Below are 129416 nucleotides of genomic sequence, written 5' to 3'. Positions count from 1 at the left end.
CCTTACCTGTTCTGGGCTCCCCAGACTAAACCAAATGGAATGAAGTTTGTGCTGTGGTGCTTGTAAGGTTGAGTCCATAACCAGAATGAGAGGGGGAGCAGAGTGTGATTATGTGTTAAGAATGGGTGAAAAGCTGCTCAGTGTCTGCAGCAGCAACCCCTGAGATTTCTAAACTTTATTCTGTTTGCTGCCTGTGTTTTGAAAGCCTTTTATTTTTTAGATTAGTTGGAACACTGTGTGCCTCTCCAAGCTCTTAAATTTAATGGAAGTGCTACAGCAAGAATTTAGAGTAATGATGACATTTTAACAGCTCCAACAAACAAATCAGCCTGGTGGACACTGAGCCCCATCACCCTGATGGTGACAGGTTGAGACAGCCCCAGTGGCAGCACTTACAGTAGGTTGACTGTCTGACTTGTTGCCACCCCTGCACAGAGCTGGCCTTGACTTAAAGCCACTTCCCAAACAAGTGCTGGTCCTTGCATTTGAAATTGTACACAACTTTCATAGCCTACATCGAGGTCATTTTGTGGCTCTGACTCCCTTTTGTTTCAAATTTATAACCTGAGAATTTTCCCTTGAATGTGTACATGTTTTTTTATGAATGGATCCCATTTGGACTAAAAAGGAAGGTGTTCAGAGGTAGTACATTTCTGCACTGAAAGGATTGTGTAAATTGAAAACCACTCAGTGTCCAAGGGCTGTTATCCTTCTGCCAGTCTCACAGGGGTCTGGGTTCAGCCTGTGAAGCCACTTACCTGCTTTTTACTCTTCAACAAGGCTTTGTGCTGAAGACTAATTTTCACCTTATCCAGCAAAGGTGGTTTTTTAGCCATTTAGAAAGATGCTTGTCAGCAGCTGAGTTAGATGGAGCAGCTGGGAGAGATGTGGGGTTCACCTTTATGTGTGCAGTAGCCAAGGGACGCTTGGAGGAGGATTGCATGTGGCAGCTCCTGTCACATATGCAAGGACTGTCCCATAAATCTTTTCCAATTACCAAGCTGCTTATCCCCTCTCTTCCTATAAACCATTGCTAAAAGTTGAAATAAGTTGATAGTCTGCATCCCTGCTGGGCCCTGCTGCCTGTGCTTGCCTGGGGGAAGCTGGGAGAGCCTGTGCCTGCCTGCCTTGGGGGAGTGGGTTGTCCTGAGAGCTGCTGCTGGTCATCCTGAGGGTGCTGAGCTTCACTGCAGCAGTTGGCAGGTGCCCCTGAGTTGGAACTGGAAGAGCAGGACTCATTCCCTGTGGTTATTGCAGCCCATCAAACCTTTTGAGAAGAGGCATCTCAGCTTCCCTCAAATGCCAGAACTTCAGCTTGAAAGGTGTAGCTGTAAGATGGGAAAGGTACCAATAAAGACAAATGTTTTTAATTAGAGTGAAGAGTTCAGTGTGTGTGCACTGAGGAATAGAGTATATGGTGGAAATGAACACTCTGCAGCCTCATTTGATCCTGGATTGGCTTCTGGGCTCCTGCATCAGCTGTTCCCTTGCTCAGATGCTGCTGTACATCAGGAAGCAGTTTAGTGTGAGGGCTGTGCCCCTCCCTGTGAACCCCCTCACACCTGGGTTGTTCTGTGGCTTCAGAGAAGCTCACCTTGTTGTGCAGCTAAATTAATGCTTTCCTTTCATTTATTTCACTTTGGAGCACTGAGGACTGGCATTAGGAATCTCTTAATGTCCATCTGTGAGGCTTTAAAAGCTAAGAGGTGTGCTCAGGCTGAACTTGGGGGACAGGCTGGGATGCAATCTCTGAACAAGGACCTGAAATAGTGAGGGTGATGCCATTGAAGTGAACAGCAATATTTCTTTCTCCTGAAAGCCTCATTTTCCTTTCTTTCCAGGCATTTCAGCTGTTGATGAGAGCTGCCAGTAGCTGTAGGGATGGGTAGATTTAGGCAAGAAACTATTCCAGCAGAAATGGCTGCACAGTGTCAACTTGAGCCAGGTAAAACTTTATCATAATGCATCTAGAGAGACTACTTTTTTACACCTTGTGTTCCTAAAACAAAATTGGACTTTTGCTTTTTCCTGAGCTGACTGTGAAATACCTGCCAGCAAACTGCCTTGCATGCAGGGGACAGCATGAGGAGGGAGGGAGTGGAGTTGGAGAAGATCTGCAGTAATCCCACCAACCTAGCAGGGCCTGGGGTGGGAACAGGCAAGGTTAAGCCCTTTGATTCCACTTACACATCCAAAGGTAACCCTGGATACAGAAACCCTTCTGTTCTCAGTGTGCAATGCTGTAACAGGAGACCTGCACAGGCTGATAGCACCAGTGTGCAGCTCTGCTGTCAAAGGAGCCTCCAAGGGGGTGCAGGATTGGGAATGTTGTCTCCCTGCCTCTTGCTGCTGGATGGGAAGAAGGAATGGTTACAGGTGGAAAGCAAGGGCAGGGAGGTGATCTCTTCCCTCTGTGGGTCTGAAATGCTAAAGTGACTCCTACAGTTTTGATACCAGGGATATTAAAAGGATATTGAAAGCTTGGAAGGCATATAGAAGGAAATGCCTTGGAGGGAAGGAATGCAACAACTCAATCTGCTTAGCCCTTATCAAATGAAGGACTGGGTGACTTAATTACACTCTAAGTACTTTTTCAGATAACAAAGTGCACTTTAATCTTGTAAAAAAGGCACAATGAGAGCTTGTGTCTGAAGGATAAAATCAGACCAATTGCAGCCAGAAATATTGTGCAATCTGCTAATGACTTCCACCCCAAGGGGGAAATAGTCTCCTGATGGGATGGCGAGAATTGGTCAGGTTTCTCTTGCATATTGGCTAAACCAAGCACCTCATTTGGCTGACAAGATAGTCACTGGAGTGGTCACATGGGAAGAGGAGGTGCTTCCCATTCTGAGGTGTGGGCAATGGACTCCCTTGTCTGCACTGTGAGGCTGCTGGATCCAAGTTTTGCAGCTCCTGGACATCTGGCCAACCTTTTCATACTGCCTGTGAAAAAGCAGTCGTGCAGTTAAGTGGGATGATGGTCCTGCCTTGGTCTCAACATTCCCAAACTCTGGTGTCCAGTGGATGTTCAGTGAGCCAGGTGTGGTGTTCCCCAGTGCCGAGCTCGCCAGAGGCATCAGAGGGAAAGCAGACTGTGCTCATATGTGAGCAGAAACATTCCTTCTGCTGGCTCTGGTTTTGCGCTTTTAATGCTGCTGTTGGTATTAAAAGGGCATTGTATCCAGATTATTCATGCACTGCTAATAACTCCAGAGTGCTGTGTGCTGAATCTGGCTTTCAGTTGCACCCAGCACTTCAGTCATGCTGAAGCCAAGGGAGCTGTACTGGCAGATCTGAGAAAAGTCACAATTTGATATTAAATAAATCAGCATCCATTTCCAAAGCATGGCTATAGAACAGGAACAGCATGATCCCTGCTACTGGCGTAATTCCATTTAAATGATGTATCTGCAGATGGAAGAGTTGCCAGTGGGTCTGTCTGGTGGTGCAGAAAGAAATGGAGCACCAGGCTTGGAGCACCTGGTAAAATAAGTATTTGTCTTCTCTTTTATGAATTGGAGATGAAAGGTGTGTGGGTCAAGCAGATCTCCTGCTGCAAGCTGCAGGGAGGTAACAGGTATTCAAGGAGGATACAGGAGCACGGAATTGTCCACCTAAAATGCTTCTCCCTCTGTGCTTGCCGTGATGCTGGAGGGATATCACGTCTGGGCCCTGTACGTGGGGGTGCAAATGGGATGGTGCAGCACTGGGCTCTGGCACCACTGTGGGATGGAAACCCTTCAGGGAAGCATTGCCCTGGATGAGCTCCATTTGCAAGAAAATGGAGTGGCATTCTCTGGCATTGGAAATTCGACCTGCAAGTGCAGCCCTGGGGCTGAAGGCTGCTCATTCTTTTCTTAGCGCTCTCATGGCTCCAGAAATCTGATGGTGCCTTTGAGGAAGAATCCTTGTTTAATTAAGTTGTTAGTGTTGGGAGGTGACTTTGAGCAATTTCCTTTGTTGGCTGCTGCCTTGCTTGGGGAATGGCTCACCTGGTTCTTAATGAAACCTCTCTGTTCTGCTGGGGGTGGAAACCTGTTTGGAGACTAATGAAGACCCAGCCTCTCCAGAGGTGTCCTTGCTGCTTAGGGATACCAAATATACCATTCCTTTTCGTGGTGAACTAGCTATCTAGCAGAAGGTAACCAGCTCCCAGGCAAGCAAGTAAACTGGATGTGTCAGCCCAAACAATAGATAATTCCTAGGGGAGAATGGAGGTCTCTCCAAGAGGTTGGAGGCCCTGGGGCAGGATTGCAGGTCTGGGACCTCATCATGTGTTCAACATTGAGTGTTGCTGGGAACTAGTGCAGCAGAGCTGCTCCTTTGCACAGGATAAGGTGTGTGACTCATCTTCTCATTCCTACATGTGAAACTTCATGTAAAACTAAAAATTAAAACATCTTTACCCACTGCAGGTAGTGTTAAAGAGCAAGAGAGCTTGGACAGAGTCACATGGGGTAGAGGCAAAGGCTCCAGTGCTGCAAGATGAGGCTGAAACTCCCCAGAGAACAATGGAGAGCCCAGCCTGAGCCCTGGGCAGCCACTGGGATCCCCAGGGTGATGGGCCTGTAGCTCCAGTTGTGGAGCCTGATGTTGATAAGGATTAAGTGCTACAGACACTTGCGTTGACTCTGGGTGTAGAGCATGGAAAGCTCTTCTCTTTTATTGCTAATAATTCTCCAACCTAATTTCTCTCTCTCTCCATACAAATCAACACAATTCCAAGCAGCTGTCTGCTAAATCCCAGGCATGTTTTGTAATTGGCCCCATTTCCCTGGAAGCTCTGCAACAGCAAAGCAGCTTTTGTCCTCTTTTCATTCCTCAGGAAACTTTTCTTCACTAGTGAAGAATGAACTTGTTTTTCATTCTGCTTTCAGTTGTTCCAGGCATGGCTTGTGGGGCTCTCTGGGGCTGGAGGAACAGTTTGTCACAGCTCCCCCTGATAGTATTGCTAAATTCCTGATAGTGCAGATAATGAAGAATCATAAATAGAAATTTGACCTTCCCACATTTCCTTCTTTTTCTTTTGTATTGGGAAGTAGGCAGGGATGCAGCTGGGGCTCTTGCTGGTTTCCTCCTGTGGGTCAAGGAGAAATCAAGACCACTGGGGGCTGTCAGGTGCTGCTGTGGGGCTTTGAACAAGGCCTGATGCTCTGATGGAGGGACACCACACACAGCAAGCCCTATTCCACGAATGTCCAGTGCATCAGAGCCTGCTTGTGCCATAAAGCTGCATTTGGGAGTTCAAGGGAAGGGATGTGATGGAAATCCTGCAGCTGGGGGCTGTGATGGCTGCAGAACCACAGTGGTGACCTGTTTCCACCTTGGAGAAGGGTTCTGATGAGATTCTATGCCTGTGAAAATGCTGTCAGAGGCAGCTGCAGGTCTGTGCTTCCTCTGCTTGCCTGCAAGGTCTGCCTCGAGGCAAGAGCTTCCTGGGGAACATTGGAGAATCGGATGGATCAAATGCTATTGCAGCTTTGGGCAGCTGAGGCTGGTGCCAGGATGCTGTTTGTTGGGCTGGGATGTGTCAGTGGGGGCTGCAGCAGCTGTGCCAGGCAAGTGAGCTGCTTGTTCCTTGGTACATCCACTGCACTCAGGGTTACAGCTGTTTGAGTGACCCCTGCCCTATCCTGGGCTGCTGGGGGCTCCTGGTGTTCCCTGGCAGCTCTCCATGGCTGAGGGCAAATGGAACCTGAACACTGTGTCAGGTAGGAGCATCTCCTCTTGGGAGCCCAAGGGTTTGCTCTGGATAAATTGGCAGTATCAGCCCTTGTATTGCTGAGTCTGTGGGCAGCTGGCAGTGAAGTGGAGAGCTGTGAATGAGGGAAGGATCCACATCTGCTGGCTCTAATCAAGGACCTGGATGCAGATTGCAGGTTGGTTTGGCTACTTGTCAGCTCTGAAACAAGGACAAAAATAATATAGCATTGATGATCTGTGGTGCTCTGTTATCTTTCAGCTTTCTCAGCTCTATAGGATGGTGCAGCCTTTCCTTGGCAATACCACTTGCACATTTTGGGGTCACCTCCAAGGAGGAGAGAGGTTTTCCCTCCCTCTACCTCTTGGACTGCCTGTCCCAGCAGTGCTGGTGCTGAGCTGGCAGTGACTGCTTGGGCTGCCAAGGTAACATGTTGTGGGTGAAAGTGCTGGTGCTGTGGAGAGGTAGAGGTGACCTGGACATCCCACAGGTGGGTTCTGAGGGTGACAAACTGCTCCCCAAGGCTGGGGTCCTGCTACATGAAAAAATATCTTTTATATTTGCCTTGTTTCCAGTTTACCCAGGCTTAGGGAAGGTAATGGACATGGGCTTGCTATTCTAAAGCCATTTCTAGTATTGGATGCCCCATGGGTTTGGGTTAGGCCTCTTTAAAAATTAAGCTGAAAATCTGCCCCCTCAAAAGAGGGGGTCCCAAACAGAACCAAAGCCTGGCACTGCTGAGCAGTGAAGCTGCAGCAAGCCCAAAGCAGGCAGAGGGAGTTTCTGCATGAGTTTGTGAGACTTACACTGAGAACAGAAACCTGCCTGTTAATGCTCTGGCTCTGCTATCAAAAAGGAGGCACCTAGGGCAGCCACTGTGGTGGAAACAGGCTGGTTCAGACCTTCACTGGTGAGGGTGAGAGGTGCACTGGGTGTTAACATTGATGAGAGAGCCCAGCTGTTCCCTAGCCAGGGGTGGGACTCAGCTGGGGAGTCTCTTGCTTGTGTGCTCCAAGGTCCCAGGGGCCACATATTCTGCCCAGGGCTCAGGATCAGCAGGTCAACGAGATCTGCTACATCCAAAGGATGCTGCAAGGGAATAGCTGCCATAAGGGAATAGCTTTGCAGGAGTGGGCTGTCTGTGTGGGATGTGATGCTTCTGAAACCCAGACTTGTGGTACCCAGAAAGCAGCATCTGCTGCAGCCCCACAGTTGTTTGAAGGTCAGTCCCCTCGAGGACTGTCCATGTGGCTTCTCACCAGTGAGGCTGGGCCTGTCCCAATCAGTAGCTCATCTCTCAAAATTGCTGTCCCAGCATTACCTGTGAGAAATCCCAGCAGCTTCCACCACGATTTGCTGGTCCCTGAAAATCCTGCACTGGTTTTGCATGCTGTCCCTGAAGGCTGATTTGGGTGGTGCCAAGTGTTTTGGTCTCTGTTCTTGTTTGCCACCCACTCCCCTGACCTGCTTTGCAGTGTGATTTTCTTGGGCTGCCTGAAACCTGCAGTTCCCCAACATCAGTCTCCATTAGGTGACACCTCTTTACCAACATTTACATGCTCAAAGTACAATCAAGTAATTGCTGTGCAATTTCTCACCCAGGTGATTTATTGCAAGCTCAACTAGTCACAGGCTGTAATAATTAATCTACAAATTGAGCTTGCTTTTAAATAAAGCCATACATTATAGTAGCGTGATAGGTAACTGCTAACTCTTTAGATTAGGAGGGCAGTGGTGCTTTCTTCTCCCATGAAAACAAACCACGGTGTCCCATCATCCCCAAGCACTGGGGAGCCAAAGCAAGGATTGATCTTGGAGCATTGAGAGCAAAAGGTACATTGATTCAATTTATTTGGAGCCATCAGCACCAGAAACCAACTGCCCTGTGAATCAGGGCAGCTCACTCACTAGGCTGAAAACTAATCCTAATCCCAAACTTTGCCTCTAATCCCCTGATGTTGGATTTAACTTAAAATAGCTTGAGAATAAGGGAAAAAGATTTAATTTTTGCTTGTTTTGCAGCTTTCACAGGGCTGTATCTTCCTGATCCAGCTGGGAGAGTCAATAGGTCTTAAATGAGCAATGCTTGGTATTTATACCTTAGTAAATACCAAATACCTTTTTGGTTTTCCACTTCTTTTAAGACTTTGGGAGGAAACTGCTGTCCTGTGGGTCCATCACTCAAGGAAGACAAAAGCTGCTGGGAACTGGGTGGTGTCAGCAGTCAGAAGTTCAGTAATTCTGTAAATCAGCCCTTCCTATGCCATATGTGGTTGGTCCAAACTTTAAACCTTTCCTACCTTTCCCTTTGTTTAATTTCCCCTTAAGTGAATCCTTTCAGCGATGATTGTTAATTCATCTGCATTTGAACAGGGGGTCCCAGGAGCCCTCGGTGTCTGTGACGCTAAACACTGGCTGTACTGGTTATCTTGCCCTGGCAGTCCCCCCTTCCTCCTGCAGCTGGAAGCCCAGCTCCCACACATCCATTCATTAATCCCTTTCATTCCCTACTTGTTTGTTCCTATCCTCTCCAGCCTGGGGAGAAAATTGCAATCCTGAAAACAAATAGGAATTCATCTTCTCTTCATAAATAAAAGCTGGTCCATTTAAATAGTTTGTTCTCTTTGAGGTTTGCCTGTGTGCAGATGAGATGGAGGTCTCCTGTAATGGAGTTGAAGCCTCGGTGCTGAGCAGGAACAAAGCAGAGAGCTCATCCCTCTTCCTTTTGTATCACGCTCTCTCCCTGCGCCTCCCCTGCCAAGGGGGGTGAGATGAATTTTCCAGGGCAGATGGGTCAGTTTTAATGAGATACCTCTGTGCTCCTCTGGCCTCCAGTGCACATGATTAAAGCAAAGAGATTTGCTGATTAGTTTGGGTTTTTTATGAAGACTGCAAAAGTATTGGCAGCACGGCCAGTATTGTGTTTGTTCCAGCCTGTGCTCAGGGAGGGTGCTGGGCTCTGAGTCCATGTGGTTGCAAATTTACCTGCCAGGAAGTTGACCCTTTTCCTGGGTGTGTGGGTGCAGAGAGCCCTGACAGCTCAGGAGGGGACAGGGTCCAAACCCAAGGACCTGCTCCCCTCCCAGAGGCATGGGAGGGCATGGGACCCTTGGCCTCTGGGAGGAGAAGGTGGCAGTGGCATCTCTCCCAGTCTCCTGCCTCATTCCATTTGATCCCTTGTCTTATGCTGGGAAATCATAAGCTTTGCCTGTAGCTTTGCTGGATAAGCAGATTTAATTCACCCTGTCCAGCTTCCCACCAAGCCAGGCTGGGTCAGAGTGTGTGTTCCTGGAGAACAGAGCCATCCTGAGCCAGGTGAGCTGCTGTGACCAGTACAAGGGTGACGTGACCCCAAGCCTGCTCTGTGGTGGGGATGTGGCTCCCTGGGGGCAAGGGACCAACTCAGGCTCCTGGCATGGTTTGGGGAAGTTGCTTAATTGTCTGTGGGTAAGTGGAGGTTGCTCTTTTTTTCCTCACAGAAGTGGAATGGGTAACTCCTCCCAGACTGGATGTGAGCAAGCTATTTAGCTGCTGCAGCCCATTAAATTCTCCTTAAAATATGTTTCCCAATTCACAGAGATGTTGAGCTGCTCCAGTGTTAAGATGCTCTGCAAGTGGCCCCTGCCTTCTGAAGTGCCTCACTTTAAAGCTGAGCAGATCCATGATTGTCTTCTGCCTGGTTTATACAAGGAATTTCTTTTCCATTTTGAATAGACACTGGCTATGTTTACTGTCAGAAAAGCTTGGGAGAGTAATGAACTCTGGAAACTGCTTATCTGTCTTTTGAAATAAAAATCCTTTTGTCCTGGAAGCCAAATGATACCTTGCACTTAGCAAAAAGAACTAAAACACACTCCATCTCATATGTCATCTGTGCACAAAACTGCTCTTGATCGGCCTACAAAGCTGGAATTGTGTGCTGTGTGACTGACAGGGTTTAGTTAGTATCACTTTCTGGAGGGTAGTGTAGTGAATTAATTCCTGCAAAGTGAGCTCAGGAGTCTTTGCTTTGGATGAGCCCTTCTTACCACCGTGGTGTCCAAGAGAAATATTGCTGATACTTCCCTAGGATGTAGCTTACCTTTTAGGATAAGGGATAGTGTTACCTAGTGCTGGCAGTCCTTCCCTGCCTCTCTGCCATTGCCTTCATCCCCAGGGTGCTTGGAAAACTGGATATTTTTTCCTGCCAGCCTGGGAATGATTTGTCTGCCACAGTGTCAGAGTGAAAACCTCCAGGAACCTGCGCCAGATCTCTGGTGGTGACATGCCCGTGCTGGAGAACTGGCACTCCATGGGGGCAGAGCCTCTGTGAGCCCCCATAGCAGTGTCTGCAGTGTGGTGAGCTCCTGTCTGCCTGCATAGCTGCTGGGAAAAGCACTGCTGGTTTTGCTGTTTTTGCCACTTTGGTCCTCCATAGGCAAAATGGGAGTCTCCAGCTCGATGTGAATGAGCAAAGCAAGCTGTCATGAGCAGCTGTCTCTCAGCTCACCCCCAGAGCAGGATCCCTTCTGGGGGATGCAAAGCGGGCCTGGGATGACCTCAGCTGCAAAAGGCATTCTGAAGTTGTGCTTTGCTCTGACAGCTCAGAGGCAAAAGCTCCTCTAAGCCTTGCTAGTCTGTGATAACCCCCTTTGGACTTGCTCCTTGCTGCTCCTGTTCCTCACCTCTGGTTAAGACAACACGCAGCCACCCTGCAACCACCGCCACTAAATCTGGAGAAAAGTGCCACTTCTTGTTTAAAAATCACTGGCTGCACTAAAAATACTTGTGCCCCTGCAACCCAGACGGTGAGTGGAGGAGCTGTGTGCCCAGCAGGCTGCCATGCCAGCACAGCAGCACATCTCCAATGGTCCATGTGCAAGGTTTGGCACCAGTGGGTGCGATCCAGAGGCTGGTTGGTGATTCACAGCTGAGTCACGAGTCCTCTGGCCACAGGGAAGGGTTGCCCCCCAGCTGGAGCATGGGAAGACAACTGAACTGAACTTTAAACCACTTGAGGTCGAGGATGTCCTTCCACAAAGGTCTCAGCAGGTTCTTGCTGCTGAAAGATGCGCAACATCCTTCTAGTGAGGCTGCTCAGCAAACCAGGGACCGGTCTGGGCTGGGTTCAGGGTGTACTAATTAATCCTCAGCTTCAACCACTGCACAAATGCGGCTCCATTGCCCAATCTGTAATGTAGGATGACCTGATCCTGCTCAGATGTGAATGACTTTCTGGTTTTGTAGCTCTTTAGGGATAAAGAATATGAAAGGCTGAGCCTTAATTGTGGGTTTAAATTAATTCAAATCTCTTGAAAAAGCTGGAGGTTGAAGTAGAGATTTGGAGAATGAAGCGCCTTGCTGCAGGGACAGCTGGTTTTTCAGGGTGGAGCCCAGAGTTTGGTGTGTCTATAGAGATCAGAGCTTGCTGCCTTCCTGTAGGGTTAATATTGGGTGAGGAGCTGCAGGTGGGTAGAGTCTTTATTTCAGCTGAAAGGCTGAAACAGCTGCTGAGGCTGCTTCGCCTCTCCTCTGGTCTGTAGCAGAGCTGTCAGGCTGCTTCTCCTCCACCACTCCAACTCACAGGAGAAATTAAATTCTGGAGCTGTTGCTTGGTGTTTCTTCTGGGAAGTGGAGAAATGTTAATGGGAAAATACAACATTTCCCCTCACCTGTCCTCTTAATTTTGAGTTAAAATGCATTCAGGCTGCTGGGAGGAAGAGTCTCCAATGTGATAGTCTGTCTTGGTATTTAATTTAATGTAATTTCATGGCCTGTCTCAAAAGGTCTTATTAACAAGGTGGGTGTGAATTTAGTGTGAAGGCACTTGGAGCAGCACTGCCTACAGCAGGAATGTGCAGGGCCACGTGCTGTGAGTCCTGGTCTAGCTGTCTGCTTTGATTTCCTGCTGCTTCTGCTCTGTTCTTCAGAGGCAGCCTCTCTCTGTAGGTGGAGGAAATTATATGTGATCCTGAGGAGAGGTTTGTCATGTCCAGCGTTGTCCCCATTGATGCTGACCCTGTTATGGCAGAGTTGAATTGCCAGAGGGTTGAAATCCCATCACACCAAGCCCCAAGAGTCAAGGAAAAGAGCCCTACATGACTTGGTTATAGGGTGGCAAGGGAGTGGGAGAGACCTCACTGGCATCTCTCAGGGGTCTGGAGAGCTGGGCACTTGCTGGCATTCATCCTTGTAGCCCCTGGAAGGATGGTTTCCTGAGCTGTGGGGGCAGAGCTTTGAGGAAGGAGGACACTGCCTGTGTTAGTGGGTTTTAGATGGTGTCAGGTCTGGTGCTCCTGAATCCTTGGGATTTACAGCACTGGAGCAAGTCAGGCGTTGATACTGCAGTCATGCCCAAAAGGCCAGAGCTGGAGATCCAGGGTGGGAGTTGCTGTGTCAGACACAGCAGTAAGACATAATGATCCTCTGGGCTTCCAGCCTCTGCTGCTTGGGCAAAGGAGAGGAGGGAAAAACAATCCCCAGGTGTCTGTATCAAAGCCAACCAACATGCAGAGGCTGCTGTGTTAGGCAGGCACTGAGGGGAGCTTGCACAGCCCTTCTTATGGAGCTGAGCTGCCTCCCAGGCAGAGAAGAGCCCTTGCCTGCTGTGTGGATGCACAGAGGATGCCACTGGCAGGGGATGCAGAACCAGACTGGGGAGCACCTCAGCTGTGGGAGGCAGAACAGCCAAACCCCAGCATCCCACAGCTGTGCCAGACCTGAGGGAAATGGCCCTTTCTGCCCTGGCTTTGTGGGAAGTTCCAGCTTCTGGAGAGAGCTAAAAATTGGTAACATCCAATAGGATCTCTAGTCTCTCCTGTAATGACACACTGATGGAGCAACCAGCCCAGCGCTGCTCTGCATAAATGGGTGGTTCATTTGCTCTTTGCAGCCACTACTAGTTTGCATCCTTTATCCACTTTGTTATTGGTGTAACTGCACCCAGCTGCAAATTAATTGGTTGCTACTTCATTGTCTCAGAGCAAATTGCTTGCAGGTGTATTGTAAATTTGTAGATAGCAGACTAGACTGGTGGGGTGCTGGGTGTCCTCCACACCCCCTGTATCAAACTGATCAACAGTGCTGGGAGAGAGGGAGGGAGGTGTGTTCCAGAGCAAAGTCATCCCATCTGGGTGCCTACAGCCTCGCTCAGGCAGCCTGAGAGGAAGTAAAAATGGGGAGAGGATGGTGCTGGGTAAACTTTGAAGTGAACTGCTCTTTGTGGAAGTAGCTTAATGTCATTTGTTGTCCTGCTGCACACATCTGGGGTCTGTGATGTGGGGGTGAGCCCTGCTGGGAGTGAGAGGTCTGCCCTGTGCCTGGAGTGGAAGTGCTTTGACCTGCACATACAGGCTGGTTCTGCAGCTGGTTTATCTTCAGCCAGCACAGGAACAGCCTGAGTGAAGTATTTCCCCTTTTCACAGCACTGACGAGAGTCTAATATCAATGATCTTAAATAAATGATATGTTGAAAGCTCAAGGCTAAGGCAGCAGGAATTAATATCCTTGAGACCTGTCTAGTTCTGCCTCTTCTGACACCTCCTAATTTTCCATGTAAATTGGCTTATGGATCTTTGGCTCTGAGGCTGTGTTGTGTGCTGGGGGAGTCTGGCGTGTCTGCCACGAAATTATCCAGCGTAATGGCAGGGTTATAATTGTGCTGTAGCTATTCAGATCTGCCTCCCCTCTGTGGGCACCCTCTCTGTGACTATGTGAATAATCACTGCCTTTAGAGCAGTTTGCCATGCATTTTGGGTTTGTTAAACACTCTGTGCCAGTGTGTGATGGGCCTGTGTGTGCACAGTCGTGCTTGTAATAAAACTTAATGTTTAATCCTTCTCTTATATTGACTCAGCCGTGCATGAACGGTTCTTATGCCCACACCTAGAAGAGTAAGCTCAGGCTTCAGCTTATCCAAGCAAAGTAAATTCACCCAGAATTTTGTAGGAAGTAAATAAAGGTGTGAGCAGAGCTGCAGGTCAATCCAAATCCATTCAAAAAGTATTGATTTGCTCTGTTCTGGATCTGTTACTGTACACCAGAGTGGGGTGAAGTCTGCTTCTGACTTCACAGAAAATCAAATTTCAGAGTTAACTTTAGGGACAAAAAGCTAAGTCATTCATTCACCTGAAATTCACTCAGCTTTTAAATGGAAAAGGTTTATTGACTCGTGTGCTTTGAGTGCTGATGATTTGAGGGCTCTGTAGCACAATGAGAACTTGTCCCTCCACACAAATATAATAAATAAAACCAAGGTATGAAGAGAGCCAGAGTCACTTTGTGCTATGAGTTTGCAATTAGGAAATTCCCTTGATTTACACATTGCAGTGCTGCTTACTTTTAAGGCCTGAACTGAAGATGGGAACCATAGTAACATCAATAATAACTCCTCAGAAGAAAGGGAAGTTTTGCTGAAAAAATGTCCCCATTTGATCCCCGAAAAGATGGGTATGGAAACACACCTGCCCGAAGCTGGAGGCACAGGGAGCTGTGTGCCAGCCCTCGGGCTGTGCCAGTGATGGGTGCTCAAGTGATGGCACAGGGAGCTCTGTGCCAGTGATGGGTGCTCAAGTGATGGCACAGGGAGCTCTGTGCTAGTGATGGGTGCTCAAGTGATGGCACAGGGAGCTTTGTGCCAGTGATGGGTGCTCAAGTGATGGCACAGGGAGCTCTGTGCCAGTGATGGGTGCTCAAGTGATGGCACAGGGAGCTGTGTGCCAGCCCTCGGGCTGTGCCAGTGATGGGTGTCAAGGGCTGCAGCTGCCCCTTTCTCAGATGTGGATCTGCTCAGCAGTCTGCTGGAATGGGCTCAAGCCCAGCCCAAAAAAGCCTGGCAATTGTTTTTAGGTGGATGTGTATGAGGGCAGGGACCTTTCCTAAGTCTGGGACTGAAAATCATCCCAACTTCTGTACTGTCTCACCAGGTTTGCTCTGACCAGTCAAAGTATTTTTGCCTGTCAGGGAGGGAATGAAGATGGAAACGTGCAGACCAGAAGCTCCTGCAGGTTCAGGAAGGACCTTTCACTGCTCTGTTGGGTGGGTGTGTTGCCAGCATCCCTTTGCTCTGTGCTTCACTGGGTTTGTTTTGCTGTGTGGGGTGTTTTGGCAGCAGCTTGGCCTGGCCATGTCCAGGGAGAGGAGGCTGGACAGGAGCTGAGACCCCTGTGCCAGTTGAACAGAAGTATTATAAGCAGCCAGAACCAACTGTCCTGACAGGACTACTAACAAGGCAAATAAAACTGCAATAGATTTTGGTAAATCTCACCACTGGTTTTAATTAGCTGAACAATTCTATTCTCAAAATGTGCTTGAAAGACTTGGAATCAACTCTGATTTTTTTTCTTTATTTTCCTCTGTAGGAGAAAGTAGCAGGAACTATCTTCTGGAGGTGGTATATTTAAAAAGAACAAGCCCCACAAATTCTTTCTTAAAAAAACAGGATCATCACCCTCACCACTGTCAGTATCCCAAATTCCTCCCTCTGTGCAGGGTTTACAAGTCAGACCCAATTTGGGTAGTACAGCCCTTTCCTAGCTCATCATCAGGGTGATGAAAGAGAAGACTAAAGAAACTGTGGAATTTGCTTCAAACTTGGTTGATATCCTCAGATTTAGCCCATTCTGTTTGATGGGAGGGTGAGATAAAGCAGTTTTTCTCCAGCTGTGATCGTTGCTCTTTCCAAAATGAGACTTGAAGTTTCCAAACTCTTCAAAGCTTTCTTTGTAAAGGAGTTGATGGACATCATCCAACAGCTTCTTGCAAGAGGAGAAATGTGATGTGGATGTTTTTCTTGGGTGTAACTGAATGTTCGGAGATATCCTTGTTTGATTGATCCTATAGCTCTTTCCACAGGAGCTGCAATGAAGGGTTCCTATTGACAAATCCCATTTCTCCAGAGTTTGCAGCTGAAAAATGTTCTGAAATATGGCCTGCTGCTCAGGTAGTAACTTGGTAAACTGTCTGTTGTCTTTGAGGCCTTTCATCAAGTTTGTAATATCTAAGATAGCAGACAAAGGGTTGCAGGATTCCTGTGAAGACCCAGAGCTCCAGCAGTATTATTTGAGTCCCTTTAACACATGAACACTGATACAGAATTTAACATTTGGGCTTCTGCACTGAGCTGTCACAATTGCAGTTCATTAGTATTGATGGTTCCTCTTTAAAGAAGAGATTAAACACTCCTGGAAAACACAGCTGACAGATCTAATGTATCCCAGCTCGTTACTGCTGCAAGAGTCTGTTTTCTGGGAGCAATTCTGTAAATCAGCTGCGTGCCACTTACCCTGTCTCGTGTTCCTCTGAAGCAGCCCTCACTGCTGTGGCATCTCCCGCGGCCCATGGGATGTATCTGAGATCTTTGCAGCTTTTGAAATAAGCATATTTTAAAGAATTAGGACAATGAGACGATTTGGGGGGATTAGAGAGATGGAGGTTATGTCCTGTCTTTAATACATCAAGGCTCAGCTGGTCTGCCTGGTCCCTGGTGGTGGCAGCTCCTCAGAGCCACAGCTTTGGTTCTGTCGCTTGTGGTGCTGCAGGCAAATGTTTCTGGACACTTTGTCTCTTCTTGAACCACCCACTACTCTGTCCTGGTTTCCTTTCCTGTACTGAAGAACAGTCCAGATAAGCAGTTGCTTTTCTCAGCAGAACTGTAGATTTTATCTGAGATGACAGCCTACACTTACCACAGCCTTTGTTATTCTTCTGTCTCCAGCCTTCATCTAAGCTTTGGGTCATTGATACTTGTAAACCATCTGAAATTTTTAGGGTCCGGGAACCAAAGGGCAGCAACATGTCAGCTTTCCTTCTTATTAGCTCCTTTTGGTGGTGAAATCAGAGCTGTGAGATGTCAAACTCTGCTCTTGGGTAGCCACAGAAGAAGCTTTTGGCATGACTCAGACCTTGTTTTGCTTGGCTTTTCTCTAATCCCATGTCATTAATTTGGGAGGAAGCTGTGGTGTGAGTGAGAGCAGGCTCTGGATTTCCTCCTGTGGCCAAGCAGTAAAAGGGGTCTGAGACTGCTCTGCCACTGGTTTCCTTGTGTGGCCTGGAATGTCAGTGCTACCATTGCCCCATGAGCACTAACCTCCTGTGCTCACCTGTGCCATGTGTAAGGTGCCATCCCATTTTGGAAGAGGTACCCACACCCCTTCAGAGGGTTGGTTTGGTCCCAGAGCATGTTGGGCTGTTCAGCTCAGATTTCCTGGATAATTGTTCTGAGAGTGAGGGTGAGTTTGAAGTAAAGGTGTCTCCAGGGTGTGTAGGTCTTTATGATGGTTCTTCTAAAAACCAACCACCCAGTTGAGGCTCCTCTTCCACCCTGTAGCTCTCAGAGCTCCAGGACATCCAGTAGGACCAGAGGGAAAGGCACACCCCTTTTCCCAACTGCATGCCAAGCTGGTCTGCTCCCCTTTCCCCCAAAGCCAAGAGTAATTAGCTGTGCTGCAGCAATATAATGAGCAGAGGGCTGGATTTGCTGGGTAAAGCCTTCCTGAGCACACAGGAGACATCCTAATTAGCCTGATAGGGCCACTACAGTGCAGGCTTGATGGGGAGGTGCTGGAATGTTGTTTTGATTTTTCCTTTCACCCTGAGTCTGAGAGCGTCAGAAAAAGGAGGGGGGGGATTCATTAAAAATCCCCCCAAGACACACACATGATTTATTTCTCCCTGAACAATCGATGTTTCCCATACTCAGCAGAAAGGCTGAATATTAATTCCAGCAAATAAGCCCCTTCTCACTGAGCTGCCACTGTTTGTTCTCAGACCTGAGCCCCCCAGTACTGACTGAGGGCCGTGGTTTGGCACAGCACGTCTCAGCCTGGGAGCAAATGTTTTTGTGCTTTCTTCAGTGGCAGCGTTTGGCTGAGGAAAAGTAGCCAGATTTGAATGAAAGCAAAGGACGGGCAAGTTGTTCTCACATGAAGAGGTGACATTTTACTCTTTTTTCTTTTTCTTCTCAAGTAGTTCCTGTGTTGATAACATGACAAATGTAAGTGTTCAGAGCACTTGAAGGTCTAAGTTGGAGTCTAGGAGGTTGTAATGACTTGACCTTTAAGAAAACAAAAGAATGGAGGCGGGGTGGGAATTAAATCCCCAAAATGCTTTGTGTAAATTGATATCCAAAGTCTTAGTTTATGAGCAGTCAGGAAGGAGGACAGAGCCTGATGTGAACAGTCTGCTCCTTTCAGAACCTGTTTCAATGTCTTGGTGGGAGGGGCCTGGGTGCTGGAGAAGGTCCCACCTCCAAGAACCAGCTCCTGAGGGAATAAGTCAATGGCAGCTTTTAGAAGCTCTCGATAACTTCACCTACTGTTTCCATCACTGTGCTTATCCCAATCCTTCTGTGCCAAAATGTATGCAAAAATGCTAGTGTTTGTCTTTCTGTTTGGGACAAAAGGAAGAGGACTGCATCCTGGAGTGGGATGTGGGTGCGAGAAGTCCTGCTCCTGGATAAGGCAGGAATAATCCTTGCTGTGGCTGTTTAAGGAGAGCTCTGCTCTCTTCTCTGGAGTGGCTGGTGGAGCAGGGCATGGCAGCCTGGTGTTGCCAAGCTGTGCTTCCAGCAGGATGTGTAGGAAGATAATCATAAGAGCTCCTTCAGACTTAGCAAAGGCAGCTTAATAGTAACAAAACACCAGAATAATTAAAATGATGTCACTGACTCTCAGGCTGCCTACCCAGCAAGTGGAAACCTGCAGGGGACAGAAGAGCACAGGTTGGAGGGAAGGGCTGACTCATTTGTTAACTTCGTTTTAAGTGGAAGAAATAATGTTTAAAGCTTAAACCAAAACCTGAACGTGTCACTTTTTAACAGAAGCGTGAAAAAATCACTGCCCTCAAGGTGCTTTTGCGGAGCCAGACGCTGCAGATCTCCCCTTCTCATGTGGTGCTGGAGGATGATGCAGTCAGTACCTGGGGTACAGTGTGCTCCCTGGTGTGCTAGAAACTCACTCACTGCTGTGGTGAGAGCTCAGACTCGCCCTGGTGTGATGGGCACAGCCTGACTCTCCTTCCCAGAGAACTAACTCTATGTTGACCTGCAGGACAGGGCCTTGAGCCTTCAGTGGTGCTTGTGCTGTTCAGCTGCTATGCCTGGGGAGGGCAATGTAGTGACTGCTTTGGAGCAGTGAAGGAGGGCTTCATGCACAGGCTGCACCCCCGGGAGTGTGGATCTTACTCCAGCCACATTTAGAGGTGGTGAAAGGCACTGGGGTAACAAGCCTGATGGCTTTTCTATCATGCTTGTCCTCAGCATGCTCAGAAGTGCCTGTGAAAGCCCCCCTCAGTGAACTATCACGCCTCACACTGAAATAAGCCACTACTCAAGGGGAGCTTTGCAGTTGTTGAAACCCAACTCCACCCTTCAGGAGCCAGACTGGGAGGTCAGGAGTGGTGATTTTTATGGCCAATGCACCTGGGTGGGTAGAAAGCTGCTGTGAAAGAAATGGTTATTCTATTCTATATGATAGTAGGAGTTGTTTCCCAAATGGGATGTGGATAGGGCACAAAGGCTCTAAGAGCTGGCATTGTCTCCCATGCCCTCCTGCAGCTCTGGTCTGTGCCTCTTAGCAATTTTTCCCTTCAGTGGTGCAGTGAGTTCTCTTTTCAAATGCTGCCCTGTAAAACCAGCTTCAAAATCCATCTTCTGGTGACTCTGAAGGGTCTCCATCTGCTGGAGGAGCCCTCCACTGGGAATTTGGGGCTGTAGATGAGCCCCCTTTACTTCTCTACTGATGGTGTCTTTCCTGTGTGCTGTCCCCTCCTCCGGGAGGGAGCAGGTCTGGGGGTTTGCGTGGCTGTGCTAATGGGAGACGAGCAGGGAAGGGCATTGCCGTGTGGTCCCTGCATTCAGCAGGAGGACTTGGGAGAAGGGAGTGGGCTGGGAACGTATCCATACCTGCCACGTGGCTCCTCTCCCACCGATGAGTCTATTGAATGAAATGCGTCCAATTAGCAGCCCAGGAGGATTGAGGAAACAGGATTAGTCAGGTTCTGGCTGTGTCCCAGGGGCCAGTGAGTCACACCCTGCCTTTCCCTCCTCCCCACCCTGCAGCTGCCCAGCGTTGTGCTCCACCACGGCTGCAGTTTTATCCTGTGCAGGTTTAGCCGTGCAGAGACTTCAAGGTGGAGAGAAGGGTGTGCGGGGAAGGACGTCCCCAGCACACTGCCCTGCTGGGCTCTGGGGACCTCAGCTCCAGCTCCTGTTAGGGCTGGCTTGGCAGAGCTGTGAGTGGGGGGAAGGCAGGAGTTTGTTGAACTGCCTGTGTGGACACAGGGATGTGGAGAGTGGAAAAGAGGTGACTGAGAAGGGTGAGCCGGGGACTGAATCCTGACATGACCAGCCAAGGAGGGCTGTCACTGGCTGGGGAAGTAGGAGTAAAAGTGACTGGACCATCTGCCCCTTTGTGGGAGTTTATCAAGAGCAGAGCTGTGACATGTGGCTTCAGTCGCACCTCTAAGGACAAGGAGGGAAGAGGAGGGGGTGGCGAGTGAGCCCATCTGTCTCCCCTGTCTGACGAGGCAGCTCGAGAACATGAGGGAGAAGTGCTGGCAGAGAGTGCCGAGGAAATCTGCCTCATTGATCTTATAGCTGTTGATCTAAACAACTAGATGGAGTAGTTTTTCTATCACCCGTTGTTTTGGGAGGTTATTTAGCTGGGTTTCTCTCAAACAAGAGACACAACAGGCTGTGCATGGGAGGCAGGACTGCCGGGAAACGCGCTGCCCTTCTCACTGCACCTCCCGCATGGACCTTGCAGCACTTGGGGCTGCCCATTCCTGCACAAGTGGCTGTGTCCTTCCCTACTTAGCCGTGCCTTCTATTCAGGCTCTGCCATTGGTAACCAAGACACTGAGACAGGGGGTCACATAATAAATACAAATTGCAGAGAGACAAAGCAGTGAGGCTGAGCACAAACCAGAATGTCGATGAACACTTTGACTGAACAAAGCTGGTTCAGAAATTTGGAGCAGGGATAGGGATGTGTGGAGTAGGTCACACCTGGGTGCACAGAGTCTGTTTAGCTATGGGAAGGCCTTACCTTAGCCCCTAGGTAGGGTGACACTTTCAGGTAGGGTGACACTTCTGCAGGTGTTTGATCAAAAGGTTTGTCTTCAAAGGAGAGGCTCTTGTTCATCTTGCCCTGTGCTTTGGGGTGATTTGGGGAAGCTGACAAAGAGCTTTATGCTGGCTGTGTTCTTTGCTAGTTTGCTTCTTGTTTGTACCTCTCTTCCCAACCTCATCCACAGGTCTCCTCGAGGTGTGTTTGTCACAGCTTTTATTGATGTAGGTGGAAAGGGAGGGACCCCACGCCAGTATTTAGATGTTTGGACTAGGAAAACCCCTGGGGACAGGCAGGAGGAACATGAGGGAATGGAAACCATGAGCAGGGTGGTGGGAAGGGGCAGGGGTCTCGACTGGGGCAGTGGCTAAATGAGAAGCTTTGTCCATGGTGTTGGGAGCAGGTCTCTGTGGCATGGCTTTCCACCTCACACAGATGAGATCTAAAAGGACTTCAACTTGGAAAGGTGCCTGTGCACGGTGTATTGACTTCAGTGTGATGAGAGCTAAAAAAGCTTTACCCCACAAGATCCCTTTGAGCGCTGTACCAGGTGCTGGTCTCCCTTCTCAGTTAGCCCATGCTGCCCCTGTGGTTTTTAATGTGTGGCTTGGACACACTGGGTCAGACTGACTCACTTCAGATGGGAACAGTCTAGTTCAACCATAAACACCTTTACTGTGTAAGCAAGATAATATCTTCAGTCTGCTGCTCTGTGAGATCCCCAGTAATTCAATCTGTTTTCACTTCACTCATACTTTCCTTATGACTGGCATTAGAGGAAAAAAACCCACCCAGTGTTTACCACCTCCTTTCCCAGAAAAGTGTGCCAGTTCTTCCCTTCACTTCCTCATGGGGGAAAGGTATCACAATAGCTCCTCTTGTCCTGAGGGCAAGTCTGGCTGGCACAGCACACATCTTCCTCGACCTTCGCTCTGGAGCCCTTCAGGGAGAGTACTGACCAAAGAGCAAAGCAGCTCCATGAAAAACAGCAGGTGAAAATTCCTGGCAGTTAAAACAGGCAAAGACTTTCAGGTCATAAAGCTTGAAAGTTCCACCTGTGTCTGGTTTTATTGCCCAGGGAAACAGGGGTGGAAAATCAACACGATCTCATCGGTCACAGCACGGATGTGCTGCCATGGCAGGCACAGGCTGACAGAACCTGGGGTGGAAACACAGAGACTGTTCTGAGTTTTGCTCAGTGAATCAAAAAGCAAAGAGCTGCATCTGATGATGTCAAAGGTGCTGCTGTTGCACACCTGCCTGCTTTGATCGCCAGAGGTGAGTGAATGGCCGTGCGTTCTCTACAGAGTGTAGGCTGAAGTATTGGCTGTACTTCAGAACGCCTACAAGTGTGATGTGTGTGTTCATCAGGGCACCTGAAAGTGCCTGTGTGGCTTAGAAAATCCTCTGCAGGTGACAGTTTTCCTGTGTAAGGGTGAATTTCTGTTCTGGGTGTATCATGGGTGGCTGGTGGCGTGGGATCATAAGCACAGTAATAAGTCCCCTTGAACTGTTTGATGTTTTTAATTCTTTATGGTAAATCCATCTACAGTAACCAGTTCCTCTGTGTTTGACAAAGTGTTGAACAATGCGTGTCCCTGCAGAGCCCGGCACAGGCTGTTGGTGTAATCCCTGCATTTAGCTGATCTGTGCTGTCTTTTCTCTAGTCTTTATAATGAGCAGTTATTTCCTAACCTCCGACTGCTAAAGCCGCATGTACAACACACAGACATTTAATTTTCCCTCTTTTAACTTTGTGTAAAGCGTTTGTTATTTTGAGGAAGCTGCATAAGCAACTCTGCTTTCCCTGAGCTGCTTTTTCACAGCTTCTCGCTCCACAGAGCTCTTCACATTGTGTTTTTTAGTCCTGTTTAAAATCCTCTGCCTGGGGTTCCCCAAAGGCCATGCAGACTGTGAGGCACAAGAGCAGCGTGAGGATCTAGCACTGTGAAAATCGGCTCACTGGCATGAAAAGCCACAAAGCTGGTGTTAGCAGCAGTAGTTTTGAGAATTCTTTGCAGTCCCTTAGAGTGGGTGCAGTTATTATCTGCCTGATTTTGCTTGAAATATTTAGGATTAGCATCAAAATTAACCAGTTCTTGAAAATGTCTTGGTTGCTAAACAATACAGTCCACTGGAGGCAGACAGAACTGCACTGAAAGGCCAAGCAGCACAGCTGGGTGAGACTTCTGGCCCCAAGATCTTTCTCTGCTGTGTGCTTCTAGGATATCAGGACAGGCATCAAAGTTTGCAGATTTCTTATAAAAAAATAAATATACAACATTGTGATTCAAAGGCTCGAGTTTTGAATGAAGAAGCTCTATATTGACAAGCTGCTTAGGAACCCCTGGTTGGGCCAGGAGGTGAGGAATCACTGGGCAGTGTTGACAAAGGTTTTATCCTTTCAGAGTGAATATTCCCCCAGAAATCCTCTTTCTGTCCTTTCTCTCTTTTCCATTCACCTTCTGTGGGGGCCCAGTGGTGACAGTTTTGTGCAGGAGTGGAAAGAAGCATCAGTGCATGGCATCCCATAGGCTGGAGGCAGTGCAGGAGCAGAGCCCTGCAGTGTAAAAGGGAGGCACCTGTAATCTTGGAGGTGGAAATTTACAGCCCATATATTTCTCCAAGAACTGCCTGAAGCTGCTGCTTCTCTGTCAGCTCTCAGATCTGAAGTCTTTCTGCTGCAGTTGCTTCAGAGCACCCTAGTGAACAGCCACAGTCACCGGCAGTGACCGCGGGGAAAAGTCCTCCAGGAACCGAGTCTGCTGGGTGGATTCTGGTGCCAGTTTCAGACACACACTGGCCTCTGTGGTGCTGTTGTTGTTGGCAGAGCTGCTGGTGTGACACGGCTCTCTGGCAGGACGGATGGCCACCAGGAACTGGCGCTTGAAGGTCTCGCTGAGGGCGATGTAGAGGAAGGGGTTGAGGCAACTGTTGGCGTAGCCCAAGCTAATGGCAAAGTTGTAGGCATAGAAGAAGGCCATGGATGGTGTGTCAATGCCCAGGTGAACCAGCTGGAGGATGTAGAAGGGAGCCCAACAAATAAAAAAGGCTGAACAGATGGCAACAGCCATGCGGGTCACTTTCTTTGTACGTACCCGGAGGCTCCTCTGGGGCAGTGGGACCACGGTGGTGGCCATGTGCTGGAGGATCTTAAAATAGACCACACAGATGATGAGCAGTGGCACAGCAAAGGCCAGCATGAACTGATAGAGGGTGAACCAGTAGATATCAGTCTCTGGGTTGGGAAGCAAGAGAGCACAGCGGACAGTGCCATCCTCGAGAGGCATAAGACCTGCATACATCCACACGGGAATGATAGTCAGGAAGGAGAGGAGCCACACCAAGCAGATAACTAGAGCTGCAACGCACGGGGTCCGGACATAGGTGGATTTTAGGGGGTGAACAGTTGCCAGGTAACGGTCCAGTGTCATCACTGTGAGGATGTTGGTGCTGGTGATCTGGCTGTTTGTGTCCAGGGCAGTGATGATGGTGCAGAGCGGAGCTCCAAAGTACCATGAACCATTCCCCAAGAGCTGGTGGATGAGGAAGGGCATGCCCAAGAGGAAGAGGAGGTCCACAATGGAGAGGTTGAAGATGAAAATATCAGGCACAGTCTGTTTGCATCTCAGCTTCTTCTTCTTGACAATAGTGTAGATGACAATGAGGTTCCCCACAATGCCCAGGAAGCAGATGATGCTGAAGAGACTGGGCATGATCACGTTGGTGTATGGTGCTGGCTTCTCTGATGCTGCCAAAACAAACCAAAGCAGTGAATGCAAGCTAGAGGCACCCTCCTCACAGCACTGTGTGCTTGCCCTGTCCTGCAGCTGGGTCCATCCCCATCAAAGACATAGCTTGGAATGACTTTTACTATCCTTTGCAGTATTTCAAGAGGCTTAGCTGGGGATTTGGTACTTCCTTCTAAGACACTTAGGACATGCAGCACACACCTAAATCTGGCCACGTGTAGGCATCTTTCTTCTGATCTCCTGGTGTGCTTCTGTCCTGCTCTGAAACTCTCCAGCCTTTTGTGGAGGACTGACCTCAGGCTGGCACACATCTGCACTCACTGTGTCTGACAGAGTTGATAGTAACTTTTATTTCAGGGCATGTTGTGTTTTCAGCCATTTATGATGGGAGGGGATGAGGCAGCTGGTGCTTCACACATTGGAGAAGTAAAGCCTCTCTGTGGGTGCCAAAATCTGGATAAAGTCAGTGCTCAAGCTGTTGTCAGAAAGTGTCAGCTCATCTGTTGGGTAATTTATCTGGAGTATAGTATGAGACACAGAGTTCACTGGCCATGCAGACAGACAGCTAATGCTTATCTGTATTGTGAGATCTGGAACTGTGCCCTAGCTGAGTCCCAAGTCTGTCATCAGAGTTAGGCCAGAGCAGGCTCTCCTTTCTTCCCCTGCCTCTCTCCCTTTCTCTGTTTTTTTGGGGGTCTTTTTCTAGAAAAAAATCCAGTTGTGTGGCCAGACAGGGAATTTTGAATATGTTTCAGAGTGGCCTTTCGAGAGGGATGTCCTAGTTCTGCAAGGAGAAAAACAGCTTAAAACTGCTGTCTCTGAGTCCTGGATGTAGGTGCATTTCCAAGGCAAAATAATTGCCAGCTAATGTGTAGCTTATCAGCAATGATGATTAAATGTTGCTCCTTGGGATGGGAGGCCCAAACAGCCAAACTAACATTTGCCTTGTCCCTGACCTGGGTGTAAAATCACATTTTGAAGCCCCAAGCTCTTGGGCAGAGAAGGTGGTGCTGAAGGCAGCGATGGTGGTGCCTCAGTCCTGCAGGGCTCCCATGGGCATTTTGTGGTGGAGTCTGGAATTGCCCTTGTCAGCTGAGGCAAAACTCATTTCAGCTCATTGCTCCTCTCCTATGGGGCCTGGTGGGCTTTTTTTCTGGGAAAAGGCTTTGTATTAGTTATTTATGTGGCTGTTACAAGGACATGCATGACAGCCCTTCAGCTTAGACTGCGTGACATTGAATTGCAGATGATTCAATGTGCATTAATTGAAAATGCTTTTAGTCACTGAACTATTCCATCTCCTTAGCAGCAGAATTGGGCAAGTCTCCTCCAACAGAACCTAGGGAAATCTTGAAAATAAGATTAAGAGAAATAACAGATACCCATGGGTGTAGTCTTTGTGCAAGCAGTGTCTGTTTGAGGTGGTATTTGCTGCCTTTGACCTCTGGAATTCTTGAGTACAAACTTCTCCACGTTTACTTTGGTGTGACAGAGAAGTTTGTCCCAACTGGCAAGACAACTGGGGCCACACTGCTGGCCTGTGGCTGGAAACCTGTGTGCCATGTCAACCGTGTGTAGTATTTCAGTGCTTTTAGAAGTGAGCTGTAAGGAATTGCCACTGGCTCACTCCTCCTGGCATTAGGAAGCAACTTAGGCATAAGCAAGCCCAAGGCCAGAACCCAATAGAGCAGTTGCTGCATCATTTTATTGGGAGCCTCTCTGGAGATGACAGAAAGCAGCTGATGAAGCACAGGAGGGGTGGAAGCCAGGCTTGGCTGATAACACAAAAAAACCTTGTCCAGACCATTTTTGGGGGGTTAAATGGTCACTGTTCCTTGCTGTGACTCATTAATATAAGGAAATGTCCTCTGTTATGTGGCTTTTAGTAGATAACAAGCAGCCATCAGCTGTATGTCATCATTGAAACCTGATACTCTTCAGCATCCAACCTGTGCATCCCTTGAGCACCCACATGGATCTCACACCTCATTAATGCTGGAAGATGATGTCTGTGGTTCTGCTGTTCTGCATGTAGCTGTTAAGTGTTGTGACCTCCTTTCTTTTAACTGCAAACTTTGTTATGAATGTGGTGGGAATAGACTGTAGGAGTGATGAAACATAAATGCCACTTGGTTAGCTTGAAATTGGGACAATATGTCCTTTTCCTGCAGTGTAATCAATACAGAGCTAGTGGTGACTGTAATATTTGGAATGAGCTCAGCTGCCCTTAAAGCAGAACGTGTGCAAGCCCAAAGGCTTCCTGTGAGAGGTGGTCTGTGCAGTGCTGTAGCACAATCCTGCTGGTGGTGTCTATACAAGCAGGACTTTCAAGCATTATTATCTGCAAGCTGGTGTGAAGCTGTGGCTCATGTGTGTTTTATAGGCTGGAGCCAGAAGAGCACATCTATCAAACACTTAAAAGTTATCTCTTTTCTAAAGCTTCTTTCATCTGGAGATATCACTGAATCTGAATTTCCTGTGCTGCTTTTGTGCACATCCTAGTGAATAGGATTGTTTAATGAAACAGCTACTTCAGGCATTGATTTGTAGATCTGTGTCTGTTCTGACACCCTTTCTAAAAGTCCCAAAGGGGACTGAACTATGAGAACTGAATGAGGACTGGGATAAACTTTTTTCTGTAAGGTTAATGGTTGTTCTCAGCCATACCCAGATACATCTTCAGTGCATGTCAGAAGGAAGAAGCACAGGCACACTTTTGGTTTCTAAAGGATGTGCTGGTGCAGAGAGAGTCAAAGACCGTGTATAAACCACCTTTTCGTGAAGAGTTTCACTGACTTGCACCATCAAGTACTGACTTGCTAAACCATTGATTTGAGAACAGGGTAGCATGGAGAGAAAGGGAGACTGGTGAGGATCTCTGCTTCCCTCTCCAGTGGTATCTCACGTTCTCCGTGCTGTGGTTCAGCCCTTCTCAGCAGCCAGAACCGATGAGCCGCTGGAGTTGCTGCTGCTCGACAGCCAACAGGTAGCGGGTGGTGTTGGGCTGTGTCCCGGTGCTGGGAGGGGTCCGGTCCCGCCCGAAGGGGTCTGGTCCCGCCCGGAGCTGTCCGCCCCTAGGTGCTGAAGGCGGCCGGGGGTGGAGTGCGGGGGTCCCTCCCTCAGCCTCCCCTCCCATCCCCACCAGCCACCCCCAGCCCCACCGAGCGCGGGCAGGGCAGGCGGGTGCGGGCGGTCCGCCCTGCGCCCCTCGCTCCGCGCAGCCCCCGCTCTCACCTGAGCCATTCCGAGCCTCCGGCGCGGAGAAGTTGCGGGAGGAGTTGGCGGGGGCCATGGCAGCGAGTCACGGGACGGAGAAAGTTAGGCAAGTTCCCTCGGCTGGTGCGCGGTGGGGTGGGATGGGCCCCCCGCCGTGTCCCGGCCGGGCAGGGTGCGGGAGGCAGGAGGGCTCCCGCAGCCGCAGAGCGGGGGCTGCGGCTCCGCCGCGCTCCGTTCCGCTCCCCTCCGAGCCCGGATCAGGTTCTGACATCAAGGAGCAGCTGACTCCGGCAGACACGCCGGTGGGAGCATCCCTCGCCGCCGTCGGTGGGAGGGAAGGCGGAGCGGGGTTGGGGGGGCTGCGCTCGGCCAGCCGGGCTGGGCAGTGCCCCTTCACATCACATCTCCGAGGGGATGGCCGGGATCTGTGCCCTCCCGGTTACAGTCAGGCTGCTGTGGCAGTGTCACATTTTGCCCTTTAAGTAGCTCCGATCTGCCTTCAGTGTGTATTTTTCTCTCCTGTAGACATATACACTTTCCATCCCTGAGTCACAGGCAGAGCCCCAGTGGGGTTGAGGGGTGTCAAAGCACCGAACTACCCATTGAAAACTCTGTTGTTTTGACCCTCTGACCCTTCTAACTTCAATTCCAATCTGAGACACTTCACTTGTAATTAGTTCTCTGCTGTTTTCTGCTGTTCCACTTCTTGCCACAGCTCCCTTGCTTCCTAGCTCCAGAAATTAGCTCTATTGCTAGCTCAGATTTTGTCTTCTATTTGCCTTAAAAATACTAGGCAAGAATCCCCTTGAGTTTTGAGAAGCTGTTTTGCTCTTTTTCCTTGCCTTGCCAGAGCACTAGCCTGTTCTTTTCTGTGTTTTTGAGCTGATGATTTTGTTGTGCTTCTTGCCCACTGTTTATACATGAAATGAGTTCCTTCATTATGCCTTGATAAATCACATGTTACCAGGGCAAACAGATCGTTCTGTACCTTGGAACATTCCCTGCACTGTAAAAACATAACATCATGTCAGAAGTCTGTGAGAAAACCATCAGCAACAGGCAGGTTTCTCTCTGTGGCAGAGCATCGTGTAAGGGATTGGATTTGCTTTATAAAAACTACAACTGTCTGTCTGGAAAAGTCCCTTGTTTCTGTCTCTTTAGTTGCAAAGGCTGATATCAAAGGTAGGAGGCATTTTTTGGAGCTTCATAAGTCTGCATCATTTAAGACCAGAATCAATTTGTACCAGTAAAAACCAGATCCAGCACACATAGAGCAGCAATCTCAGCATGGGATGTCAGCCAGATTTGGCAGCAGCATTTTTGGCCATTTTCTGTGGAACCCAAAGGAGTTCGTCATTATTAGGTTGTCCTCTAGTGGACCAGCAGCAGACAGAAACCCACAGCATGCTTTGCTCAGGCATTGCAGCTCTTAGAAATCAGAGACAGGCTGGGGCCAATTTGTCTGCTATGCTATAAAGTTCTTGCTGAGTCTCTGGAGTTGCTTCAGTCAGTGATTTGCCCATGAGTTTTTCCCCTTGGCAGGTATCTGTGGTATCTTAGTTTTGAACGTGCACAGCTTGTGAAAAAGTGGCATTTTTCAGTCACTTAGTAGTTTTTAAAAAAGACTCTATTTCCTTCATATTTTGGGTGAATGTTACTGTTTGTCTGTATGGGTTTGCTGCTGCAAAGCAAGCTGTGGTTTGTGTGCTGGGGTGATGGAATGCTGTGCACAGGGTACTGCCCTCTGCAGTGAGTGCTTTCATGTAATTTAGCTAATCCATTCTTGAAGTGCAGATTATGAGTTGTTTGCATGGGAAACTGGTAGGCAGTTGCTATTCCAAACACTTTCCCTGTGTAGACAAGCTCCTACTCGACTTTCCCTGGAGAGGCACAAGCTATTTTAGAGCTTTCAAAGAGAGAATCTGACATTTAAATGTAGCAGTTTCCAAAGCACAGCTTTAATTTTAATTTCCAATCTCAACTGTTGCTGTTCACTTACAAATGCTTTACACATGAGGAAGCTGCAATTCCTTCTTCTCAGCTGTAGAGGCACAACAAACCGCAGCAGCTCCTTCCCTGATGTACACATGTCAGAGCTGACATGACAAAGCCATGCTCAGCATTCCAGATTTGCCTCACCACCGTGACTGTGTGACTGTTTTGTACTGTGTTTTTGTATTCAGACTCTGACAAAGTTGAGGTTTTTTTCCCTTTTTGCTCTGTCAGTAAGGTATGGAAGGTCCTGCCCCAGGAAGGGGCTGGTTTTTATAGAGTTTTGCTGAGTTGGGGAGATAGAGAGAAGGGAGGAATATTAACTGCAGGCACTGGTGATGTGTGGCCTGTCTGAGCATGGGGCTCACCATCAGCAGAAGCAGCAGGCACAGTAATCAGCTCATTATCTGGCTGAACACTTGAAGACAACAGCTCTCTGAAGGACTGGTTCTGTGAGTGCTCATCTACTGGAAACTGTAGCAGGGATGAGCTCTCAGGGGACCTTGGGATGGGGCCAATGAGTTGTACCAACCACTGCATGTAATTACATGGAAGATTGAGGCACTAACCCCTTGAAAACACATCTTAAAAGAGAGATACAGTAATTAACATTTAGGCAGGGAACTGCCATCTCAACAGCGTAATGATGTAGATAAAGGTGAGGAAATAGAGCTCAGCTCTTGAACATAAAAGAAAGAAAAATTACTTCTTCCTACAAACTTGGCAACCCCGCTATGCTTAGACCATCCTGTCTGCAACTTCGCTGCTATGAAAAAAAGATAATAATCATCCAAGGCTGCTGCTAGGCAAATTCTGCAACTAGGGAATGAATCTGGTGGGTCTAACAGTGGTTTAACCGTGAAAGGCTCTTGCATTTCAGTAGTGAGTTATATTTCCTGTGCCTGTCCCAGCTGGAGATCCTGACTTAGGCAACGTGAGTAGAACCACAGGATCCCGAGGGGCAGAGAGCAGCGCCGGCTTCTGTTACCACACTACTGAAAGCATTTCCCCAGCTGGTTTCACCAAATAATTTCTCATTAAATGGAGACCTTCTCATTTGCTAAATATTTATTTAGCACCTGGCTACTGCTCTGATTTGCACTCTGGAGAGAGAAGTCTTCACTAACAGCCAAGTTGCAAATCCTCCCCTCTGAATCCCTGCTCTCCTTACCCACGACTCCAGACTTTCCGAACGGGCCTCTGCATTTTTATTGCTTAGCTCTTTGTTTGTGTTTATATTGATCAAATAGCCTAATGGGTGAAGTCTTGTCCTTGTAGTGGCCCTAGGGATAGGGATGATCTCATTCAGGTTGTGTCAGACGTGGTGCATCAAACCTCCATGCTGGCTGCCTTTATCCGGTAGCTGCACATCAGTCTTTCTCCTTTCCAGGCAAGATTGGTAAAGTAGTTTCTAACTATTCCATTTTGCCTTCCTTGATTCTGGAAAGCTATCACTCCTCACCCACAGGGAAGAAAAATATTACGTGGCAAGGTTAAATAATTTCCCTAAAGTCACATGCTGAGCTTGAAGCCAAAAATTGATAATAATTCTCTCTATAACAGCCTTGGCTTAGGTAGCATCTTATCCATCTTCCTGCAATGTTTATCCCACACAATTATTTGTATCCTTACAGAGGGATGTGTCCTGAATGTGATCATTCAATTTTACAAAACCCTAAACACAGGAAACCCATATGTTGGAGGAGTAGTTTCGTGAAGGCAGCTTGGTGGTGCCTCAGGTGCTGTCACTGATCTAGATGTGCATGACTGGTGTGGTCTGGCTGCTTGGAAAGAAGTTGCTGTCATGTCTTGTTGCCTGACTCCATTCAGGTCAGTGCTACCATGTGATCCAGTTCTATCCTGAGCTGGTATTAGCAAACATTGAGCCATGGCCTGAGCCATGAGCAAACCCCTGGTTTCCTGACTCCTGGGCTCTGCTTTCTCTTTTACATGAGTGTCTGTAGTGAAGGCAGCGGGGAATTCCTTTTCTCAGCTGCTCAATAGCCACAAATGGCTTTACAGGAATACTTGAGCTAAATAGTCATCTAGACTCTCCTGTTATGCACTTTAAATTTCTAATTAATTAGCATAAAGTGGGCATTTATCTGAAACCAGATGACCACCTCTTCTCTCCCCGCAGGTTCTTGCCCTTGAAATGCCAGGTCAGAGCTGCCTGGTCAGTCCTGGCTCATTCCAGTCCCACGCTGCTAATTTGAGGTTTTAGCCCTCAGCCTCTGCCCGTCCTGGCTGCTCACAGTGAGCCAAAGGCCAGGGCAGCACCTTCTGTGGTTTTGTTTTCATTGCTAAAGGTTAGAGGATCCCAGAGACAAAAGCACAGCCAAAAATAGCAAGGGGCTAAGCAGGGCTTGCCCTGTGACGGGGCACTGGCGGCTCCGGGGCTGTGTGCAGCCCTTGTGCTGAGCTCAGGGATGCCGATGTGTGCTCCGTGGAACGGGCAGATCCCCTTGGAGGAGATAAGAAGCTGTCAGCAGCTTTTGACGTTGGACAGGAACAGCCAGAAGCCCCCAGGGAGACAAATCCTGCCGCAGGGTATATATGCAGTGTTAGTCACTGATTGCCTTTTACAAGAACAGGCGTTGGCACAAGGAGGAGGCAGCTGTAACCTGAATTCCTCATGAGTCTGATCAGGGTGGAGGGAAAGTTTTGGCTCAGATCTGTAGCTTGTGGGTAACTGTGACAGGGCTCAGGAGGAGGCAGAGCAGGAGGATTGATGCAGGGGGCTGCTGACCAAGGATAGATGTCTGTCCAACCCAAAAAGACTGCTCTACCACCCTTCCTTTCATTGAGAATTAGGATGTTGTAGAGCTTGAAAATGGAAATTACAGATCCAAGCTGAGGCAAAACTAAAAATCCTGAGAGGTTCAAGTCAGGAAGACGAGATAAACTCCATTCGGTGTCTGGAAAGAGCTGTCACATGAAATTGCAAATCCAAGTGCAAGGATTTATGACAGACCTAATAAAAAGAAGATGGTGTTTTATAACCAGGGACTGCAATCCTGCTGCCTGGCTCTGAGCAGGGGCAGCAGGGAGGAAAGCAGTAATAGCTGTATTTTGAGCTGTGGTACACTAAGTCTGCACGAAGTCCAGTAAAGCACCTGATACAGCAGGTCCCAGGAAATTATGAGATTGCAGAAGAAAGTTGTAAAATTCATAAGGAATTAGGTCACAAGTGAGACTGAATTCTTGTGTCAAGGGTGCTGTTAACAGTGGTAGCATGGAGTGGGAAACCCTCCTGGCTTGGACCTGCAGGCCCCATGGAAAGCTCTGCTCGCTTTAGCAGTTGGGTCACTGGAGCAGCCAGATGTTCCTTTCCTCTCGGTTTCCCCCCCAGGCAAACCAGCCATATGTTCCCTGTGCTGCTCCAGGGTGCCAAGGCATCTGCCAGGGTTCGAGGCAGTGGCTGAGGGCATGGGAAGAGGTGGAAACCTTTTAAAATGACAATGAAAAAGTAAAGTGATGCTCACTTATGAAAACAATAATTGCTAAACCACTTTGCCTCTTGGGCTGTTAAACACTGAGAGCAGGGGCAGATGTTCCAGCAGCAGCAGTCGGCATTTGTTATCAGCTGGGAGTTCATTAGTTGGAAAGGCGGGAGAGGAGCAAGAGGTGGGTTCAGTGTGAGATCCCTGTTTAATATGGCTCAGGAAAAGGCGAATGTGACTCTCAGAGGGACTCAATGTGATGTTTCCCTGGCAGGAGTAACTGTTGTGTAAACTGGGAGTGAGGCTTTCTCTGGAAAGCCGTGTGGGTTCTCAGTCTTTAACATTCAGGTCTACACAGAAAGCTGAGCTGCCAAAAGGCTGAGTGGTTTGGGGGACAGGGAGGTGACCACAGTGATGCTGCAGATGCAGAGACCTGGTACCATGTCCAGTTTGGCAGGTCAAGATACTTTCTGAGATGGGGCTTTCTTTCAGAACCAGTGCAGGTTTCAGGAGAAGGGTTAAACAAGCAGAAGTTCACTGTTTTGCTGGTTGCCTTAAAATATTTGGAGAGAGTTCATCTGGATAAAAATCGGCCCCAAATGTTATTTTTGATTGACTCAGTTCCTGAAGGGTTTTGTGGCAGCAGAGGATGTGGATACATCACTGCAATGCTTTCTAAATGTCCCAGTTTGCCACTGGGTCTCTTTCTCTCCTCTCCCTCTGATTTTTTCTTCTGCGTGAGAAGGGCTGTTGGTCTAGAAGGCAATAGAGATATTTCTACTGCCTCCTGCCCTGGGTTATTGCTCTACACAGAGGCCCCTTCCCACATCTTGAGCCACCTCAGCCCTGTGGTTCAGTGCACCCGGATCCTCTTTCCATTGGCACCATCCACAGTAGCCTGCTCATGCCTGCTTTTTTTCCTTTATGCCTTATTCTCCAGACTGGGGTGACAATGAGGGCCTTTGGAAAGCAAATTTAAATATACTGTGCTAAGTTTTGTATAAGAGCATGTGTGTGCATGAATCTGGGCTGCTGAGGTTGCAGCCAGGGTTGTCAGCAGACCCAAGAAACCAGACCTATCTCTAGGTCCAGAGTTTTTTCCCATCAGAAAAACACAGTTAATTAAAGCCTTCTTTTGAAAGGAATTTCTTAGCCACACTAGAGGGATAACAAAGAAAAAGCCATGTCCTTAATCCTGCCCTTTCATCTCTTGGAAATTCCTTCCTCTACTGTCTCTTTTTCTGTGTCCTGATTGTTAAAAGAAATGAGAAATAATTTCCACTTGGAAAAAACCCAAGACAACAAAACTCCAGCCCAGCTGATCGCAGCAGAAGCCAAGGAGACGGGAGCTGAAAGGAGGGAGTTGTTAATGAAGCATCAGCAGCGAGCCAGGGGCAGGAGCTGGAGCCCATCCAGATGGCACTGCTAATTCCCTGCATCCACTTTACACGCGTGTCCTCTCGGAGAAGAGCTCGGCCAAGCGCCGCTCTCTCCGCAGCGCTGGTCAGACTCAGCCTCACCCGCAGCCCCAGGAGGGGATTTGCTTGGGTTATTTCAGGCCTCCAAATCAGCTCATCCGAATTCCCTCCATGGATGGGGAACAACATCTTCTCTGCTGACTGTCGAGAGAAAACGGAGCCCCGGACTTTGGTTTTTCAGCCTTGTGTTCCTGCGTGGATGCATCAGTGCCTCCCAGGGCTGGGAGGAAGGAACAGAGGGTGCAGAGAGGGAGAGAGCAATGGGGGTGGAGGCACCAGGGGGAATGGGGAACAGGGCTGGCAGTGCAGGAAGCAGGGAATGGGGAGCAGGGCTGGCAGTGTGGGCAGCAGGGAATGGGGAGCAGGGCTGGCAGTGTGGGCAGCAGGGAATGGGGAGCAGGGCTGGCAGTGCAGGAAGCAGGGAATGGGGAGCAGGGCTGGCAGTGTGGGCAGCAGGGAATGGGGAGCAGGGCTGGCAGTGTGGGCAGCAGGGAATGGGGAGCAGGGCTGGCAGTGCAGGAAGCAGGGAATGGGGAGAAGGGCTGGCAGTGTGGGAAGCAGGGAATGGGGAGCGGGGCTGGCAGTGTGGGAAGAAGAGGGGCACCAGCAGAGCGTGCTGTGGCTGTGCTGGCAGTGCCCTGCCTGCAGCCCCAGCACTCGCAGCTCCCCTCCATCCCCAGGCAACCCGGATACTCGTGTTTCCTGGCCTGACAGATAAGGCAGCCTCACCATTAATCAGGAGGCCTGGAGAATGGGATCAACGCGAGGCAGGCGTGCTGCAGAGCTAATCTCCTTTACTCCCTGATGATGGATGGAGCTCATTGCAGACATTAATCAAGTCTGTGAGTGTGCACCAGGCAAAATGGATTAGACACTGTGCCATTGGTAGAGGCAGGTCCCCAGTCCCTGGGCAATTCTGGAGGACGTCCGATGTGGTGGCAGTGCCAGTGCAGTGCAGTGCAGGGGTGTGGTGCAGGTGACAGATATTACAGCTGCCAGACGCCCAGGAGAGCTGTGGTGTGTCCCCGTGTCTGCTCCACAGGCACTGGCTGTGCCTCTCCTGGGGCTCAGGCTGAGACATGAGTTCTGGTCATAGCTGGATCATGCTCATCCATGGAGCTGCTCTTCCAAACAACTTGCAGAAGGTCCTGGAGTGGCACATCTGAACATCTTCAATTCTGCAGCCCTCAGATCTGCCTGTTACCCCAGAGGAGAGGAGGTCTGGTGGGAATGAAGCTGGAGCACCAGGCAGCAGAAACAAGACCCAGGGAAAGGGCTGTCCTGGATGAGCAGCAATAGGACCCACTGTCAGATCCCAGCCCTTGTTGCAGATCTGCAGAATCGCTTGCAAAAGGCTTTTTCCTGGAGTGAGATCATGTTCCAGCTCTGAAATGTGCCACATACTGGTTTGGACATTGTGGACTCGAGGAGTGGGGTATTGAAAGCAAAGCAAGATGTTTGCAGGCAACATGAGGAAAATGTTCCCCATCTGCTTCAGGCTGGTCTTGGAGGAGGCAGCATTGAGAACAACCCCAAATCCTCGTCCTCCAAAGGGAGAAACTCAGGCCCAGGGAAACAGAAGGAAATGTCTTGGAAAGTCACAGACTGTGCTGTAGCACAAGAGTCACGCCACAGGGAGCAGGGTATGGATTTCCATTGTAGCCATCCCGCAGCACCTGCTTCTCCCTTAGAAATGAGCAGCTCGGGGTATTCCCAGCGGGAAGTCCTGAGCCTGGATCTATTGAAGCGATGCTGGTGGCCCACACGCTCCGGCTGCATGGCAGCTGGAGGTTGCAATATTCACTGACAGCCAACGAGTTGTGGTTTTCTGATGATTAATGACACCTCCCTCCTCATGGGAGATGTTCAGCCTCCACGCAGCTGGATGATAGCAGAGCTAGGGCTGAAATTTGGGTGTTTCCAGGGAATAATGCTCTGCATGGACTGCAGTGCTGGGGTTGCAGTGTGGTTTGATTCCCACACATTGATCCTGGAAGGGGGCTCAGTTTCTGCAGGTAAATGTGCCTGACCTTCATTTCCAGGATGGGTATAAGTGGATGGGTGGATTCCAAGGGGTTTGTTAGACATTTTCTTCTTCCTCCTCTGCCTTAAGTGCAAAGCCCAACTGACATCAAAGCAACAGAAAGTCTAATCCCGTTTTGAATCAGTGCAAGCACACACAGTGAATGTTAAACAGGGAATCCGGCAGCAAAAAAAAGGGAGGATTATCTTTAATTTCCTGAGTGAGGGACTAAGCAAGGGAGACAGAGAGAAAAGAAAGGCACAAGACCAGAAAGAAGTGACTGTCAGCAAAGGGAGGCTCGAGGAGGAGGAAGGTGGATGGGAAGGACAGTGTCAGCAGCAGCACATGCCTGAAGAGGTGAGTCCAGCAAGAGCCGGGCACTGGCACGTGGGGAGGCTGCTCCTGCTGGGAGCCCCATGCCAGCACCTATGCAAGTTCCCATGTGGATAAAAGGGAAGGGAATGTGGGTAGGGTTTGCTGTGCCAGGGCAGAGGCTGGTGCAGGCTGTAGCTCCCAGCTTGCACGTGTTCAAGCCAAGGCTGTGGGGCTGCTTTTGAAGGGAGCTCAGAGCTGGACTGCCATGGAATGATACAACTGAGGGCTGGTTACCTGATTTCACTATTGTGGGGAAAATTCTTTCTGAAAAAGATGTTAGCTGAGCAGAGCTTCCTAAATCACCTCCAAAGCCTTGTTACCTGCCTGAGAACTGACTCCAAGTGGGTTTATGTGCCTGTTTACCATCAGCAGGTACCACCAGCTCTGCAAAGGACAGTCACTGCTGCATTTCATACCACAGCTGATGTTCAGCTTCACAGTGCATGTGCACACGGAGCTGTGTCCCTGGAGCAGGTTCTGGCCTGGGTCTGGATTGTATCCTGGCATTGAAGCTCTCCTGGTGGCAATGGCCAGCCAGAGGCTGCAGGCAGCAGCTGTGCTGAACACGGCACAGGGGGAGGAGGTGTCTGTGACCAAACTGGCCCAAACTCTTCTCTGCCAGAGCCTGGTTTCTGATAGCTGTGATCCTTTTCCTCCTCCTTGTGGGCAGTGCATCTCTCTCTTGGTCAAACCCCCTAATTTATCTCCTTGGACTTCTTCCAGCAGAGCTATTTCCAGGAGGGTGTATAAGAGGCAATGGAGTAAATGCCTTCGTAAGCACCTTTGTGTCCAGACCCTCCATCCTGCTCTAGTTTTGCCCTTGATGTTGCTGCCAGCAATGTGGAATGTTGAGCTGGATGGGAAATGCCTGGCCTGGGTGTAATCCGGAAAGAGATGGGTGCCTGTGCAAGAGTCCCTGGGGATGGGATATGACTTCTGAGGATAAGGAATGAGACTGAGACTCACTGTGCTGCTTAATGACAGCACTGAAACCCAGCAGTGGGACACCCATCACCTGCTGGTGCTCAGAGAACCAGGTGATGTGAGAATCAATGTCAGGAGCTGCAAAAAGAGCTCCTGTGGGTGGCTTTAAATCTGGGCAATAACCTGCTTTCTACTGTGGCCTGATTCAGTGCAGGAGAGGCTCTTCTTTGCTCTGCTTCATCCCTAGCCTGCACCCTCCTCTCTGCCTGACAGATCCCATGGTGCCAATGTGAGCACTGTCATGGTGATGTTGCCCTCGTGGGTGTGCAGGTACCAGTCTCCAGTCCTGTTCTGAGCCCTAATTAGGAGTATCTGGGCAGCAGTGGTGTCTGCACACCCATCCAGGGAAAACAACCCTGTCTGAGCCTCACCCTGCCCAGGTGTGAGATGCAGTCTTGAGCTTGCAGCAATTCTTTGGGTCGAGCTAGGTTTGCTTCAAAAAAACAGCAGTGAAAGGAGAAGCCTGAGCCACAGCTGAGAGGGGAGATGTGTATTTCCATCCAGCTGGTTCATAACATACCAGACATCCAAAACATTTTAGGTATGGGCCTTTGCAGACCTCCCACCCACTCAGCGGGGATGAGATGGCCATGAACATCCAAGTTTGGCTTTCAAGGGTGAGATTTGGGAGTGGGAGTCTTGAACTCTCAGATTTGGACCTGTGTCCAACCCTGCCTCACCTGGAGCCCATGCTGGCCATGCAGCTGCCATGGATGCTGCTGTGTGCATTGTTCCTGCCTTTGTGGCTGCTTTCCTGCCTGGCAGGAAATGTATTGCTTTGAGCCTTTTACCCCATCTCAAAATATCTCCGAGTAGAGCAGACGGGTTTGCACAGCTGCCTGGGGCTACAAGATGAACCAGAATGAGCTGCAGCCATCAATCAGCCACACAAAACATGGGCTAACCCAAAAACCTCTTTTGAAATGTTATATTATATTACAAACCCCCCACCAACCTTCTTCCCAATACTCTACAAGGAGAGGATCGCTGTAAAAGGCACCTCTAGATGGCAACATCGACCTGAAGAGCTGCAAAGCGGGAGCCTGCCACACTAAGCAGCCCGAGCCGTGTGGAGCCCCCAGGCTTCGCACCCAAATTGGGGAACACAAGTAGTGTTACTTTGGGCACCTTTCTGCAGGGCTGAGGGCAGGAGTGGCCACACAAGGTGCCTGCAACCCCGAAACCCCCAGAAACTCTGAACATCTCAATCTGGTGCAGAGAAGGGAGCAAGTTGTTAAGGGGGTTTCTCTGCAGTGGAAACTCAATCGATGCTCTCAGCACCTGCTCTACAGACGCACGGGAATAAATGTCATGGTGGTTCTGTCATATCTGCAAGGTGGACACAGCTGGAACTCCTGGCTGTTCCACCTTCAGGAGTCAATGGAAAACTGGGATAAATGATAGGAAATAGGGGCTGCTGCCTGCTCTTTCCCACTCAGCTGCCTGCAGGCCCGGCCTTAGAGTGAAGGTGCTGGGCTTCAGTGCTGTGTCAGGAGCTTCCATACATGGTTTAATGTTCAAAGGCTGCACTAGAAATCGTTGAACCCTAGTAAACCCTCCAGTGTCACCCTCTATTCCAAAGGTTTGTGTGACACCAGAAATTAAATTACCCAGGTTTAACCACATGAGTGTAACTGCAGCAGCACAACCTCTGGGTGGGAATATCAGCGTGGTGTGCCCTTACTGTGGTGTAACAGTGTGTGCCAGAGGTCGTTGGGGTGAAAAAGTCCTACCCTTGCCTGAAATGGGACACACGTTTTGTACAAAACAGAGGCTGGGCTCCTTTTTTGCAAAGTGGGTTTAGTCTGTGCTCAGGGAGCAGCAAATCTTAATTAAGATCCTTAAAAGGACAAAAGGTGCTACATAAATTCAGGGGATTATTATAAATGTCACTGCACTTTACAAGCTCTGGCAAAACTCAGAGGAGGAATAACAAGACCTTTCACTTCACAGCACTTCCTAGCAGGGCTACTTAGAGCGTTGTGCTTCAACATAGTAGCCGTAAAATGTTGACATTTATAATTAGATGTGCATAATAATCTCTTTATTCCTCAACTGAAAAGACAGGGTGTCTTTAGAAACGTCAGTCCCTCCTCCTTGCCAAGGATCCCCCTCATTGGGATTGCTCATGTAACCATCATCTGGTGAAATGTCTTGGGGCCTGATTCAGAGAGGTACAGGATCTTTGCAACTCCCCCAGGAAGCTGCGGGCTGGGCACTTAGTGAATAAAACCAAAGCCTCCGTATGTTTTTAATCTGATTAGTTGATGATAATCCAGTGGTATCATGCAACAAAAACTGTCCAGCTTTATTAGGCAACCTCTTGTTTTAAAAGAACTGTGCTCGGGGGAGTGCTTGCCTCTACTGTTTCTGTTGAAGAATAACAGAAATGGGTGATTTTTGGTGGTTTTAGCGCTTTGTGATTAGGAGTAACTTGGGGCTTGGGCAACTGGGGGCCAGTGGATTTTGGCCCTATGGGTGCCATCAGTGGCTTTGTGCCAAGGGGGCTGGGGGTAGAGAAGGCAACGGACTGATGGGAGCAGACTGTGCCTGAAGGGGGGAATTTTCTCCTGGGGCTGATTCCCAGACCACCGTGCGGTGGATCGATGATGGGGACACCTCCCTCCGGGGCCGGTCCTGTAGCACGGGACCAATCCCGGGTCAAACACGAGGGATAGCTCACTGGGTCGGTCCTGGATCAAGGATGGAGGATTGTCCAGCAGAGCCGGACCCGAACTACTGGGTCGGTCCTGGATGGAGAATGATGAACTTCCCACCGGGTCGGTCGCGGTCCGGAGGTGGAGGATCACCCACCGGGTCGCTCCCATGCCATGCCGGTCCCGGCGCACCGTGTCGGTCCCGTACCACGCCGGTCCCGCCCCGCGGCGGTGGTCCCGAATCACGTTGTCTCTCCAGCCGGACCTTGCTCCAAGCCAGGAGCCCCGGGCACCCCCGGCCGGGGGCGGAGCGGTGCCCGTGCGGCGGGATGGGCGGTGCGCCCCTGCCCCGCTCTGCCGCCGCATCACGGTGAGTGACAGCCGGCCCGGCCCGGCCCCGCCGCACAACCCGCCGGGCTTTTCCAATCAGGCCGGGCCGGGGAGGGATTTCCTGCCGGGACGGGGCCGGCCCGAGCGGGACTTTGCCGAGCTTCGCGCCGCCTGCGAGCCGGGACCCGCCGCGGCACCGCCGCTCCTGCCCCGCGCGGCTCGGGAAGTTGCTGCGGGGCTGAGCGCGGCACTTCTCGGAGCGGCACCACACGGCGCGGTCGGGTCGGGTCCGGTGCGGTGCGCTCGGCTCGGCTCGGCTCGGCTCGCCCCGCCCCGGCGTGGTTCGGTTCGCCCCGGTGCGGCGGGCTGGGAGCGCCGCCAGGTGAGTGGGGCCGGCGGGGCCCGCCCGGCTCGGGCCGCTCGCAGGAGGAATGGAGCGACTCCTCTCGATGGGGGCTAAAACCGCCCCGAGCCCCCGATGGAGGCAGGAGCTGCCCCATCTCGGGGTCTCGGGGCGGAGGCGCGGCCGGTGCCCTCCTCGGTGCTCCCGGGGGAGGTGAGCTGCCCCCGCCGCCCCTCGGGACCCGCGTGAGTGCCTACAGCTCCCTCGCATCTTTCCTCCGCCACTTACGTAACTGGTTTGGGTTTGTTTTGGGGTTTTCCCCCCCCCCCTCCTTTTTTTCCCGGCGCTGCCGTTGGCTGCGGGAATGTTTGGGATACTTTCGTTCTCCAGGTGGATTCCTGGGCTGGAGGCTCAGCTCTGCTCGTGTGGGAGGGATTGTTTGCTGTTGCTTTTCCAGCTTTGTGTGTTTCTTGAATTTTACCTTCGCTGCTCCTCTCTGGAGAGGCTGAAGAGGTGGAGAATCGGCACTGGGAGCTCTCGGTACCTCCGAGGTGCCCGCTGAGCCTCGCGTGCCCCGGGAGCCGCAGGCAGCACACGGGACTGTTCTCTGAGTGAGACCGGGCAGACTTTTTAAATAAAGACTAAATAATTTCAGCGCCCTCACACTCGCTTCTTGTGAGTTCCCTTGAGGAGCAGCACAGAGTCGGTTGCAGTGTACAGGGTTAAATGAAATCATTTTGGAGACGGTGCAACACAGGAGGTTTCGGGAGGGGATTTGTTTGCAGCAAGAGGTTAGTCTGAGTCAAGTGGCTGAAACTTTGGTGTAATGTAGATAAGCTGGTGCAGGTGCTCCAGAACGAGGGGTACCAGCCCCAGTGCCGAGGGGCTCATCGGCTGAAGGAGCTGTGGGTGGGGGGAGAACCCCGAAGCCCGGTGTGGGCATTGCACACCCCCTTGTCCCAGAAGGTGAGCCAGGACTGGAGCATCGTCTCTTCATCTGTACTGTGTGCAACTGCACGCTGGGGAGCGCTGGGAAGGTGGGCAGCCCATGGGGGGTCTGTGTTTGTGAACAGCTGCAGTTTCCAGCTCTGCTGTGGGTGGGCTGATCAACACTGTGCTATGGAGTGCCCCGTCTGGTTTTGCCACCACCCCGACAGGACTTCTTCCTCTGCTGTTGCCTTCTCTCTCCTGTGATTTCCATCCTCAAAACGTTGACCTCGATTGCTCAAAGGAAGCGACACCCACTATTATATAAACGGCTGAGGGCGAGCGCTCTGGGAAGGGAGACTGCATTGAGCCATGGCTGGGGGAACTGGAGCTGATTCCGACCCGTCCTGGATTGGCACAGAGGGAGTTGCAGGGTGATCTGGAGATGGCCTTGCAGCTGGCACAGCGTGTGCTCCCTGCACTCCTGCACGCACGCTCCTCCCTGGCTTGGAGCAGTCTGCCAGATGCATGGCCCTGAACCAGGAGGGATTTCCTTGCCATCCAGTCTGGGCAGCCTGGGTTCTGAGTGGGAGCATGGGCTGGGACATGTAAATTGCTGCTGCAGGACCCCATGTCCTCTCCAGGGTATCCTGGCTGGTCGGGACAGGGACTTGATCCTGTTCTCCTGAGCATGGTTGTGCTGCTGAATTACACTGGGGCAAGAGAGAGCTCCTGAATTGGTAAGAGAGTGTCTTGGGTCCCAGGGCACCGAGTTCATGGGTAATTTAGAGGGTGAAGGTTTGTACTTGCACAAGAGAAGAGTGTGAGGCAGACTGACCCACTCCCATGGGCTAAGCCTCTCCAGCTCCATCCCTTGGGTGCTGCTGCTGGGAAAGGAGAGGGGGAGACATTCTGTGCCCCAACCTTGTATGCTGTCTTGAGGGAGGAGATGGTGTGTGTGGCCCCAGGGGGACAGGGAAGAAGCTGTGTCCCTGTGGTGCACCCGGGGCAGCACCCTCAGGATGTTTCCTCTGCAGGTTCTTCCTTCTCCGTTCAATGTAAGGATGAGCCAAGTCCCTCCAGGACTAAATATAGTCAAAGTATTCGTACTTCGGCGCGGATACAAAAGCTGTCGCGACGGAGCTGGAAGGTAAATGGCCTTTGAGAGCTGACTGTGATCTTCCCTCCACAGGTCCTGGGCTGCTGCACCGGGGCTCGGCCGTGCGGAGCTCCTCAGCGTGCCTGCAGTGGCATCACCAAGAGGAATGCCGAAACGAAGGGGCTAATGAGCACCAGAGAGGGAGGATCTATAACTTCCATATGGCAACGAGCCCATAATCCCTTTGGGAAGAATTAGAGACTTGTCAGCACAACAGAGCCTGGTGAGGGGAGCAAAGCATGACACCTCTGGCTCTGGGAGTGCTGTAAGAGGCCAAGGGCATCCCAATGCTGACGGCACTGGACACCCTGCCCTGAGCTGCCAGGCTTTGTCTCACAGAGCTCTGGTGCTGCTGGAAGGCTGTCCCCAAGCACTGAAGTAATTTTTGTTCTAATTGATCGCATGTTCTCCAACCAAACCCCATCCGGATCGTGCTCCTCCCGACGCAGGAAGGGACTTCTGCCCTTAACAGAAAGACTTCTTTCTTCTGGTTTTTATGCCCTGTGGGATTGTAAAGCGTCTTTCTTGCTGGATTTCATCTTTCTTCAAAGTGTGTTTTGAGGAATTAGGGACTTATTCCCATGGCTCTATAAACCTCTGGGATCTGAGGGTCTCTGCCTTCTGTGTTGCCATTGGTCCCACCTGTCTGCGATGGGGCGCGAGCAGGAGCTGATCCAGGCCGTGAAGAACGGGGACGTACCTGGTGTGCAGAAACTGGTGGCCAAGATCAAGGCATCCAAGAGCAGTGAGTACCTGGGTGCAGAGCTGTGGGCTCCCTCCCCTCAGCTGGGCACTGCTGCCTGTCCTGGGGTGCAAGTGCTGGCTCTGAACCCCGGCACACGAGTTATGCCGTGGCCGGAGGCGGGAATGCAAGCACAGCCCATGCGGATGAATGACTGGGCTGTAAGTGATCCTACAGCTGAGCTGGGGTTCCCCATGGGCTTGGGGCCATGGGCCCTGAAGTGTGGGCCACTGAGCAGAGACAGGCTAAGGGAACAGCCCTGGTGGGGGGACGCTGCTGCAAAGGGTCTTTAGCGGTTGCTGCTCACTCCTGGTCCTGTTTATCTTGTGAAAAATTATCATCCTAGCCAGTGGACTGGAACCAATCGTCAAGCCTTGAATTTCAGTCTGGTAATGTTTAACCCTTCAGCAGGGCTGTTTTCCTGCATGTGCTCTCAGAAAGGTCAGTGGCAAGCACAGCTCAGAGCGAACAGTGGGTTCAAAGGGGTTCCCAAGGGCACTGGGGATCCTGCAGGCACCACACGGCATCTGGAGGAGATGGGGAGGATGGAAAGGTGGAGGAGAAGACTGTGACCAGTGCCACGGTGTCCATGTAGAGAACTGAGCTCCTGGTCACTTCTCCTGACCAAGAAGGAAACTGGGGAAAATAAATAAAGGGGCTCTCTCAGTGCCGTTTGTGGCTGCGGAGAGGTGTACAATGCCTGCCCAGGCTGTGGGAGTGTGGAACCCCCTGCCAGGGCTGCTCATCGTGGGGGGTCTCGTGGGTGTGTGTGGGAAAGCTGTCCTGAGGAGGTAGAGGGGAAACTTGGGCAGGAGGAGAAGCTTTAAGTCTTCTAAGGAGCAGCTTAGAGCAGAGAGGCTGGCACTGAGAAAAGCGAGTTAGGCTGAGGATTTTAAATGTGAGGAGGGGATCAGCTCCCCTGGGTTGGCTACTGGAAAGCTGTGACTGGGGCCAGAACTTTGCAAATCCCAGTTGTTGGGCCTTCAGGAGGGCTGGGAGCCACCTCCTCCCCTGAACAGGGGGTGCCTGGTGCCTCTCTCTGAGCGAAGGGACTGGGTGTTGTTGCCTCCGCTTGGAGCAAAGGGACTGTACCTCTGCAGGGTCCCTGAGCTGAGCAACAGCGGTTTGCCCGCGGGAGTGGGTTGAAGGACACCCCCAAGGCAATAAATAACGTCAGGACACGAGCATCCTGCTGGCTGACACAGCCCCATTCCCTTCGCTGGTGTCCCACGGCCAGGCGGTGTGGACAGGCTGGGTAGCCCATCTCTCTGCTCCTGCAGCCCCTAAGGGGTGAAGTTACACTGATTTCCTCCCATCCCCTCCAGTAACTCTCTCCCAGCTCAACCCCGTCTGTTTTCTCTCTGGCGTCTTCCCCTCCCTCCAGCCGTGGGGCAGCCACGTGAACGCGTGTGTTTAACTCCCCCGCTGCAGCGGCGTCAGCAGCTCCCTCGGCGTATTTTCATTTTACTCCTTTGTAAGGAGGGAGTGAAAAGCCCAGACCCCTGCAAGGCCACTGCTACAGGCTCCTGTGCTCGACCACTATGGGGGCTTGCCTGGTCCCGGGGTCTCGTCCCCGTCATGGAGGGCAACACTGCTCCCCATCCCTTACGGTTCCCTCTCCCTTCTCGTACCGATGCCCTGTGAGCCGAGCGTTTACTGCCTTTGCCTCTCATTACAGCGCCTTTTCCATATGACAGGCTGAGATGCTGAATTTTTTATTTTTCATTATATATTTTTTTTAAAATCCCTCTAAGAGTCCTTCTGCTGTCTCAGTGGATTGGGAGCTCGATCGCTGTGATCAGCCCTCTGGGGCTTCCTGTGCCTAAAAAAGTCACCGCACGTAAGCAAAACCCAAGCGCCAGTCGAGGCAGCAGGAACTTCGGGGACACGTCGTTTAATATTCCCCATGTGCAGCCTCCTCCCTGCCCAAGTGGGTCACAGCACCTATTCTTGTAAGGTGGTGGGGTGGGCAGGGTGGAGGTTTTGGAGGCAGGAGCGGGAGGGGAAGGGCAGGCGAGGGCAGTTGTCCTGCCCGCGGGAAGGGGATGTCCGGGCAATGCCGTGGTCACTGCAGCAGCCAGGGAGGGGGTCCCCCTGGGACCAGCCGTGCTTTGCTGAGCTTCCCTGGCAATGGCAACATCCCGCTTTTTATTTTCCTTGTCCCTCTCCCCTCCCCTCCGCGTCGGAGCGCTGCAGAGTTTAATTGAAATTGTTAAACGACCCGTCACGGCTTTGGCCTCTCTCCGCGGCGATCAATCACGTCCCTCGCCAACAATGCGCCAGTTGGCCCGGCCAGGGCGGCTGAGCAGCACCGAGGGGCTGGGGCTCCCAGGGGAGGCGAGAGGCAGAGCTCCTCCGGCCGGGAATTCATCCTGCGAAGGGGTGGCAACTCCCAGAGCTGGACGGTGCCCGTCGAGGTTTGGGTGTCCCCATCCCTGGATGTGCAGGACTAAGGGGCAGGGGTTGAGGGGATGGATGCCAGGGCGATGCTGGGATGCCCCTGTGATAGCCAGGGGCTGGAGGAGCCGTGGAAGGTGATGGGAGCTGGACTGTTTGCCTTCCTCAAGGGAGTGGTGAAGGTTTTTGTTTAAACGTGCGAAGTGCAAAGAAAGGGCAGCAGCTGAGCAAACTGGTGTTAAACTCTGAAGGACAGGGAGGGAAGCCCTGCTGGGGTTCTGCTGCTGTCTTGGGGAGGTTTGGCCAGCCACTTGCCCATTTCACCAGTGACTCGCCCCGTTCCACCAGCTGTGTTGGGACCTTCCAGACCTTAGATATATCAAGGACTGGGGTGGGCTCCTGGAACATGACCAAGCAATTCATTAAAGCTAGCAAAGCTTGTGGGAGATCTTGGCTTTATCTCCACGCCTGGGTTGGAGCCCCTCATTGCTGTGTCCCAGCAGCATGAAACACATCTTCCCAAGAGCAATGCCAGCTCTCAGATGCTGCTGTCTCCCATCCAGTTTGGCAGAAGAGAGATGCTGCTGCTCTGTGTGCTGCGAGACTGCAGCAGGCAGATGTGGGATAACTCACTCTCACCCTTGAATTTCCTCCTAATCCCTAGTAGCTGTATCAGCTTAAGCCTCAAAGCGTGAGGTTTAATATCTCTCCTGTGATTTGTTAGCCTTTGCCACTGGCGCTCTGTGTCCCTATTCTCTGCAGGAACATACGCTCTCCTTTCGTGTCCTGCTGGGCTTTCTGCTTCTCCCAGCAGCAGGTCTATAGTTGTTTGGGGGAGAAGCTATTCCTTTTTGCAGTTTGGAGATTATTTTGCCATGATGTTGGTTGTGCCATTGTCCAAGCCAGCAAACTCAGCACACCATCTCCCCTCACTGAGGAGGACCATCCTCCTCTGCACTGCTGCTCCCAAGGAAGGTTTGTCCCAAGTCCAGCTGCTGTATGTGTTCTGGCTGCAGGGCAGAGCCAGGACTGGCCTTGGGCAGGATCCTTATCGTTTCAGGCTCTGTTACACCCCATGGCTTTCCCTGCTGGCAGTGGTGCAGGGATGTCTGGGCACCCTGCCCGCTCTGGTCCTGCCCTGGGCAGTGCAGGTGGCTGGACCCAGCTCTGCCACCGAGAACAAGTGTGGTCCTGGCCACGTCCCTTGAAGCCCAAGTTTCGAGGACGAGTTCCCAAGCGTCCTTGGCCGTGTCCTCCCCCCGCACGCTGTAGGTCTGACGGGCTGGACCGGCTCCGCAGCCACATGCCGGCTTGGGAAGGCTGTGGGCACGCCTGCGGAGAGACGCTGAGAAACTCTGCCGAAACGGGCAAAACTCCCTCTTCTGCCGACACCGAGCCAGGAGCGGGGCGAGGCGCCGTGCCCAAGGAACCCGGCTGGCGGCAGCCCCGTGGTGGGGACCCCACCACCCACAGCGTGCCAAAATCTGCTTCTGAACCCGCCTGGGGTGGGTGGGTGGTGGGAGTGGGAGAAGAGAGGCTTCAAAGGCTCCGGCGAGTGCGGCGGCTGCGGGGCTGGATGGTGGTGGGGCTCCAGCTGGAGGGCAGGGGGTCTATCCTTTCTTCCTCCACCTGTGTCTCCTGGTCTCCCTGGGGTGGGGATCATCTCTAGTAGCCTGGTGTTTGCTTGGTGGGTTTTCCCATCCACATCCTGGTTTTCCCACCTCTCTGCCTGGAGAGGAAAAGCCACACATGGGCAGTGGAAGGACTGAATGGATGGTTGGTTTTCAAAGCTGGGCTCTAAAAGGTGTGTTTGGAAAAAGGGGCCCAGCTGCCACTGGTGTGCCCGGAGCTGGGGAAAGCGTCACTGTGCCGAGTGCAGGAGATAAGGCACGAGCAAACAGCGTCACACAGGGAGATGGAGGAGCCCATGATGGACATCAGCAGGCCCAGCCCCGTGCCCCTCTGCACTCCATTTCCCTGTGTTCACAGGTCCACATCTTCACCCTGCCCCAGGTCAGCATTTCTGTCCCCAGCCTTTGAAAGCCCCATTGACAAGGCAGCCTGTGGCTCCTTGCTGTCAGCCTGGGCCACCTGCAGCTGCAATTTTCCTGGCTTGGTAAAAGAATAGGAGGAAAAATAGGCTAGTTCTGGGGAAGGGGATGAGTGTAGGGACTGCTGAGCCTGCTCTGGCCCATGCTGCCTTCCTTTGGGGATGGCCAGACAGCACTGGGGTATCCCAGGGACTTGTCAGTCTCTCCAGGGAATATGGAGGTCCATCGAGGCTGTGGATGAAGCTAGACTGGCAGCCATCCCCAGTGCTGCAGGTAGGAGGTTGAGGTTTAGGGCAGGAGGGGAATTTCCATTCCTCGGGCACTTCCTGGTGACTCAGCCCAGACCAGGGGGCTCAGCTCCCCTTCCCAAGGTCTGCAGAGGCCGTTTTGGCTGTCTGACCCAGAAACACGGGACAGTTCGGATGACGACAGCTCAAAGGCAGACAGGGAGGGCAGTCCGGAGTCATGGGACACCGTGTGCCTGACTGCCAGTGGCACACGGGCGCTGTAACCGGGACAGTTGCTCCCAAGGGCTGGAGAGAAGGAGACAAGGCAAGGACACTGCCAGCTCAGGCATCCCATCCTCTGACTGGGACTGGTTGCAGGAAGGAGCTAGTGGACCACGACAGCATCACTCCTGCAACCCCTCCATCAGGGTCTCAGTGCTGCTAGAAGGTTTTCCTTGGAAGGTGAGAGGTGGTGATGGGCAGGATACCGTGTGTAAGATGGTTTCCACCCGGCATTGCTCCGGCAAGAGTTAAAAGCGGGGTTGGATGCCGTGCGTGTGTGTGTGCATGCACGCGCCCTGCTTTGTTTTTAAAAGCGCCTCGGCTGTCCTGGATCCCCGCCAGACCCGGGGCCTGCCGCTGGCAAAAACTCCGGCAAAGGAGTATGAAAGGGGCAAGAAACTAAATAACAATAAACCACCTTTTTTTTTTCCTGGCTGCTCTAGCAAGAGAGAGGGTGGGGAGGAGCTGCAAGCACTCCCCCTAAATCCCATCCTCGCTTCCCTAAAAAATCATGCCTGGGATGGAAGAGGGAGGGATCCGTTTGAACCTTGGGGCTGTAATATCGCCCGAGCTTCGCCGAGGTGTCCTGGTGAGTCACAGACCTGTCTGGAGATGCCCAAACTGCTTGGAAATGGCTCCATCGGGATGATCTTTCCCTTCCCAGGGAAGGGCTGGATACTCGGCCCATTCTTTGCTCCTGCGGGATGCTGCCTGGGGTAGGTGCGCAGCCGCCCCAAGCTGTTTGCAGCCCCAGGGAGAAAGGCTGGAGCTGCAGCTTAGCATGGCTTCGATGGCGAGATAAGGGAGCAGGGAAAACCTGCGTGGAACAGGCATGTGGCTTCTGCAGCATCCCAGACCTGGTGCAACACGTCCGGCTGCACTTCCGCCAAATCCTGCCAGTGCCGCTCCTCCGCGGGCCCCAGCCAAGGCTGTGCAGGGAGCACATGGCCCCTGGCACTGTCACTGTGCCCAGACCCCTGTCCTGGCCTCCCCCAGGTGCCATCCCAGGAACTGAAACTGGTGTTGGCTGACCCCGGTGGGCAGCTGTGCCAGGAGGGGTGAAAACTCCCAGAGTTTCGTAACCTGTTGTGTAAGACACCCTGTCTGCTTGGAAGGGGAGTTGGCGAGCACTGCAAGGGCATCAGGTGCCTGGCATGGAGGTGTCTCTGGTGGCAAGGCTGGCTTGGACTCTCCCACCCACTTTGCAGGTGCCTCCTGCCCCCTTGGAGCGTCAATGCCAGTGGCTGGTGGCTCTCCCTCTCACCCTCAAGCAGCCCATCTTGAGGCCTCGCCTTGTTTCTGTTTCAGGACAGGTGTGGATAAGCCTGAAGGAGGTTTTCCAGCTGTGGGGGAACTGGGTGCAAACACCAATATGGAGTCTGGATTGGGAGCCCCCTCCCATGGATGTCCTCTCTCCCTGAGCAGGACACCCTTCTCACAGCTTGTGTGGCTCCTCAGGGACCCAGGATGTGTCCCTGCCATGGCAAGGCCACGTGAGCACCACTAGCCTCAGTGGCCTCCACAAGGGGCCAGAGTCCTCCCTGGTGGCTAATCATTGCCTACATGGGGGGCACAGGGACACAACAAACCTGGCCAGCAACATGGGGACTGGCACAGCCCTGGCCTGGGGATTGCTTTGGGCTGCAGCCCAGACTGCTCTGGTTGGCCTGAAGCAGCTCTGCCCTGGTTTTGTTGGGCTGACACAGATGGGAAGGGCTGTGTGAGCCTTCCTGGCTTCCCTGAATGAGCACCTACTAATCCTGCTGGCTTAAAGAGAAGGGAAACGCTCCTCCTTTCAGGGAAGGAGGCTCCTGCAGAGTCTGAGGAGCTGCCTCTGACCCTACTCTGTGTTCCAAACCCAAGAGCAGCCCAAGCCTTGGGGGAGCCCTTGGCTTCCTCCTCAGCAGTGCTGGGATGCAGGCAACTCCCTGTCTTGAAGCCTCTGTCCCACTAGTTATATTTAGCAGCACATGGACATCCTGGAGCTGTTTCTCTATTCCTTCCACCTCAAACCTGGTGTGGATGTGAGAGTGTCCAGCTCTGAGCCCCCAAAAGTCACAGCTCTGCTCTGTTCCACTGCAGCCTGCTCTGAATGCTGCAGTTCACTCTCCCAGAGCTTTCCGATTGGCACAGCTCAGAAAGCCCTTTGCCAGCAGAGCCTGGGGATGGGACAACCTGCGCTGATCCCCTGGCCGAGGTGGGAGGCACAGGATGCCACAGAAGGGGTGACATAGTGCAAGAAGCCTTTTCCTACAAAAGGCAGCTGAGGGATGTTGTAGGGTCTCTTTTTTTCCCAGTGTTCCCCCCACTTTCTCCCCACCACCCGCCCAGGATGCTGCGAGGCGGCAGGTGGGGGTTTCTGCTCTGGGCTCCCACGTCCTGCTCTGCCGCCAACTCGGGCTTGCCGGGGCCGTTCCCGACACGCACCCGGCGCGCTGGGAAGGCGTAAACAGATCGGGTTGCGGGCAAGGGTCCAGGGAGCGGGCAGGCCTTGGCTTGTGTCCCACCACCCTCTGTCGGGATGGGGTGTGGGGAGTGCCCAGGCAGGGCTGGGAGGGAGGAGGCTGACCTGGCAGTGGGGTCCCTGCAGGCAGCAGGGCCCTGCAGGAAGCTGGACGTGGCCGTGGTTTGACAAGAGGCCAGGGATGTTGCTCCTGCCTCAATTTGCCTCTGGTGCTAAGGTGGGTTTGTTCTTTGGTGGCTGAGGGGTGTTGATGTGCTGCCCTCAACCCCCTTCCCCATTCCTGCACGAAAGCTGCCAACCAGAGCTCAGCCCACAGACCGGTGGTCCTCAGATCCAGCTCCCCTTGTGTATTGAAGTTGTATTCTGATGCTTTTGCCCTTGCTGTAAATCAGCCCCTGTCCTTCCCAAGGTACATGGGGGGATGGGACTGCTCCATGTAGCCTTTTGTCTCCAGCTGGTCCTCAGGCAGCTGCTACTGGGCTCTGGTGTCCGGGCTGGGCAGTGGAAGGAACCCACGGCCCTCCCTGCCGGCCCTGGAGCAGCTGGGACAAGGGGAGGGGGTCAGGAACGCAGCGCCCAGAATAGCTCAGCAGTCGCCAAGGGCCCCATGGGGATGGCAGGATGGGTGCAGAGTCCTGGAGTGGGTTCCTCCTTCCAGCACAGGGATGGGGTCATGCATCTCCCAGGACAGAGACTGTCACTGGCTGCTAAGTGACTGCTGCTTCCATGGCGGGACACACAGGGTGGTGCAGGACATCCTGGTGATGCAGCTGTCATGTCCTTCTCCTGTCCCCTGCATGTGGAATCCCACTGTAGACCAGGGTCCCAGGCAAATCCTTCCCTGCCACTGCTGCATGAAAATATCCCAGTCCAGCTAAGGTACGACAAAAGTGCCACTGGCCAGGTGCTCAGCAGGATTTTGGTGATGACTTCTCCCACTCCGTGCCACTGCCCAACAAGATGGAAAGCTGGGCAGCAGTTGAAGTGTCTGATCCGTCAAAGAGCCCTTGCCTGGCATGGGCAAAGCCACACTACCTTCCCAGCCTGGGCAGGGAAAGGAGAGGAGAGGGTGGCAGTGGGATCATCTCTTGGTCTGTGTGTCCCAGGCTGGAGGGAGCTTGGCCCACTGGGGATGGACTCATCTTGCTCCCATTCCAACTGGCAGCAGTGTGAAGCATCCACTCAGTTCCCATGTGTTTTGGTAGGTGACCTTGCAACTGGAGTGGGAACAGCAAGGAGAGAAGACCTTGCCATTATTGAAGAAGGGATTTGGAGAGGGAGCCCTTCCATCTGTCATAGCTTTGGAGCAGAGGAGCCACTGCTGGGTGAAATCCTCGTGCTTTTTCCCAATGCAGATGCCATGGATGTCTGCAGCACCATGGCATCTGTGGGAGCAGGCACCCATCCAGCATCCCTTGGGACTGATAGGAACCAGAGACCACAGTTCATCTGTCCAGAAGGGAAGGGAATGGTTTGCTTGAGCTCCTCAGATCCAGGCAGTCATAAGAATCAAAGAGCCTCCCATTTTGGTTTGGCGACAGAGGGTATATGCAGGAGCCACCCAGGAATGGAAATCCTTGGTTCCTAGAGAGGAAGACACAGTCTGCAGGCAGCATCTGCACTGTCCCTGCACAGACTGGACTGTGACTGTCCCAGGGGACCCCGCCGGCACATCCTCAAGCAGGACTGGCGGCTGCACTGGCCCATGGGGTCAGAGTTGAGAAAAGGCATCCACGAGGTATTTTTAACTACGTGTGACTCCGAACTCTGGCCCCCAGCAGCCGTCTGAGGTTAGTCCTGGGCCGCCGCCGGCTGATTGCCCACAGGCTGGTGCCCGGGGGGGGGCCTGGGGGAAAATTCAGTTCCCGGCTGTCAGGTCCTTGGGAAGGAGTGACAGCACTTGAACCGTCGACCTTCTGGGTGACCTCCCCGTGCCTCCCCTCCCATCCTGTGTGCCTTGCCCAGATTAGCGCAGCCAGGGTGGGGACAGCTGCTCCGTCCGCCCTGGCAGCGCCTGCTTCAGGTGCATGACAGCTTCCCTGGGGCCAAAAGGGGAGGATGTCACAGGATTTCCAGCCTCCACATCCCTGTGTGCTTTGAGTACTGGCTCCACCGGCTGGAGCAGCTCCTGGATGCCAAGCTGTCATGTGCAGGTGCCAGGCTGGCATTCATGGGGACAGAATTCCATGGGGCTGCCGGTCCTCCAGCCTCAGCCTTGCCCTGCTTCCCCTGGGAGCTGCATGAGTGCTGCAACCCTCAAAGTGCAGTGTAGAGGCTGGATCCTTGTTTTGCTCTCTTGAGCCCACGGGGTGGGGTTTTGCTGGCCACTGTCAGCTGCTCTAATTTTTATCTGGGGCTCATTGTTAGAACCATAAAATGAATAGCTACGTGCTGCTCTGGAGCGTCAAACTCCTCCAGGTGTAGGTGGGTTGCTGCGTCCCTGCCCGCCCTCCATAATTAACTGTTGCTCAGCTAATCCAGACTTACTGACCTGCCCTAATCTTCCTGTGCAAGGCCAGCCCTTCACTGCTGGCTCCTGTCGCTCACCTCTCATGCCCCCTGGGAGCCTCTGTTGTGTTCACAGCCTGGGTACCTGATGCAAGATGGTACCCCTGGGAAGTGGCATCCCCCTGTGCAGGGCTGCCAAGGTTGTTTTCCTCACCAGCAGCTCCCTCCGTGCCCATGCTCACACCACTCTCACCGTCCCCCCACATCCTGCTTCCCCTCTTTCTTCCTCCCATTGACCTTCTGCCGGTTGGATTATTTTCCCCCATATGCTGCAATCTGCATTTTTCTCAGGTTGAATCTGCCTGGGTTTGTTCCCTTAATCTCTCTAAGTCCCTTTAGTGTTATTTCTGCCCTTGTCAATCTGCAGTGCATCCACCACAGATTATTTTAATGCACTATTTGCTCGGTGTGGCATTAATGAGAACCCTGAGAGTGTCTGTAGGTTCAGCCCCTTGGTCTGGGTGTCCAGGGGGCACCAGAGCCCCGCAGACCTTTCCTTGGCTTCCAGGGAACCAGTTTGAACTGGTGTGGAACCAGTTGGGTGGGAGCTCAGGAGCATTGTTGATGCTGAAGCAGATGCTCTGCTGGTCCCCGTTTCCCATGGCCCACGGGTGGCTCCTGGCCCCATGGTGTGCCTGGGGATGCACGACGGGTACGGGCAGTGCTCACACTTGGCTGCTGGCCCCGCCGCTATCGGCACATCTCTTCCCGCTCTGGGAGGCGTCCTGTCCTTTCGGAAGGATGGGGGAAATGGAAAAGGCTCCACCTCTTCCCTGGGCAAATACAGCTCCTCTGAGTTCATATCCTGGAGAGCGGAATAGCCAGGTCCCAGTAGGGACGGTGACTTCACCTCCCGGTAACGCGTTTCCCCGGCCAGCTGGGAAAGGAGCTCTTGTATCTCCGAAGGAGCCGCCCCACTTCCCCCCACCCAAAGTCTTTCCCAGCTGTTTCCATCCTGGATGGGGCTGGGGGTTGTGATTTCGGCTCCGTGGGGAAGGGCTGTTGCTGCTCCCCCATGCCAGGGAAGCTGGGCTGGGGTTCATCACTTTGGGATAAGGAACTGCTGCAAGCCCCCAGATTTATGTGGGGAATGGGAGCAAGTGCCATTCATCCCACCACGCAGCTGAAATCCTTCTGGGCACCTGAAACTCAGAGCAGAAGCATGTTTGGCTTTTGCAAGGGGAGAATCCAGCCCCAACTGACTTCTGTGATGCTCTTTCCCCCCCTTTGGTGTTTGCTCCTCCATCCCTGCTGTGTCCATCAAGCCTCAAGGGTGAGAGCTGAGTGCTGCACATTCTTCCCAGCTGCGTGGATGGGAACGGGGTTTCCGACTCTGCTTTTCCTTTCATTGTTCTGGAAGACTTCACTTTGAACAAACTGCCTGGTTTTTCCTGCTTTGCTTGTGAAGGGAAGCAGCAGGGGCAAACTGGGGGTCTGGCTGGGTCTCAGGGTGACTGGGAATAAGTGATCGATGTCTGTGCTGCTTGGGGATGCCTCCCCAGCTCCATACTTAATTGTTGGATTTTCCCTGGGAAGAAGGCTTCCAGTTGACTCCATAGTCCTGTTGCCGTATCCCGAAACCCTTCCCTTTGGCTGTAGTGGATCTGCAGCCCAGCCCAGGAGGAAAGGCTACCTCTCAAACTCCTCTACCTTTGCCATCACCTGCCTTCACCATCATCCACCATTGTATCTGAACACATTGCAGGATGGGAGAGCTTAGGAGGAGAAAGCACAGATGAGGAAGGAGACAGAACTGCCAGAGGAGACTCAGATATGCCATTGGCAGAGGCAAGTTGGTGACAGGGGTGGCTTGGGCTCTGCATAGCTGTAAGCCCTAAAATTTGGGGCCCAAGCCAGGGGTAAATGGTGACTTCTGCTGAGGTTAGAAACGAGCATTTGGTGCAGGAGTGCTCACAGCACAAGGATGTTGTGTCCAGCCCTCAGGATGCTGCAAGGAGCTGCCTAGAGCTCAGCTCCTGGTAAGTTACCGCACCTGCTGGAGTTATTCCATCTGGACCCAGGCTGCTGAAGCCAGGAGTGGGGCTTGGTGTGACAGCCATCACACAGCCTGGGCAGTAATTCCAGGGTTTGGTAGGTTCACAAGGGATGAAGACACCATTTATCCTCATGTAACTGCCAGATGCTGGTGTAGGGACAGATAAGGGGCTCCCTGCTGGTGTCACACTCTCCCATCACTGATGTTTGCCCTGTGTTTATGGGAATCTGCCTCCCTGATTGCACCCCATCCCTGCCAGTTAGCCCAGTGGCTTTCTCCTAGTTGGACCCACCCCACACTGTGGCAGAGGACCTGTTTGTCAGCGTTGGTGGGCATCCCATCCACAGGGATGCTGCAGATGCTCAGACCTGGCACAGGCCATTTGCAGGCAGGAAAGGACATATGGCATTTGGACACCTGTGGCATTTGGGCACAGGAATGGGTGCTCAGCCAGGATATTCCGAGTGGCAGCACATTGGCAGCCAAATTCACCCACTACAACCATGGGGAAAACAGGGATCCCCTGCCTGCCCAGGGATCTGGGCACAGTTCTGGGCTCAGTGTTTGGGGTGCAGGCTGGTGGCTGTGGCAGGCACCAGGGTCAGGAGCCCTTGGCTCTCACCCATCCTGTGTTCCAAGCTTGCTGGGCAACTTTGGCTGAGTTTCCTAACATCTCTGTGGCTGAACTCCTTCCCTATTGAGGCGGGTGAATCTCTTCTGAACCTATTGGGAAACTGCTCCCAAAGCAGCCGGTCTGCCGGGAGGAGCCAGGTGTGGGTGGCCACAGCGGACGTGCCTGTGGATAGTGAGGTGACAGGGAAGGGTGATTCCTGGATTCCTGTGGAAGAGGGATGAACATCACCTCTTTGGGGCTTGATTTTGGGTAAGACAGTCAGTCTGTGCTGAATCTCATCACAAACCCACTGTGTGCTGAGGCAGGGCCACCCCAGGCCATCACAGGGCAGGTTGGGTGAAGCTGCCAGCTCCTGCCACCTCCACCTTCAGCTCCAGAGGCTGCCACCGCCATCAGAGACGGCTGGTGCTCTGCAGGATTGCAGCTGATTAGCTCCTCCAGCTGGTTTATTGGCTTAGTGGTGACAGTCCCCAGGTGGCTTTCATTTTCCCAAGAGGATATGTGCTTGTATTTGGTGTGTCCGAAGCACATGGTCTCTCTCCCATCACTCAGGGTAGCAGGATGGTGTTCCTGCAGTGACCAGACAGAGCATCCCTGCAGGCAGGGTGCTTGTAGCAGGCAGTGCAGGAATGCTCAGGCTGGATGTTGAGAGTTCTTATAGCTGACAGCTCAGGGATGTTCACATATAGGGATGCTCAGACCTGCAGCATGGGGAGGCTCATGGCACAGGGATACCTGCAGCCAGCAGTGTGGGGTTGTGATTTCCCAGGACAAAGGGAAGTGATGAGAGTCTGTGACACAGGGCCAGCAGAAAGGGGTGTTTTTCCAACCATCTCTAGCAAGGAAATGGGTCTTCAGTTACAGGTCTGTGTGTCCTGCACAGCGACAAAGCCTTGCAATGCAGGAGTTCTGCTGTGGCAGCCCTGGCTGGACAAAAGCAGGGGTGTCACAGCATAACCTCTGTTTTCTGGAGCCTGACTCCCCATGTAAGAGCCAAGGGGTCTCAACGGGGTATCTGGGCATTTCCTTCCACAGTCAAACCCAGCTGAGTATGTGTTGCCACTTCTGAACAAGCATCTCAACGCTCCGGAGGGTTTGTGTCCATCTCCAGGACCTGGGGGCGAAGCTCACGGGTGTCCCTGCGGAACGAGCTCCGCGCTGCAGGGCCGGGGGTGACTCAGGGTGCCCGGCGTGCTGGCACGGGGGTGTTGGCTGGGCGAGGGCACGCCTGGCTCTGCACAGGCGGCACAGACGGCGCCAGGCGAGGGCCTCGGGGGTTGAATAGGAGTTGGTGCTGGGCTGGCTGCCAGCAGTGCCTCGCCCTGGCCGGACACTCCCCAGGTGCCCCTGCACCCTGCGGGGGGCTCAGCCCAGCCTGGCATCCCCACGGGGAAACTGAGGCACAGGCAGAGAGGGCTGCTTGGCCGGGGGAGCTGGCTGGGAATGCGCCGTGTGGGGCCGTGCCGTCCTGGCCAGCAGGGATGTGAAAGGCCAAGAGCCAGAGTGTGCCGTGGGCGAGGGTCTCGGCTCCGTGCGGTGAGCGAGCGGCCGCGCTGCCTTCACCACGGCCGGCGGCCGGCCCGACATTTGTAAGCAATTTGCCGGAGCGTTCCGGAGGTGCTTCCCGCTGCCGCTTGGCAGCCAGACACTGCACAGAAGCTCACTGGCTCCCTCGAGGCCTCGCTCTGGCTCGGCCCAGCACTGCTGAGCCTCGTCCTGCCCGGGCAGGCGCCGGAGAATACGCCAAAGCCGGGAGCAGAGCGCAGTGGGGTGGGAGCCTGGCGGGACCCCTTGGAGGGGTCGTGGTGGGGAGCGGGGCCAAACAAGGGGAACTCACAGCTGGAGTTAACCCTTGAGCTGCACCAAGCTGCATTTTCCTTGGAAATACCCTTTGCATTTCAAGCACTGAGTCTGTTTTCCTCTGGGTTCATCTTCCCGGGATATGAGTGTGCTCCTGGCAAGACGGAGTGATGTTGATCAGGCCTGTGGGTGCACCAGCCCCGGTGATGATGTGGCTGGGAAGGATCTGTCTGCCCCATCCCAGGGCTGTAGCTGGATCGACCCTGCAGCCCTTTCACAGCACAGCTCTGCAATGCCCTGGCTGGAGCTGCACCTTTGAACCAGCTGATCTGGAAGGCATTGGGAATGGCTTGGCCTGGCCTCTGCTGAACCCCAAAACAGCTGGGTGGAAAAGGAGGGGGAGCCTGGACACTGACAGGGAGAGAAGGTGCTGAAGAAATGGGGGAAAAACCTGGGGAATCAGTTAAAAGGAGAGCATGGATGGAATGAGGAAGAGGGATGCAGGGAAGCATCCCATCAGCTGCATTCCTCTTGCTGGGTTCCTGGAGGCTGCTCTGCTGACTCCCTGTGCCTTGCTGAGGGGTGTGCAGTAGGGCAGCACTGGTGGAGGGGTCCTGGATGTCTGGCTGTGCTCAGCTTCCCCTCCATCCCTCCATTCCTCTCCTTTCCCATGCCTTTGTGCCTGGACCTGCACAGCCCTGCACCTTCCAGCGTGGCTGCAAATCCTCCAGTTCTCCAAGCAGTGACATACTCACCTACAAACTGGGGATGAGCCCTTTCCCTTCCTGCTCAAGGTGGATCCCAGAATTTGGTAAGACTCCCAAAGTGAATGTTGCTCCTGACTGCTGTTTGGGACTTGCTGCTTTTCCTGCCACCCACACTGTGTCCACGTGGTCCTGCCCTGAGTCCTGACCTTGCTGGGCTGCCAGAGCAGGGAACTAATTTGAGGAATGTTGCTCAGGGAGATGCAGATGCTGACAGCTGCCTCCTGGGGCTGGGGAGTGGGCAGGGACACCTGCCATGTCCTGGGACACCCACCACATCCCAGCCCTGCTCACTGGACTGCACTGGCCAGCCCAGTCGCCTTATGGGAAGAGATCAGGGATGGGATTTTGGGGTGAGCTCGCTCTCTTCAAATAGTGGGGGTTGCTGAACCCCAGGAGCAGCCCCTGGGGCTGTGGAATGTTTCTGCCTCTTTTGGATGTGCTGGTGCTCAGTGGGCACCTCCATTCAGCCCTTCTCTTTGCAGCATTGCCTGCCCAGGTATCCTCATTCAGACTCTGCCCCTCCTGCCCTGGGTTAGGACCCCTGCTCTTCTTCCTTCTCCTCTCCCCACTTTTTCTCAGAGCAAAACCTGGTGGCAGTTTGTGTCTGCAGCTGATGGGAGCAATCCCATGTTGGCCTTCAGTTCCCATCCCACAGTGTCCTTCAAAATACCTATTTATAACCCCCAGTTAAAGGCAGGGAGTGGGAGGTGATGGCTTCACAGGCATTGCTTACAGATCAGGGGAACCCTTTGTTTATTTTTCATTTTCTCTTGATTGTGTCCTTTGAAAATCCACCTGCAGCAAACACTTTCCAGCCCTTCCAGCTTCCCACTTGCAGGATCTGTCCCAAGACTTTTGGAGGGACAGAATGAGGCCTTTGCCCACTATAGCTGAGCCCCTTCCTGGCTCTGCCATACACCCCAAGTGCAATTCTGGCTCCGTGACAGTGGCACTGCAGGGAACGGTGGTTACAGTCGCTCCAGGACTCGGGTCAGATGTGACCTGTTAACCAGCGAAATGTTATTTTTTTCCTGGTGGGGAAATGTTACAAGTGAAATGGTTTTTTCCTGACTGGTGGGGCTGAGGGGAGCAACTTGTGTGGATCCCAGGCTCTTGGGCAATATGGGGCTGGGAAGGAAAAGTGGGAGTTACGCCGAGCGATGGCTTTAGGAGGCAGTTCCTTTGGGAAGGGCTGTCGGATTCGTGGCTTCCGCTCAAAGACAAACAGCCCCTGGAAGAGGTAATTAGGGTGATCCTGTCTTGATCCCCTCAGCTGTGGCTACAAGTCACTAGTCCTTCACCAGCAGCCACTCCAAGCCCATTCTGCATTAATTAGGCTGTTTACACAACACTGTAAATTGCAGTAATGAACACCCCGGTCCTTGGTTCCCTTTAATTATCCATTTGCATGATGAATGAGCCAGCCCCTCTTCAGCCCTTCTTTTCCGGCAGAGGGATCACACAGCCCAGTATGGCTTTGTATGGGATCTGCCATGCGAGGTGGGCAGAGACCTTGGGAGAGCAGGAGAAGAGAAGGGAATTGAGGAGGAAGACAGGGATCTGCAGCCATGGAGATCTACCCAGCTGCAAGGGAGGGGGCTGCTTTCCCAGAACCCCACCACATTTCAGTGGGGTCTGCGCAGCTGTTTCACCCCCAGGCTGGGAGCCCTTCTCTCAGTCTCTGATTTTCCATAGGAAAAAGCACAGAAACCATTCAAAGCATTTAATCCTCCCCGGCTCGGCACTGGCGCTGCCTGGAGAAGCAGAGGAGGAGCGACGGCATTTCTTGCCCCCCACATACCTTCCCCTTTCTTTCCCTTTTGACTTGGCGGATGAATTCCAGAGATGTTAATCCGCTCTCAACCCCTTGGTGAAGAATAAAATGGCCTCTCTGTGTGGGAGGAAGGAATTCATTCGAATTAATTGGGGGAAGGAGTGGGGAGCTGGGGGTGCACCGGGGGTGCGTGTGAGGCTGTGCCGAGGGTGGGGTGAGCATCCTCTGCTGATCAGTGGTCCCCAAAGGGAGGGAGGGATGGGCAGGGGCATGGGGATACCCGAGGTGGCACAATCCTTGCATTCACAGCTGGAAGTTTCAGCCTCTGCCCTGGCCATAAAAATGTCAACCATGTGGTCTGTGGGCCAGGCCTCAGTGGCAGCAGCAGGCACAGGGAGTGAGTGGGGGGCAAAAGGGCTCCACTCAGCAGTTTTGGGGTGCCAGTGCCTATAAAGGGGAGGGAAGGGTTGTTCTGAGCCGGGGTGGCAGGAGCTGCGGGGTCTGACCCATCCCGGGGGGCATATGGAGATGGGGCAGGAGGGACAGAGGGGGAGAAGGGTCTGAGCTGGAGCTGAGTCAGCCCACTGAGGGTTCGTGGAGGTGAACGTGGAGGCAGAGAGGAGGAGAGGCCACCGGGATGGGCCAGGCACTGTTCTGTGCGCTGGGAGGTTGGTGTGGCTGCAGAATGGGGTTCATGTGGGGCCCTGGGGGCCTGTAGGGCAACGTGGGCTCTGCCTCCTGCCCTGACCTTCACCTCTTCTGTCCACAGAGCTCCTGGGATCTGCCAAGCGCCTGAACGTGAACTACCAGGACGCAGATGGGTGAGTGCTCCCCTGGCAGAGTGCTGGGTGCTGCTGCCACCAGCCTGGGTGGTCTTGTCCTCCCCCATATCCAGTCGGTCCTGCAGCTCAGGGTATCCCACAGCTTTCAAGGGGAGCAGCTGTATCCTGGAGAGCACAACAGCATCCCGAAGCCAAGGCAAGCCCTGTAGAGGCAGAGCCAATACCTGCCCAGGTCTGAGCTGAGGGCTGTGCTCAATCCATCCTGAAAATCCTTCCTAAAGCTCTTCATCCCCTTCCGTAGGGATGGGAGTGAATAAGGATGGCAGCATATCCAACCAGTGCCCTGTGTCCCAAGTGCTGGTTGAAGCACAGAGGAGCACTCAGTGAGCCCCCAGTGGTGCTTGTGTTTAATATCCCAAAAGCAAAATCCCATTGTTTGGGGGGGTTAGGGAAAGAAAAGATGAGGTTGCCAAGTGACCACAGCATATTTGTGTGGCTCATCACTTCCAAAATCCAAGTGCTTAATAAGCTGGGTACTGAGAGTTAAAGAAACCACAAAAGCCCATAAAATAAATAAGCATGTTATTCTTACTGAATTAACTCTGACCTGTCAGTCATTAGCATTGTTTTGTGTTCTGTTGTTGTACCTAATTTCTACATGTTTTCTTTTGGAGGACTCTGTAGGAAGAGGTGTCCATGATGAGTCCTAACAGGCCAGTGAGGGGTTGGGAACAGGCAGGATAGCTCCATCTTAAAATAATACTGTACAGATGGAGCTTAATAGCATAACAATAATACAAGCAATGATCTGATTCTGATAAGGCACAGGGCTTGTGCTGGGGCAGCTCTGGGAGGGCTACTGATGGGAACAGGAATAAAGAGTCCATTCCCTCCCAGCAGGACACGGGCAGGGCATGGGGGTTTTGGGCTTCCTACATTGAGTGCAGGAAGGGGACAGTGAGGAGGTGAGACCTGAGCATGGGGACAGCAGCGTGTGTCCTCCTGGGAGAGCCATGATGCTGGTGGTGTCCTCAGCATCCCCTCACCTGTGGCTTGGAAGGGAGGGGTTTGTGCAGCTGCCCCAGAACAGAGCAGGCCCTACAGGGACCCCTGCAGAGCTGAGTCGGGAAGGGAATTTGTATCCCCCCATTCACACTTTGAGGCAGAGGTTTTGCTGTGCCTCAGGGACATGGTGGGTGTATTGGAGGAGGGAGCAGCTCTCTCTGCTGGGGTTGGTGTCCCTCCTGCAACATCCAGAGGCTGTACAGGGATTTGGGGGTGCTCAGGGACTGTGGATGATGGGGATGATGAGGAGAGCCTTGCTGGCCGAGCTGCATCCCCAGCATGGGGCTAGGACCCTGCAGAGCCCCTCAGAGCCCCACACTGGTGCTGTCAGGAGCCCCTCACTACCCTTGGAGAGGCACATGGGCTAATCCCTGGTGGCACAGGGACCCCCTTGCTTGGCCTTGGCCCTTCACGTGACAGCACGGGGGGAGCGCCAGGCAGACAGGCCCCTTTCACAGCCCCAAGACACAGGGCTCTTTCATTACCAGCGGCCTCCCACGCTCTGCCGTGGTCTCCCAGCATCCCTGCTGGCATGGGGAGGGGGCAGCTGGCACGGGGGGCAGGAGTAGCCACTGGGCCGATGCATTTGCCAGATGCTGTGAGCAGCCTTTAGCTGCCTGGCTGCACCACCGAGAGAGGAGGTGCATCTGCATCCATCCTGCCTGTTTGTCCCCTGCACAGGGCAGGGGGGGCAAGGGACGCCCTCCCTGGGCTTTCTCAAGGTACAGAGTCCCTGCATCCCTTGCTGAGCCCTGAAGCACAGACAGCTTGGAGTGCTTTATCCATGTTTTGCTGTGGGGAAGCTGAGGCAGTGGGAGCAGGGAATCAGGAGGGATGTAGCCATGAACAGCCGGTGACAATCACAGCCCTCAGCCCATGTCCCCATGCAGGGGTGGCCGTGAGGACAGCTGTGGGGACAGCTGTGGGGCTGGGGGCTGAGCCCTGCCTTGTGCCACAGGTTCTCAGCACTGCACCATGCGGCCCTGGGTGGCAGCCTGGACCTCATCTCGCTGCTGCTGGAGGCACAGGCCACTGTGGACATCAAGGACAGCAATGGTAAGGGGTAACCCACGGACACGACCCAGCTCAGCCCCTGGGTGAGGCTGGGGGGCTGTGCCCAGCCATGCTGAGCCCCGTTCCCCACAGGGATGCGGCCCCTGCACTACGCAGCGTGGCAGGGCCGCGTGGAGCCCGTGCGGGTGCTGCTCCGCGCCGCTGCCTCCGTCAACATGGCCTCGCTGGACGGGCAGATCCCGCTGCACCTGTCGGCGCAGTACGGCCACTACGAGGTGGTAAGTGAGGGCTGGGGGTGGGTGGGCAGGGGCAGACCCCGCCAGGCAGGGCAGGAGGGAGGTGAGGGTGCAGGATGGGAGTGATGTGGGGGTGCAGGATGGTGCTGAGCCCCCATGCAGGGTGGGAGGGAGGTGTGGGTGCAGGGTGGGAGGGATGTGGGGGTGCAGGATGATGCTGAGCCCCCATGCAGGGTGGGAGGGAGGTGGGGCTGCAGGATGGTGCTGAGCCCCCCTGCCACGTCTTCCCCCTGCAGTCAGAGATGCTGCTCCAGCACCAGTCCAACCCCTGCCTCATCAACAAGGCGAAGAAGACCCCACTGGACCTGGCCTGCGAGTTCGGGCGGCTGAAGGTGGGTGCTGTGGGGCTCTGCCCTGCGCTGGTTTGTTCTCCAGGAGTGGATCTGGAGTGGGGTGGCTCCTCTGGGAGCAAAGCACTGTGTCTGGCCACAACCACTCTCCCTCTGCCCCAAGGCTCGGAGCCCAAGAGGCAGCACCTGCCTCCTCCCATGGCTGGACAAGGCTGGATCCTGAGTCTGGGGGCCGTGGGTTTTGCTCCTGACCTCACAGCAAGGCAGTGTCAGGCTGGGAGGGAAGCCAGGAGTTCTCACTCCTGGTTCTCCACAACTTCCCCCCACCCAGCCCAGCTTTGCTCATGGTTAAGCATGGATAGGCTGAGCTGGCTAATCCCAGCAAACTCTGAGCATCCGGCCCTGCTTGAGGTCCCTGGCACAGCTTGTGGGCATAGGGCCACTCTGTGCTCTGGGAGACCCCAGCACAGCCAGCACTGCCAGGTGGGACTGGAGCACAGCCAGCCAGACTGTTCTGTGCCCCACCAGGAGGGGACAAGGGGGATATTTCCATTTTTGGAGTATTCATAATGTCTGCAGCTATAAACAGGGCAGTAAAAATAACTCCTTTGCGCCTCTGGGTTGCCCTGAGACTCTGAGAGTTGCTCTGGGCTGGAAAGACTGGAGGTTTTTAGGGCTTGGTCTGAAAAGCCTGATTATGGGAAGACTATTTCTGGCTGCTGTGACCTTTTATGGCCCCTCACAACAGCGTGGCTGTGCCAAGCACTGTCCAGCTCTGGCCAAGTCCTGGGGCTGTTGGATGGAGGGGAGCAGTGGGATGGGGAGTGGTGGGCTGGCCCCATGGATGAGCCCCTTGCTGAGAGGGTGCAGGTGGGGGTACCTGCACCCAGCTGCCCACCTGTGTCCTGTGCAGGTGGCCCAGCTGCTGCTGAACAGCCATCTGTGTGTTGCCCTCCTGGAGGGACAGTCCAAGGATTCCACTGACCCCAACTACACCACCCCACTGCACCTGGCAGCCAAGAACGGGCACAAGGAGATCATCAGGTAACACCCTATCTATAGCAGTGCCCTTTCCTGAAAAAACCCATCATAACTTCAGTCCCTCAACCTCCCAAACTCACCTCCCTGCTGTGGGCTCCAGCCCCTCATCCCCCAAGCAAGCTGCAAGGTGCTGTCCCCTTCCCATTGCAGAGCAGCCCATTGCCTGTTCCTGGTGTCCATGTGCTGCTGTTCATGCCTTTCACTCCTTCTCACCAGGCAGCTGCTGAAGGCCGGGATCGAGATCAACAAGCAGACAAAGACGGGCACAGCATTGCACGAGGCCGCGCTCTACGGCAAAACGGAGGTGGTGCGGCTGCTGCTGGAGGTGAGCGTGGTGGGGCACGGGGGGTCAGCTAGCACCCCTTCCCTCGGTCCCTCATCTCCCCTGGGTCCACCAGCAGGAGGGGGGCTGGGCATAACCACATCTCCTCCTTGGCAGGGTGGTGTTGACGTGAACATCAGAAATACCTACAACCAGACGGCGCTGGACATTGTCAACCAATTCACCACCTCACATGCCAGCAAGGACATCAAGCAGCTGCTGAGAGGTGAGGTGGGGACAGCACTGAGAGGGGCTTCCCTCTGGGACCTGCTTGGGCTCCCAGTGCTCCTGAATAGCCTAAACCAGCATGGCTGTAAGTGCCACCATCCCAGTCCATGTCATACGTGCCCCGTCTTACATGTGGACAGTGTCTGGGGATTGAGTCCTTCTGCAGTATTAATGCTTTCTTCTCCCCTCTCTGTGCTTTTGCTTTCTCCCTCTGCCTTTCCTGAACCCGCTCTCTTTCCTCCCTGTGCTCTGGCACCTTCTTTCTTCCCTCTGTCCCTTGCCTTCAGAGGCATCAGGAATCCTGAAGGTCCGAGCTTTGAAGGATTTTTGGAATCTCCATGACCCAACTGCTCTCAACGTCCGAGCAGGAGACGTCATTACGGTGAGGCTGCTCCCTGTTCCCTGTCCCCCTGCCCTGCCATGGCCCTGGGTACCAATCCCATCCCTCTTGTCCCCTTGGCAGGTCCTGGAGCAGCATCCAGATGGGCGATGGAAGGGGCACATCCACGATGCTCAGAAAGGCACTGACCGGGTCGGATACTTCCCCCCCTCCATCGCTGAGGTCATCAGCAAGCGAACAGGTCAGTGGCCACCCTGGGCATGCTGGAGACAATTCCCTGTGTGAAACCATCCCAGCCTTCCCAGCACCTTCTGTAGGACACGCCCTGCAGCCCTGGCTAGCTAGAGTGGAAGAAAAGTCCCATGGGCATAGTGGTTGTGCCATTGGTGGGGTGATAATTTGGGGGTTGAGGCTCGGCTATCCCCCCACACTGCCTCCTGCATGAGCTCTGACCACATGTGTTTTGTCTTTGAATGCAGGCATGGTTGTCCCCCGTGTGGCACCCGCACACCAGCGCCAGGGTCCCCCCGGGGCCCTCCCAGCACCCCCTGGTGGGCTGCAGCACCTCCCTGACGAGTGTCCTCACCAGGCAGCCCCAGGTGGCCACCTCACCCTAACCCGGACGGCCCCAGGCCCTGACAGCTCAGGTCAGGGGAGCAGCTGGGGAGGGAGAGGGGCTGAGGGAGACTCTCCTTCCACCTCTCAGCAGGGAAGCAACCAGATGAGAGGGAGCAGGCACAGGGAAAGGGGGTTTAGGGTAGCCCACAGAGCAGCCCTTTCACTCCGTGTGTCCTCAGCCAGGCTGCATCCCCCTGTCCCATCTGTGTGTCCCTTGCCAGCCCAGGTCACCTTGTCTGTGTTGTGCTTGCTGGGAGGTGGGAGGGACCCAATGCATCATCTGTGGCTGGAGGGGTCTTGTGGGAGACTGTTTTTTACTGGTGTCACTGTGTGGGCACTCGGATCCCTGCTGGGGACCTCTGTGCCCTGTGTCAGCCCTGATCCTGGGGTGCTCCTGACGGCCTCTCTGCCTGCCCTGAGCAGCTGGAGACAGGAACAGCGTGGGCAGCGAGGGCAGCATTGGCAGCATCCGCAGTGCCGGCAGCGGCCAGAGCACCGAGGGCACCAACGGGCAGAACGCCAGCATCCTCATCGAGAATGCCAGGGTAGGCACCAGCCCCTGCTCCCCCAGCCCCTCCTTGGGCCAGCTCAGGCTGGAGAGGGAGCCCCATTCCCTTCCCTGTCCCTCCATGTCCCTCCTTTCAAAGGAAGGGCTGCTGAAGCAGAGCATCCTCCAGCAAACACCTACTTGCTGCTGGGATTCAGCAGGGAGATACTCCTGGGGGGTCCCCACTTGCCCCCAAAAGCATAGCTGGCCTTTTCGAGTGGAGCTGGAGACTGTGGTTGGCACCACACAGCATCTCCACTGTGTCCTGTGTAATCAGAGGAGTAGAAGGCCAGTCCTGCCCAGATCTCTTGCTGGGAACCAGCTTGTCATAGGGTGAAGCTGTGCCCAGCAGCCCAGTGTGGGGACCACCCCTCTGTTCCTGGGGGTGTGACAGGGCTTGTCTCCAGAGCACCCTCCTCCACTCACTCCTCCTCTCCCTCAGCCTCTGCCCTCCTCCAGCGATGACCTTCAGCAACACCTTTTGGGATCAGAGCCACGCAATGGGCAGTTGACAACCACAGCAGGTGAGGGCTGTTCCAGCTCCATGGGACCTTGGGGACAGGTGTCCCCCCAGCCCTGGATGCTGCTTGCTGCTCAAGTGCCCTCATGACAGTTCTCTCTTCTCTTTGCCAGGGACACAGAGCCTCCAGACCCCAGGGAGCTGCCCCCCCGGAGACAGGGTCTTCTCCCACCAGTTCTTGCGTCCTGAGCAGCTACTTGAGGGGAAGGTAACTGAGACAACTGGGGAGTGGTGTGCTGGGTGAGAGGGCTGTGTTTGGGGCACTCAGCCCAGTTCTCACTGCACTGGGGACACAGGGAACTGGATCTTGAGGACACTGGGGCCAGGTGGGTCTTGCCCAAGGGGATTCTGTTGTCTTGCCTGGAGCAGCCAGGTCCTTCCAGCCCCTGCAGCCACCATCACCGGCTGTTCTGTGTCCTGTCCTCTCTTCAGGATGCAGAGGCCATTTACAATTGGTTGAGTGAGTTCCAGCTGGAGTCCTACACTGCCAACTTCCTCAATGCTGGCTATGACGTCCCCACCATCAGCCGCATGACCCCAGAGGTGAGGCAGGTCCTTCCCTGCACAGCATCCCCTGAGCTGATGGCAGTGGTTCCCACTGCTCCGTGCTTCCTGAGCTGACCATGGCCCCACTCTGCTCCTGTTAGGATCTGACAGCCATTGGTGTGACCAAGCCAGGCCACAGGAAAAAGATCTCCACGGAGATCGGGCAGCTCAGCATCGCCGAGTGGCTGCCCAACTACATCCCGGTGAGTCTCTGGCACAGGGGCTTTGGTCACCCTCTTTTTCTAGGTTTTTCTCAGAGCTCTTTCACCCCAGGACAGGACAGGAGCAGGTCTGTAAGTAAATACACGCTGCAATGGCAATGACTGTGTTGATGCAGTCAGAGAGACCCTGATAATGCAGTGTCTGGGGCAGGGGCAGGGAGGGAGTAGATGAAAGTACTGCCCATGCCTTGGTGCTCACAGCAGTGTCTCTGTGCTATTTCCAGGCTGACCTGATGGACTGGCTCAGTGCCATCGGGCTGCCCCAGTACCACAAAAAGCTTGTGAACAATGGCTATGACTCCATCACCATCGTGACAGACCTGACGTGGGAGGATCTTCAAGAGATTGGCATCAACAAGCTGGGTGAGTCCTTCCCGCTGTGCTGGGGTGGCCCAGGGCAGGCAAGTTACCCACCCACGTCCCCACGCCCTGTTCTCCCTCAGGCTGGGAGGTGCAGGCATGTCCTGAGCACACGGAAAGGGCAGTTCATGGCTGTCCCTAAGGACTCTCCTTGGCAGGCTGGACTGGGGCTGAGCCAGCTAGATGCTGGAGGTAGTTTGTTCTCACCCATAATAACCTGGAGGCCTTTGCTCTCAGTGGTAATGTGACCATGACTCTTCTTGGCCAGAAAACAAAGGCCCTGGGGCCTGGAGCCAACCTAATGTCCTTTTCCTTCCCACAGGCCATCAGAAGAAGATCATGTTGGCTGTTAAGAAGCTCAGAGACCTCCGCAAAAGCCTCAACCAAGCAGAAGCAACTCTGGCAAGACGCAAAGTCCCCGGTTCCCTGGACATTGTCACCATCGAGTCACTGGAGAATGGGGAGTGCCAGTCCCCACACACCCCCAAAATGACGACCTTCCAGGACAGTGAGCTCAGCTATGAGCTCCAGACAGCCATGTCCAACAGCTGCCACGAGACACTTGGCATCAAGGGCAGCCAGGGAATGTCACGGAGCCAGGAGAGCATCGGGGTGCGGTCCCGGGGCTCAGGGCACTCGCAGGACAACGTGCTGTCCCGGCGCCTCTCCAGCCCCTCGCAGGAGAGCCTGGGCAGCGGGGAGAGCAGCAGCAGCAGCGGGCAGTCCTGTGCACCGCCCCGCAGCAAGGAGAGCCCGGCCAGCCTGCTGGGACGGCCCAGTCCTGAGCCCTACGGGAAGCTCGTGTCCCCCGAGGGGCTGAACGGCTTTGCCAACGGTGGTGGAGGCAGCCCTCTCAAGGAGAGGAACCTGCCCGAAGGCACGGATCAGTATGCCCGGCCTGCGGCTCAGAAAGGAGCTGGGACTCCAGCAGTCACACCCTGTACTCCTCCCCAGACCCCCAGCAAGGGAACGGCCCCGTACGTCTTCATGTACCCACATGTCTCCCTGAAATCCCCAACGGTCCCCTCCGTCGTGGCAGCAGAGCAGCCCAAGGCGCTGGCACAGCCGTACCCCTCCGCCTCCCCCGGGCAGAGGAGCAGCCTGCAGACATCAGCCCAGAAAGGCTTCTCCTACCTGCACAGCCAGTGTGGCCCCACGGAGCCCCCCGCCGTGTCCCCCACAGGTGGGGAGCAGCACAATGGGGGCGAAGGCTTCAAGCACAAGAAGCGCTCGCACAGCCTGAACCGCTACGCACTGTCTGACGGAGAGCACGAGGAGGAGGAGGGGGCACCCACCAGCACCCTGGGCTCCTATGCCACGCTGACACGGCGCCCGGGCCGCAGCCAGATGCCTCGGGGCTGTCTGCAGGTGGATGCCAAGGTGACCCGCAGCCAGTCCTTTGCCATCCGGGCCAAGCGCAAGGGCCCTCCACCGCCGCCTCCCAAGCGCCTCAGCTCTGTCTCCAGTGCCCTCGCTGCCGAGGCAGACAGTGAGCAGCCCTCCAGCCCTGAGCAGCAGCCCACAGCCCCCCAGGATGTGGTAGATACAGGTGCCACCCCCAGTGACCCTGGCCGTGGCAGGACAGTGAAGAGCCTGGCAGCTGCACTGGAGGGAACACCAGGGGCGAGTCCACCCAAGCCCCTCGTGGCCCCAAAACCACTGCACCTGACTCAGGACTGTCTCCCTCGGACAGATGTCGGTGACGAGTCCTACGCTGGCAGTGACACCAGCAGTGTCATGCTTTCTGATGGCAGCAGGGACCCCTTTGAGAGCAGCAAGCCACGGAGACGGACACTGAGCGAGCCCAGTGCTCCCATGACAGAGGTGGCTGCACAGGGCGAGCGGGAGGATGCCTGCTCAGACACGGAGGAGGAGGCCAAGCCAGGGGTCTCATCATCATCCTCCCAGAACAGCTCCAGTGAGTGCATCCCCTTTGCAGAGGAAGGCAACTTAACCATCAAACAGCGGCCAAAGCCCACTGGGCATCCCAAGGCCGACGTGGCCATGCCGGACACAGAGCCTGGTTCCCAGCCCGCAGAGCCGCCGTGCTCTGCTGGGAAGGAGCCAGCAGTCCCTGCTGTCACCAAGGAGCCGCCCGTGCTGGAGTTCAACCTCACTGAGTCGGACACAGTGAAGCGCCGGCCACGCTTCAGGGAGCGGGAGCCGCTGCAGGCAGTGCTGAAGGCGTTCAGCATGGCGGGGCAGGCCGAGCCGGGGGGCAGCCCTGCCCCCCAGTATGCCCAGGCACAAGCCGTGAGCATCACAGGCCCTGCCACGCCAGCACCGGCACCACGGGCCGGGCTGGACAGGGATGCCTTTGACGATGACAGTGTGGAGTTCAGGATTGCTGAGATAGAGAAGAGCATCTTGTCACTGGAGAAAGGGATGAAGAAGGCACCAAGCCCCAGCAAAGCCCCCAGCCCCACGGAGCTGGTCGGCACAGCTGTGGTGAGGACACCCACTGCAGGTAAGGGGTCTTGTAAGGGTGTCTTAGGTGGTGGCAGGACCTGGGGTTCCCTCCCATGTTGGTATGGGAGGCGAGGAGGACCTGTGCCACCACATCCTGTGAGTCCCCTTCCTTTGCAGATGTCCCCACCAAGCACACCTCTGTGGCATCCACTAAGCTCGTCTTCTCTGGGCCCAAGGCCATCTACCAGCAGGTCCTGCAGCCCTCCCGCCACACTGTTGCTCCCTGGGCAGCCACTGAGGCTGTGCCAGATGTGATCGGCTCCCTGCCTGGTCCCAGCTCGCTGACACTGGACACAGGCAGCAAAGTGTTGGCAAAGCCTTTGGCAACTGCCCCGGGGGCTGCCCTGGCCCAGCAGCGGCTGGAGCAGACCAACTCCACCCTGGCAGCCACGCTGCAGGCAGCTGAGAAGAAGATCACGGTGGAGGAGGCAGAGAGGTGAGGACAATGCTGGGGCTGGGCCCGCCAAGGTAGGATGGGGAAGCTGTGCATGGGCACTGCCTGCACCACACCGGTCAATGGTACTCGAGCCCAGCTGTGTGCTGAGCTCCAGCTGCCACCAGAAGGGTCGAGTCCAGTCCAGCCTGGCCAAACCTTCCCCATCAGCACCTGCAGCCTTTTGGCAGTGCTCTGACTCTTTCCCTTTCTTCCCCAGCCACCCTGGGACTGTACACTCGGCCAAGAACATCCTGGAAGACATCAGCAACATGTTTGATGACCTGGCCGACCAGCTGGACGCGATGCTGGACTGAGGCTTGCTCCCTCCTTCCCCTCCTCACCTCCAGCTGCTCCACCAGTGCCCCTTGAGATGGGGGAAGAGCGGATCTGGCATCAAGTGGTGCCTCCAGGTCTCTCCAGCCACCTCCCTCCCTGCACCTTGCACTGCAGCTGGGAACACCACTGCCCTCCTTGCTCGCCCCGGCTCCATGTCACACGTGCCAGTGCCACTTTCCGAGGGGGTCAAGCATTTCCCACCAGACTGGAAGCAGGAGGAGCGCCCAGAGGGCTCCACATGCAGTCCTGGAGGCCACGGAGAAGCCCTCACTCCCTTGCACAGAGCTGAGGAGCCTCCTTACAAGGGACCTTTCTCTTTCCCTGCTGCATTGTCAGTCCTGCCTCTTATTATTTATCCCTTGCCAACAATGTGTCACAGGAGAGACCTCCCCAGGCAGCCACCACCGAGCTGGCGATTTACTGAGCAGTCCCAGCCCCGGCAAGGCCTGACAGCAGCTAAAAGAAGACAGGGCTTGTCGCAATTTGGCAGCTTGCAGAGCGAGAAGGAACCTTTCTGCTTTATTTGCCGCTTTTCCACATGCGTCAGCGTCAGGCACCGTGTAATCCAAGTGGATCGAAATCCCCCCAGCGGGACCCACAAACCCCTCGGGATTGGGCTGGCACAGCCTGTTAAGCAGCGGATGTTCTGTCACAGCCCTGCTGGACATGGGGGGGCCTTCCTGCCCCATTCTGGAGCAATGAGGATGGTGATGGCACTGCCAAAGGCCTGGGAATTTAGGCCAGTCCGTCTGGGTCATGCTGTTCAATGGAATTTGCCCTCTGCCAACACCATGACTACAAAACCCCCACCCTGGTCCTTCCAGCAGTGTGTTAATGTCTTTTAATTATTCTTTTCCTTCTCCAACCCTTTTTTTGGGGGGAGAAAACAGCCTGTTTCCCAGTCCCCCTCCCTGCAGGGAGCTGCTGGCACAAACCCCACTGCGAGTGTTGTTAAAACAGTAGCAGCGTTTGGGACTCAGTGCAATCCTTCCCTGCGGCACCGAGGCCTGGCCGGAGAGCTGACCCCGCGACACTGCCACTCTGGAGCAGCTCTGGAGCAGCTCCTGTGCATTGGATGCAGCCACAGCCCGTGGCTGCAGCGACAGCTCCGCGCACACAGACAGGAGGGAACGGCTGCATCGCTCCCAGACACGTTTCTCCTGCAGGATCTGCTCAGTAGCGCATGGCTAAATATGTCCAAGAGCCCCGAACTTGGCTCGCGCCCGGCATGCCAAGCAAATGAAAGCATCGGAGCACCAGAAGGGAACTGAAAGATTGTGCTGAAGTGCCATTTGCTACAAAAAAATTACAAGCAGAGGGAAAGAAAAATCCACGTATACACCCCCTCCGCTCTTTTAAAAAAATTGCCAATGCAAAGCCAAACTGGAAAGGGAGAAGGCGGCTCAGGAGGAAGTTGCTTCCTAATCCTTTTGGGAGTTTGTGACTGGACTGTTTGCAGCCCCTTGTCCTGTTGCTTGGGAAGGGGAGCAAAGCCCACCTGGACATTCCCAAGGGTCTCTGCTCCCAAGGGCAGCTGTGCTGTGGGCTGGGCAGGTGAGAGGTGCCAGCCTGGCTTCTGGGCTGAAAAGCAAAGACAAAAAAGTCCTGAAAAAACCTGAAATCCTGTTGTTGGCTGGGACTTGAGGTCACTGTGGTGTTAAGACACTTCTCTCTTGGCGAGTTGGTTGCTCTGATTTCTGCCCCACTCTGAGTGTATCCACTGCCTGAGTCTGACAGGCGAGTGCCACGTCATGGACATGGTGTTTTCAAATAGCTACTACCAGTGGCACTTTATCAAGAGGTTCACAGAAACCTTTTAAAACTGATTTTTACTCTCACAAGTCAACCTGGGACAAGCCCAGTTATTTTTTTTCCAATGTTGATAAACTGTAAATGTTTTTTTTAAAGGCCAATGTATATATTTTAAATGTGATTTATTATATATATTTACTAACCAGAACTGCAAGTCTTGGACTTTAGGGTCAGGGATAAGAGGACACTGGGGTGGAGCTGCCGCTGTCTGAGCCACCTGAGGGCAGCATGACACTGCTCTCATTGTCAATAAGGGAATTAAACATTCGATTTTGCAGAAGAATGCCTATTTTTTAAGCTCTAGATCTCTATTTTGAAGCTACTGTATGGTGTGTAAGTTATGTACACTGCAACTGGGACTAACTGACCCCAGCTGCACCTGCTCCGTGCAGCGAGACAGTGAGGGGAAAAAATAGCCCATGTAATCACCAGACTGACAACAGATTTTAAACCATCTGCTCTGTTTGTGTTAATCATGTGTTTTGTTTTCCACTAACATCCATTAAGACTAAATTCTATTAAACAGTGGGGCATATTTTACCCTTTTGATAGATTTGCATAGTTGTGTCCTTCGTGTCAAATTGCACAAGCTTGTCTGCTACTATTTGAAGTTCATGGAGGATCAGCTTTATCCTGTCCCTTGAGTGCTCCAGGGTTTCCTCAGATAATCTCCCCTGGTGAGTCCTGCAAGGTTAGTGTTCTTTTTGAGTCTCACCACCATGGCAGTGACACAGCGAGAGCGCTGGGGTTCAGCACCCCCTCCTGTGTCCCACTGCCCAGCTCTGGGCACATGTTCACACCTCAGCTCCCTCCACTTGCCAGGCAGAGCAATTCCTCCTCCTCCTCCTCTTCCTGTGTGGTCAGAGTGCAACCACAGCAACCCCATGTCCTGCTTTGCTCAAGACAAGCATCCCAAGGCCTCCTCATCCCACTGTGTTGTCTCCAGTGCTCCCAATGCCTGTTCCAGCTCACTCTGACCTTCCATCCATCCAGAGGGATTCAAACTGTGCCACCAGCCCTGACTGAAGCAGTGCCTGGGATCCACGAGAGCACCAAGTAAGCAGATTTATTCTGTAGGAATAGGTGTTCAGAGCTGCACAGATCTGCCTAAAGCTGAGCAGAAAGTGGGAAAAAGGCCAGAATCAGGTCCCATGAGCATCAGACTCTTGCAACAGGAAGCTCACACCTGTGACCTGAGCAGCCACACACATTTCCACCTCCTTGCCTTGCTGGTGCAAACCTGTGCCCACTCTCACTGGGTGTGTTATCCAAGACAATCATTTATTGCCATTCATATACCGGATGCATGTGGGTCTGGGTTTGTTTCTTTTTTTCAGTTTTTTAATACAATTTACAATTTTTAATACAAATGAAATATTTTTACATACATCCCAAAAAATTTAATATAAAATATACAGCATTTAAAAACATCTTAATGTAGGAAATTTCCTTCTGAAGCCATGCATCCTGACCCTTGAACACCTCAGTGGCTGAGGGAAAGGTGGCATTGGCAAGACCATCCAAAAGGCTCCATTCACATGCCTCAGCTCCCTCCAAGTCTAGCAGGGGAAGGAGGATGCAGGAAAATAAACATTTGTTATCACCCAGAGAGGGAAACCTTAGAGGTGCCTCCTCTAGAGGAAGGAGTGGCCAGCAGGAAGCTCTGGAATGTGCTGCCTTTTATCACCTACAACAGTTCTGGCACAGGGCAGGAGCTGAGGTCTGGGTGGGCAGAAACTTGTTCTGCAGGGACAACAGTGAGCAGCTCTGTGCTCCCTCTGACTCCAGCTCAGCTCAGCTCAGCCACAGAGAAGGTCCAACCCTGGCATCAAGGAAGAAAAGCTGATTGCTCAGGTGCCAAGTGTAACACATCTGGAGCTGGTATTTAGTGAACCAAGGCTGAGCAAAGTGCAGCTTGTTCTCCCTGACCCAGGTGGCTCTGCAAGTGCCTGGGGAGTGAGGGCAGAGCAGCCTGGCTGGCAAAGGTGAGCAGAGCCAGGCTGTGAGAGGAGTGACCAGTGAGCTGCTGGCTCCCTATCCCACACCACCCTGCCAGCATGACATCTCCACATCCACTCTCCAGCTGCAGGAACAGGGTCCAGGCCTCGGAACACCCACAGCTGCTCCCCTCTGGCATCCCCTGTGTGTCCCCAGAGCTGAGACTGCCTGTACCCAGCTTTGCTCCCGTACCAGACCCACAGTGGGGAGAGGGTATTGCTTAGAGACACAAAGCTGTGTCTGTGCTCTCTGGTTATGCTGAAAGGTGAGGAAGACAAGGTGGAGCAGCAGGGCAGAGTGTGGGGGTTCCAGCGAGCTCCCTGCCTGCCCAGGAGGGACCAGCCACCACTTCTTAGTGCCTGGTACCAACAGGAAAGTAAAACCCATTGTAGTGTTAATATTGGGAGCAAAAACAGGGCCAGGATTTACCAGGTTTAGTCAGTTTTTAGAACTAGAGACAACATCTCCATGATCTGGAAATATTCTGGCAGCCAAGCCTGTGTGCTCCTGTGTGGCCCTTGTCTGTCAGCCCACAACAGCACCAGTGTTCCCAGTACAGCTGGGTCTGCTCAGAGCAGGTGTGCTGCACTGGGGCAGACTGTGGTTTGCAGCAGCCCTCAGTCCCATCCCTGAAGTGTTCAGGCCAGGTTGGACAGGGCTTGGAGCAACCTGGGATAGTGACATCCCAGCTGTGTGGAACTAGATGAGCCTTTAAGTCCGTTCTAACTCAAACCACTCTGTGTGAAGGCATTAGCATGGAGGGGAGAGAACTTCCCAGCACTATCGAAGAAAGACACAATGAGAGAGTTTCCCTGTGCCTTGGAGAGAAAGTACTGGATGCATCACAATCCTCAGATTGGGGAAGAAGCCATCCACCAGCCCTGTTAGTCACAACTGCAAGCTGCAGATATCCTGCCAGGAAAGACATCCCCCTCCCTCCAGAGCAGGATAGGCAGGGCTCAGGTTTTTTATCTCTAGCTGTGGCTCTCTCAAGCAGGCATGTTACTGAAGCAGAACAGCAATTCAGATCACAAACAGGAGAACAGTTACAAACCTCTCTGGGGTTGTTAAAGCAGATAAAAGCTGGTTGAACAGGGCTGGAGGCAGCTGAGCCATGTTGGCTCCCTGCAGGCAGGCAGAGCTGCCCTCCAGACTCCCTCTGCACCAGATCAGGGGGTCAAACGGGGGCAGCTTTTCCTATATCCGTGTCTCATCCCTCTTCTGAAGCACTCAACAGCCGGGATATGGACAGAGCAACAACACTAGAGGGCAGGCCTGGCCCGGCCTGGCTGTCCCAGAGCCCTGCCAGAGACCCTGCCCATTTTCCCCTCAGGAATGTGAGCTCCAGTCCCCACCTGGCTCCCAGCACTCCTGGAACTGCAAGACATCCCTGATGTCTCCTTTGCCCCAGGACACAGGGACAGGGAGGTGGGTGAGGGCATGCACAGGCATGCACACACACACAGAGCAGGCAGAGAAGGAAGAACAAAATGGGCTTCAGCAGAGATCTCTTGCTTCAGCAGACCTACATCTCCCCTGCTGGCCCCAGATTCTCCTGCCAGGCCCAGGAAACCCATCTGCTCACACACAGGGAAGGAGTCGCTTCGTTTCAGCATCATCATGATACCGACAAATACCTCTAGTAATAAATAAATAAAGGAAGAACAGCCTGAACAGGCACCAGAGCTTGCAGGCTCCTGTGAGGGTACCCTGGCAGGCTGGGGAGGGGCTGCATACCTGGTGGGGATCCCTGCCTGGGGCCCTGGGGAGGTGCTGATGTACTTTGCCAGGAGGCTCTCTGGTTTGCATGTATGAGGGAAAACTTCCTGAGCCTTTGGTGCAGCCTCTCTCCCAGTGCAGGATAGGGCTGTTTGACCCTGGCTCCAGGGAACTTGAGCTGGGAGCATTTAAAATGGTGAATTCATCCCCAGCTTGGTTTCAAACTGCAACTTCTGCCTCTTTTGGTAACGGACCCGGACCCTGGAGGAGGCAGAAGAAAGAAGAGAATCAGCATGTGGAGGGTAAAAGGCAAGCAATGCTGTGCCACTGCCACTCCTGAGCTGCCAGCTCCAAGGAGCAGGGAAGCCCCTGGCCTGGGCCCTCTGGTAGCCTGGGAGGGGGATCAAATCCAGAAAGCAATCCATGGTCTCATCCTACCCCATCCAGCCAAGTCCCATCTCCAGGGACACCAGACACAGCAGAGAAAAGAACAGAGATGGTGTCTCTGTCCTCACTAGGGTTCCTTGTAATCCCTGCTGCTTTTCCTCACCACCCATTTCCTGAGTCAGTGTTCAGTAGTGTTAACTCCCAGCCCTGGCTGCTCCCTGTGCTGGGGAGAACAACCAGTCACTTTGCCTGCTACTCATTCTTGGCTTCAGCCACTTCCCCTGCAAATGAGTCCCACAGTCCAGGCAGTGTGTGAAGGCCTGTTTCCTCTGCTGTGATTCAATGCCTCTCTGTCCTCATGGGACAAGATGGGAGAGAACAGCCTCCTCCAATTCTACACTGGTATTTCATAGACCTTGGCTGTCTCCCTCTCTTTGGTTTGAGATAAGGAAATTTTGGTCTCCCTTCTTGCTCCAAATCACTGCCACTGCCCTTCCCTGACCCTCTTTCCTCCCCTGTGCTTCCTCCCTGAGAGGTGGAGCACAATAACCAGGTGATTTACACAATGCAATCATCTTTTCCTTTTTGTTCCCCACCCTGTTCCCTGGGCATAATTTTTTTGCAGCTCAAGGCCAGGTTGGAGTGAGGCTCCAGCCCTTTCTCCTCATCTTCCTTACTACCCCCATACCTGATTTCATGCAGCTTGACAATCTCATTGATGATAACCACAAGGACCAAGGAAAGAAAACCCAGGAGCCATGAGACCGGGGAGATGGAAACGTGGTTAAAGGTCAAAGAAGAATTGAGGTTTTCCCAGAGTTTCAGGTCCAGCACAGTCTGTGCCACTTGCCCCAGCAATCTAAGATCAAAAACAGACACAGCAAACCTCAGCAGAGTTCACAAGCTTCCCCAGATCTGCAGATCAGGGTTCAGGCTCAGATGAAACTCTCACAACAGAGACCCTTCACCAGTGGAGATCAACTGCTGTCTCTGCAGCACCAGCAAACGGGTGCTGGAGCTGGCCTAGAGCCCTCCTTACTCCAGCATTCTGGAATGCCTCATCAGGGCCTGGGGATACTCACACAACAGCCACAGTGAGTGTCCACCACCGGTTGGAGAGGGGGCTCTTCTTCCACAGGGGCTTGGTGCGATGGACGTGGGTGATGGATATGAACACTGCAGGGAAAAGGGGCTTACTCAGCATCACACACAGGTACAACACTGCACAACACACACCAGCAGCTCCTGCTCCAAAGGGATATGAGGCTTATGGCCCTTTCAGTCAAGGTCCCTTCAGACCAGGCTCCCCACAGCAAATCCAAGTCCCCAGATATGTGTGTGGGGGTGTGCAGTGGTCATCCTGCACGGGATTACTCCCTGGGAGGTTGGTTCACAGCCTGGTGAGCTAAAACAGAGCAGGCAAAGGCCCAGACCCAGGAATAGGACAGGGGAAAGCTCCAGCCCTGAGACATATTTAGCCACAGACCCAGAGCTGTCTGCATAGAATTGAGCATTTGCTGAGCTCTTCAAAACAGCTGCCAGGCAAAGCACCCCTGCCTTGTCTCAGTGGTCTGAGGGACATAAATCAGTACTGCACACTCCTTCTCTCTAATGTTGGGCTGCCTCTCAAATTGGGAAGCATTTCTGCTCAGCTGGACACCTGCACATCTCAACAGTGCTCTGCCCAACACCAAGGCACAGCACCACGACACACGGACAGGCAGCAGACAGACCTGCTCTGCCAGGCCATCATGTGCAGGGGATGAGGGTCAGGCAGAACATGGATCCACACCTCTCCAGAGGGTTTCTAAAGGCTTCCAGCTCCCAAACAGTCACAGCGGCACCAGTGCTCTTTGGGGGAAGGAAATGGGGTGCTTCACAAAATGCCAGCAGGGATACAAGGACTTCTGAGGCAAGCCATATTTTTTGATAGCTACAGGTGCTGCTACTGATTTGCAAGAAGGCAAAGAGGGAGGCTGCTCTTCTGGTGAGACTGGAAAGGAATCAGCACTTCACCAGGCTGGCAGGAAAGAGGTCTGAATCAGGTCTGAGTATGTTGTTTTTAATCTGTTAGGGCAATGTTTAGTGAGAAAGGGGACTTAAGTCTGTGCTGAGAGGCCACCACAGTGTCTGCTACTACCATGGAGTTTGTGCTCTCACACAGGGGACAAAGAAGGAGGCAAAGGATGTAAGTTTTCCCCCAGAGCGGGGGAATGGCATTCTGGGACTAGGGATTTACCTGTGTGTAAAACAATCAGGCCTGCTGTGAGCTTCTGGGCTACAAGGAGAGCGTTGGAAAATGTCCCAAACCAGTCAGGAGCGCCATCAGCATTGCTAGTGAATGAGAGGACACAGGAAAGAAGTCAACAGTGGGCACTGACTGACCTGTTCTCACCAGGACCATGTCCCTCTCTAACAGCTGAGAGAACTAAGGATGAGCTCAGAGTCAGGCTGTCCTGGTACCAGGAGGGGACAGTGAGCAATGCAATTGTCAAGGCTGCAGGGACAGCAGCCAGCCCCCTGTGCAGTCATTTTAGCTGGGCCATGGAAAAGGCTGAAGCTTGTTAGAGGGGATCAGTTCTACCTGGCAGGGCAAGAGCAAGAGCAGTGTGTGCCAGGATCGGTTCCTCACCTGTGCAACATGATGGAGGAGCAGGCTGTGAGATTGAGGCTGGTGGTGTTCACCTCTTTGCAGGACTCATGCAGTGTGAACCCAAAGCAGATGAGGCAGGAGCAGATGGTCAGGCTGAATTTCAGTAGGAAGCAGAACAGGAAGTAGTGCTGAGTCTGTGAATAAGAGAGAGGAAGGAGGATGACATGGGCATGTCACTGGCACAACCTCCTCTCCATGAACCACCAGAGAATCAGTGGCTGCAAAAGACAAGCTGTAGTAGAGATGAGATGCTGCACTGTGGATCTGCCCTGTGGGCATGCTGGCACTAAGGAATTCCCTTCCTGGCTCATGCCATGGATCAATTTACCAAGCAAGCTGGGAAGGCACAAGGCTTCAGTTATGCATCAACACTAGGACAAAACAGAAGAGAAAAATATGTGAACAGCTTAAATCTGATGGGCCACCTACCTTCTTGGGAATGGAAGTCAAGTTTTTTCCTGTTGCCATGGTCATGATGGAGCTGTGGGGAGGCTTGCCCAGGAGTGAGATACTGGAGAAAGGTAAGACAGTCTTTCAGTAACATATTCAGGCACCAGAACTACTGCATTTTTGTCTGTGTGTATCATTTCAACCCAAATAACCCTCTCAGACTGCTTGAAGCATTGGCATTGATCTGCCACTGCCTTAAACATATGCTGTAGAAGGTGTTATTCGTGGCAGGTGCAGACAGGGAAAGAGGTGACCTCCAAATATGTGAGGGGGGAAAAAAACACCAATGGTATCTTGGCCTCCACCTGATACCCCAGGGTCTCCATCACACTCCAGCCAGTGAAGGATTATATGATTTTCAGCTGGAGGTTCAGGCCTCAAGATAACAGCAGCTCTCAGACAGCAGGCAAGGTTAACACAGCAGTACACAAATGTTCCTGTTGCTGCTTCCAAGCATCTTGTCAAAGCAGATGCTTGGAATAATCCTTGCAGCCTTCTTGATATACTCTGGGGGAAGTCAGCTTTCTCTTAACAGAGAGACAGACACTGAGGCTGAGGGACTGGTCTGTGCATCCTGTGGGTGGATGGGAGGAGAGTCCACCCTGACAGACTCACCTGAGCAGTGGGTAGCAGAAACAGGAGAGCCACACGATGTCTGTGGTACTGAGGATGGGGGGCAGCTGCACCAGGCAGGAGAGGAACTGCACAGAAACAATTCAGAATGAAGAGTATGAGCAGTGCTAGGTCAGACTTGTTACCCAAAATGCTGCTGACTTCCATCAATACACTGGGATGAGCTGATAACTAGGCTGTCACTGCACAGCCCCTCCACATGTTGCAGGGGCTTCAGGAAATGCTTTTCTCCAAGGAAAAAGGGTTTGAAAAGAAACCCCTGCATGAGGGTCAGGGAGAAGGGGCAGTGCAGGCTGAGATCCCACAGTGCCTATCTGGAATTCCATCAAACCCAACTGAAGGCCATGTTCCTCTCTCCAGGCTGCTGCACTGCAGCCACCCATATCCATGCTCACACTCCTGTCCTCTGGGCTAAGTGCTGTTCCCAGCCAGGCCAGGACTCACCTGAATGACAACCAAGGTCAGTTGGCACTGCAGCAGGAAGAGGAAACACTTGCGGATCCCGTATGTCGCATGCCTGGCCTGGAAGGAAGAACAAGCCCTCAGAGCCCTCCAAGTGCTGGGAGCAGCTGTCAGGCAGGAGCAGCTATTGGCAGTAGGGGCAGGACATGTGGCCCACAGGGGAAGTGGGAGGGGAGAGGATCTGGACACACTGAAAGCAAGAAGGGAAACTCTCTTGCCTAAATGTAGAGGGTATGAAGGCAAAATTTAGCCAAGGGGTAAGTTTGTTTAAACTCCTGGCTTTTCTGGGGTTACACACTTCTCCCTAATCATGCACTGTTGTCTGGCTCTCCAGGGATCTCTGCAAGATTATATTCCATCCAGATGAACAATGTTCATGTTGTTTTGCCACAAGGCACTGTTCCCAAACCATCCCCTACACCTTGGACTGGCAGAGACAGGCAGGAAGATTCTCTCTGTTGTGTTTTTGTGCTTCCTAAGCAAAGGACAGGAGACACAAGAAAAGCTACTGGTGGAAGTTTTCTGTGGGCACCTCAAGGAGAATGCTCCTGTCAGCTCCTGGCTCTGGTCCCTTGTGGGTCCTGGAGGGGAGCTGTGCCTGGCTCACCTGCTCTATGAGCCTGATGATGCTGGTACTCTCCTCTTGGCGGAAGGACATGGAGCAGGGCAGGCTGTTGAGCTGCCCGGAGAGCTGCAGGGGGGTGAGCTCGTCAGACACGTTGGTCAGGGTGGTGCTGGTGGCATAGCCAAAAGTCTCCCAGGAGCACCGAGATGGGTAGAGAGGGTCCAGTGCTATACTGCAAGGACAACCCAGGAGCATTAGTGGAATTCCTCAGCCCAGAGGAGACATATTTCACTGCAGTCCAGATTGTAAAGTCAAACTGTGCTGTGCCACACTACCTCTGCCTTGCTTGTAGAGAAGCCTGGAGCTATGCCATTAAATTAGACTCAATCTAAACTTTCAGTTATTCCCAGAGAAATAATCAACATATTTGGGTCTGTGGCACAAGGTCAACAAATTGGCTGATCCAGAGGAGTATTTCCACTCTTTCACCCAATGGGAAGCATCTGCAAAACAACCTGTGGCATAACAGACCAGCATTCAAAAGAGTATTTTCATTTCAGAGAGAGAGAAATATTTCTCTGTGTGTCAAGGGAAGTAAGTAGTCATCCTATCCAAACCCCCCAGGTCTCCCTTATGGAGACAAATGCAGCTAATAATGGACAGAGCAAGTGTGAGCATCCCCCTGCCCAACCCATGGCTGGGCACTCACTAAGATCAAGGCAAGGGCAGCTGGAGGAGGAATAGATCCTGCCCCACCTGATATCACTTTGCAGGAAGAGGCAGCTGTTCCGAAGGTTGGCTGAGCTTCCCAGACAGCAAGTCACCTCCCCATACTCCTGCATGATCTTGATCATCTCACACATGGCTGTGAAGGCACAGAAGATGAAAAACAGAGTGTCATGTCATTATGCACATAAAGATGCAGTGTTTCAGACACTCTTTCCAGTCTGGACAACAGGCAGTCAGATCCTTTAAAATTGCCCAAACTGCCAGACATGTACAGTGAAATCCACACACAAAGTACACAATTAGGCAGGTAATTAAGTGCAGACCAGGTGCTCTGTGTATCTGCCACTGCAGGAACAGAGCTGTGGTTCACAGAACTGTGACCCAGAGATTTGCATCTTCAGCACATTTCTTTCAGACACAAGTGCATAAGACAGCTTCAGCATCAAATGCTCTTGTTAGAAAACAGCAGAAATTAAATAAACCTAAAATAAATACACCATTTCAAACTGCTCAGCAGCACATAACTCCTGTTGTTTCAAGTCTTAAGGAACAAAGGGGATATGGTAAACCACTCCAAAAGCAGTGCCACACTTAGCTATACTCAAGAGTCAGCCCCTGTTCCTGCACTCCCACCCACCACCACCTCTAGCCTTCATCAAAATGTTTATCAGCACCCCCAGGACCTCTAAATCAAAGCTGCTGTTTGATCTGGTTTTCGTTCTGCAGCTCCATGCACAGTGCTGTGTATATATGGATTTTCTAGAATGCTCCAGGCAAAAAAACCTCAAGTCTCCCCTCCACAGATTCCTGCGTAAACAACTTATCTAAATGCCTGGTGCACACAGATCTTCAGCACAGCAAGGGGTTGGGTCAAGTGGGGAACTGCCACTTCTGTCAAGAAGAGAGAGGAAATCTGGGCACAGAGTGTGTGGGCACAAAGTGGGCTGTGACAGGCACACTGTAAACCGTGACCAAAGGTTCTAAAATGCCAAATCCTAATGATGCTTCACACTTTTACTGGAAACTGGGCAGGTATTAGCCAGACAAGCTCTCAGCCTCTATCTTAGATAAAGCAGTGCCTCAGAGAGAGAAAGAAATTTTGTCCTTTCTGGTTTCTGCAATCAAAAACTCTGCAAAGCAGCAGAAGGTGTTAACAGCAGCTGCCAGGGGAAAATTCTTCTGGGAAGTGATTTCTGAGTTATGTAAGGCAGTGAGGGTTGTGAGCAGAAATCAAAGTCTCCTGTTGCACTGATAACACTTATTTAATAAAAGGCAGTAGCATTTTGGGTGTTTGCTTTTGTGTCTCTTACAAATGCAAATTAAAAGGAGTGGTTCCCAGCCCAATTCAGGACACAGGGAACAGCTGCACTAAACTGAAGTTAACACCTGGCTTCCCACAGGTTGCAACAGAGGGTCATTCATACCAATATCCCTTCTACATTTCCGGAAGTATTCCTTTCCCTTCCACCCTTGCCCATACGTGGGTGAGCCAGAGGAAACAGCTGGGGAAGGTGTTCATGGGCAGCAGTAGGACAGACCCACTGTCTCTATGCTTGGTGCCACTTACTCTCCGGGGTGCAGTCTGTGAAGAGAGGCACCAGCAAAGGCACATTGTCAATGTTCTGCAGGTGAGGTCTCACCTGGTGGATCCCCCGTGGGAGTTTGGCCTGGAAAAGAGAAAGGAGAGGTTAAGCAGGGGAGTGTATGTGTTTGTGTGTGTGTCTGTGTGTCTCTGTGTGTCTGTGTGTCTATGTAAGAGGCTTTTCAGAGTGAACTGCTGAAATGAGAGTGATGATTACTAGAGTTCTAGATCAGATACAAATTCATGTCCCAGCAGACAGAACTGGCTTTCCCAAGTCACTGCCAAAAGTTTTCTGATAAAAATTCTGACATGCCAAGCTGCTTGTGCTTGCCCTCAGGGTTTGACAAACTTGTGCTCAAGGATTTCTAAGGGCGTTTTACCTGTGTGGAGAGTGTAGTCAGACACATGTGCTGTCTCCCAGCAACTAGATCTATTTCAATTGCAGCCATATCAACACTGCAGCAAGGGAAGAAGGGTTCTTGCCTTCTAAAACCAGACCTAATAGAGTTTATTTTTCTTAATCTAGATCTGTCTCTGATATTCCTGTAATTTCTGCTGAGCATGTGTGAGGTCTTTAGGATGCAGGAAGAACTTCTCCCACACTGTGGCCACTGGGCAGCACCAGCCATGCCTCACAGCTGGAGGAGAGACAGTTTCTTCTGTCTGCATGGAATGTGGGGATGGTCCCACTCCCTGCACAGCCCATGGCAAGGGGACCCAGAGGAACTGAGATGCAGCTCTCAAGGCTACCCCACGTGTGGGAATCTCCACTTCTAAACACAAAATCAAAGAGCTGTTCACCAGAAGTGACTAGCTGAGAGAATCCCAAGCTTCCCAGGCTCTAGATACCAGGTTGGAAGAGGGTGGGGGAAATCAGGAGTCCCAGTGTATGTGCTTTGAAGAGGAATTTTCTCTGGGAGTAATGAGGTGATACTGCTGACCATGACAACAGTACAAGGTGCTCAGGGAAAGAGCCCTCACCCTGTTACAGTCCTCCAGGAAGCTGGGGATATCACTGTCTGTTGGCTGAAAGCTGATGAGATCCGAGTGCCCTTCCTCTTCCATGAGCAGAAGCCCCTCCACATCATCCCGAGAAACTGGAGCAGAGAGAAGCAGCACAAACAATAAGCACCATCCTGCCTCTGCCACCCCTGTACCACCCACACAGTACATTCACATGGCACTGCAGAAGCCAGGAAACGTGAGGCCTGACTTTCTAGGTTAGCAACACTTAGATCTCCCACTCAGTCATCTAAAATGCTGTATTTTTAGATGACTAATGTGTTCAGAGGTAGATATGTAAGCCTAGTCTCTGCTCTTTTAAGACATGATAGTTTATCTGTTCTGCTGTCCTTCTAAGGGAAGAGAGTAAAGAAATTCCACCTGAAGTAAGAAAAAACAGTAATGCACAGGCAAGAAACCCTCAGTGCCTTGACCAGGACCCAGTCAAGAACCAAAAGCACTGATGAGAAGCTCTAAACTCATGGCAACTGGTGCACAGACTGATGTCTGCTTCCAACAACTGTGGTACTGGCTGGATACAAAGTGCTCTTGCCACAGACACCCCTCAGGCCCATTTTGTGCTCAAAACTCTGAAGGATCAGGTGTGGACACAGGAACCTATGAATGAGTTTAAAAGAGCCCTTCAGTAAACACCTGGCACTCAAAGTGGCCCAGGAGCAATTCTCACCCTGGTGCAGGTCGTCATGCAGGGAGCCAGCATGGCTGGGGCTGGAGGGAGGGATCTCTGAGCCAGGCACGTCACCGTTGGGTGTTAAGGATATGTGGCAATTCCAGCCGGTCTCCAGACCCATCTTCTCAGCAAACACCTGTGGGTGAGCAGACAAAGGGTTTTAGTGTGGCTGCCCAGGCCAGAGCAGACTGATGCCAGATCGGAGGCCAGGTACCTTCTGGACACATTAATGAGCTGAATCTGATTAACCTTAGATTGCACCAGGGCTAAACTCTCCAGTCAGACAACCAGGGGCCATGCAAGTTCAGGGGGTTCAGCAAAGACAGCTTACCTTGCTTTTGAGCTCATCTTCCAGGGAGAAGTAGACAAAACGGATGCAAGCATTGACCAATCCATCAATGAGGCGGACAATGTCAAGACGGGCCTGATACTGAGATGAGACCATTCCCATGAAGATCTGTCCACTCAGAGCCTGGATACAGTCTTCCTTCTCCATCACTTCCCCAATCCCTTCTTCAGGCATGCAAACAACACGCAATCACATTGAGACATGAGGGGCCACATGTGCATCAGACAAGGTACATGTGGTGGGGACGCCACCGAGGGAACACGCAAGGGCACAGTACCCAGACACAGAGGGACGTGCAGAAACCCACAGCAAGGAGGAAGAGAGATCCATTTGTCCCAGCATACCCAGTCACAGAAGCAGATTCAGGACATCCCCACATATGTGACCAAGAATACAAGCAGGAAACAGCAAGCATGGAAAGGAAAGAGACAAAACAGAAGGCAGGGATCAGTCACAAGGAATTCAGGCAGAGAGGTACAGGGTGTATATGCTGCATAATGTTCACATGTGCATGTTAAACACATTCTACTGTGCTTGAACAACATGGTGAGTCCAGCTGAGGCTGAGTGGCATCAGAGCACGAGGGGCTGATGCAAAGGAACTGGATGATGTTTCCTGCAGTGACACTGCAGACACTCCCCGAGACCCTGCAAAGGCTCTTTGACAGGGTTCCCTCACCACCACCACATCAGCCTGTGGTGAACAGGGGCTGGATGCAGCATGAGCAACAAAGTAATAAAACACTTTACACAGTTGCAAAACTTGACACAGGTGGGACTGAAAAGTGTTCTGAAAACACTCAGTCACAGCTGTCTGCAGATGTTGAAAAGCCCATTAGTCACATTTTACAGAATAGGAGACCAAGGTGGAAAGAGATTAAGACTGGTTTCCCAAAAGAGCCTCCTGGATTTATGTAATGGTATGTGCTTATTTCTCAGTTTCCACTGCTGTTCTGGAGGAGATGTAGTGGGAATCAGTTCCTTCAGCAAAGGAACAACATCCATCATGGGAGAACAGTCACATATCACCATACATTTCATTCCTTTGAAAAACCCAACACATGTGATTTCCACAAAATTAGACAAATAGCAAACCAAGTAAAAAAGTACCCAAAAGTCTTGCCTCTCAGTAGTCTGCTTTAGAAACAGACTTCCCACAAGGAAAAGAATTTCTCTGCAAGCTTCAATAACATAACTAGAAATACACCTACCAGCTGCTACACCCTTACTTCGTCTGGAAATGCATCTACTTCAGTAACCCTTCGTTCTCAATTTCCATCTGCTACACTGAAGAACAATGTTCTTACAGCTCTAGGCTGATCAGAGCAAGCACCTGGCCCAGCAGCAGAACTTTTTATAGACAGGACTGAGGACACCTACCATCTGAGCTCCAGCTGTTCCTCCTGCTGCTCTGCTTGAGGGGGGTCGTCCCAGGGAGGTCACAGCAGGTGAAGATCGCGCTCTGCCCCGGGACCTGCACCAGCTCTATGCACTTCCCATTGAGCTGGGAGGACAAGGCACAGTGCATTGGCTTGTATGCAAAGGCAGAGCAGTATCCTGACAGGCAGGCTCGCTGGTAGAAATCCAGCACCTTCTTCCTGTGTAAAACAGAGGGAAAACAGACAAAAAGTTAGCAAAAATGTGCCACGTTTCTGGCAGCATACACTGTGTGTGCTTCAATGTATCTGAATAAAAGTCTTCCTCGGGAAGTGGTCAGAGTCTGAAGAAGCCTTTCCCTACTGTTTCTGCATTCTCCAAGCTGCTGACACTACAGGGCAACAAAAACACATATTCCATCAGGGGCAGTGGTGAATGTTCCATGTTTGCTCATCAAACTAATGACTATGAACACAATGCTCTTTGAACACATTTATTAATGTAATATGCACTATATAACTGCCAGATGACTCCAAGGAAGCTCATTCATGACAGCAGAAGCTTAATTCATCACAGATAATTTATCTGTAGGAAGATAAACATCAAGGAGGGAACTGACAACTCTGACACTGGTATCTATGGCAGAGATAGTTGCAGCAAGAGACTCTTCTCCTATCTCCTTTCAGAGTTTGGGTTCCACAAGCTGTATGTGAAGTCTCCATTTGGTCACTATTCAGTCACTAGAATAAGGTAAAGTTCCTTCTCTATGCTGAAATCACAAAGGTAAAAAATTACTACATTGGATTTTTCATTGGCTTCAAAGATGATAAATATTCCAAAAAGGATCAGTGGGAATTTTACACCTGAGGATGAGCAGACTTAGAAGAACAACATACTGCTAGTCAATGAAACTAAACATCACTGGTTTGCTCTGCTAGCAGGGACAGAAATTCACCCTATAGATGGAAGTGCAGCAGACACTCAGATATTGCAGCAGGACTCAAAGGGTGTGATGTACTGTGTGGATTGGTTCAGGCAGAATTGGTCACTTGGCATTTCATGTAAAACAAGACATTTGCCTTGAACAACAACAAAAAATTCTCTGTCGCCAGCATGACCTAATTATAATTCACTGTCCTACTATACAGTACAGTCAGAACCCACTTACAAGGGGCCAATATCTTAACAGCTAAAGTAAGAAGTGGCTTGCTCTTACAGTCCAACTGAGTGCTTGTTGCTATCTAATCTCTTAAATTGCTTTTTATCATAGTAATGATAACAATTAATTATAAAGCAGGGATAGCTCATGTTTGTAACCTACTTGATACTTCTCTTAAATAGATTAACAAGCATCATAAAGGGAATTTTAACAGAGTGACCAGGTTCCCTCTGCAATTTATCAGAAGCTCCTGAATTCACCAAAGGAGAAAGCTGCCCACCTGTCAGAGCCAGAGAGGGGGTAGATATCAGTCCCATCCCAGAAGTCTGTGCAGGCCTCGAGGATGATGTCAGCTGTCCCATGGGAAAACATCTGCTCAGTGCCTGAAGTGCAGGAGAACAGCCAGTCAGGATCACACACAGAGGCTCCCAGGAAAGGGATATCACACCAACTGCTCCCTTAGTTGTTAAAGGGGACTGTTCCCACAAACTGCGTTGATGCACTCCAGATATTCCCTTTCCTTTGCTGAAATAACTCAACACTGATGATACACCTGCAGCTGCTCTTTGTCTAACTGTGTGTTCAAACAAGGCTGTGACAAAATGTGAGCCATGTAGTCTCTTCCTATTCTCCTCTTGCACTGTGTAACAATCTTGCTCCTACAAAGGTGGGATAATATCTTGCTTCTGTACCCAACAGAGCAGAAGGAGAGATATTCCTGTGAGGCTCTTCTGAGGAAAGTACAAGCAGCAGTGATGAGTCTGCAGGGATCAAAGTCTGCCTACACCAGAAAGTGCATTCATTTTTAGGCCAGACATGGAACTAAAGGGTAAGAGCTATTCTTGAATACTTTTCATTCAAGTAGCAGAAGATAATTCAACAGTGTGACCTGTCAGATAGCAGCCTGTTCACAAAAGGTTGTGAAAATGTGTTAAATCAGGATGGGTCAAAAGTTCAACGTAACAGACTCTAAAAAAGTAACTCATGTTGTGATTAGGGAAGAACTGGAAAACAATGGACACTACAGCTTGTCCTGTTTTTTTTCCTTTCCCTGCTTTACTCTTTAATACGGACTTAAAAATCTCTTGTTCCCTCTTGTAGACAGAGGTGTTAAAAAGTTCTTCTCGTGAGTGTGTGATATCACTTGCCCAGTGCAGGTCCTGGGCACAGGACACAAGTTAAAGGTTGTGGGGCTGCCTCCCCGCCACAGTTCCTGCTCCCTCTCATTTGCATCACTACATTAACATTGCACTCACGTAGACCTCTCTGTCTACATTCCCTCCTCCAGCTGCTCTGTGACTTTGCCCCCAACAGCTTCAAAGCTGAGCTAATGAAAAAAAAATCTCTGCCAAGAAAAATGAGCCCAAAGGCTTCTCGCAGGCATTGTTGCTGACTGCTAATGCTCACACTGGCTGGAATCAAGAGCCAAGAATATCCACTTGCACAAACCAGGCAGGGACCTTCAGGAACACCAGAGGATTTTCCAAAACATAGCAGCTCTCTCCTTTCTGCTATAAATAGTCATCACATGCCAAGTTTATCAGCATAACAAACCTCCAAGACGAATGGGAGCTGTGTGTGAAAGAAGGAAAGTGTCTCAGGGACACAAAGGAGCACTTGTGCAGAGCTCTGGTTAATTTTACTGTGTAAACACCTAATCTTCCCACCTTGCTCCTAAGGTCAGATAGTCCTTGCTAGGAAGGAGGGAAGAAGGGATGTTTATTGATCCATGCAAAATCTGTGTGCTGGACACAGGGCAGGAGCTTGCAGATGACCACACACAGAGATGTACCCACATTGATGCCTGACAGCAATTGCAATGCACTGCCCATTCAATCCCATCAGCATCCCACACCCCAGTCCTGTAAGGAGTAAGTGGCAGTGACAGCACACATTATAAACTGGAAGGAGTTCATTGCCAGCAAAGTGAGCTCAGCCTCTTCCTTTCCCAAATCATAGACTTGAAGGCCAGGATTTCTCTGGCAAAAGGGAAGAAACTAATGAATAAGGCAGGGAGAATGATCAGCCATTCCTGGCTGCTGGGACTCGTTAGGAAGAGCCAAACCCCTCCAGCTGAGCCAGTGAGACAGAGCAAGAGGAACTGAGGAGTGCAGCTACAGCAAAGGAAGGCAGAGATGGTATCCAGCCATTTTACTCTGTGGAAGATGCCGGTGAGCCCCTCATTTCCATGTGGTTACTATGGATTTGGGATGAATACTGCCAGATGGAGAGACACATATTTCAATGGAATAGCAAGGGAACATACAGATAATCTGCCTCCTATTTCTGCTACAGCTGTAGAATTTATTATGTATCTCCCTTTGACTGCAGCCTGTCATGGGAGTGGGTGGACTCAAAGATTTATTCACAAATAGCATATCAAGAGAGGTTGGTTACGATCATCTGGTCTGACTTCTGCATAAACAGAGCCATTTTATTTCAGCCAATGTTATCTGCACAATCCAGTATTTCTGGTTCTAAAATGGTAACATTTTAGAAAGTTTCAAGGGACAAGACTATTATGTGAGAGGTGTTCAAGGGTTAACTAACCCCAACTGGCAAAATTCCCCCTAGAATTTACTCTAGACAACATAATCCAGGTCACACATGTCTGAGCTCCAGCCTCTAAACTAAACCGTTTAAAAGTGAGGATAAGGAGTTGAAATGAGGCAACATTAAAGATTTTTTCCCTACACTTAAGAGTCTCAGCATCAAAATAATTCCTGTTCACAAAGGCAAGATAGCAGCAATCAGAATAAATGAAAAAGTCCCTCCTCAGAGAAAGACACAAATTTAAGAAGAATTGGGTGAGAGAGGACAGTTAACCTGGTAAAACTCTGGCCAGCACAATGATCATATTTCAGATTCAATATTGAACATATGTCAGCTCCAGAGACTCAAGTTCAGTCAGTTTAAGGAATTACAAAGAGACTAAGAGCTCTGACAGGCAAGCTGCTAAACCTTGCTGAGGTCCTTTAAGGCCTCACAGTGCCCAGCTGTACATTCCTTCCATCCCAGCCCGTTCCTACAGGAATAGGAAGGAGCAGAAGGAGTGGAGAAGTCAGCAGGACTTCAGGTGTTGTAGTCATGGTCACTGTGAGTCTGCATGGGATTTCTGTGACTTCTTATTAGTATGCAACATAGGAGTATGCAATATAACACACTAGATAAAGATGATGATTTCTCAGAAGGATGAGCATCACTAACTAAAGTCCTGAGTAATATTCAACCCTGTGCAGTATCAGTTTCATTATCACCATGAAGTCAACCAAAATTCCCAGTAAACCCACACCTTGCTCTGCACTGCCCCTTGGTCCCAGAAAACAGGTCTACTATGTGCTAAAGTAATTTTAAAAAATTAGTTCTGATTCTGGAGTGAGTCAAAGCTGGAAGAATTCCTCCCCCACCAAGTATGCCCCAGCTGATCACTGGTTTGTTGAGCATATGTGTGCTGACCACAGGCAGAGCAGGGCTATCACCCCACAGGGACTCCAGACACTTCCAGCTGGGTATTTTCTAGGCTCTTGCAGAAAACATCCCCCCACTCCCAGTGGATGCCCAAAGAATGGGGCAGACTTACTAGTAGTGGTGTCCTTCACAAAGAGGTTAATCATGTGGCTCAGGGGAGGTCTCCTCTTGGTGATGGAGGAAAGCTTCCCTAGGATTGTTTCCTTAACCATCTCATCACTTGGCAATCGGTACAAGGCCAAATAGTTCTCCTGCTTGAAAAGATCTTTAGCACCTGGTGTGAAACCTGAAACATGAACATGAGGAGGAGAAAAATTAGGCTTTAACCAAAACAAAAGAAAGGTCCCTTCACCTGCTTTTGTGCCATCCAGTTTGCTGTGCTCATTCTGACCCCTCCCCAGGAACTGGCAGGTGAGCTACCTGTGCATCTACACAAAGATGGCTCAAGACTTATGGTGAAGAACATTCAGAAGGACTAGATGTTATTAGTAATTACAGCATTCATGGTTCTGATTCTCTGAGGAGAGGAACTATAACATCAAAGCACAGGAGTTCAAGTTTTCAGATTTTAATCCTACTGTTGCCTCTAACCTCTTACCTCCCCTATGCCTCAGTTTTTGAGTCTATAAAATGAGCTGAGACATCTCACATCATTTATCCTCAAATTCCCTGTAAGGCCTTACAGTAAAGACAGGGCAGATATCTGTTCATTATTAGCAGGTATTCTTTGTCTCCTGATGAGATTGGCAGACTCAAGCCAGAAGAACACCAAGCTTAGCCAAGGCTGGCTGGCAATATCCCTGATGACATTCGTTCCTTTGATAGTGTTGACAACGTCAGAACTTGCCAAAAGCAATCTCTTTAATAGACTCTTTTGGCAACTGAACAGAGCAGAGTCAGCTCTGTATTTCCACCTTCTCAGCAACCAGGACTGGCAAAATATTCTTGTGCTCTCTAAGGATTAAGTGTCTATTGACAGCTCTGATTTCTCTGAGTCTGCTCATCCCATTTCTCCTCACCTATGAGCCTGGCAAGCTCACAGAGGCCCCAGGGCACGTGGACAGGCAGCACAGCACTGTGAGTTTCCTGCAGGGCGATGTTGCAGAGGTGGTCGGAGAAGCGGCACAGCCGCTCTGTCACGCTGGCGTTGCACAGGTTCAGCAGCACGTTCAGGCCCAGGGGCTTGAGGGAATTCAAGTGCATGTGCCAGTTGGAGTCATCAAACTGAATGCAGGAGGGGTTCTGCTGGTCCTGGGACAGGCTCAGCATCTCCAGGTGGTAGTCACACACGAAGTCTTCAGCCTCACAAGCCAACACCTCGCTGTCCCCAACAACCTGGTCCAACAGACAGGGAAATTCCAGTGGGTTACAATGCACACTGCTTGAGCCCAGAATCCTGCAGGGAATTCCCAGTTACATTCCCCAGAAGTGGGAACTCCATGGGTTTGAATCTGTCTTACAGCTCCACAAAAAGCCTAATTGTTACCCCTCCAGTATGTCTTACCTGAGCGTGTTCCTCCTCTCCACCCTCCGTGTCCTTGCTAAAGCTCACGTTGGATCCAGAGGGATGTTTGCTTCTGCTGTTTGGCTTTCGGTGGGCAGGGGCATCAGGAGCCTTTGGAGGGTCACCAGCCCAGTTGTTCCTCTCCTGTTCATTGCTCATGTGGACTGTGTCTGCCAAGGGGCCAGAGAGCAAAGCGTCTCTCTCATGGGGCTGCAAAAGACCAGCAAGACAAATGGTGATTCAGCAGGTGACCCCAAGGCACTGCTGATTCACCTGCTGTTCAGGACTCCTGCAGGAGAGGATCTCATCCTTGCTGCTTCTTCATATTTTATGCAAAGAGTTATGGCACACTCACCTCATCTTCCAACTCTGGATGGCAGAAGGACCGTGTAGAGAGATCATCAGTCAGGTCTTCGTGGCTATCATGAGGTGGTTCCACCTTCCCACTGAAGAACAGAACAGTCTCTGGGCTGGGGTTTGGCCAGGACAGAATCCCCTGCTTGTCTACACAGCAGAGCACCTGGAACATCCCACAACACCCCCAAGAAAGCAAAATCTCAGTGGAAACACGGCTCAGTGTTCATTTGTAGTTGCAAATATCACGAGTTTCATAAACACATGGGAGGATAGACAAGTCTCTTCTTCTCCAACCTTCTGTCTTAAGAAATTGCATGAAATAAGACTCCAAGAAACCCAAGAATTCCTTGCTCTAACAGGATTGATGGGTTGTTTAATATCAATTTTATCTCAGGATATTACAAAACTAGGCATGAAGACCAAGGGAAGGGAGCAACTACTCAACCTGTTTCACCAGCTAGTACCTTATCAGGACTCAAACCAGCTGGGTAATGGAACCCCAAAGGATAATGGAACCAGAACCAGAGCTGGAAAGCACAGACATCCTAAGAGATGTCACAGAGTATCTCTAACCATTGTTTTAGCCTGTAAATGAGCTGCCTGGACATGACAAGACAGTTACAAACTCTTCTACAAAGACAGGTGCCTGAAGGGTTTCTAATTGCAGCACAGTGAGCTGATTGCTATCAGTCTGTGCTCAGGGAAGGACAACATGAACAATGACAATAGAGCTTCCACACAGGGCTGCTCTTTCTGACAACCCAGCAATACTCACAGTGACAGAGCCCAGGCTGTGGAGCAAGCTGGAAGTGAAGCTCAGAGTTGGGGATTTGCCTTTTAGAACACAGAGGAAGTGACTCCAGATACAGCGTATCATTTCCTGACGAAGGAAGCAGAGGACATCAGCCAATTAAGATTCATTCAGTAAAAAATTAAGGGAGAGAAGATAAAAAGGGAGTATGATATTACCTGCTTTCAGTTTCAACATGGTAAGATAAACATCAGTCTCTGTGGGAACCTGTTACCTGATGCAGTGCTGATGTTCCCAAGGGAAAAGCATTTCTTCCCCCTTCCACAGAACACTAACAAGACAGTTTGATTGTTGAATTAAGAATTCACTGAAACTACCTCTTGTCTATCTAAAAACACAGAAAGCAATTCTGAAGTGAGTTCATTTCGAGTGAATCAGTTGCTGCTCTCAGTATTTTCTCCTGAAGTAACTCATCCCCTTGGATTACGGAGTCTGAGGCCTTAGGCTGCCCATCAGGTAAATGGCATCTCTGTGATGAGGTGACTTGCCCAAGGTTAGTTACTGAGGCCGTGACAACGTTGGAAGTAAAGCCAAGGTGTCCTGACTACTCCATCATTACAAAGGAATTGTAATCAAATGGAAAGAAGGGGCTATTTTGCAAAATTAAAATGTCCAGTTGGCACCCTTCATCTTCCACATGAACGTGTTTCAGGGGGAGTCTGGACAGCAGCAATCAAAGGAAGCACCAGAGCTGTATGTTTTTCTCTGTGCACTCCTAAAGCCAGCAAAACCAGGTTTGCATTGCAGTGTGAATTTACTCCTTTTAGCTGTTTTTCTGGAATGCTGTCACTGCACAGCTCTTCCTCCCAAACTCCTTAGATCACAGTCCTTAGATCCTAAGGGTTACTACAGCAGTCAGCTCAAAAGCAAAATAATCATGAGCTATCACCAGGAATTAAAAAAAGTTCTTATTTAAACCAGTTTCATCTAAGTGAAAATGTTACATAGGTACAAAAGGAAAGAAGCAAATGTTTTCAATGAGGTCAGCTCAAATCACTCCCATTGAACACCTGAGAAACATCTCAGCTAAATGATGAAGGGGCAGAGAAAGCCAACAACATATTCCTAAAAGGAAGCACATGTGTGTGCACCTGTGTACATTCTTTTGAGTGACTGGGAGCAAGGAGATAGGAATGGATTCTTATAATATCCAGGGGTTTTTAATCACTTCTGGAGTCCATCTGCCTCCTTATGGAAAGGGGAGTCTTAATTCCAGATTAGACAGAGAAGTGTCTTTCCTCTACCCACCTGTTTAATCTGGATGATGCAATTTATAGGGTGGCCAGAGCAGCTCCTTCCCCAGAAAAAAAGGGCTTCTGAATGTTTAATTCCCCCAGCTTTGGAAGCACCAGCAATGTGCTTAAACCTGATAAGGAGCCTATGAAACAGGATCAGACTTTTAAAAAGCCTGAACATCCCATGGTCCCCCTTGCATTTTGGGTCTTGCTGACCACCATTGCCTCTGGTTTTCAGTTTTGGCTTGAAAAAGGAGGTTTTTCTGATATAAGCAAAATCTCTTCTTTCTGACACATGCCATAAAATGTGTATTTTATTCCTGGAAAAGGACTTGAAAGAGGTACTGTCTTCGGGACAGAAAAAGTTGGTTTCAAACCATTTGCAATATTCAGAAAAGCACAGCTGGACTGAGCATTGCAGTCACCTCAATCTCTGGTCAGCAGAGCAGCATTTACATGGGACAGTGCAGGGGAAGGACATGCAACCTGCATGCACAGCAAACTATAGCAACAAATGAGTCACAGTGGACAACTGACACAAGTAAAAAGGGTCTAGGAACAAGCAGGAGTTCAGAGAGGAAGGGAAAGGATATCATGAAGTTCTGCAGTGAATATGGAAGAGAACAATTCATAATAATAGTACCTGAGAAGATACCATCTCTGTGTAGCTGCTGAGAGTGTCCTCTGAAAACTTAGCAAGCTGCAGCAAGAGAAGAGACCAGTTACTATAATTGTGCTCAGAAATGTGTCATGAGGAACATCCTTCCCTCAATATGTGCCTTCAGAGAGGAGAAATCAGGAGTCCTCTCTGTGGGAATCACTGTACCAAGGCAGACCAATAACTGATTAAAGCAATTAAGTCTTTAATGGACTCTGTCTTCATCTAGTCTACAGGCAAAGTGCTTGGTGCTGTACATCACAGAGGAACACACAGTCATTACCTAAATGTCTACAGAGAAAATAATGGCAATTAGACCCAGAGGAGGCTCTTTCTGGATGGTTATTTTTAGACAGAAAGAGCCAGGATTGACTGATCTGGTTTTAAGTTATATGGGTCAGTTACAGGAAGGGAGCCAGAAAAGGGGCTGGAAAAGCAGGTGATGGAACATGATGGACACAGAGCAATGAGGGGATATGAATGGGGTGTGGATGGAAAATGAAGAGGAATTATAACAGGGCACTACCACAGGGCTCTTGGAATTACACTGAGAAATTCATTAACTCAGCATTTGTGCATCCAGCACAAAGGAATTTGACAGCAGACAATTTTGAGAAAGTTTAAATTTAAGTCTATTCATAAGTGAATATGGCAATTATATTTATATGTAAATAAAACAACAGCCCAAATAATAATGCATCATATCTGACACTTTACAAAGGATCAGTTTAGCAAGGCTGAAAAAAGCCAAGAGAAATTTGTCAGAAATAATTTAAACTGAGAGCTGTAAAGGATAATTAGGAACTGTTTAAGAATATTTTGTTACCATTTTAAAAAGCAACAATCCCACAGTAAAAACAATAGTTCAATTTTGAGTGGAAATGAAAACAGAAATAAAAATTAACATAAAAATAAGGAAAAGCATACCATTAGTAAATTAATACCAGTCCACTGCTTGTTAAAGACAGTGGAATTGCAAATGATATTGCAGGCAAGGCAGACATGTTAAATAAATATTGCTATTCCTTATTCAGTGATACAATCATAACATATGATAACTATGAAATATTTTCCATTCCAGCAGTAGCTACTGAAAGTAAATATGTTTAAATTAGCAGGTCTGGACAATGACTGTTACTGCTGATTTTGCACAAGGCTTGAACTATGGATTAAGTCCCAGTTCAATGGAAATGGTGCCAATGCCCAAAAAGGGAAGGAGAACCATCCAAGTTAGCACAGGACCCCAGACTTTGATTTCAGACAGAATAACAGAGCAGCTAATATCAGACTCAATTAAAAGAAGTGGAATAATACAACCAGTGCCAAACACCACAAGTATATGAGCAGCAAATCTCATCAGACTATTGTGATATCTTTTTTTTGACAAAATTATAAACTTGACTGATAAAAGTAATGCTTTTGACATAGATCACTTGGTACTTTGACTTGATTGTAAATATTTTACTGGTTTTCTAACAAAAATACCAGGGAAGTAGGGTCCATAGTAGATATATAAGAAACAGACTGTCTGTAAATGGAACAGAAAAAAAATTGTTTGCAATAGGATATGTTACTTGCTCAAGCAGGGACAAATCTGAGTATTTTGTAAACAGCCTGAAAGAAAACTGAAAAAAAATAATTACTGACAGAGACTGAAACTATACTAAGCTTGGGGTAGGTACATTATAAAGAGAACAGGCCACTGTTAGAGAGCAAGATGGATTGCTTGGGTAATAACAAAAAACCTGTATCCCAACAGGCACAAAACTAAGGCTGCATTTTCATGTCCAAAAAGGAAGGTTGGACTTACAGGATGAGGACTCAGAAAGCAGCAACTGCAGACTATCACTGAACAAAGCCTGGCCCCTTAAAGAAGTGGCTGAAGGATCTAATATGATCCCTTATTGCACAAACAAGGGAATATAGAACAGCAAGTCCAAATTATTATGAAATTTAGCACAACTGTTACTGGAATGTTTTGTGGGTTTTGATATTCATAATTCTGCAGTGATCCTGAAACACTGGAAAAAGGTAAGAGGAAAGCCAAGAGAAAGATTAGAGGTTTGGGAAATATGCTTATAGTGCCTCAAGGTGCTTAAACTGTTTACTTAACCAGAGATGGCAAAAGGGAATGTGAGTAGTTACAACAGACCAGAATTCCGACTGACACACTCTTAAATCTGGGAGACAAAAGATGTAAATGTTCCAAGGGCTGTAAATCAGATACTGCAGAAATTCCCACTTACAGAATGTCCTTTTTAGCAGTGAAGGTAAATAATGACTGAAACAACCTATCAAAGGCAGTGGAAATGTTTTCAAACCAACAGCAAATTCCATTCTAACAGGAATGTTGCTGCAGTCCAACTGTAGTAATGCAACTTGAGGCAGGGGTTTGTTTGGAGGGGCACTGGTTTGTGTGCTGTGAACATTCACAGGGGTCATCTGTGGCCTGGAAAAATGGAATAAAGAGCCTGAACATGATAGGAAGGAGAGAAGAGTGTCACACAGGCCAAGGGAATGGAGAGGGACGTCTTACCTGCTACATTTTGAACAGAGAAGAGAGAAGGAAGGAGGGAAATCAAGAGGCCAAGACTGCTCTAGTCAGGGGGTGAATGACCAAGGGCATCCCAAGGGCTGTTCTGCAGCAGCAAGGATGGAGGGTCGTGTTTGACATGTCAGAGAAAGAGATGGTGGACAGAGAGAGTTGCCTGGACAAGAAAAAGGAGAAGACAGGAAAGAACACAAGGAAGGTGCAAGTATGAGTGACAGGGCAAATGGGTATGCTGAGAAGGATGAAACAGGGAAGCCAAGGAGCTCTGGCTTTTCCTGAATAGCAAGGTGTGAGGGGAAAGAAGAAGGTTCTAAAGACAGAAACCAAGTGATGCTGAGAATGGGTTGGGAAGGTAAAGTGCAGAAAACACTGAGAAGAAATGGTAAAGGAGCAAATGCCACTGAGGGACATAATAAGTGTCCTCCTCCCAAGACACAGGAAGCTTTGTCATGTACAACTACAGGGCAAAGAACAGAAAACACAAACCCAGGGCCACAGAGGCCAGGGAGAACAAGAACGAGAGAGAAACTGTCCAAGTAACAGAAATCAGCACAGAAGACAAACATAGCTCAGTGCACCTCACCAACACTGCCACCAGGACACAACAAGAGATGCCAACAGCACACCACGTTCCACCAGACCAACAAACTCTGCTCCCCAAATCAGCACAAACACCAGAATTGCCTCTCACTCCCTGACCTGCTGCAAAGGCCATGCCTGCAAGTGAAACCCCAGAGCCTCAGGAAAAGGCTGTTCAGCCCATGCATGAAAACAGAGGATTGCGGAGGATCTCATCTATCCCATTCCTTGTCAGTTGTTAAAACATTCCCAGGTTACAGCCACCACAGGGCATTTATCTTCATGTTCACCTCCTTGACAAATTCTATTTATCTGATCGAAAGCACAAGACTAGAAGAGTTTTACTGAATCCCTGGAGCTTCCTATCACATTGGGATATCTGAAAAAATTAAAGCATCTGTTCAAGAAGAAGTGATACTGTACTCCAGGGAGACAAAACAACCTGGACAGCAGCTGGGACAACCAAAGATTCAACAAGGTTTTACAGTTATGTGGACACGTCTTCTGAATTCATTGTGCTCACTTCACAGAGGCTTTTCATCTCCTGTCCTTTTCTCTGCAATGGTTTGAGGAGAGATACCTACCAGTGAGGTGGATGAGGCCTTGCTCATCTGGGCCAAGACTCTGGCTTCTCCAAAGGCTGTAGCAAGAATCCACAGGACAGGAAAGAGCAATGGAAGGATGGGTAAGACACCATTCACCTGAGAAAAACCCAACCTTTAATCACCAACAAGCCCAGAGACAACAAGAAGTCAAACCTCTCACATGAGACCTTTTCCACCACAGTGAGGGGATGGATAAAAGGCCAGGGCAGGAAGGAAGGAGACTGGAATCAGTGCTACACAGGGAAAAGCACAACTTAGGAGCTGTAATGAAAGAGGCCATGAATAAATGACATCAACAAGCAGCTGTTTTTCCTGCTGAACTTGGCATAAACTCTAAATAAAGTTTAAAGGCAAAGGATACCATACATTTTATATATATATACACATATATATGTGTACATACATGGCAAATGAGAGAGCAAACACATAAGGGTCAGTCTAGGGAAGAGCTGTTGTCCTGCTCCTCTGAATGCCCCTGGATCCAGCATGCAAAGGGTGCTGTCACAGGGTAAAGGAAGCCCCTGAGGGAGGGAATTAGTCCTGGTGGTTGTCTGGAGAGGTGTAGGGGAGCTCAGAGCTCTCCTTTACCTGTAGCTGAAGAAGAGTGTACTGCCAAGAAGCAATGCCAGGAGCCTTGAAAATGAAGCGCACGGCGTTGGTGATCAGGAATCCAGCCTGCAAGTCAGAGATGACACTGTCAGCTAACTGGTAGCACTTGCAGGGAAGGAGTTTTCAGTGTCTGGTAAGGCTCTCAGCCCTGGGAAAGTCTGGAAGATGTATTTGATCTGCTGCTGCAGCTCCTCTCTCTGCTCTCATGGTTACCTGGCTCAGCACCTTTGCTTGCCTGAACTGCCCAAGGTACACACAGAGTCAGCTGCACCAGTTAGAGCCTGGCCACAGTTTCCTGTTGATGGCTGCAAATCCTTCACCTTTATTGACAAAACGTGGCTGTTTTCAAGGACAAAGGCTTGAAATAAGACCTACCAGCACAATAGGGACAGCATATTTCAGCATCACTGACTGCACAGTGAACCTCTCGTTATCCAGGGCTGTCACTGGCCGCGACAGAGCCATTTCCAGACACCACCTAAACAATGGAAACCAGCTTGAGATTCCAATAACCAAGACCCTCACCCTGCACTTCCCTTGGATATAAACCTCCTGGTTAGAACATTGTGCTCAGCCCCCTGTGAGGGATGACTGTCAAAACCCACCTGACATTATCAATTATTGGGGTCTTCAAGACACGGAAGAGACGATACAGCTGAGGGTTCTGAGGTCCCTTCTTCACTTCTCCCCTTGGGGAGGGTGGGGGTGAGAAAGGTGGAAATAGATCTCCTGGCTCCAGGACTATGTGCTCATCATCCTAGAAGAAAAGGTCACAGAACCCAAAGGTTTGTGTTCAAGCACATCTGGTTATTTCATGAAAATTGGCATTTGGAGTGAAAGTTAAAATAAAAACCAAGAAGACTAAATTTCAAGCTTGAAACTTTTTCCAACCTTCTTCAAGCAGCAAAATTTTTGTACAGCTCTTGTAATCAATTTGTTAATTTACTGCTGCTCCAGGTATTTTATATTACCTTCTTTTATAATAAATCAGTAGTAAGGAGAAGGTCAAAGCAGACAAACTTTATTTCTCCACATAAAAAGCAGGATAAAGTATGGGGTTTGTATGTCATATTATCCTGCTGGATAGATTCACTCCACTTATATTTAGCAGCATGTTACAATTTCCCCTTGACCTGGGAGAGATGGAAATATGGTGCTTTTGTACCACATTAGTGTCTCCTGTCTGTTGGGTTTGGAGTTCATGGAGAAGATGCAGTCTGGCTAACAAAGCACCATCCTTGACTGAATTTGAATTTCAAGCTGTTTTCAAGGTCAGAAGAAACCAAACACTCCAATAATCTGTACACTGGGAATTAGAGTATTAGCAAGAAAATCCTGGGAAATATATTGTTATAGGCCAGGGAAACAAGACAAGTGAGTTACCTTAATCCCTCTCAGAGAAGCAAATGACTCCTGGCCTGGCCTCAAAGCAACAACATCCCCTTCCACCAACAGGCTCACAGGCAGGTTGACAAGGTGCCCGTCCCTGTAGGCCCAGTGAAGGGACCAGGATGGGGCATAAGGCATGTGAAGGTCAGGGTACATGGAGTCTGGCCATTTCACCTCTTTGCCAAGTGTATCTGAAAGCACAAAGTGTGAAAAAATTCAGTGATAATTCTGGAGGGGCCAGTCACACGATTATTTACATCCTGCAGTGGCCATGGATCCCTCAGTGCTAAGCTCAGCCCATTCCCATGATCTTTAATCATCCCTGTCCTTCTCCTTGATGGCTTTCACCCTCTTTCTCTACCCAGTATTAACAACTAAACAGACGTTTTATAACCTTAAATACATAGTTGTACAGTGGAAAAGCTAAAGGCTGTCCTTAAAACTGCCACACTGAAAGGAACTGCCCCCTCAGGTTCCAAAGCCACCACTGAGAGGATGCTCATGCACAGCAATTTGTTTCCTTCTGCTCTATGTTGTGGTACAACCCCACGTTTTCTTCTCTCATCATCTGCTGCAAGGCAGATATTTTTGTAAGAATCTGAGGATTTGAATTACTCCAAAGCACAGACATAACAGACGCCCACCTGGTAACACAGAGCCTGGAAGCACATGGCCACATGACAGCCCAAAATAACTATTTTACAGGACAAGCAGGAGTGGAACACAATTCTCACAGCCTGTTTCTGTGCAACACAGGGGAAGGTTAGCAAGCTTAATTAGCAATGTGTGATCAGGCTTGGGGAAAAATTCAATGGGAGGAAAACACAAATGCAATTGGGACAGAAGAACAAAACCTCACCATTTATCTTATCAAGGATTGTCTGAAGCCTCCTCTCCACCTCTCTGCACTTCAGCCTCTCCTGACGCCCAATCATGAGGAGATCCAAGAGGAGCAGAAGGAAGAGTGCCAGTGCATTAACTATCTCAGCACCTTGGCTTCACACAGCAAAACAGAAGAAAGCAGAAAACAGATGAGGTTTGGGTAAATGAGCAGAATCCACTGCCAGACACCCATAGAGATGAACACACAACTGCTTGGTTGTTTAATTCCTACATCTCACAGACTTATGGCTAAAAAATAAATGCAGGGGAGCTATGATCACACTTCTTCTTTAGAATAGTGACACCAGAGAGGTCTGAAAGGACCAGTCTCAATTAGAAAATCCTCTACAAATATGGTCAAGGCATGCTACAGTGACAGCACAGTAACTTCTCCAGTTTCAAAATCCTTCCTATGATACTGCCTTAGGAGTTTTAAAGATCTTAGGAATGTTGTAGAGAAAGAATCTCAGTCTCTCCACAGGACACTCCTTGGGTCCATCAGAAGTAGGTTAGCTGAATTTTTGTGGAAGGAGGAACAGAATTACCAGTGTGAGTATGCTGATGTCTGGACAGAATGAGGGACAACGCTGTTATGTCAACCATACACAGTATCAAGACAATTTAAACTACCACCTTGGTTCAGTCAAGCAGCACAGGAAGCTTTGCTTACCTCCCCTGTGGCTGGCTCCCATAGCAGCACAGCAGCAGCAGCACTGCCAGCAGCATCAGAGATGCTCCAGGCCAGTGGAAACAGGAGCAGCGGTTACCATGGTACAGGAAACTGCTCCTCCACGCCTCCTGCACAGGGAGAGCAGCAGACAGTCAGCATTCATGCAACACAGAGCCAGGCGTTTGGAAAAGCAGAGTGAGAAAGGGTGAAGGCAGCAGCTGATGCTCCAGGGTGAACACAACTTTGCCAAACCCTTGAACAGGACACAGAACACCCTGATCAGTTGTGTGAATCCTGCAGCACCAACAGATGCCCAGCTGCTGTGTCTGGGTCAACTGCTTTACTCTTGCTTGGAAGAATGAAAAGACTTCTGTGCCAGGCTGTCCCATTGCCACTGACAGGCCCAGGAACACTTTTAAGTACTGTGCATAAACACCAGCGCTTTGTATTCAACACACACGCCAGACAAACCCAGGGGACAAGGGGAGACTGTTGAGCTTCACAGCTCTTTATCTCCACCTGAGATGGACATTGCCTTTGGTGGCTCTTGAAGTCCTTAAATCCTTCACAGCCGAAGGTAAAGCTCTGGCATCCAGGAGAGAAGCACTGACAGAAACACACACTTAGTAGATTCCTTGCTTTGTTCCCAAGGACTTGCAATTCGACCCCCAGACACTCTGCAGCAGCACTCTGGGATGGAAAGCAGACAACTTCTGTTCCATCTGTTTGGGGTACAGCTTTACTTTGAGAAGGGGAGCCCAACCTTGTGCTGTTTGGTGCCTCACCTTCCATGAAGTCACTTTTTTCCGTTCCTTCTGATGCCCCTCCAGCAGAGCTGACAACTGGTCTCTCAGGATCGTGAGGGCTTTCTTTGTGGTAAGGCCCAAACTTGAGGTCATCTCATCCTGAGGTGCCAGAAAAACAAACTGGTTAGTGCTTCCCTATTTTCTTTTTGACTTTTTCCTGGTGGCTGACTTGAGCACCTGACCGTGAATGCCCTGCACTCATCATCACCAGCCTGATTCTCCACGTTCCTGGAACCATCTCCCCTCCTGTGAACTTTAAACTGCTAGATGGAATTAGAGCACTTAGATAGTATCAGGTAAACAAACCGGTCCTGACTGTGCTGATAAATACTTTATCAAAGCACAATACCAAACCATTTCTGTGAAACAAGATCTAATCAGCCCAGGCTGAGGACAATACAAAGGGAGGTTGCTCAGCTCTGAATTCACACAGGCTTGAACTGGTATCAGCTTGTAGAGACAACAGAACACAGACTGTTATGGTGGAATTTTAATGATACAGGATTTTGCTAACAGTAAAAACAACACAGAAGTGGAATATCTGCAATTCTAAACAAGAGTGGTCCAATTTCCACAACTGCTCGTTATGGATTTTTGTTTATGAATCCTGCCCCTGTGGCTACATTGATGCAGGAGCTCCACTGTGGATCAGTTCAGAGCAGATGGGACTTCAACTTCTTTTACAAGGGAAAGCAGGAACGTTTTGAGTGCTGAACTGCACAGACATGCAAAGGAAGCATTTGGACTTGCAGGAAGCACAGAGCTCACAGCACTGCCCCCTCCCCGGTCAGCAGAGAGGCAGCAGCCCCAAAGGACACAACCCAGGAGTGTGCCATAGGGAATACACTGCCATAGGATCCTGGTAACAAGAAAGTGGGGTTAACACTTGCATTTCTGGGTCAGGAACACAAGCATTTTTCTTTCTTTCAAATCACAGAGGTTGCTGTGAGGGATTGTGGGCACCAGGTCAGTGACAGTGAATCAACAGGGAAGAGCAGGCAGGTGTCTGTTCCCAGGCAGGGAACTGGTCAGTAGAAACACTCACATGCGTTTCATGTTTTACCACAAACACCTTGAGCACGTACAGCACATGGGATACCCTGCATGTTAGAAATGTCCAGGTGTCTCATGCTGTGTACAGAGTACAGAACTGCTGAACACAAACAGGCAGGAAGCTTGTCCCTCACGTCCCCACCAGTGTGACACAGCCTGGAGCTCCTGCTCTGGTAGCTCTTCCCAGCCCTGCCAAACCCACTGTGGTCTCAAACTGCAGCATTGCTGCTCCTTGGGAGCTGCTTGCACACACCCAGCTCTGCAAGTGAAGCTTGCTCTGATATTTTCTTCCTGTTCCTTAACTGCGTGGTTTCATGATGAACATTTACTGGAAACTAATCTTGGACTTCAGACTCATTTGCATTGATGGTCCAATCTAAAACTGTAATGCAAGCAGCGAGGAATAGCAGATAAATTCTCTTTAAAATATCATCTACCACACACACACTCCCCACCTATCAGGGACATCTCGAAACAGCAAATTCTGGCCAGGCAGAGTCCAGCAACGCTGCTTTAGCTGCACTTTTAGAGAACTAAAAATAATCTTGCTGTAGTTTTCATTCTCTGTGTCAGTTTTAGGAATAGAGGAAGCAGTTCTGTGTTGTTCTTGGAAGCAGCCCAGGTAACATCAGTACAGGACTAAACATAGGAGTCTCAAAGACTCCCAGAGAAGATGGCAGGCAGTGGAGCTGGCACAGACCTGCTGCAGCACCACGGAGTGCTGCAAACAGGAGTGTCCGAGAGCGACACCAAGCAAGGGACAATCAGCTTTCTCTGTCTGGTCTGGCTGCTGCCTGTTTGGGGCACAGCAAAGCACCCACAAAAATACTCATCCTTTCCAACACAGGGAAAGCAGAGATAAATAAAAGACACAGAATGAAAGGCAGCAATAATGAGGGACTTTAACTGAAAAGTCTGGTTAGACATTGAGCTGGTTCCAACAGATACATCAGGAGCTACAGAAGAAATAAGAGGAAAGCTGCACTTAATGCCAACATCCAGCACAGTCACACAGTGCCTGGAAGGAGAAAGTGCCACAGCACAGCAGGCAGCGAGCACAGAAAGGCAGCACATCCAGAGGTACTCAGAAAGGTTCCTGAAATACTTGAGCACCCACTCCACACTTCACACGGGAGCTACTGGTTTGCTGTAGTACCAGCCAAGGTAAGGGCAGCCACAAAGGAAGGTGGCTGTGGCAGGTGAGAAAGGACAAGTGCAGAGTGTCAGAGCTGGGAAAGAGGAACAGCAGGAAGGGCAGGGATTGTTAAACACCCACCCTGACACTTAAAGCACGGAGTGTTTGGCAAAGCAGGCAGGGCCAGTCTGGCAAACAGACGCTGTAATGGTGTGAGTGGGGGCTGCAGCAGGGGACTCGATCACCTACTGAATCCAGAGAAGGAGCCTGGAGCCAAAATGGCAGGGACAGGCGAGAGGAGCCACCCTGAGCTCCTGGCAAGGGGCAGCTCTAGGTTTTCGCAACAAGAGCTGCCCTGCTAAGTCATCAACTGCTAATGAGGCATTTTTCAAATGCCCTGAAGTAACCCTTGGTATATGGCAAACCGAGGCTCTCTGAAACTGTCCCAGAGGGATCTTCCCAGCCTTTCATCAGCTGCAAGTGCTCTTCCTGCCACAAAACAGGAGGTGAGCACCCCAGGGTGAAGAAGCCTGTCACAGGAGGTATCAGTTCATTAATAAAAACATCAACATTCACATCTTTGCTTTGGAAGAGAAAATCCACTAATTTTCCGGTCAAAACAAAAACAGCAAGACACCTTCCCACCCAGTTACCTTAGCGCAGGGTTTCCTCTGAAAAACAAAACAGAAAAAGCAGACAGTAAATTCCAGGTTGCAGTGAAAGCAAACCCCTGATGGGTATCAGGAGGCGTTTTAAAGGCTGTACTTTCTTTTTGCCCGTGCCTACAGGCAAGAGTCCTAAGGAGAAAACGAGCAGTTGTTTCCTCCTTTGCCTCAGGAGGGTGGAAAGCACAGGACCCCCCAAGTGCACTGAGGGCTCCTCTGGAGCTGCCCCTGCCCTGGCCGTCACAGCCTGGGTGTGGGAGGCACAGCTGAGCCAGGTAAACATGGGATGATTGCAGCCCTCTGCCCTGGGGATGACAGCACAGGTCCCAAGTGTCCATCTGCAGGACGGCTCTGTAGGAAAAACAGGGCAGGAGACTTTTGTTGTGCCTGTGATTTTAGTTTCTAGAGGCAACGAATGTGCTGAGGTGTGGACTGGATGGGAATGTGAAAGGATGTGTGAATTTCTCCACTCTTAGTAAACATTAAATTGCTGCTTGGCTTGCCTGCAAACATTAGGGAAAGGGAACTGGGACAGATCTAGCAAATGCCCAGGTTTAGGAGCTCTTCAGAAGGCAAATTAGAAGTAGCTCAGAGGTAGGAAAAAGGGAGCCACAGAATCTGTAGACTTTTCTTTGCCTTCTTCTTTCAGTTGACCCTCCATAGTCTGACAGGGGTAAATTAGTTGGCAAATACCCAGGCGTTTGTTTAGATCTGCAGCCTTGTCTGGCTCATGGCAAACAGGTTTCCTTTGCCTTCCTCAGGGGCTGCAGGCGCATTTTCAGGCTGATAGGTAGGAAAAGAGTGGTTAGTTTCTGATCATTCCTCCCACAAGGACTGAAGCTGTTCCCGAGCACCACCCACCCATGTCTGCTTCCCACAGCCCACTTTCATCCTCACACAAAACCAACACTCCTCTCTCTTCCTAAAATTTCCATCCTGTTCTTTTACACATCTAAGATTACCTTAAAAGTTCATCAGCTATCCAATTAAACTCTTCGCTATCCAATTAAAGGCAGAGGTCTTGCACCTTCCTTCCATAAGAACAGATTAAGCAGAGCCAGAACGTGCAAAGGTGAGAAATGGACACATAATACTGGTATAATTAAATCCTTTTATATTTTCCCACAGCTACACATCCACAGTAGCATATTTATTTGTTGTACCAGTAAATGTTGATATAGTATGTGCCAAGCATTTTTTTAAATAATACTGGAACACAAATATATACTTTGCTTTACAGAGCAAAGTGGGATGAATCATCCTCCATCCTCTGTGGATTCAGTCTCTTGTAGAGTAAGGGCTTCTCACCAAAATTGCTATACACTTGAATGTAACTGCCTTTACAAAGATTGTTTAAACAAATAAGGGACTAGAAAACAAAATATTTGCTAGAAGCTTCAATTTTCACAGACTGTAGATCCACCCCTCTGATTCAGAGTGGTGGAAAACCCCACAAAGCAGCTGTCAGACTGTTTCCCCCTTTCCAGTCTGCACTCACTGGGTCCCTTTTATAACACCTCTACTCAACTGCTTTCCAGATTTGAACAGCTGGAGGTGGGAAACTGGGCAGTAGAATGTTCCTCCCTTTTCCAAGAGCTGTTGTGCATTCACTAGCAGAAAAGGAAGGCAGTTTTTAATTTAACAATGACACTTGTAGGCTATTAATCTAGGTCAGTGGTTACACCTCCTGAAATGCAAGCTTTATTCACAGGTTCCAAAACACACGAGGAGTAACTCCACCAAATACATTTGCATTTAGTACTATAAGTCAAATTCTTACTTAGAATAGGTCACAATATGATGCATAGTGGGGTTTTTTTGGTCTGATCAGAGAGGATGGCAGACATCATATACATGACAGCACACAGTTTCTTGGGATAGCATTCCTTACAGCAGGCTGGGGCTAGAGTGGGATTTATTCTTGTTCTAAAGCAGATCACCCATCAGGATGCTACAGCTCTGTACACCTGCAGCTGCTGAGTTAGTGCTGGGACTGCCTGAAACGGCACATCCCTGATACACAGTGATACAGAGGGAGCCAGCAAAGCCACTGTATTGGTCATTCTGGGTAAATGTTTCCTTTATTACCTACTTCCTTGGTCCTGATTAGGCTTTCTGTCTTTCTTGGTTACTTTTCCTAGGTGATCTGACCCCTGACTTCAAATGAGTGCTCCTCTAGTGACCCAGGCCACATGAGGCATCCCCCCTGACACATTCCCACCCCACAGGATGAACTTTTAAAACTCTGGACTGTCAGGACAGCTGGATTCTCTAATTCCTTCTGACACCAGTTTCTGCACAATAGCAGGAAAATCAGGTACTCCTCTGTGCCTTAGTTTCTCATTTCTGTAATGGGACTCCCAAATCCCCACCAACTGCAGTCATTTTGAAGATTACAATATTCACCAACCCACGTGAACACTCTTGCAAAGCACGGGAGAAAAGAAACATGTTGATATCTGCACAATTCAGGCAGCTCCACCAAGCAGATCGTGGCTCTGTGGGGACCACTGTCTTTAACCAGAAGGCAGGAGGAACACAGCTATTAAACTTGGTCTAAATGCACCTGGCATGAGCTTGGCAGGCACAGCTTAGCTGTTGGTGGTCTCAAATCAAGTGAAAGAAGCAAAGTCTTCAGCACAGCAGTGCCCAAGTTAATGGACAGAGGAATAGTCAGCAACTGCCTCCTTCCTCCCTCTGCAGCCTCAGGATGAAAGGCAGCCCAGACCTCCCACTATCCCAGGACAAAGCAGAGCCACAGTTGGAAACTGGGTGCCTGTGGGGGCTCCAGTGTGGATGCTCTGAGGCTCCCCACAGCTCATGGCTCGCTCTGTAAAGAGACACAGCTGCAGGAGCACAGACCCCTGAGGTCTGGCCAAATCAGCGCTCATCACCCGCCTGAATCACCTGCACTTTGCTGGGAACAGAGGCCATTCCAATCCAGACAACAGCACTCACAGTTTATGGCCTCCATAAAGCCCACAGTAAGATGCCAACAGGCACAATCAACCTTTCTACTCAGGTAATGTAGAGCCCAGCACTTTGCTTCTCCCTCATAGCAGTTCCACAGCAGAGGCAGCTGCTCCCCAGGAAACAGCCCAGTTTGGAACTGAACATTCCTCAGTCTGTCCCTTTGGTCCTGTTTGCAGCAGCAAATTCCCAGCCATAGTTACTTGCCCCAGCAGGCTGCTGGCAGGATGAGGATAGGTTAATGCAGTGCTTTGAAGCTCACCTGGACTACACAATTATAAGCTTTAATTACTGTAATTTAGCCAGTTACATTGTTCCTCCAAGTTCAGAGTGCAGTTAGGGGTCTGTATTTATTCTGGCTTCAACACACAACACAGTGCTTTGTGCCAGTCCAGAGCTTATTCCAGGGAATGCTAATGCCCTGCCAGAGGCCAGCAATGCTCAGAAATCCACAGAACTTCAGCCCATCTTTCATCCCCTCATTACCCTCCTTCCCATCCCAGCTTTTTCAGCTGAAGACTTTGGGGACTAAATCTGTGACACAGCCCAGCAGGTGCCCTGCAAGACTTGCTTCACAGGGATAAGGGGGTCCAACAGCTACAGATCAAAGCCCACAGAAGAAACAGACAAATTTAAGTCATGAGGCAGAGGGGCAGCAAAGCAGCAGTCAGCAGCTAAAATCCTGTCTGGACCCTCCTGATGGTTCTGGGTTAAACCTGCAGTTTAAAACAGTTTCTTTCCCTGTCACCTCCAACAACGAGCTATTCCCCAGCTAAAATCATCACTCACTGCTTCATGGCCTGCCATAAGTTCCTTCCCCAAAACCTCAAAGCTCTTCATGCACCATCACATCAGGCAGGATGCAGGCTGGGGAGGGAGGCAGGGAAAGCCATTTTGAAATTAAATGTTAAGGGAGAGAAACTTACTTTGCGACATTTGCCTTGATGGGGGATCCAGAGATCGGCCTGTTTGAAAAGCATCTGGGCTAAATTCCTGCACCACTTCCCCAGCAACTTGCACTGCTGCTGCTCTCCAAAAATGAGAGAGCAAGGAGGGAGAGAGAGCAAGACTGTGCAGAGCCCAGCGCTGCAGAGAGTGAGACAGAAGCAGCAGAGTGAAGCACCAGTGTGCTGATTAATTCAGCCTGTTTCCAGTCACGCTGCAGATCCAGCAAGGAGGCGGTGGGTGGGGGTGGGGGATGAGGGACAGAAACGGGGGGGAAATGCAGAGAGAGAAGAAAGTTTGCCCAGGATAGCACCAGATGTCTGTAAGAATGGTTCATTCATCAGAGGGAGCTGATGCAGTCAGAATGCCTGGGATCCCTGCCTGCAGAGCTGCATATGCCTGCACAGTAAGGGCTGGTGCTGACAGAGAGGGGTCTGTGGAAAAGCAGATGGCAAATCAGGTAGGACAAAGTGGTATAAAATGTACCCCAGGGGAAGAAACACCTGAGCAGGCAAGGAAAAAGACTAGAGTGATACCGAATGAATACTAACTGCCCACAGATGAGTCCACAGCTTTGGATTCAAAAATATAAGCATTTGGTATTCAAACAAGTTGAGACAGTTACAGGTCCAGTCTGAAGTGTTCCCTCCCCCTTCCCTTGTTGTTAGATGATGCAGAAAAAGCCCCTCTCAGCATCCAATATTCATACATCCTGAGCCACACAATCTCAACTAAAAGGTGCATGTAAATTCTTCACAGCCTTCCTGGGGCTCCCTGTTTACCCGGACAAGGCACACAGAGGGCAAAGGACTAGCATAGATAGGGAAGGGCTGGGTAGAACAACAGGTAATGGAATAAAAAGGTGAAGACGGAAAGAGCCTTCCCTCTCATTCTCATCTTTGACAGGAATGCTTCCTCCTCTTTGTTGGAGGGATGCACCTGTGTAAGTGAGTTTTTATATAGCTCTTACTTCAGTGCTGTCCTAATTCTGTCTGGGGCTTCCCAGTTCTGTAGGGCAATCACTAAAAAAACAACTCCTTTCATTCCACACAGAAAGCAGTAAAGAACTGGCCCAGCCAAGCAACACGCCAATAGTTCACCAAGGATTCCAGCTGGCCAGTACCAAATAGAACAGGCACTGCAAAGGCTGCCAGTCTCAGAATATCCTGCAGCTCTGAAGACCACGGACAGGTGTCACAACTCACCTACCCTCCCTGGACAAGCTCTTGACTTCCTTTCCATCCCTGAGATCCAAATGCCTCAAGGCACAGCCCTTATTCTGTGTTTAAAGCCACAAGTGCAGAGATGAAGGTAAACCCAAGGCAGGGTCTAGTTATCACCTGTGTGTTGGCACCAAGTCACACATTGCTGTGTAACCTTACAAAGCTCTTGGAGCCAAAGCTGAAGCAAAGCAGACACTTGGTACTTATTTAATATAACTTCGGGAGAAAGCAGGGGGAGAAAGAGGCAAGACATCCCTCATCCTTCTGCAGGGCATTTCGTTTCCTAGACAACAATGTTAAACTGCAGAGAGGAACAAAATGTCCTAATGGCAAATTTTTATCTTCCTTCCTCTTTTCCTGCTAGGAAAGTACTCACCTACTCACTTGAACACAAATGAAAAAGGAGAGAAAAAAAGAAAGGATCAACAACAACAAGATGGGGTAAGAGTAGAAAAACCCTCACACAACACACATGTGACACCCCTCCTTTCTCACAGTGCCTCTTGATCTGTTTCCCATGGCTTTGCACCTCCTGGAGACTTGAATGAAAGTGAATCAATCCACTTGCCTGTGACACTGCAATACCAGGAAAAACCCTTGTGCCTCATGCATCCCAACACAGTTTCTCCTACCTCAAAACCTCCAGCTTTGGTCATGAAAACAAATGGAAACAGAAATTGACTCTTCACGTTTACCTCACTGCTGAGAGACCTCGATCAAAGTGTTCTGTGCAGGGCAGTGGTTTGTACTATGTAGTTTCCTTCGTATCAACTGGTATCAGAAACTGCATCTGGATATGCATTTGTGCATTAAATAATGCCATGAAAGAGCAAAAACTGAAAACCTGTGATCTGAAGATAAAACCAGGATTTGCAGTAGAAGGCTGAGTATAAAAGCAGGGACTGACCTATTCAAAAACTGCAGCGCGGATGAGACGCCTGCGGAAAAAGGATCAGTTTGTCAAAAAGCCCTTGGGAAAAGAGCTGAGGTTTTAGAGAGCAGCAGGGAATAAAAACAGAGATGCAGTCACTGGCAGGATGAGAAGAGGCAAAGAACTTGGGCTACTTTTCAGTCCAAAGGTAGGACTGCAGCTCTTTTTAAGCAACCTGGAACAAGGACCAAGAGTGCTGGAGCTGGAGGGATGTGGGGCACAGCACAGGCTCCTGAACACACTGCCAGCTCTGGCCAGGAGCACAGTGCTGTATCCAGGCTGCAGCAATTACACTGGGATAATACAGCTCAGTTGTTATTGGTAACTGTGCAAGGCATGATGTCAATAATTTTTAATAGTTGTGTTGCTGCAAACACAGCCTACATCTAATGCAATACCAGCTCAGGAGCCTCCCTGCCCTGTGGCCATCAGTGCAGCTCTCTGTGCCCAGATATGCTGAGTGGTCTTGGAGCAGAAATTCTGGCACCTTTCACAAGGATCAAATCCACTGCAGAAACACACAGAAAATTAAAAAGTCAGGAGAAGAGGAGAAAGAACAAGATACCAGCACATTTAATTTGAGAAGGTTTTGGCACTGCTCCTAAAATACTCTCTGCCTTTCTCTGCAGTGTCTGGCTTCTGGCACAAACTGGAAGGCAGCCTACATTACACCTGACAGACAGATCCTCAGCCATCTCTGACAACAGAACTCATTAGCTGACTGGGGCCAGAGGACAAGTCTCTCATCTGAGTGACAGATGCCTGTGCTGCAGCAGTGCTCTGAGCTCGTCTCCTGCTCCAGGAATGCTAACTCTTCATCACACACATATATTAGAGCAAAGAGATTGCTTGCAACCACATTTGGGACTGATGTTTCCACTTGGGTTCATTTTATATTTAGCATTTTAAAATAAACTTAGCGCATCAAATTTACTACTGAGGTTACAAAAAAGGTTAATTTGTTCCCTTATCAGAATATATCTGTCCAAGTTCTTCAGTTTGGAAAGGAAGATGGATTCTGCCTTAAAGGAGACGAAACCAGGATCTGCAGTACTGAATTAAAAAAAAGGAGCAAATTCCTTAACCCCAAATGATACAGAGAATCACTAAATGGTTTGGGTTGGAAGGCAACTTAAAGATCATCTAGTTCCAAACCCCTGCCATGGGGGTGCTGACAAAACAAGTTGTAAAAGCAGCAGGATGTACCTGTGGGGTTTTAAAATTCCTGTTGAAAACAGTGTGGTGATCTCTTGACTTCACTTTAAAGTCCGACTCAGAGAAGAGGGAGAAAAAACTTCAGGAAGTCAGGAGAGAAGGTTAGGACTTGAGAAAAACACAATTCCCCCTGTAATCTTGTCAGGACACTGTCCAATAGGCCTTTCAAAGGTCCATTACAACACTGCCCACGCTGCTGCCTGTCCAGCAATTTGATATGCTCTTCCTGCATTGTACAGTGGAGAATGTCAAAAGGGAAAGACAGAGATGAACCAAAAACAGTGACCTACATTGACAGGGTCCCTGCTACCTGAAGGGAAGTTCTGGCCAGGTGGGGGTTGGTCTCTTCTCCCAGGCACTCAGCAATAGGACAAGGGGGCACGATGGGCTCAAGCTCTGCCAGGGGAAATTGAAGTTGGAGATCAGAAACAAATTCTTTGCAGAGAGAGTGCTCAGGCATTGGAATGGGCTGCCCAGAGAGGAGGTGGATTCCCCATCCCTGGAGGTTTTTCAACTGAGCTTGGCCATGGCACTGAGTGCCATGATCTGGTAAAGGGACTGGAGTTGGACCAAGGGTTGGACTTGATGATCTCGGAGGTCTTTTCCAACCCAATCCATTCTATGATTCTGTGATTCTATGCCCTGCTCTCTTTGGAGCCCTCAGATCCTGCACAGAACACACCCCTGCACAGAGTGGGAATTGCGTCATCTCTTAAAATGATCAATACCAGATCAGCCTCTGATGTCATTAACAAGAGAATAATTAGATAATCATCCTCATTGGAATGTTACCTCCGTAGTAATACAGCAATTTGATATAAAACAACATAGTTCAAACACATCCTCTGAGCACAGCAGCACCAAGAGGTTTGGGCAGCAGTGAGCCCAGGCCTCCCTGGTCCTGCACAGCTCAGAACAGAAACCCAGCAAAAAAAGTGAGTAGGCAAGTGCCAGAGCTGATGTGGAAAACTGACCTTTAGAAGTCATTCACACAGCTGTAGTACCTTTTAGAGCTGATCTGAGTGTAGGTGATTCCCTAGCAGGTACTGTGCACTAATGAACAAAACCACTCCTTGCTGCTGGAAGTGCAAACAAAACAGCAAGGAAGGGATGCAGAAGGAAACAGAGACAGCCAACAGACAAAAGCTCACGGTGTGGTGGGGAGAGGGACACCAAAGAGAAAAGCCAAGGATGTTCTCCCAGCAGAGCCAGCTGAGACCCCAAGTTATCATCAGAAAAACTGGACTCAGATGATTTTATTGCCTTGGTTTATTTCAAGAATCTTCTCAGCGAATTCAGCCCCTCAAATAAGGCAGAGTTGAGTGTCCTGAGGAAGGGAGCCCTACCTTAGAGCTGAAGAAAGACAGCAGGAGTGACAGTGCACACCTCTCCTGTGCTGTTCCACTGTGGTGCCTCAGTCCCAGCCTGCAAAGGATTTCCCTCCTGGTATGAGCAGGCACATCCCCAGGGATGTGAAGGTGACAGAACTCTCAAGTTTGACACTAAGCATGGATTACACCATCCAATAACAATGCCAAATGCTGAGTCTTGGCCCAAAATAATGAAAGACAATTGAAAGGACTCAACATTTGAGCGTGACCCTTATCAGGAAACCCACCTGACACTTCTCCTTGAGGTCCATGGCTATGCAGTTCTGTAAGCATGTCCAGCAGAAGGGGATTGCTCCTCAGGGGAGAATGTCTCCTAAGTAGAGATGAGCTTGGCTACATTTACCAGATCACCATCTGTGGAACAGAAGGGGAAGCAGCCAGTCAGTCTCCCACATCGCTTCCTTTGGGATAAGAAAGTGATGAAATTCACAGGATTCAAATTACAGGACTGGTGTTAAAAGAAGGAAAACTGGGGAGCTGAAAATGCTTCCAATAGTACAACAACCCACCCCATACTCAGAACTGACCTCACTATCTTAAGTCTCCCCAAAAACTGGCATCAGTAGCTGAATTAAGCACAGAGTAAGAGTATTATTGCAGCACTGACAGGCTTTTGGGCAAGCCTCCAAAATAGGCTGACAGAGCGCTGGATTCCACCAGGTGTTGGAGCTTTCTGTCACCCAGGGCTATTTGTCTTATCTACCAGGAGCTTTGTCCAGCTAATCTCCAATGGAGCAGCAGGAATGATTCTCCCATTTGCTGAACACATCCAGCCTTTGACAGGACTGTGCTGCTGGGCTGAGCCCAGACCTGACCACCAGGGACAAGGCCAGAAGTCCCCAAAATAACCCCAAATGATCAGAGATCTAGGCCTTTTCTCTTTTTAGCAAAACTGGGACTCTAACAGATTTGAGGTAGGAAGCTGCTCTTGAACTTCTTGTAGCTCATCTTCCCCTTTATCTCCCATAGCACAAATTTGTTCTCCTTCCACATACACAAAATGCTTTTTCTGGTCAAAACAAACTCTGTGTGTGCATTGCTACAGAGGATTCTCTCACAAATTCTTACATATCAGGCATTGGAATGGGCTGCCCAGAGAGGGGGTGGATTCCCCATCCCTGGAGGTTTTTAAACTGAGATTGGCCGTGGCACTGAGTGCCATGATCTGGTAAAGGGACTGGAGTTGGACCAAGGGTTGGACTTGGTGATCTCAGAGGTCTTTTCCAACCCAATCCATTCCATGATTCTATATAAACACAATGAGGGATTATAAGATTATGCTGTGATTGTCTTGGGAAAGTCTTTTTGTTGGTTAGTAACTCCTGGTTCTATTTTTAATATCATACACAAACTCAGGCCTTGGACACAAACTTCTCCTAAATCCAAACAAATAAGGAAGCAGCTAGATATGCAAATCAGCCCAAACCACCCACACATCTCCCAGATACAACAGGATAGGCCTTTGCCAGATGGGATTTATTACTGAGTTAAGAAACAATCAAATCCAATAGAATAGAAGAAAATTCTTCCTTTTATTCAGCGCTGGGAACATGGGGGATAACTCCACCAAAGACATGTTCAACCAGACTTTTGTGTTTCCAGGTTTACATACTTAGTTACAACTGAAAACCAAAGTTAAGCAGGATATTTTGGGTAACTTAACAGATCTAGTGGGCTGCTCTTACCTCTGCAGCTTTATATTTCCTTTTAACAAAACAATGTTACAGCTTCAAGCCTCAACCTAGATAAGTTTTCTGATTTATTTCTTACATTTTAGCCTTTAATCTAAACAAGGTTTTGGTTTATTTCTTAAATTCAGCTTTACAGCTACAGGGTTAAATTCCTCTTTGTCTAAAGCTCTGCATGGTTAAGATAATTGACAAACTTGGGTACAAGATAAAATTAAAAATTAATATAAAATATAAAGTTAGTACAGGTCTGATTAAAAATTAGTAAAGATCATTATGATTTTATGGAGAAGGGATAAAATGCATTTTCTTGAGGGGTCCCTGAATCACTACCCTGGTCTGTACCACACTGCCTTCTTCAAAGGAGGATTCTGCAGATCCCACCCCCGTGGCAGTCACAGCACTGCTATTCACAATGCCACACCATTTCAAGCAAAAGAAAAGACATCCAAAGCTTACTCAGAAAGCCACTCTCCCACTCTGCAGTGCCAGATTTTGGAATTTCCTCTCCTGCAGGCAAGTCCTGCACCTGTATCACAGGCAGCAGCAGATATCCAGTGTTCTGAGTGCTGGTTATCACAGACCTGCCTGCAGTGCCACAACCAGCACCTGCAAGGGCCGTTTTTGGGCTGCCAGGCCTGCTGGCACGAGCCACCAGTCTGGTCTCTGCCCTGTCTTTCTGTTCTGTGACCCTTTCAATGTGCACACACCGAGAGAATGAACTTATTTGCAGTCACTTCATATCCCTGCCAGGCCAATTAGCAACTGCAAAGAGGATCAGACAAAGTTACTGGAGTGAAGCTCACAAAGATCTTCCAGCAAAGGGTTGGGAGTGGGAAGGAGGAAAACATAATTCTGTGTGTTTGCACACAGCAGCTGAGAGCCTCAGCATCCTGCCTTTAACTTGAGAATGACTTCAGTGTAAGGGAAGGAAAGGCGAGATGATTTTAAGGAAAAAACGGTCACTAACAATAAAAGGGCTAAGAAATAAATCCATGGTTCTTCTTTTTGTTCCCCTCCACAGAATCACAGACTATTCTGAGTTGGAAGGGACCCACAAGGATCACTGAGTCCAACTCTCAAGTCAATGGCCCACACAGGGGATTGAACCCATGACCTTGGAATTATGACAACCAAGTTTTAACCAACTGAGCTGATCTCAACAGATATTAGCAGAACTACTCAAGACTTATGCACTGTGCTCTCATTCATTCAAACAAAGCTAATTCCCAGTATTTCTTTCTGGATCTCTGGACTGCAAAAGCACAGTTATCCAGGAGACTAGTGGGTAACTGGGAAGCCAAAGTCACAAAAGGAGAACAAGAAAAAACACCCTGAACTGTTTGTGCTCACCCTGTGGAGCCCAGATCCTCAGCAGGGGTGGCTGGAGGGCCGGGGGCTGTGCAGGGGGGCTCTGAGCAGGAGGCAGCATTTCTGCACTGCTCTCAGTGACATTCTAGTTCAGGCAGCAAACTGAAATGTGATCCTGAATGCAAAACACGCCATTCCTTACAGTTCAAGGCACATCATCCGCATGCTTGGGAACACCACCCTGAAGTCCTTCAGAGCTGGGAAGCAGGAAACACAACAAGGGTGTTAAAAAGAGGAAAGCTTGGTTGGAATGAGTGAATATTCCCTATTTAGATAAATTCAAGAACTGTTACAATGGACAATATAATAAGAGCTTGTGAAAATAATCAGTGGTGCATGCAGCACTGCTTCATCATCAGACATGCCCAGGGCTCAGACTCTACAAGGTCATAGAATCATAGAATGGATTGGGTTGGAAAAGACCTCCGAGATCATCAAGTCCAACCCTTGGTCCAACTCCAGTCCCTTTACCAGATCATGGCACTCAGTGCCACGGCCAATCTCAGCTGAAAAACCTCCAGGGATGGGGAATCCACCCCCTCTCTGGGCAGACCATTCCAATGCCTGAGCACTCTCTCTGCAAAGAAGTTTTTTCTGATCTCCAACTTCAATTTCCCCTGGCAGAGCTTGAGCCCATCGTGCCCCCTTGTCCTATTGCTGAGTGCCTGGGAGAAGAGACCAACCCCCACCTGGCCAGAACTTCCCTTCAGGGAGTTCCAGACAGTGCTGAGGTCACCTCTGAGCCTCCTCTTCTCCAGGCTAAACACCCCCAGCTCCCTCAGCCTCTCCCCACAGCACTTGTGCTCCAGTCCCTTCTCCAGCCTCGTTGCTCTTCTCTGGCCCCGCTCCAGCCCCTCAATCTCTTTCCTGAACTGGTCCTTGTGTGCTGCCTCCCCACACTCCTCTGTTTCAAGGACTCCTGCAATTCCCACCTCCAGACGTGTCTCTCCATCATCCCTACCCTGCTGCAGGGACTCGCCACACTCTGGACCCATCCTGGGAGTTTTGTGCACCACTATTCCACACTGGAATATCTGCCCCCCTCTGCCCTCCCTGTTCTTATCTCTCTCCTGTCTGCCCAGGCAATTAGTCACGTCGACATGTTACACTCGGCAGGACAGAAATGAAGTGGGGCTGCTTTGCTGGAACATGTCAGAAGGCGTCAAGTATTCAGACAATCAGAGATGCCTCAAGCTGTGGTTGCTCTAATCAGACACCACAGACTCCCAGTGCAGCCAGTTTAACCCCTCCACTTTCCCAGCACACTCCATCCTCCTCAGGATTTTCATGCCTGGAGCAGTTTGGGAAACCTGGATGTGGTGTTCAGGTGTCATCACGTTGCATTCAGCCTGAGAAACATTTCCAAGCCATTGGGTAAGAGTGAAACCAAGCACAGGGTTCACCAAACCAACCAAGGTACAAATCCCTTCCAGCCAGGCAACCGTCTGCAAGTCCTGTGTGCCAAACCCAGCAGTGTGAGCCCACAGCTGTGGGGAGAGGTGTGCAACCCACCTCAGAATATCTCCATTTTATAAGAATTAATGAGTTCAGTGCCTGGCTTCCCATGTGTATCTCATACCCAGACATTTTCAAATCAGAAAATACATTCCCATCCCCATAAAATCTTTTTTATTTGGAAATGTCCTGAGTAACTCTCATAGCTTGATCTGAGTATCAACAAATGTTTGAAACATCCCTCTGAACAGCAGAAACAGAACTTTACAACAATCCAGTCACCCTTTTCTTTATCTAATCACCTTCTGAATATCACTGTCTTGCACAGGTAGGGTATTTATACAGGTAAAAAAATTATGCTTCAGGTTCTCCTTTGGAATCCAAGGATTTCAAACCACAATAACTCAACCAAACCTCACAACATCAGTATGAGGCATCAGTGTGGAAATTTAATATGAAATTATATGGCATGATATATTACTTACAGACCTTACAAAACAACTAGCAAACAGAAAGATCAGATAATAATAGAACCTATAGACACTTGGAAAGAAAATGTGTTTCAGAAGCTGTTGTCTTCGGGGAGAAAAATAAATCAACCTAATGATACTGTTTTCCCTAAAGTGTTCAATCACTGATGCTTTCATGTTATTTACTGAAAATGCCCAACACAGATTAGTCTATGAAAAATGATGGGGAGTGTGAACATTTCTAGCTGCCAAAAGTGAATTCCTCAAGAACAGAAGCCTGATCTGTCACCGAGAATAGAAACACGGGGGAACAGATAATAACCAAAAAAAGCAGCTGCCTTGGAGAAAATGGCTTTGATTCGAGCTGATTGTTTTGATACCAGCAGAACCATTTGGAGTCCTACTCATGAGCAGCTGATCTCTGCCTGATCATTTGCAACACGGGTACATTTGCTGATAAATGGGCTTTCAAAGGTGCATCAAGTGATCCTGCCAATTGCTTTGAGACCCACTGAGAGTGCAGAGGAATTACAGCAAGGGAGTTGGCAGCCACACTTCTTGGCTTCAGTGTGTGCATGTGAAAAAAAACTTGTCAAAATTTGGGCCAGCTAAACATTCTCTGCCTCAATAACCCCAGACTGCAGACAGGGACATGCATATCTTACTTCAGAGGGAGACTGTGAAATACATTTATTAGTATCTGCAAAGTGAGACCTTCTGAAGTTGTGTAGTATATGTGCTAAGTATTATCAACTCAGCAGCAGCCAAGGAGCTCATTTGAGCCTGGCTGGGAAGAATCAGGAGTTGATTTCACAGTCTGTGCCTCCCTTCCTAAATGACAAGATTCAGAGAGAGATCTATTGTACATGGAATCAGGAATAGGATTAAACTTGAACTTAAAAGTTTGTCTTTAACTGACAAGTGTGCCTTTTGGAGGTGAAATTACTTCTTCTTTAAACCTTACTTGCTGAGACCATTCCAGCAAAAAATATCTCTGACTTCTTCCTTCTTTCTCCAGCACATTCAGGTCTTGCACACTGGACTGTCTCAAAAGACAGTCGTGGCTTAAAATGAAACCAGAGCAACAAAGAGGAAGAAGGAGAGCAGGGAACGACTTTGGAACTCTTAAATAAACCCTTCAGTTTACTTGCAAGACTAAGATTGGTAAAACAAGATGTTCCACAATTGCAAGAATGCTTTTATTTTTGTTTTAATTTTGTTCCGGTGAGCTGAGAAGCAACTGATCAAAAGAAATGTGATCAAAAGAATGATCAGACTAGTTTAGTCTACCTTACTGTTTGCACAGGGGCTGATACTGTTTCAAATTAAGGTATTGTAAATTAGAAAAATATTTGCTGTGTTCATATTTCCTTACTTGGTTAAAAAGAGAAAAGAGTGTTTGGGAATTAAAGGATTGCTTTATTTTTATTGCTTCAGGTACTGCCTGACACAGAAAGACACAGCAGGTAAAGAGTTTGGATCAAAGTGAAAAATGCAACAAAAGCCACAATTCTGAAAGGTGTAGGAGCCCCTCCAGCTCCCACAGAAGGATGAGACATCATCTGTGTTGTGGCACCATGTCTTGAATGACAACCAGCAAATTTTACAGCAAATCCATGAAAGAACTCACTGCAAAAGTGACAGCTGTCATTCATCATCATGGTTATTACAGGAACCAGGATTGTATAACTACCTCCATTTAAAAAGGAATAATCCTGAAACACCAGAAAACCACAAAAAGGCAGTGGCCTAAAATAAAATAAAAAATCTTGTGCTGTATTTATAGGACTCTAACACATTAATTTTTGCTGATACACACTGAGTCACAGATAAAAGTGCTGCTTTTTCTCTCAATTCCAGTTTATAAATAAGGGTGTTAAATGCACAGTTTATAGTTAACCTAGGAAAAAAACCAAAACATTCTTACACCAGTGTTTGCCACTTGGAGACACTCAACAAACAACACACCATGGGAAGGTGTTTTCTGTGAGTTCCCCAGAGCAGGCCCAGCCCCTGAGATCAAGCTCATACATTCATTCAAAGCACAGCACAGCCCTGCTGTAGAAAAGACACTGAGCAGTTCAGCAGATCGTGTATTTTGTTATTCCTACAACAAGCTCCATGAAAGTTTTATGATGAACAAGTGTAGGATGAGAAGGCTGGAGAAGAGGAGGCTCAGAGGTGACCTCAGTACTGTCTGGAACTGCCTGAAGGGCAGTTCCAGCCAGGTGGGGGTTGGTCTCTTCTCCCAGGCACTCAGCAATAGGACAAGGGGGCACGATGGGCTCAAGCTCTGCCAGGGGAAATTGAAGTTGGAGATCAGAAACAAATTCTTTGCAGAGAGAGTGCTCAGGCATTGGAATGGGCTGCCCAGAGAGGGGGTGGATTCCCCATCCCTGGAGGTTTTTAAACTGAGCTTGGCCGTGGCACTGAGTGCCATGATCTGGTAAAGGGACTGGAGTTGGACCAAGGGTTGGACTTGATGATCTCGGAGGTCTTTTTCAACCCAATCCGTTCTAAACACCCCCAGCTCCCTCAGCCTCTCCCCATAGGATATAAACCCTCCCAACCCACCTCTCCCCCAGGGCTGTGCTTGTGTCTTGCTCTGTGAGTGTTTGGGTAGACTGGGAGATCTCAGACACAGAGAGATGTAAACAGAGCTCTAACATGAAGGTTAGAGGATGAAGGTTTGTTTTCTTGCTTCCAATTGAGTAGCAATATTGATTTGTTTTGTGACTGAGGCTGAAAGCACTAATATCTTAATCCTCTCATCAGGTAAAAAAAATGTTGGCAAGGTGTTTATTTAAAAGGTCATGGTTAAGAATATTATGTAAATTTTTATATGCTTGAGTAAAAGATAGGAAAGGAATATACACCACTCCTCTAAAGAGCAAAATATATGTTGCACAAACCCAGCATGGTGTAGCTATTTTTATGTGTGCCTACAGCAAGCAAGCCTCTTGGAAAGCAAATTTAGTTTGCTTGCTAGGTTGTTCAAATTTTGCTGTATCTGAGCAAGCCCTGTATTTAATGCAGTACAGCAGCTGTTGAGTAACAGTTTGTTTATACAGAAACCTGCATTTCTAAGCAACCTTAAGTGTTTCACAGAGCTCATGTACTACTATACATTGAACCTCACTGTGCATGAGTTGTCTGTTCAACCAGGAGCTTTTACAATTGCTGGGGGAAATAACAGGATTTTAGACACGTGTGCCTCAGTAGCTTCCTTTTCTCAGAAAATGTGAAAATATCTACTGCTTGGCAGCTGCCCCCTCAGGAAGGTGGTTGGGTTCTTGTGCTCTCTGCTGCTATCTTGGTAACTTTTTAGATTGATAAGACAAACCTGAAACTCTTCTGTGGCATAAAATTTCCTGAGAGTCTGAAATGTGTAACTAAAACACTACCCACTCCTGCCTGTGGGTTTTCCCTTCCTCTCTACCTCTGTCCTGGGTGGGCAGGATCATCCAGGATTAAATCCAAGGATTTTTAACTGGGATTCGCAAAGCTTTTCCTTATCAATAATGGCCATTATTATGTTGATAGGAGAAAGACCTCAGGACTACCAGGGCAATCATAGCTTTTGGAAGCAGAACAGGTGAGGGACAAACGTGCCACGAACTTCTGCCGCCCACAACACTGCCCTGAGTGAAACAAAACCACACACACCCCGCCGAGCCGGGGCTGCTCTCCCTGCTGTCTGTGGGGGTTCTGGGCAATCCCCGTGGCTCTGGCCGGGACTGGGGCACACACCGACCCTGCCTGCGGGGGATGGAGCTGCAGCTCTGGCCGGGACTGGGGCACACACCGACCCTGCCTGCGGGGCAATCCCTGCAGCTCTGGCCGGGACTGGGGCACACACCGACCCTGCCTTAGGGGGCAATCCCCGTGGCTCTGGCCGGGACTGGGGCACACACCGACCCTGCCTGCGGGGCAATCCCTGCAGCTCTGGCCGGGATGGGGGCACACACCGACCCTGCCTTAGGGGGCAATCCCCGTGGCTCTGGCCGGGATGGGGGCACACACCGACCCTGCCTGCGGGGGATGGAGCTGCCTCGGCCCCAGCACGGCCCGGACCCCCCGGCCAGGCCTAACCGTGCCCTCGGGGGATGCTCCGAGCTAGACCCTGTCCCGCAGAGGCGGGATAAGCCCCTCCGTCGATCTGAGCCGCCAACACGTGTCTGCAGCGTCTTTTTAGTGTCTTTTTTTCATCTCCTCTCCTTCCTAAGCCGCTGGGTAACGCTCTGGCGCGGTGCGGGTAATGGGGCTGCGGGACCTCCGCTGGCTCCGCCTCGGGCCTGCCCCGGCACGGCAGCCGTGGGGGCCCCGCAGGCCGCGCTCCCGGCGGGCCCGGCCCGGCCCGTTCCTGCCCCGCGCCCGGCCCGTACTCACCCGCGGGGCCGCTCGCCCGCCGCGCCGCCGGCGCCGCCATCACGGTCACTGGCAGGCGGGACGCCCCGGCGCAGGGGGAACCCGCGGGGGCGCTTCGGGGCGGCCGCAACAAGCGCGAGTCTGATTGGTGGGAGGCCGCGCGGCCGCCCGCATGTCGCGCACTGATTGGCTGTGGCGCGGTGGCGCGCGAAGCCGAGCGCCCGCCAGCCCTTGGCGGCAGGTCGGGGCGAGCCGTGAGGGGAGCGGAGCGCGGGCGGGCCGGGCGGCAGCGCTGAGTGAGGGGCGGCGGGCGGAGCGCTGGGCACGGGGAGAGCCGCACGCCGAGGCTGCCCGGCGTGTCGGGGGACGGTGCGGAGGGGCAGCCAAGTGACTCTGGGGTGAGGCGGCCGCGGGCGGGCAGGGGGAGAGAGCCCCGGAGCGGCCCGCGGGCCGAGCCTCCGTCCCCTTGGCAATGGCGGGCCGTGGTGGGTGCCCCAGTGAAGGGGGTGAGGGAGAACGGGAGGCTCTTTGCCGGGACTGTGCCGCTGCAGGAGGAGGTGACACCCGCAAGAGGAGGGTGACACCTGCAGATCTCCCTCTGAAAAGCCACTTTTGCGGTAGAGAACCGACAGGCTGGCGGTCCCGGGAGCCATGAGGTGCAGGGTGCCAGGAGCACAGCACGGCAGGAACGGGCACACAAACCTGCCGAGCCGGGAACCTGACACGAAATCTAAACCTCTGCAGGACCTGGAAAGGAAATCGAGGTGTGAAGCAGAGATGTCCCCCTGCTGTGCCTCTGCATGCAGAGATTTGGGGGTATCTTCTTGTAAATTTAAACATGACTATCCCTTAGTTTTAACTCCTGTAATCCGTTGCAGATCTTGGATTTGTTATCCCAGGTTGTGATGCGACAGTTCCCATGTGAGATATTTTGTTAAAAGAACTTGTATTCACTAGCGTGCTAAATTACAGATGCCAAAGCCTGGTGCAGTTGTTTGCAATTTTATGGCAATAAATTGTACAAAGAGCTTAAGCTCTGCATTCTTTTCCCGGCAGATGCAGTTTAGGACAAGAATGTGGCATTTTGGGAGCACACTCTCTACTCCTTTGAGACAGTTTCCTTAGACAGTGTCTGGATACACACAGTGTGGGATTCTACAGGTGTGATTTCAACACTTTTAAATTCAATCTAAATTTTAGTGAGGAGAATGAAGGCCACAGAATTCCTGATTTTCCCGAGGTTGTTACCTAGAACAATTCCCTAGAATCAGTTAAAAAAAAAACCACAACACTTGAGTGACACTGAAAGGAATTTTGGTGTCTTAGAAGGAAGTAAAATGGCAAGAATTTATGGTGTAATTTAAGAGACAGTACAAGGAAGGGGAAGAAGATAAATGTGCTACTGGAATTGTAATAAAATCATGAGTTGTGCTTAGTGCTGCACAAGCATCTTGTTAGTTCCTCTTCAGATTGTTCAGCCCCAACAAAATCTTCTTAATTACTAGGAGGTTTTAAATAAAAGGTCAGCATGAAGATACCTCTTAAACAGAGATCTGCAGTCTGGATTATTTTGCCTCTGACACTGATTCCTTGTTGGTCTTAAACAAGCCTGTAATAAACCCTTTTTTCACTCAAAAGTACAGTGTACAAAGAATTTCTGTCAGTGAAATGTGCAGTTACAGGGGCTGACAGGCTGGACCTTTAACCTGTTTGTGTCTTTTTTCCCTCCTTGGTCAATCTGATCTAACTGCTCACCTTGGTGTTTTAGGGACCTTGTGCCTGTAGAGTGTGCTGAGATGAAGTGGAAAACATTCTCAAAATGCATTATTAGAGGTGGAGGAGCAGAAACACCCTTGAATTGGGCAGTGTTGCTACAGATACAGAAACAGGACAGGTATCCAGGGAGAACTTTTCCCATGTATTCTAGTCCTGGGTGACAAAGGGGAAACTCAAAAGGCAAATGCTGTGAAGTGCTCAGGAGGCACTAAACTGGGATGATTTTTGGGTCTGGAAACTTTGCTGTAAAGAGCTGTTTTACAAGACTCATGTTAAGTCATTGTCCTCTCTGTTTTTTAATATTACAGGATTGTGAATGAGTGGTCTAAAGGTAAACAAGGTAATGTTAGTTTTGCATCCTTATAGTGATGTAATTTTCTGGTATGGAAAGTGCAGATCAATCGATTTTTGCCTGCAGATTAAGATCACCTCCCATACTTGCTTCAAAACACCTATTAAAAGTATTCCTTGAGTGCTTTTTCCCCCACATTCTTCCGTTTCTTGGAGCTGGTTCGCTGCGTGAAGACCTCCTGTATCATTTTGGTAGGAAGGGAGTTTACAGAAACGAA

General features: G+C 50.7%; 3 protein-coding genes across 7 annotated transcripts; 1 reads left to right on the top strand and 2 right to left on the bottom strand.

Annotated features, from left to right (window-relative positions):
- Nucleotides 1-21777: 21777 nt before the first annotated feature.
- MCHR1 (melanin concentrating hormone receptor 1) lies at nt 21778-28021 on the bottom strand. Its single transcript, XM_071573646.1, has 2 exons — nt 27735-28021; nt 21778-24499 (listed from the first exon to the last, which is right to left on the bottom strand). Exons 1-2 carry the CDS (start codon nt 27790-27792, stop codon nt 23451-23453), a joined length of 1107 nt encoding a protein of 368 aa, XP_071429747.1. The 5' UTR covers nt 27793-28021; the 3' UTR covers nt 21778-23450.
- A 13065-nt stretch (nt 28022-41086) lies between these two features.
- Nucleotides 41087-74863, top strand: CASKIN2 (CASK interacting protein 2). The gene is made up of 21 exons (XM_071573779.1): nt 41087-41380; nt 43461-44172; nt 61839-61890; nt 63875-63972; nt 64063-64208; nt 64463-64558; nt 65430-65560; nt 65774-65882; nt 65997-66105; nt 66395-66489; nt 66571-66688; nt 66927-67094; nt 67489-67610; nt 68055-68136; nt 68246-68340; nt 68565-68675; nt 68780-68881; nt 69124-69262; nt 69582-71726; nt 71846-72164; nt 72382-74863. Exons 2-21 carry the CDS (start codon nt 44079-44081, stop codon nt 72476-72478), a joined length of 4428 nt encoding a protein of 1475 aa, XP_071429880.1. The 5' UTR covers nt 41087-41380; nt 43461-44078; the 3' UTR covers nt 72479-74863.
- Nucleotides 73758-127178, bottom strand: TMEM94 (transmembrane protein 94). Of its 5 annotated transcripts, XM_071573782.1 has the most exons (33): nt 127093-127141; nt 120921-120975; nt 117947-118073; nt 106171-106290; nt 105386-105513; nt 104693-104829; nt 103828-104024; nt 103050-103201; nt 102820-102922; nt 102424-102510; nt 101815-101931; nt 98086-98142; nt 96172-96276; nt 95395-95559; nt 95040-95249; nt 94555-94870; nt 93648-93821; nt 90348-90450; nt 88912-89129; nt 87515-87696; nt 87181-87319; nt 86472-86587; nt 85476-85575; nt 83936-84044; nt 83222-83411; nt 82597-82674; nt 82135-82220; nt 81499-81580; nt 81049-81203; nt 80656-80750; nt 79499-79592; nt 79105-79275; nt 73758-78290 (listed from the first exon to the last, which is right to left on the bottom strand). In XM_071573782.1, the coding sequence occupies exons 3-33, from the start codon at nt 117968-117970 to the stop codon at nt 78218-78220; spliced, it is 4083 nt and encodes a 1360-aa protein (XP_071429883.1). In that variant the 5' UTR covers nt 117971-118073; nt 120921-120975; nt 127093-127141; the 3' UTR covers nt 73758-78217. The 5 variants fall into 5 exon arrangements, with proteins under 5 accessions (XP_071429883.1, XP_071429882.1, XP_071429884.1 ...); XM_071573781.1 differs by lacking the exon at nt 120921-120975 and having other exon boundaries at nt 127093-127178; XM_071573783.1 differs by lacking the exons at nt 120921-120975; nt 127093-127141 and adding an exon at nt 120761-120888.
- Between the last annotated feature and the right edge of the window lie 2238 nt (nt 127179-129416).

Source organism: Pithys albifrons, chromosome 19 (assembly GCF_047495875.1).
Source record: "Pithys albifrons albifrons isolate INPA30051 chromosome 19, PitAlb_v1, whole genome shotgun sequence".
NCBI lineage: Eukaryota > Metazoa > Chordata > Aves > Passeriformes > Thamnophilidae > Pithys > Pithys albifrons.
Note: the sequence above shows the minus strand (reverse complement) of the source record. Positions and strands in the feature narration are given on the sequence as shown.

Bases quoted from the DNA above. Each gene is read 5' to 3' on its own strand.
- CASKIN2 (XM_071573779.1), top strand. From the start codon at position 44,079: ATGGGGCGCGAGCAGGAGCTGATCCAGGCCGTGAAGAACGGGGACGTA. The intron at 69,263-69,581 runs GTGAGTCCTTCC...TCCTTCCCACAG, and splicing joins GATTGGCATCAACAAGCTGG to GCCATCAGAAGAAGATCATG. The intron at 71,727-71,845 runs GTAAGGGGTCTT...CTTCCTTTGCAG, and splicing joins GGTGAGGACACCCACTGCAG to ATGTCCCCACCAAGCACACC.
- TMEM94 (XM_071573780.1), bottom strand. From the start codon at position 112,994: ATGCTTTTCAAACAGGCCGATCTCTGGATCCCCCATCAAGGCAAATGT. The intron at 94,871-95,039 runs GTAAGACATACT...CTGTTGGACCAG, and splicing joins GAGAGGAGGAACACGCTCAG to GTTGTTGGGGACAGCGAGGT. The intron at 83,412-83,935 runs GTGGGGCAGGAT...TTGTCCTTGCAG, and splicing joins TTCCTGCAAAGTGATATCAG to TATAGCACTGGACCCTCTCT.
- MCHR1 (XM_071573646.1), bottom strand. From the start codon at position 27,792: ATGGCCCCCGCCAACTCCTCCCGCAACTTCTCCGCGCCGGAGGCTCGG. The intron at 24,500-27,734 runs GTGAGAGCGGGG...TTGTTTTGGCAG, and splicing joins GGAGGCTCGGAATGGCTCAG to CATCAGAGAAGCCAGCACCA.